General features: G+C 43.2%; 4 protein-coding genes across 6 annotated transcripts; 2 read left to right on the top strand and 2 right to left on the bottom strand.

The window, feature by feature from the left end:
- Window positions 1-2,553: 2,553 nt before the first annotated feature.
- LOC125707186 (uncharacterized) lies at window positions 2,554-21,040 on the bottom strand. The gene is made up of 4 exons (XM_048974167.1): window positions 20,275-21,040; window positions 8,298-8,486; window positions 7,823-7,953; window positions 2,554-3,525 (listed from the first exon to the last, which is right to left on the bottom strand). Exons 1-4 carry the CDS (start codon window positions 21,022-21,024, stop codon window positions 3,345-3,347), a joined length of 1,251 nt encoding a protein of 416 aa, XP_048830124.1. The 5' UTR covers window positions 21,025-21,040; the 3' UTR covers window positions 2,554-3,344.
- A 5,017-nt stretch (window positions 21,041-26,057) lies between these two features.
- On the top strand, window positions 26,058-29,428 carry foxa1 (forkhead box A1). Its single transcript, XM_048975605.1, has 2 exons — window positions 26,058-26,262; window positions 27,368-29,428. Exons 1-2 carry the CDS (start codon window positions 26,191-26,193, stop codon window positions 28,607-28,609), a joined length of 1,314 nt encoding a protein of 437 aa, XP_048831562.1. The 5' UTR covers window positions 26,058-26,190; the 3' UTR covers window positions 28,610-29,428.
- Window positions 29,429-35,908: 6,480 nt separating this feature from the next.
- On the bottom strand, window positions 35,909-106,643 carry mipol1 (mirror-image polydactyly 1). 3 transcript variants are annotated; one of them, XM_048974834.1, is made up of 14 exons: window positions 106,454-106,643; window positions 100,764-100,837; window positions 84,500-84,584; window positions 83,445-83,509; window positions 80,787-81,042; window positions 79,709-79,847; window positions 77,877-77,982; window positions 74,759-74,888; window positions 71,979-72,105; window positions 71,348-71,518; window positions 64,968-65,075; window positions 56,783-56,877; window positions 45,643-45,855; window positions 35,909-36,719 (listed from the first exon to the last, which is right to left on the bottom strand). In XM_048974834.1, exons 1-14 carry the CDS (start codon window positions 106,543-106,545, stop codon window positions 36,653-36,655), a joined length of 1,728 nt encoding a protein of 575 aa, XP_048830791.1. In that variant the 5' UTR covers window positions 106,546-106,643; the 3' UTR covers window positions 35,909-36,652. The 3 variants fall into 3 exon arrangements, with proteins under 3 accessions (XP_048830791.1, XP_048830792.1, XP_048830793.1); XM_048974835.1 differs by having other exon boundaries at window positions 72,072-72,105; XM_048974836.1 differs by lacking the exons at window positions 83,445-83,509; window positions 84,500-84,584; window positions 100,764-100,837; window positions 106,454-106,643 and adding an exon at window positions 81,493-81,754.
- A 1,158-nt stretch (window positions 106,644-107,801) lies between these two features.
- psma3 (proteasome 20S subunit alpha 3) lies at window positions 107,802-114,665 on the top strand. The gene is made up of 12 exons (XM_048974837.1): window positions 107,802-107,874; window positions 108,227-108,364; window positions 109,138-109,220; window positions 109,489-109,612; window positions 110,346-110,447; window positions 111,622-111,695; window positions 112,365-112,437; window positions 112,884-112,949; window positions 113,030-113,076; window positions 113,934-114,001; window positions 114,291-114,355; window positions 114,451-114,665. The coding sequence occupies exons 2-12, from the start codon at window positions 108,344-108,346 to the stop codon at window positions 114,493-114,495; spliced, it is 768 nt and encodes a 255-aa protein (XP_048830794.1). The 5' UTR covers window positions 107,802-107,874; window positions 108,227-108,343; the 3' UTR covers window positions 114,496-114,665.
- Window positions 114,666-119,455: the final 4,790 nt, after the last annotated feature.

Genomic DNA, 119,455 nt, shown 5'->3' with positions numbered 1-119,455 from the left:
TCTGCGCCAATTCCGCCTAGTACGACTTCTGTCCGCTACTCCCACCACGCAGCAGTAGCGTGCGTACTCCCAGCATCCTAGGTCTTTGTACTTGCGAAAACCCTTAAAATGATGTTAAGTAACGACTTACGAACATTTTAAGTTACGAACGGCCATTCATAACGTATCTCATTCGTTAGTAGAGGAGCGTCTGTATACAGTCACTAGCGACTTTATTAGTTACTTATAACACAGACACTCCCCGGGTTACGATGGTACGTGTCATGATATTTTGACTTTACGATGAGTAAATGTTCTTCACTTTCGGTGCATTATTCAATAAATCACATGAGATATTCAACACTTTATTATAAAATAGGCTTTGTGATAATTTTGCCCAACTAATGTAAGTGTTCTCAGCATGTGTAAGGTAGGCTACACTACGTTATTATTGTCTGTTTGTATGCTTATTGAGTTCGGTATACTGTATTAAAATGCATTTTCGCCTTACGATAGGCTTAACAGAACATAACACCATCGTAATCTGGGGAGAAGCTGCACTGAGTACAGAGCAGGACACAAATCTGACCTGTTTCTCTAAAACTGCGACTTTAAAACTTCAAGCACAGACAAGCTGTGTGTTCCAAGAAGCCTTTCTGCACACCACTGTTCTACTGAACTGTTACTTTTCTACTTGTGGTTTTAACAAGTTTGTTAGTTTTAACAAGTCTGGCCCCAGAATTGCCACTAACTACATGTATTCATTTGTTGCACCATTCTCTACAAACTTTGGATAGTGCATGACATTCCTGGAACAGCCTTTCTCAGCGCTGGAAACAGCAGGCATGATACCAACCATCACACCAGTGGCAGATAGTGGCTAAAAAATTAAGGGTTAAGAAGATTATACATTTTGTGTTGTTAAATGATCATAAAATTCACTGGAGGAGGCTGTTTTTGTTAACTGCAGGTCTTCTCAATGAACTCGCTACTGTCCGTAATGCTCTGTGAGTGTCTACTGCCACCTTCTGGCTACTATATTAAAACATCAACCAAGAGACAATACAAATAGTGTCTGTCCTAGTTAAACGACAGCCACAAATTGTGTAAGAGGAATGCTGCTTCTCAATTGGCTTAAATCATAAATGCTTTAGTCAATAAATTAACTGGACAGTTAGTCTCTAAAACAATGTAATGGACTCTTGCGGAAACCATACAGATTGGTCTCAGCAATATGCCTGAAATAGTTATAGATTTCAGTATGATCCTTCTGAACTTACTAAAGAACTTTAAACAGCAGACTATAGTTAGACTATAATCAATCAAACTATAATCGATATGTGTATAAAATGCATGTGTACAAAATAAGTTGTGTTATGGAGCAGCAAACCCTTACAAGTCGGCCATCCAGCGTCACCCTGGGCCTCCCCACACAGAGCTCAGTGACCCTCTGCCAGGCAGCCAGGGCCGAGGGCCGTGGGACTCCGTCTCCATGGAGCCGAACAGCAGAAAGACCCGGTGGCACGATCCTGAAATGAGATGTTTTACTGGATGGCCAATAGAAATGCTTCTGGCGAAAATCCTCTGATGAGCTGTGCTGTCAGACCTCTTTTAAAATGTGAAAATGCATAACAGAATGTGAGTTTCTGGTTGGGACAAAAAAAAACACAGCAAGAGAGGCAGCAAGGAGCAGGTTGCAGTGGGGCGGGGAAAAGCTAACATTGCCTAGGCAGAGACAAAGAGCAGGATTCATGGGCAGGGCGAGAAAAACAATTAAACAAAGAAGGAAGCTAACAGGAAATGATAGCAGTGGAGGAGATAACAGGTCTTCAGACAGCAAAAAAAAAAGCTCAGCGGTAAGATAATTCCTAGATAGAAGAATACTGATGTACTGATGATGAGTCACTTTCCAGGATTCAGTTTGACATCTTTGCTTTGTACATCAGCCAAGGTTTACCAGCGTGTCATGTACTCCTACAGGGTTCATGTGTGCAAAGGTAACCACAAAAAAAATGTAAATGAATAACTGAGACAGAAAAGTTAATTAAGCAATTAACTTTCCATGACTGTAGTTTTGTATGCCATGGGCAGAACAAGAGATGAGAGCGACACAAGAGATGAGAGGGTGACAGCGATTGCTGAAGTGATGCTGGCATGGAAGCATGAGGGAAGGGTGCCATCAATCACAGCAATTGACAAGGGCACATTCTCCTCAACCTTTATTTAAAGAAGTGTTTCCCAATCTGGTCCTCGGCTGGGAGCTGGGAGGGAGGAAATGCATGGAACGTCTGTGGGTCCCCGAGGACCAGATTGGGAAACACTGACATAGAACAAGCAGCTCTGAATCAGTTACCTGCATATTTCAATATAAAGCATGGGCAGGAAGTATGGCAGCAGAAAATAATCCTTAATTAAAACTAAAATTGCATTATTGCAAGTCAAGTGATGCAAAGAACACAGGAATTTGTCTGTAATTGAGTCGACCAATGAGGTCATACATTTTTTTTTTCATTTTGAAATATGTTTAAGCTTTTTTGCACTTTTATTCATTTGTAAAGTAAATATTGTTTATTATACAGCCACATTTTATTTTAGTTGCAAATGCGTATATTAAATGACTTGGACTGGGCTGATGGAGCCGTAATGTACAGCCCCAGACACAGTGGACAAACGAGAAGGAGCGGGGCAGGGGGGGCAGGTGAGAGGCCTCCCAGCTCCCATCACTGGGGGGAGGACACCCTCCTCATTATGCCCCACCCCCCTCCTCCAAAAAAAGCAGCAATGCTTGGGAGAGTCAAGGTTAAATTAACCACTTGCCCCCTCAACTAAAAATCCAGTTTAACAGAGAAGCCACATGGATATGGTCACTGAGGCTTCACTAAAACATTTATGGACAGTTTATGGGTTTTGAGTGTCTGTGGAAACCTACACTATATGTGCCCACCCAGTTGACCTTTGACCTGCCAAAGGTTTTGTTCCGCTATAACTACCATGGCTTCTAATGCATTTTATGAGCAACCAATGTATGTTTTCGATGTTTTTTTTTTTTATTGGGTTCAAACAGGCAGCTTTTATACACCTCTGGCAATGGCTCTGAATGAAATACCTGAATTCAGTGAATAAGACATGTATCCCTAAGCTTTTGTCCATATAGTGGATATGGGGCAAATGTGATGAGAGGAACGCAATATAAAATAAGCTGAATTTAACTGAATAAAAACACCATGCATTACTGAAATTACTGAAAACTCCAGAAAAATCTTTTGAAACGTTTATAACTAGTCTCTGCGTGGAGGTTTCTCCACCCAAAAGAAATCACAGAATGAAGTAATATCTCAGCGATTTTTTTAAATGTTCAGTTCAGCTTACCTGTGCTGAGGCTGATCAGGGATCTGGCTCAGTGCTGCCCTCTCCCGGGTGACCTGGGGTTCCACAGGCAATTGGCACAGAGTGTGACAGGCTCTAGAGGCCAGCTGCAGCCTCAGTGGAAGGACGTCAAACACTGGCGCTGTGCAGAGATGGTGGATGGACTTGTGTTCCTCAGTTCTGTGGAAAAATGCAAGAGATGGCTCATTAGCTCACAGGTCAGAAGCTGCACTATCTGTATTGCATTACCGTCCTGCATCCCAGTATCCAGAGCATTCTCTTGGTGTGCTTATCCCAGGAAGTACAAGGCCCAAGCCTTTGAAAATCCCAGATGGATGGATAGTCCATCACAGGGCACAGACACTCGCACTCAATCACACAGTCAAGAGCCCAGGAACCAAACCCATTGTTGTGATGGAGACCCTGCTACCCACCAAGCCATTATGCACCCAAATTTTCAATATATTTGCAAAATATTTACAGAATATTTCCTAAATTCCCTTGTTACTAAACTGTGATGTAACGAAGAACTATATTGTAAGAAACTTCCTCTTAACATCTTCAGACCCCTCTGTGACCCTGAACAAGATCTGCTGGAAAGAAAAAGAAAAAAAGAAATCCAAAAAAAATACAGTAACACTTAAGGCCATGTTTTTAGTAACTTATAAACACATTCATAATGCATTATAATGCATTCATAAAGCATTATAAACATAGCTATAAATATTCATAAAAAGGCATAACACATTATAGCCATGTTTAGTATGTGTTATCACTGCCTTATGAAGCTCTCATGCAATATAGAGATACCTTTATAACGCAGTATAAAGCATAATACACGTGGTTATTTTACACCTTTTCATAAATATTTATAGCAATGTGTATAATGCTTTATGAATGAATCATTATTTGTTCTAAATTGGTTTATAAGTTACTAAAAACATAGCCTTAAAAAGTACAGTGTTATAAAAATACATTAAAAATGTACATTTTCCACACATTTCAGTCATAACCTCTTGTAACATAAAGACATCTCTGTGCTGACACCAAAATGTATGAGACGCAGTGTACCAAATAAAAAAAAAACACTCCATAAAAGTCCAAAGAGTTTAAGGATAAAACTGAAGATGATACCAGAAACGAGGGTTTTGAAATCGAAACAATTGTACTTAAGATCCCAGAGCTTGGGAGGCCTACTGTTTAAGCTTGTAGGCCTACAGGCAATTCAGCTTGCGGTTTGTAGTGACGGGTAAGGAATTCGGCATGGCGCAAGCAGATGATGGAGGTTTATTTACCCGAAACCTCCCTGCCATAACTTCCAAGCCCTCTGAATGGAGAGAGAGGGGAAAAAAAGTGGCCTGACTGTGTGTGGCCCCTTTATTGCAGCCCACCCTAACCTACCAGGCACCATTTATAGAGCTAGCATGCTCTCTCCGGGCTGTCGCTGGGCGCATTTATCATCCGTGGCACCGGCGAGTTACGGATCAGCTTGGTGGGTCACAGGCCAGTCAGTCACCGGCGGCGCCTGGAAAGGAGCATTCCTGATGCATGAAGCAGGCACTGCCCGCTCGACGCTCCCCGCTCACCCCGGGCTCCACCCTCCCCGTATACAGTATCTCTTTCTTATCCAGCACCGAGGCCTCTCCTTGACCCCCGCCACTCTGAAAGCATGTAATTAAGAGGCACTTGTTTTCGCCAGCTTCTGTTTCCCGAGAGCGGGGAGGGGTTCTATCAGGCAGTAATTCACAGGTGAGTAAGGAGTGACTGTAGGAGAGCAGCGAGTAGGCTGGCTGTCTCCAGAAACCGGGCGGCACTTAACAGGATAATTACCCAGCGTCGAGCGCTCTGTCACAAGCCCCTGAGTGGGAGGCAAGATGGCTGATGACAGCTCAGCCATTAGCTGGCGGGTAATACTGAGCCTAAGAGGCTCTTTCCTGCTAAAAGCCTGAGAGGCGGAGCTGGCAGATGTGACTCTGAGGTCAAAGGGTCAGCGGGGGAGATCTGGGGCAAGACTGAGGGACACTGTGGCTGATCACAATCCCAATTCTCAGGGGTGACTGAGCCAACGCATTTTTTCCATAAAGAATAAAAGTGTCAAATGAAAAATCACCTAATCACGGAACAGCTCCGGATCCCCAGTGACCCTGAATGGAATCGTGTGCATATTCACTTTCAAAAATGTTTCACAAAATATACAAATATGGATTAATATTGAAGCATTATATCCAGTCCAGGTTAAGCATACATCGTGGCTCTATCAATAACTCATGAAAAGTCAAATATGTACATATCACTCTGTTCATCCACTCTTGGTCGGAGTAAAAGTATTACCCTAAAACAGAAGTTCATTGCAACAGCTTCCTACCAAATCTAATTCTTTTGGTTAATTTTAATCTAAAAGTTAATTACAAGTTATTATTTTGTCCCATATATGGCATGATATTTTAGCAAAATATTTTAGTTTAGGGCTACAACACTCCGCGTAAGCAGTCCAGCACATGGATGGAATTAAGGTCAATAATGTTGTGTGAGGGTGCAAGAAAATGGACTGCCTACAATCCTAAATTGTTTTATAGCATTCAAAATTACATCCATGGAAATTTTGTGTTTTATGTAGGTCTTCAAAGAAAGGTCTATTGAAGATTACTAGGTTGTTCTTAACATTTGCACACAACCGCACTCAGTACTTTCCACCACAGTACATGTAATTAAGATATCCAAAGCCAGTAAAGCAGTCCCTTATTTTGCCAAAAGAGGGCGCAGTATGAGTAAACACGACAACGAATGGCTGTGGTACATCTTGTGGGAAAAGCCGTTTGGAAGGCAAGCTCATACCAAGAAAAACAAACAGAGATTTCCAAGGCACTCTTCATGTCGGAGCTGCAAAAAAGAAGCTTCCAGTCTAAGACCAGCAGACAAACAAAAGCAGTGCGTAGCTTCCAGACCATCTGTGTTGCACGCTTGCCTGGGGAGGCAGGTTTTGGTGCGTGTGGGGTGCTGTAGATCTACCCTGCTATATAGCTATAAATGAGCTATAACTAACAAATGTCAACATGTTCATAAAGAAAAACCGTTTGATGGCGAGCTTTGAATATTTCCAAAAAAATTACATATAGAATAACTGGAAACACAGCAAGCACAGTACACAGCGTGTGTGTGGAGTTTGTAGTGTGCACAATGCACAGCGTGTGTGTGGAGTTTGCAGTGTGCACAGTGCACAGCGTGTGTGTGGAGATTGCAGTGAGCACAGTGAACAGTGTGTGTGTGGAGTTTGCAGCGAGCACAGGACACAGTGTGTGTGGAGTTTGCAGCGTGCACAGTGTGTGTGTGTGGATTTTGCAGCGCGAACAGTGCACAGTGTGTGCGTGGAGTTTGCAGCGAGCACAGTGCACAGTGTGTGTGTGGAGTTTGCAGCGAGCACAGGACACAGTGTGTGTGGAGATTGCAGCGAGCATAGTGCACAATGTGTGCATGGAGTTTGCAGTGAGCAGTGGACAGAGTGTGTGTGGAGTTTGCAGCGAGCACAATACACAGCATGTGTGGAGTTTGCAGCGAGCACAGTGCACAGCGTGTGTGTGAAGTTTGCGGCGAGCACAGTGCACAGCGTGTGTGTGTAGTTTGCAGCGAGCACAGTGCACAGCTTGTGTGTGGAGTTTGCAGTGTGCACAGTGCATAGCGTATGTGTGGAGTTTGCAGCGAGCACAGTGCACAGCGTGTGTGTGAAGTTTGCGGCGAGCACAGTGCACAGCGTGTGTGTGTAGTTTGCAGCGAGAACAGTGCACAGCGTGTGTGTGGAGTTTGCAGTGTGCACAGTGCATAGCATATGTGTGGAGTTTGCAGCGAGCACAGTGCACAGCGTGTGTGTGGAGTTTGCAGCGAGCACAGTGCACAGTGTTTGTGTGGAGTTTGCAGTGTGCACAGTGCACAGCGTGCATGTGGACTTTGTGAGTTCTCCTTGTGCTCCACCAGCTTCCTCTGGTCACCTGTTTTCCTCCCACAGTCCATGGACATGCAGGTGAATCAGTGTCTCTCAATAGCCTGAAGCGTGTGATTGTGTCGCCCAGGGGCGCCGCTAGCAATTTTGGGCCCTATGACAAAATATGAGGTTGGGCCCCCCTACCACACCCATTCAGATCTCTGGGGGCCCCTAAAGGGCGTGGGCCCTTAGAATTGTCCCAACTTTCCCCCCCTTAGCGGCGCCCCTGGTGTCGCCTACAATGGAGCAACATCCTGTCCCCTGCCTGCTGCCCGGAACAGGCTACAGAATCCCAGATAACCTGTACTGTATAATCACTGGGGAGATGAATGCATTAATGGATGAATGGATAAGATTAATAGTTAAGAGAATCACTTTATGCACTTACTATTCATTTAATATATTTAGCATAAATATACTTAAAGTAGCTTGGAGCTCAGGCTGCAGGTATGATTCTAAGTGTTTGAATGCCACGCATCACTGATGAGATGAAAGGCTTACTTGGTCTTAGGCTTCCATGTTGCCAAGTAGGAAAGACCTTGCAAGGATCTACGCTGTTTAAGTAACCTTTCCTGCCTCTGGGTTGTTGCTATGGCGCCCCCCTTCACCACCAGGAAATCTCCATAGGTCACCTAAGAAAAACAAGTCGGTAAACAGACATCAATTGATAATTCAATACAGTCATCTAGCGAGGCAGTACATAATTGGGGCTTTGAAAAAAATTAAAGCATGTAACTGCCTTGGGCCCTGCTACTCATCAAATAAACATATGGAATTTATTTTATATTTAGTTATTTCATTAATAAACATATAAATATTTATTTGACAGATATGCTTATCTAAAGATATAACAGTTATATAATCTACAGTGCATATATAACAGATAAACATATTGCATAAAATGTAAATAATCACTCAACAGCAAAAAAGCAAACAGCCAATTATTGAAAGAGCAAATTGACATCAAGGGGTTTACCTTGTGGGGGGGCAGAGAAGTGGTGATGACATCATCTTCTTCGCAGATTGTGAGCTTTCCAAGTGTGCCTGTGTCCACTATCTTGGTGGCACCAGACACGGCCACATGCTCTGGGGCTGGCTGCTGCTGCTGGAGTCCCACAGCCCACAACGCCACCTGCTGGCTGGAGGTGTCCTCCCTCCCAGGTGGCTGTGCAAAGAAGAAAACTCCATAAACCTTTTCTGAATCACTTACTTCACATTCACTGCACGAGTCACCAAATACTGATGTATTTATAGATATACAATTGAATTATATGGAAGACCATAGTATAAAATCTAAATGTACTACTTAAATATTAAACCTGATGACCGAATTCAGAGATGCATGTCCATGCATTTCATGCATGTCCACATTAAAAGCATGGATCATGAAAATCGTGTTATTTAACTTTGTCTAAATGAAAACAGTGATATTTGGGTCCTGAGGGGAATTATACACTACACATAGTGCTTTGTTTCATTGTTTCAGAGTATAACTGTTTCAAAATATATAATGAATATTTCAACCAAGACCAAATGAGAATTATGTTCCAAATTCTGACAGGAGACCTTGGAATCATCCTAACTTTCTTTCCCTTTACAGGACCCCTGGGTACAGTGTCATTCAAACTGAATCAGTTGTTCCTCTTTGGCTTTGACAACTAATTTTTGTCCACAAGGGGGAGCAGAGAGCCATAATAAAATTGGCACGTAAACTTTGAGGAGACTGCATGTCATGGGTTTGCCCAATCCCTTAAGGAACAAGCAATGAGTCCGATAATATGCATTGCAGAGAATGAATCATCAACACAGGAGACCGACATATGCAACATGAGGTCACTCTAGGCTAGGAAGCTGCACAAGATGGACGAGCTAAACACGTTGCTGAACAACGCAGAAAATTTGCCAGATTATCACCAATAGACCAAAAGAAACATAAGATTCTGTAAGTTAATACAGTGAGTATTATTCTTCCTTCAGATGAGGGTTTCTACAATGCATATTGTATATATGTAACCATACATGTGATTAGCATAAGTAAAACATTCAAATGGACATCGTTTACCCAGCATGTAACAATATTTAGGCTGTAGAACTTTATAAATTAGCAAATCCCTACACATATCAAGACGTTTTGGACAGTTTGACAGCTGCACAGGGGGGACAAACTCCATATTGAGGCCTATGGATTTAAAATGGGATGTGATAATAGTTTCTCTGGGTATAATGACCAGATGTTGTAGTACTTTTTGGGGCAGTGGTGGCCTAATGTTAAGGGAAACACACTTGTGATTGGAAGGTTGTTTATTTGAATCCCTGACCAGGAAGGAACCCTAAGCAAGATACTGCTCCCTGGGTGCTGAATTAGCTGCCTGCTGCTATGTCACATTTGGCTTAAATGTAGAGGATACATTTCATTGTTGGGCTATGGTGTGTCAAAAACAACAATTAATCACTTTCGCCCATATAGTGAGTGTCTTGTTTAAATTGCGGTCACTGCTCTAACCAGATAATATTACTTTCTCCTGGTGTCTCCTGTTCCTGGCCTCTTTGCGGTGGACCAAACTTCCCTCACCTTAGAGATTACAGAATGCCACACACTCCTCGAGAGAGACCCACGAACCCTCTACTTTAAAAGGCACTTCAGCCAAGGAGTGCCGAAAGCCTCCTAAATGCTTTGCTAAAGAAGCGCTTTACTTTAATCTCCCATTTATTTGACAATCTGTTTCATTCAGCCGTCTCCACTAAAAGTAGCACATTGTTTCTACCACATTACACTTACATTCACTGTATTATTCTATTGTCAGCAGCAATATATTCTGTAAATTATGACTTATTTAACATGTGAAGCGGCAATTGTATTGATGACCTGTGAGCTTAATTGTACATTATTTTTAATTAGAAAATATAAACAAATGCACAAACTTCATTCAATTAAGTGTAGCCAAGAGTAAGGTGGAATGGGGATAAAAAGTCTGGATGAGTGGAGAATTCTCAGTGTACAGAAAACACTGGCTAATTCAGCACTGGGAGCTCTCCAAGTTACCCACACAATGTTATTAGATATAGAGATGAACAACAGAGCTGCAGAATCCGCTGTGACAGTAAGGCAGTGGAGTATTAGTATGCAACTGCTTTATTGTCAGAAAGGGGTTAGTATGCCACTGCTTTACTGCCATAGACCACTCCAGGAGTGTCCCATCTCCATTTCAACACCTACACCCTTGGGCAGATCTGGCTGACAGGTCATGCTCGCCCGTGGAAGCCAGTCCATCATGCTCCATGACGACACCAGTGGTTCCACTTTGGGACCATGCCCTGCCCAGCTGTGTTCTATTTTCCCCTCGTTAGTCTCCTATTTCTGAGTGTGTTGGCTCGCTGGCCAGATGTGAGATCTTCATGGTTTATCTTGAGTTTGTGCAATTTCTCCTGTGCCTTTTCCTGCTTTTCTGTGTACTGATCGCTTCGCCCCCTAGACTCTGAACCTTGCCTAGCCCACTTACTATCCTTGATGATTGTTTGACCTTCACCTGGATTACCAATACCGAATACCGTCTCAGACTACTGACAGCCAACGCCGACCACACGACCCCTTCGACAGCCCACCAACCTCCACATCTGCCTTCTGTTGTGGTTTCAGTGACTGCACTCTGTCTTATTGGGACAATCTTTGCTCTGCTTTGCATCTAGCAGTAAAATAAGAACTCTCACACCTAGTCTGCACCAGTACCTTCTTACAGTTCCTTCATACTTTACTGTCAGGAAGTGGTTAGTACTCCACTGTCTTACTGGTAGAAAGGGTTTAGTACTCCACTGTCTTACTGTCAGAAAGGAGTTAGTGCTCCGCTGTTGTAATGTCAGAAATAGGCTAGTACTCCACTGTTTACTGACAGTGATGGGTTAGTACTCCACTGCTTTACTGTCAGAAACGGGTTAGTACTCCATTGCCTTACTGTGTCCAGTGCTTTATTGTCAGAAAGGGGTTAGTACTCCATTGCTTTACTGTCAGAAAGGGGTTAGTACTCCACTACCTTAATGTGTCCACTGCTTTATTGTCAGAAAGGGGTTAGAACTTCACTGCTTTACTGTCAAAAACAGGTTAGTACTCCACTGCGATACTGTGTCCAGTGCTTTATTGTCAGAAAGGGGTTAACCCGTTTCCTTTTTATTGCAGAGTTAAGGCTGGTACAGACAGTGATTACACCTGCCAACAAAAGGATCTCTCCTCTTTCATATCAACCCTCATGTTTAACTTCTTTTATTTGCCAAATACTATCTTTAAGAGATCCCCTGATGACCGATCACTTTGTGGTACAATTTAACAGAAAAAATACTGATGCACAAGTGGTTTTTATTTCCTTATTGAATAAATACTTACTGGAATTCCATATAGAGTGACTGAACATTGGTGTATCAGTTACTGTTACAGTTACAAACATATGGCATTCTACAATGATGTAAACACTATTTGATTAATTCCTGAATGATTCAGCCAGTGTTAAAGACACTCTTCATTTTGGTTTTCATTCTCTGAACTCTGAATCAATTGTGCTAGATTATGCTCTATATTACATGTTTCACTAGAATCAATATCATTCAATAATCCATCCATCTTGCAGAGCTACTTATTGAATACAGGGCCAGAGTAAACTTGCATGTGCAGAGTTTGCATGTCAGCCCCTCATGTCTGTGGGTTTCCTGCGGGCAGTTAGGTGAATTGCCATATCTAAACGGCCTGCAATGTGTGAGCACATGTGCTCTGCCTCCTTCCTTGGGTTTTCTGGAAAAGCCTCCAGGCTGCCTGTCACCCTGTGCTGGATAAACGGCTACAAAATATGAACAGATGAACACAAGGAACAATGAATTATCAAATAAAATTTCCCTTTAATCTCTATTTTAGATGGACTAAAATCTAGAAATACATTATAGTTTAAAGTCAATCCAAGGTCATTATTTATGATGTTTATTTTAATTAAGAAAACTCATCATTTAAAAAGTAAAAAGCAACACATTCGTTAGTTCTTTTTATTTGGTTAGCTAGTGATAAAAGCCATAAACCTGTTCAACTGCCACTGGGATTTGATGAAATAATTCTGAAATGACGGATGAAACATCACTCATTATAGACATTTATATTTAATGAAATGAATCAATTAGGGTGCAGTTCCATTGACTGGCATGCTGTCCAGGATAGCTTGGTCTGGTATCCTTTGCTTAGTCAACCACGATGCAGAATCACATGGATAATGGATTCCGGTGAACCAGTGGACACATTATTTAATTAATTAACTGACCGATTTATTTATTTTCACTTTTCGGGGATTAGCGTATTCATTTTGGCAGTAAACCTGAAACTGATTGTGCAGAGAACAATGTACTGTGCAGCCAGACAGTACTGTGTAGCTATGGATGCTTGGCGTCCAAAGTGGCTACCATACATACGGACTGAATAATCCTAACTCTCTAGCCAAATAGTTACTTGTAGTCTTGTGTCTTCCATTTCTATGCATAAATTTTGCCTAGCATTATAAATAGAAGTAATAACTGGCCCACACATACTAAAACGCCTTTATGAGTACTGAGTGGTTGTCTCAATGGAGACATTTGTTGAAATAGCACAGTGGTGTTTAAACACAGTGGTGTTTTAAAGTCCTCTCGCGTCCCTCAGCATTTAAAAAGTGACAGGCCTAATAAACCTAACAGCTTATGAACAATTACACTTGGGCTCACTGATCAAAACAACCAAAGACATACACTGCCATATAAACATATTGTAAACTGTATTTTGTTGGACTAAAATTAAATATTTTAACATAAAATGTCTACAATATAATATTTATTTTTATTGTATGTCTTGTTTTATATAAGAGTCCAGGAGAATTTGTATGATTTTCTTAACAAATAAGCAAGAAGAAAGAATATATTTTTCCATTAAAATATACAACTTCTGTAATTGCTCATCCAGTACAGGGTAAAAGTGAATCTATCTCAAGCAACACAGGGCACAAGGCAGGGAACACCAAGGTCAGCATGTCAGTTCATCAGAGAAATCAAAAAGAAAATTATTCATCCCAATATATCTTGAGCTCAGAGACGCCACCTGGTGGGTATCATAATCATGACAAAAAGGGAACACATATTTCATTCCTGAAAACAATTGTTTCCATCAAAAGTGACCATTAATCAGCCTTATTTTGCTTAAAATTTCATATGAGCACAAGTCCTAACTTGAGCTAATTAGAAGACTTCTACTGTCCTTTGTAATAACCATTATATCATGTACTGCTGTACTAAAAGTGATATATTATACAATGAAGTTAAATATGAGCATAGTAAATTATTGCATTCATAAGGAGTGACTTTTTACTTTAACGTCCACCTTACCTCTGCAAGCCATTCAGATTTCCTTAATACAAACAAAACAGTTCTCTCATCTATCTGCCTTCCATAATCCTTTTAGCAGTACAGGGCAACAGTCAGTCCTCCCCCATCAATCAGTCACAGACATCCCACCTTAGGCATAAAGAATTCAGGGAAGTGGATGCGAGAGAATGGGGGGGCAGTAAATTTGCCAAAGTTCTTGGCGGCTCGTCTACAGAATATCATTTTTAACGTTAAGAGGACATGAATTAAATCCAGCATGCAGGATGCTCCCAGAACCTCAGCCTACAATCAAAAATAGATGTTTCTCAATATGCGTACTTGACCATACTTGTGTTCTCATCTCCCCATTTTAAGTCATCTTCTGTTGCCGAAGACCAGTTCCAACACTCAAGAACAGAAGTAACGAGGACGTTAAAAATCCCCGGATGTCATTTTTGCCCCGATCCAAATATCAAGGATACATTGGCTACATCCTTGCCAACCAAGACCAATCCCATGATGCACTGCACCCCGAATTTGGTCTTGGGCAGTACGTTTGCAAGACTGGTCTTGCCAAGTACGACTTTTGTGTTCTTAGTATTGAGAAACACCCTGTCTCTCTGCCTGTCTGTGGTCTAAAGTCCTGACTTACCAAATCAGTATCAGCTTTTGGAAAGGTTGTGGTGATCAACTTCACAACAATTTATTGTTTAATAATGTGATTCCTCCTCTTCAGTTTAGTCTTCATGCAAACCAAACATCTTACACTGCCTGCTTTTTCCAAATAGCTCATTTGATTATGGGTTATGACCATCTATTTTCTATACCCACTTGTCCTATGCAGAGTCATGGGGGTCTGGAACCCATCCCAGAAGCCACAGGCAAAAAAGCAGAGAAGAACCAAGAATGGGGCACCAACCCATCACAAGGTAACAAACACACATGCCATTAGCACCCACATACACATCTTTGGACAATTTGGGAGCTCCAATATACCTTAGTATGTTTTTGAACTGTAGGGGGAAACCAGAGAACCCAGAAGAAACTCGTTATCAACACAGCGAGATCATGGAATCTCCACAGAAATTGAACCATGGCAGAGACTCAAACCCCAGTCCCAGGGGTGTGAAACAACAGTGCGTCCCACTGCACCACCATGGGTACAACTGTTCTGTCCAACTAAAAAATGTTTTCCTTCAAAGTGGCAAAAATTGTTATTAAAAGTATCAATATACGGAGTGGGCCAAAAGTAGATATATAGTAATTATTTTACAAAGCAAAGGTTCTGTTTTACAAAGTAACGTTTTTATTTCACAACATTATTTTTAAGAGTAGGTATACAGCTCTTATCTTACGGTACTGACTGAGTCACATTTAGTCTCTTAGGTGTTCTAAATGTCCTCCGTCAACGTTGATGCATTCCTGGAGCCTGTCCCTCACTCTGTGACACACTTTTGCACACAAATTCCGGTTAGCATCAGTGTCCACAATTGCTTGTGAGATGACCTCCTTCAATTCATCCACAGTGTGGGGCCACCTCTGAAAGATCTGCTTTACTATGCTCCAAAGAAGAAGTCAGTGGGTGGCTAGTTAATGCTGCCACGTCACCCGATCCAACGCTGTGGAAAGGAGTTGTCGAGGTAGCAAAATGGGGGGGGGGGGGGGGCATCTTCCTCAAAAAACAGTTCCTCATAGTCAGTCCTGGTGGCAAGTTGTGGCAACATGTCTAGGTAATTTTCTCCACCCACAGTTGTCAAAAAAAAAAACATGGGCCCATGACATCATTCGTAGGCAGTCTACCCCACACCACGATGCCTGCCTGGTTCAGTTGAACTGCAAGTATCACATGAGGATTTCCGTCTGCCCAGTACACACAATTATACCTGTTCACGTGGCCTGACAGCTTGAAATTGGCGTCATCTGACCAAATGAGCTTATCAAGGTCTTCTTTTGAGATATTTGTCATCTCAGAGAATTTCAACTGATGATCTCCATCTTCCTCCAAAAAGAAACGTAAAAGTCTAAGAAGGTATGGCTTCAAACTCAATTTACGCATTAAGTGTCGCAAGGACATTCTCAGTATGGATATCTCCAGAGATGCACGTCGCATGGACTATTCCACATTATTCTCAAATGTTATGGCAACTCTCATCTCATTCTCCTCTATCACGGACGTCTGCGGACGTCCAGATTTCGGTGCATTAACAATTGAACCGTTTCATGAAATTTATCTCTGATACAATAAATTGTTAGACATATTGGTGGAGGACTGTCAAATGCCTCCCTCCACGCTGTGCACACTAGCTAGGCATTTTCAGTCTTCCAATACTGCTTCAGGATCCGTGCTCTATGTTTTCCTCAGATTTCCTGTCATGATTCTTAATACCTGTAAAAACATCCTCATTTTGCATTGAGGGTACAGAGCTACATTGGCAACACATTTCTGCAGCGTTGGACTGGGCGACATGGCAGCATTGACAGGCCACCACGTTAACCTGACCTGAAACCCATGGATTTTTTTGGGGGTGTAGTAAAGGAGAAGGTTTTTGAGAAGAAGCACCAGACAGTGGATGAACTGAAGGAGTTCATCTTGCAAGCATCTGTGGACATTGATGCTAACTGGGATTTGCGTGCTAATGTGTCACAGTGTCGGGAACAGGCTCCAGGAATGCATCAACGTTGACGGAGGACACTCTGAACACTTAAGAGACTAAACATGACCCAAAACTGCATACCTACTTTGGCCCAGTCTCCCAGCCCGCCCACTGCCCTATTCCCTCTCAGACGCTGATGTTTTGAAGCATTCATACAATTAACGTCTAGCTTTGCTGCACTAAAATCAAATTATATTCTGAACCGCCATTAATTCCTAGAGACACTGAGCTTCCCTAGAAATGATGTTTTGAAGCATTTGTCCAATAAACATTCAGCTTTGCTGCACCGAAAACACAGAAGTGCCATTAAAGTCCAGAGAAACTGCACTTCAATAGGTTCCATTGGATCATGCTATCATGGGAATGTAATGCGTGAGAAAGTCACGTTAGACGTCCTGCAAGAAATTATTGCCGATTCTGAAGGAACTAGCCAAGAAGTTGAACATGTTCTAACACGATCTTTGTAATACCAATGTGAATACAACTGTACGTATTTGACAAAACATTTTGTGACATTTTTGTGAGGAGGCGGAGTTTCCCTCATAGTCTTAAAGCAGCCACCATTGGATTTAATGTGTCAGTCCAAGTGAGCTCCAGGAGAGAGGATGAACCAGAGAGAGAAATTGTGAGCTGCATCCAGGAGTTACAGGAAGGCCAGTGTTTTTAGATGGACCAGCCCAGGCTGGGTGAAGGTCCAAGATGCCTGAAGTTAGTTCTCAGAGCTCTACATCAGCCCTCTTTTTATGACATGCATTACATTTCACTGTTAGGTTTTTATGTGTATTGCAGTTGTTATGAAATACTTCTGCTGTTTAAGTTTCTCTTATCTGTTAAAGTCTATAAATTGTTTCTTATGTAAATTTATTTGGACCTTAATGATATTCAGAACTTCAGGAAAAAAATGTCTTTACTGTCTTTGTTCATATTTTGAAAACCTCTGCATTTTTTGACAAATTACTTCTTTTAGTGCCACCATAAGGTCATGTGATGTAACCAAAAATGGAAGGAAAAGAATTCATTCCAAAATTACATTTTAATTACCATGGGTCAAACATGAATCACTGACACCATAGATGTATACCAAAAACTGTCTTATACCTTATTAATCAATTTTATGGATTTCAGCAAAAAAAATGAGTCTGTGAATCATAAGAAAGTGGCGCAGAAATTGAAACAAAAATGTAAAATGCAAATTATAGCATTTATTTACATGTATTACATTATTACAGTCACATTGAAGGGTCTTTTGAATTTTTGGGTCATTTTTTAACTTACGATTATAAAGTTATTTTTCAGTTTTTTATTATTATTTTTTTTATATAATTTCAGTTTTTTGACCTGCACTATGTGGACAAAAGTATTGAGACCCCAAGCAGCTATAACGGCTGCCACTCTTCTGGGGAGGTTTTCTACAAGATTTTGTGCGTCTGTGAGAATTTTTGCCCTTTCATCCTTAGAAGCATATGTGAGGTCAGACACTGATGGCTCACAATCTACATTCTAATTCATCCCAAAGGTGTTTGATGGAGTTGAGGTCTGGGCTCTGTGTGGGCCAATCAAGTTCTTCCACACCAAACTTACTCAACCATGTCTTTATAGACCTTGCTTCATACACTAGGGTACAGTCATGCTGGAACAGAAAAGGGCCTTCCCCAAACTATTCCCACTATGTTGGAAGCATAGAATTGTCCAAATGACTTGAGATGCATATCAAGACATTTTGGTCATTATCTATGCTTTCAACTGTCCATATAGTGTATCTGAAATTCTATAGAAATGTATTTGAATCCAAGCTACTAAAAAGCCATTTCTAATCTGGTGCCACAAAGTAGAGTAAATTCTTCCTGTAGCACTCATAAATTATTACCCAAAATGCAGAAATATTTTAGCCATACTAAAGTCCTCCTTTGAAGTGTACCTGACAGAACTGAATCTTAAAAGACACTACACAGGTAACAGGCCACTGATTACAAAGTCTGCTACAGCAGCATTTTGTGAATGAATGGCATACCTTAGGGAGGCATTACCTCACCATCCGATCACAGGGTTGGCTAGATTAAAGAGCCATTTCTTAGCTTATCTCATTTTATCTTTCTTCTTTCTTAGCTCAAACTGTAAATCATTCTTTCAGAAGCGTCACTGAAATAGTAATATTTAACCTCATCGCCTAATAACCACAACCTGAAACACACTTATAATATAATGCCAGTAAGTGCAATGAAAAAGGTCTTTAAAGCCTTTTAATTTAAAAAGGGGGCTTATAGCAACCTAGTCAATTACTTCCACCAAGGAAAGCAGCGCCTTTTGAATAAAAGGCCTTTTTAAACATAGCAGAGAAATGCATTACAGCTAATGCACTCACTTATCCCAGTCTCAGCTCAGGAAGACAGAGCCATTTAGAGACCCGTGAGGTCCGGGGCCTGCTTGGATGAAGCGGACATCATGGTCCGGTGTCTGCTGGGCCATCGTCGAGGGCCTGCAGCTGAGCTCTTGGTAAGACCTCTCAGCCCAAGCAGGAGAAGGGTAACGAATTAGAGAGAGAGCGGGAGCAGACGCAAAGAGGCTCCACTGCGGATTTTGCAGGACCCACAGAAAGCAGAGTCTTGTTTACCTTTGATATCTGTCTCTACCTCTAGATTTTTAGGTCTGGTCTAGTAGTTTCCTTAAAGGGCCAGGCCGTCATTCCTCCAAGTCTCTCGCAAAGCTTTCTCCCATATTATGTGGCAAAAGGCTGGCAGACCACTGTATCTAGCAAAGTGAATAATGTGGTTTAATTGGCAGCTTTACCTGAATAGGGATTCTGCAGGAAAGTACTGCATTTTACCACAAATATTGTTTTTCCTAACTTAATATTTAACAATATCAATGCAGCATATAACAAGAATTAACTTCATTTCGAGAGCAATAAAATTCAAATTAAAACTCTGTCCTTCTTCCTATTTCTGTATATTACACATACCCACTATAATTCCCACCTATTTATAATAAATAAAAACATTTTAACAATAGTTCATCTTAAATGGTAGCAGCTATTTAAAGTCCCTTCTATAATCAATCACATCTTGAAAGCAACCGTGAAATTGCGATTTTTATATACTTCAGACACAAGAGTTGTTACTGAGCTCTACGTACTGATGTACAGAAGACAAATGAAGAATCTTGACTTGTTTACACAGTATCAACATGATCTTCCGTGTTAAACAGTCCATCCATCCATTTTCCAAACCACTTATCCTACTAGTTTGCGGGGGGTCCGGAGCCTATCCCGGAAGCAATGGGCACGAGGCAGGGAACAACCCAGGATGGGGTGCCAGCCCATCGCAGGGCACACTCACACACCATTCACGCACACATGCATACCTACGGGCAATTTAGCAACTCCAATTAGCCTCAGCATGTTTTTGGACTGTGGGGGGAAACCGGAGAACCTGCAGGAAACCCCACAACGACATGGGGAGAACATGCAAACTCTGCACACATGTGACCCAGGCGGAGACATGAACCCGGGTCCCAGAGGTGTGAGGCAACAGTGCTATCCACTGCACCACCATGCCGCCCCTGTAAAACAGTCATATAGCTTATTTATAATTATGGAAAACTTCACTGTTTTCTTTCATAAAGCAAATCCCTTGACCACTGAATTTGCATGGTGGTGCAATGAACACTATGAATGTTGGCATATAGAGCTACATTAACATGCCCCTGGGCTATTTGAGTAGTCAGAGCCCTCACCCTGCCCCCCCCCCTTATATTTTCTATGATGGCTGTAGTTTATTGTTTTTTTAATAAGGTTAGCTGAGGCTCCGTGCATAAAAACTTTTTACTAATATCTGTACTAGACAGAATCTGGAAAGTGTAAAGGAGTGAGACACTGAGGGACAGCGGGTGGCTCTGCCAAGGCTTTTACCAGTGTAACCTTACCCAATGCCGCTGGCTTACCTCACTCTCCATGGTGTCTCCTGACACCACTTGCAGCACCTCCACATCCATGGCACCCCAGATGCTCCTATCAACCATCTTCCCAGCGTCCCCAGTAGGTGCCTGATCTGGCTCGTCTTCCAGAGGGGCCATTTCTTCTCCCATGGACTTAATCCCGGCGATTTGCTTGGCCTCTTCCAGCAAATAAGCCGCGGACTTCATGCACCAGGTGTTTGTGGGAGTCCTGCTGGCCTTTCTGTTCACGGGCTCCAGTCTCAGCGTTGACGCCGGCCCACAGAGCACCTGGCGTTTCCATGGACCCATCCCCACGTTTTGGCAAACTTTGCTACCTGGCGGCCAGGTCTCCCAGCAAGGGTGCACATGAGGTTGGTCTTGCCTGGAAATGGGCGCTTGTTGGGTAGAGGTGTGCTTCTTAAATACAGACATCCCACTTCTTAGAGCTGGCTTCGCTGACCTGGGCTTTGGAAGAGCCTTTGGCCTGTGCGACATTTTCGCTGTTTTGGCGCTGTCTGCCATGTGAGCTATGCCTGGCTTCGGAGCGGCTTTCTGTGGTGAAGACACACTCCTGCTCCTCCAGCTCTCTGCCACTTTGTAGCTGCTCTTTTCCCATAATTCTTTTGGGCTTCCTATCTCCCCTTGGCTCACTCCAGCTGGTCTAATGGGCACAGCTTGCCGGTGCTTGTTCTTGAGGTAAGAGCTGGATACAGTCTGGGGCTCATCATCTGAGATAAATTCAGCTGGAACATCCATGGCCGTGTTATCTGCCTCACAGGATCTCTCTGCAAGGTGATACATTACTCTAACATTACTCTAACATTACTCTAACATTACTCTTCAATCAGGCGTCCTGCTCCAGTTCAATCACAGCCCCAATTTGGAGTTTTTTTAAAGGCTTATTTGTTGCAGCCACCACCAACGCTCTACCAACCTTTCCAAATGGTCCAAATTTTCCACATACTTACTGCCAAAGCTAGTTCGAGCACATTCTCCATAATATTAATGTTTATTATGCTTATATTATACACACACTTGAACGTAACCAAATAAATGACACAGACACATGAAAAGTAACAATATATTTGTTCATGTCCATGATTGCGGTGACAAATTAATTATAAATATTAATAATTTCATACCCATGCATCAATTTAAAACAATTCCATGTACATCCAAGATCGCTGTCATCCGGGTAGTATATCACAGGTAACGCTAACCCCCCACCCCACACAAACATAAGGACCCGGTCGGCTTTAAACCCGCAAATGGAGGAACCCGTCTTGCTTTCTTCCAGTTGAATTTATCATTTAATTCCAGCCAACATAAATACTTTTAATGCTGTTACCTTCACTAAACTTTATGAGCTTACTCGGGGCATTCTGTTCTTTTCATTATTATTCTTAAGAATTTTAGTTTTTTATGTATTATAGGCCTACTAAAAATTTATAATTATTGTTTACATTGCATAAATAGGCCTACACGCAAACTAATATACAACAGCAAGTAACAAATAAAATTACACTGTGATTACGCAAATATGTCTTGTGCAGGATTATTGCGATGCGATTATATTATAAATTATACTATTAGCTTCCTTATACTATGTAACAGTATGAACCGTGAGTATTTATATTAAATGTAACGCTGTTCTTCTGGCCGATAACAAGGCGGTGTAGCAACACTGAAACGCACTGAAAGCATACATGCCTGTCTACGCCTGCTTTTAGCTGCTCCATTCGAGTGCAGCACCTGCCAACAAGATTTAAAAGAGGTTCACATTTAGTTAAGATAGAAATATTAATAATAACAGTAATAATAGCCTAATAAAAACTTGCCGGAACACGGTGAGATCCCCACCTGCGAAATTATAGGGAGATTCAGCAGCTATTGATTTTGGTCATATGACCAAAAGCGCTCGGATAAATTATAACAGCAGTTGAGGGGTAATTTAAAATTCCGAAATTTAAATTATCGGTACGATGCTAACGCTACTGCTTTTTTCTGGCCATCCAGTTATTGTAAAACGTCTCCTGGTTACCCGACAACAGAAATAACAACATATAACTAATACCGCTTATCTTACCATATCTATATTTTCTTTATATAACCCACTGGCGTATTCTGAGCGGATTCATTAACTAACTATAGTTACGGGTTTCACGCTATAGCTTTCTGTATAGCTGGTTAGCGAGTAAAGCAAACGTCGCGGCCTTGGCTTGGTATTTTCCATCTTACCTTTATGCAACAGCTGGCGAGTAATAAGTCCCTCATAAGTTTGCTTCGTTTTTTTGTTTATATTTCATTTACATGCTCAAATACAGACGCCTTTGTGAGATTTCGCTGTCTGATCTTAAGTTTTCAATTTGCTTGTCCTCTTCAGGGCTTTGAAATCACTGAGGGCTAGTAAATGCCGAAGGTCTCCTAGCAACCAGTCAACTGCTCGGAACCACGTGGAAAGGTTAACATTCTTTGACTGAGTGAATCCTAGTACACCGAAAAGCAAGGAAAAAACAAGAAGCCCGCGTTAATGTTGATGTGTTTTAAATTACCTATGCATGCACAGACGGAGAGAAGCACGCGTGTTGCGAATACGATGTGTGCTTCATTATATTGGCGATCATGACGATTTTCAACAGAGCGATAATAACGAATGAAGTTTCTGAGCCGACCAATGCATTAAGGAATGGCCACAATAGATTGGATCAGATAAGTAAAAAAGTAAATAGGTCTGTAGTCGCGTCAAGTAACAGGAGTCAAGCACAGGCGTTTGTGATGGTAATGTCAAACAATAAACAGCCATACAAAGCAATATCAGATATAGGCCTTGAACGATTCCCTGTCCGAGGTACTGAAAATGTACCCAGGGAATTCTATAAAATGCCTCAAGCACAATATTGCTGAAACGACCGGAATATCCAAAAATTAGCGGTATATGTTAAAACGAATTTGCATGCAGATTATTGCAGACCATTCTGGCTGTACATTTCTTTCAAAATAATATATCTAGGAGACTAAACTACTGCTTTTTCATCAGTTGAAAAATATACACACAGATTGCACCTCAGATTGTGCTTAAATGCATAATTTGCTGTATAATGAAAGAATCGTTGTGCATATGTGGTGTAAAATATAGCCTATATATATATCTTACGAAACTGTGGAAAACGGATTGACGCTTCAATTAGTATTATCCTACTATACTCAACATACTATCGTGACGTCACAAAATATAACCAGAGTTTTTATAGTTAGCCCAAGCCTAAATTAAAGGGCCAGATTATCTGATAGAAGAAATAATATTAATTGTTATCTTCGAAAAGTATAAAGGCAGAGAAGTTTTTGTGTAAAAATAACAGCCTCCAATGAGTACGTTGCGCATTTTTCTATATATTTCTTACAAAATTGATTTTTAAATTATGGCGAAGTGTTTATTTGATTTACTTCTAGCCTATTCGTAATTTTTGCATTTGCCACATAATTCGTACGTTGTTTATGATATCTTTATAATAGTAATGTTTATAAGTTTTCATTTTGTTATAATACGCATACATTATGTACGCTACTTCGGAAATTACATTTTATTTGGTAGCTACTAATGATCTGAATGTATCTGGAATGTGTTGGGAATGTTCTAGACAAAACCTCACACACCACATTAAAAGTCGTGTCAAACCTTGCCTGTGGAGTGCTGTATACATGTGGACCATTCATCCTGACTCGTCGTGTAATCAGAGTAGCCTAATATGAACTGTGAAAGGTTGATTTTTACATGACAGTGCTGAAGTCAAAACATGGTCTTGCATTTTAAATTATAACCTTAATCAAAGGTGATGTTAGGCGTAAAATGAAATACTGTTCTTTTTTTTAGACATTTGTATGTGTAGATATGCACCCTAAAGGTCTTGAACATCCGTTTGGAAGCGGATGAATGTATGAATTTTACACGTGCATTATGACCTCATTGCAAGTGAAATCACTGTACATCACCACAAAAGACGTCTTTGCGTCGTAATACGAATGTGCTGACTAAAACATGATCGTCTTGGTCAAATGAAAATAATGAAAACCCTACACATTTTAAACCGCCTTGTACTTCAGAAGCGCATTCTCGCATAGTGGCAATTTAATCTGCTCTGTGCAAATCGATTAGCTTTCGCTAATGCTGTTTGAAATCACTCTGGGATAATCCTATGTAGGGTGATAATTACCCGTGTTATTCGGTCATAAATTGATTAACAGTAGAAGGTGACACCGTGCTCTGTGTTTTAACAGCGAGCCGCAGGCGTGAGAGAGAAGCGCGAAGGTCGCTAACTTGAAGCTGCCGCGAGACTTCAGTTTGTGAAGCCGCAAAAAACCTTGTCCCAGGACTTCGGGAAACATGAAATATCTTTTAAAAGTATAAATAAATATTATGGAGATGACAAATAATATCAAATACTATAATAGCGTATAATAACGAATAATACTTATTCATCCGTAAATTATCATGTATTCGAAGGTATTCATGATTTTTTTAAAATGTTTTAAATGTAGGCCTACTAGCAAACTGGGAATGTTCTTTATCAATATTTTGCAGTTATTATTTTCAGATTTGAATTGAGGTTTTGTAATTATTTATGTGAGGAAGCTGTTTTGGCGTAACTTACTGTTTTGTTGTTTTAGTTAAAAGGACATCTTGAATATTCACTACTAAATGTGCATTAGTTCAAAAGGGGGGAGAAGGGCTCTCAAAAAGAGTTCTTAAAAATGTCTTAAGAGCATTCCATATATTTTAAGTCGCATTAATGCCTAATACGAGGCAGTAGCCCTGGGAGGCGCTATTGTAAGTATTTTTGAAATCGTACAAGATACCAGTGTAAAACTATTTTTTTTAATTATCTTGCGATTCCTTATGCTGTAAAAACATATACACACAACATGTGATGAAACTATTATTTATTTTTCTTAGAGTATTTTCACATTTATTAATTCTATAATTTTTTGTTTATTATTTAGTTACTGAAAATATAGAATACAGCATCGTAATACGGATGAGTTGTTATTGATTTATGTACTCTAAACTAAATTCCATTTCAGTTTTTAAAGGATTTATCTATATATCATTCAAACGTATTCGTCAGTATTTGATATGTAGGCTGTTGCGAGATTAGGCTGTTCATATTTCTGCGTAATAACTTCAATAAGCAACTCAAGAAATATCGCTTCCCTGAATGTATTTAAAATGCTCCCTCTATTATGGCATAAAAGCAATCATAATAATCAGAAATAATAGAAAATAAATCAACACCATGATAGATAGTGAGGTTGGAAAACATTACAAAGAATTATAAAGAAAATTTTGCCTTCATTTTAATTACAAGGCAGTTAATTGAAGTTATAGCCTGCGCCTTTATCTACTTTTCATATATATATATGTGAAGCTACATCCATGGTAAATGATACCCAGATGCCCGTGTGTCTACCCCCCCCCCCCCCCCCCCCCCCCCCCCCACACACACACACACACACACACACACACACTCCCATGTCCACTGTTTATTGTCCACAATTATTGAAGAAAGCAATCATCACAAAAGTCGCTTTGGTTATAGTTGATATGTAATACTTCCACGTCCCCTCGTCGTGACATTGAGCGGCGTACTGTAAGTTGCAGGTGCACTCGTGATGAAGGTGTTTCTTCGCGGAAAAAAAGCATGGGACCTAAGCGAATGAAAAAAGTGGGCCGTACCGCTGCGACGTAACAAACGACGGAGGAAGCTAAACTCTAACTCACACCACATACAACACTTCCTCACTTTCCTCTACACCTCTAGTCGCAGTGCTGCTGCGCCTGGTGTCGGTCAACCACTTTTTAGGAATCGCTTCTCCTAAAACTTTGGTGTTGAGATTGAATGCTAACAATTTGCAGTTTTCACCGAAATGTTGGGTACTGTGAAGATGGAAGGACAAGAGACGCCAGACTGGAGCAGCTATTACAGTGACGCGCAAGAGGTATGTTTCTACATTCATTTATATTTGCGTTTTATTTATTTGCTTGTTTGATTTCACTGAGCGGCTAGAATTGTAAGTGAACTGAATATATACGATGCGAACAGTTTATGTCCTTAAGTGGTTTGATGGTAAAAAGGTTGAGCACTATTCCGCAAAAATATTTGGTTGACTGTTTCGGGGAACACATTCTTATGCGGCTTTAGTTTCAGGATCATTCTTCGCACAGTTCAAGAACTGCGATCCCGCCGGGTGGCAGCAGTGAACGTGTATAGTCTACCGCAGCCTGCCTTGCGGATCCTTAACAGAATCTCAAAACTTATCCTGTTTGAGTCAACAGTAAAAATGAAACTTTCAGTTGCAAAAATATTTCTTTATCAAGCTCCTTATAATAGCCATTTTATTGTCCAGACCCGCGGTGGTGAAACTGAAATTCTTGTTTTGTCTTTCAGAGATTGTTGAGATTTTCTCGTTTAAATTTCGCATTTAAAATGCTAATGTTTATCCAACGAAACCAGTCAGACATTCGCTTCAGTTTTTTAAAATGTTAATCACGTGAAAATAAATATGCTTAAATATATACGTTTTATATCTCCTATTATGTTTAAGGTTGTGAAACACGGCCAAAACACCGGCACGGGTGGAATATATCACTGTTTAGTTTTTACTATTAGTTAAGTATTTACTGTCGATTTACTATTTATTTCGTTTAAATTAAAACATTTTCATTTGCCTTACTGCATTGTGCTAATTTAATTTTCAGCTGAAGAGTGCAATCTGACCCACTTGCATTATTTTAAAAATGGGTCATTCGATAGAATAATCGTCACTTTTGTTTTTCCTGAGTTTTATCTTTCTGTTCTCATCTTAACAAACACGAGACGTCTTTAAGTAAAACTATCGCTCCTCATTGTCAACACATTTGCATTGAATGCTACGGAGAACCTAATCCATTTAAGAACAATTTCAAAGAATTAACGCGCAGAAGTTATTGTGTGTAAATTAATAGGGTCAATTGTTAAGATAGAAACGTTTATTTAAGACCAGCATTCAAATGTTTTCATGGGTATTTAAATGTGTGAATATTGTTTCTTTTCTTTTCTTTTAGGTGTACTCATCTGTACCGAACAGTGGTATGAATACAGGACTGGGCTCTATGAATAGCATGAACGGTTACATGGGTATGTCTACCAGCGGAAATATGACACCCAGTTCTTTCAATATGTCCTATGCCAATCCAAGTCTGGGTGCCACACTTAGCCCCGGGACAATGACAGGGATGCCCCCGAGTGCGACGAGCGCGATCAATGGGATGACTAGCGGCGTATCGGCGATGGGCGCCGCTCTCAGCCCCACGAACATGAACGCCATGTCCGCTCAGCAGGCTTCCATGAACGCGCTGACCCCTTACTCCAGCATGAGTCCGACCATGAGTTCAATGGCGTACGGGCAGCCCAGTCTGAACCGGGTGCGGGACACTAAGACTTTTAGAAGAAGTTACCCACATGCAAAGCCGCCCTATTCGTACATATCTCTAATAACCATGGCCATCCAACAATCGCCGAGCAAGATGCTCACACTTAGTGAGATATACCAGTGGATAATGGACTTGTTTCCCTATTATCGGCAGAATCAACAGAGGTGGCAAAACTCCATACGGCATTCGCTGTCGTTCAACGATTGTTTCGTCAAAGTTTCCCGGTCGCCCGATAAACCAGGAAAAGGCTCGTATTGGGCCCTGCACCCAGATTCTGGAAATATGTTTGAGAATGGCTGCTACCTCCGCAGGCAGAAGCGCTTTAAGTGCGAGAAAAAGTTGACTACGAGCAAAGGATCAGATGGCAGGAAAGATCAGTCCAACGGTTCGGGTTCGCCTTCTGACAGTGCAAACAATAAGGGTGGACATATGGACTCCAGCTCCATCTCCAGTTCAAACCAGTCATCTAGTCCACATAGTTTGGACCACTCGAGCGGCACCACAGTTTCTGAACTAAAGAACAGCGGCCCGTCAGTGCACCCAGTGCCCAGTTCGGCCACTGTCTTGTCCTCCATATCCTTGCCACCGCACTCGATGTCTCACGAATCCCAGCTGCACCTTAAAGGAGACCCACATTATTCTTTCAATCATCCGTTTTCCATCAATAATTTAATGTCTTCTTCAGAGCAGCAGCATAAACTGGACTTGAAGGCGTACGAGCAGGCTTTGCAGTACTCCTACGGGTCAGGTATTTCTTCCAGTCTGCCGCTCGGCAGTGCCACAATGGCGGGAAGAGCCTCCATGGACCCTTCTGCAATAGAAGCTTCTTACTATCAAGGTGTGTATTCGAGACCTGTTCTTAACACATCTTAGTTTCCTGTTACTTCTACCGTACTGAAGGAAGACAGCAGAAAGTAATTTTATTTTGCATGCACTTGGTGCATAAAGACTGTTACCTTAATGTATAAGAATGCTAATGTATAAAATAAAATATACTGTAAAGTGTGCCATTTGAATGACTGTATATCCCAGCTGGAAATCATTGCAAGTGTTTTGGTAGTGTATTTAATTAAAACAAATTCGATCTTGTATAAAAATGTTGTATTCCCCCGAACCTGTAGTCGCCACCACGAATCTTTCCGATATGTTACAGTGCGCATGAATGAAGGTCACTAAGGTTTTGTGGACTGTCAACTGTAATACAGGTAAAAATGTAAAAAGAAAAGACAAAAAAAACAATCAAATCCTCTGCGACCAGATGTTCCGTTTATAGATGTTGTCATTTTACTCATTGCTTTGGTTTTATTTGCTTAGTTTTGACATACACATTTAAACAATTTTGTATATATAAAACGTTCATCCGCAGTGAAATGCATTATTATAAATAAAAACGCATTTCTTTGTGAAGCAATTTCCAAGTCTTCTGTGATATTTTAAGTGAAGTGCATTGAGAGATATTCAACTGCTTATCTGTTATCTTTTCCTGTTTACTCTCGTGCCATTTGGGTTGCATAATTTATTTCTTGGTAATTTTCAAATAAAAAATCAAAAGTATCTTGATTTACTTTTTGTAATTTCTAGAAATAATTCCATTCGAATCCGAAACAATGACGTATACAGAAATCTTACATTATTTGTTCAACTCACAACTGAATTAATAAATGATGCAGTGCGCATGTATTTGTATTACAATTCTATTTTGATCTGTTGTTTGTTTATATAAAAATGATTGTTTATATATAAACATTATATATATATTTATATAAAATTGCTTGTTTATATATTAGCCGATCTATAAATATACATCAGTCGTTATATATGGTATGATTCGACAGCCTAATTTTTATCTCTTTAACTTTCTTTAACCTTTATATTTTCGGATTTTAAGTGTTTTTCAGAATCTTAGTAAATATTTCGAGGAGAAAGCCTTTGACTCTTTAAAGGGATTTCCTTGTTCCGTTCCTCGGCGCTCTCCCTTAACGCTTCCTCCGCTTTTTTGTCTTTCTGTCCTTGTTTTATTAGGTGATTAACACTCAAATCAACCGCTTATTCGTTTAATCTATGACAGGACCGGGAAATGAACATAAAGAGTGCAAATTTTTAACAAAAACGCGGAATTTAAGCAGCGTTTCTGCACGTTGCTAGAGAAATACATGCGTGTGGGCATGCCCATTGAAACGGATATATCAACAATATCATAGAAAGGCCAAATAATCTTTTTGTCAATTGTAACCTACACGAAGGGCTCCTGAACCTGAACAGATTTTACTTTGATCATGGTATTTTGTCGGCACACATTTTGGCTGAGTAACCGTGAAATTCGTTTAATTATCATGTAATTGCCCCCCGATGCGCAAATAAAATGGAGAATTCAATTGAGTTCGACACACCAGTCAAATCTCATGGAATAAAAAAAGCTTGACATTCCAATGTAGAATGTGTTAAAATTTATTTTGTATTTCTAATATTCGCATATTTAACGGTTACAGCTTTTTATTAAACTTGTGGACATTTTAAAGCCGCTGAAATTAGAAATATAATTTGCCAACCGAAGCCTGTTATAGAACCATTTTCAAACCGATAGCAGTTGCTATAATTTAATATATTTGTTTATGAGCTGTGTAGTAACTAAAAGAAAAAAAAATTGAAATATTTTATTATTGTTTGTTATTTTTGTATATCGTTGAATAATACAATTATAGCTAATTATTTCGCGGACTGTTTAATTACACCTGCGTAATTCCTTGCATCGGCATTCAATTTATATAGACAGTCTATGATTTTATTGTCTACGTCATTCATATTTTGTATTTTAAAAATTATATGTGTGCATAAAACACCATTATATACGCATTTTATTACAAATATTTCAGCGTTGAATGTTATGTTTTATTAATTGATAGTTATTTATCAAACTCATTACAGATATTTTCACACAGATAGGACCTTTATGTCATTCTTTACATCTTGCTTTACTGGGACAATGACGTTATAACAAGTTTTCTCGCAGTCAGGTTACCCAGTTTTTACTAAACCCAACACAAAAATCTTCGATATTGCAGAAAGAATGAGGCTTTAAAAATTCAATTTCGATCTTGCTGATCGCTTTAATATTTTATTATTTAATGAAACATCAATTTAAATATTTCAAAATATATTACGATGCTTGGTGCGGGAATAATTGAAAATTAGTGACATTTCCGCTCTTGTTAATTACTAAGTAATTTTCCGGCACCAGACTTCTTAGAGATAAAAAATTTTACCCATTGATTGAGACTTGGAAATCATAAAGTACTGAAATATATGTTTACGTATAAAATCTGTTTCGATAAAGGAAAATAACGAAATGTAAATAGGGTTAACTTAATTTCCATCATATGGACAGAATGTACTTTTAATAAAATGCTAATGTTTCATAATGTTGATGAATTAGATTCGAGTTCTTTGTAAATTGCTTTATTAATGATTTAGAAGGAAACTTTACTTTCCAGTTTAGAATGACAGGTAACGTTCAATATACAATTTTCGCAGGGATCAATTTGAAATCACCCCGATAAAGCTGTTTTAGATGTTACAAGAGCAATGTGAAACAGAGGTTCCACACAGACAACCTCACTATGACAAAAAAGACTTAATAATATTAATGCTGAGTGTATGAATATATATGCGCGTATAATTATTTCGTGGCTCGTAGAGTTTACTTGGGACATTACGTAAGCTCAATCGAAACATTGCATTTCCTTAGTTTCACGTGTTGACTTTTTGACCCATCCGAGTATGAATAGAATATGAAAATTCATATCACTTTAAATTATAAGCATCGGTAAAAGTTTAAGTACAACCAAGGTTTCCAATGAAATTCTGCATTTCCTGTAAACGGAACAGTTGTTTGCATGTGAAATCTCTGAACTTTAGACAATTCGTGTTCACAGTTAGCCCTGCTGGTAAAACAAACTTTGTAGCGACCTGGGAAAAGTGCCGCTACCATCAAAGTGAAACTGCAAGGGCAAGAAACATAAAGGAAACTGGTCCGGCGTTTCTCTTGTCCATTGCGCTAATGATTTCCTAACCGCGCAAAATTAACAGGAGTCATTTTTGAGAAAACACCCTTTTTTTAAAAAAAAAAATAAAATTGCTCACATCGCTAAAACATTTTTTTCTGCTTTAAATGTGACATACGTTTGCATACTTTATAGTCTGATGTAGACTAGTACGCTCAATTTTTACATTAAAAGTATTGTCCGTACATACTGAACGAACAATTTGAGACTACTGTCGAAAACTACTCATTTTGACATCTTGATCAATGGAGATACTATCATGAAACAGGGTTATTTTGACGGACGTGCATGCGATTGGTAATAATTAAAATTATTCTTTAATAATTATCATATTAATTATTGCACTTCCACGAGACATTCAATAGGACGGCTTGTTCCCTGCATATTAAATATATCCATTGAGGTCGAGCAGCCTGTATTAATGGGTGACATATGTTATCAGCGGGCAGTGTCCAGAAGCGAGACTTCAGCAGCGCCTTGTTTTCCAACCTATGCGGCATTTCTCGTCTTCCCATCAAAAGCCGTGGTGCTTTCTTCAGCCTTATGGACAAAAATTTCGACGACAATGCGCAACCCCTTTTACTTCAAAAGCAGCCATCAGCGAGGCTACCCGTGGACTTTTCTTCTCTGTCTTTTTTATTCTTAGTTTAGAAAGCTACTACAGGGCCAAGGCGCTTCTAATACCTTTTGATGGGGATTGAATTAATTATCTCCAATAACACAATTGTGCTTGGCCAACGAAAAGAGCAAAGCAATACCCCTTCAGAATCACAGGCGAAAGAAAGGGGCTTTCAAAGGCTGAAGGAGAAGAGGGAGAGATCTCTATCCGAAATCAGCTTTAGAAGCAGCTGGTTTTCCATTAAAAATTATACTGAAGAAGTTTATTAGGGCTTATTGCCCTCCTAATATGCATCGGCTAAGTGAGGTTGGTGGTCCCGGGCTCGCCTGCTCGCGTCCCATGTTTTGTGTCTTCATTAATCCATTTGTCTTGCATAGAGCAGAAATAAGAGAAATAAATAAAATAACTGTCATAAAAACTTTCTGTGGTTTCTGTGTCCAATGTAGCAGCAATAAATATTAAGCCAAATTATTGCCGGTAAGGGTATAAAAAGATATTTTGGCATATAGTTTATGACGTAACGGATTTATAAAAGGAGTCAAATATTTAAAAACAAAGTAAGACTTTATTGGAGCAATAAGCGTAAACCGTATTGGCCGTCACATAAACACTAAAATATTTTTAATAAAAAACCATTTAAGATATATTAACTGATCAAATATTAAATCCAAATTTGGGTTTTTATGAAGTGTTCGGACAACTGAATTAATTGTCGAGCTGTATCTAGCAAAGATAACTTTCTCAGCCTGAGCGTTTTCAGATTTCAAACGACGTTAGTTTTCTTAGGAATCCTTGATATCATGAAAAAAAATGTAAGCCTTTCCCTAAAAAAACTGATAAATCATTCAAATAATCAGTATTTCTATAGCTGTTCATCATAAAATAAAATATCAGAAAAGTTGGTTTTGGTAAATATAAGAAAACAAATGTTGCTTTCTAAGTTGATGTGTGATGTGCATTTAAGCGTGGATTGTTTGCTACAAAGCTATGTTGATAGTAGAGTAAAATGTGCGTAGTGAATACATGGATGGATTGATGGAGTGCATTAAAGAAGAAAAGGCTTGAAAGATTTGGTGTCGTTATAGCAACAGGATCAGTCACGCTTTTCTTAGAAGGCCATTCAGGGTCGGGCTGCCGGAACACGTTTTTAATTAAAGCCCATAAAAAGTTGTTTGTAGTCCTGTCATCATGCGATCGGTTTTCATAACGGTTAATCGGGATTCCCCTCCTTTTGATGCTGGCGTGAGCATGGGGCACAATCCTCTACACTGATGCGGAGCAAAAGATCTGGTCAAAATATGCTGCACAAAGAGTGCTAGGCACATCGAAAATTAAATCTGAACATATTTTGGCATCTCTTTCTAATTAGAATATAAATGAATCAATTTTTAAAATGATTAAGAATTACTCACAGATAATAGGCTACAAGTGACTGAATACGGATCTGTTGAAGTTAAAATAATGTAATTAATAGGCCTGCTATAGTAAAAGTAATGCTAGTTATTGATTAAATTTTTCTATGAAATAGCGCTTCAAACTTTCACTTTGGTGAAGTAGCCCAGATAATGTTGTTATGTGGAACAAGTAGGATTACCACAGAAAGCTACAGTGGGAGGACTCTTGTGGGTTTAACAGGGAGAAGGACACCCAGGTTGTGCGATCACCACGGTTACGAATGGAGGTGGAATCGACAAGCTTGTAATAGTCTCGAGCTCTATTGAAGGGGAGGGAAACTCAGCAGCGGGTCCCGCCTTGGCAGCTCCCCTTTCTATACACTGCATCTTGAGTGCGACTGTGCACCCACCATTTTCTGAGTACATAATCGATCATCTCCTGGCATACACATCGCAAAACTGCCTTGTTCCGATGAAGGACGAAGAGGAACACTTGAGGGTCAGCTCATTGATACCAGAGTAGGAAACTGTAAACGATGCGAAAATAATTGTTTGTCCTATAGCCCTCAGTAAAGGTCGACTTATCTCTTTTGTCCTTCTTTTGTTTATAAATTATCAGCATGCAGAGTGGCAAGGAGTGGGCGGTATCTACGGTAATGTGTGAAAATACCGAGAAATACCAAGACTAAGAGAACGGATAAACAGACCCGCAAAATACTCACTTAACACGTTATCTATATCATTCATAATTAGGTATCGGACTATAGTATTTATATGTATTTCGGTTTGAAAAAAAGAAATATATCCGAAGAAATGTAAGGGTGTCATTCACAGATATAAAGCAATTACCAACAAGCAAACAAACAGAACAACAACAACAACAACAACAACAACAATAATAATAATAATAATAATTATTATTATTATTATTATATATTTATATAAAGGATCACCTTCACATTTGGGATTACGTGTACCAAAATATTTGAATTACTCTGGTTATTTACTTTATGCGATGTAGCCTTTTCCTTTAGGAGAATATAAAAACTAATTTAATGATTAAAACAGTAAAATGAGTTTAGTTCCGTCATATTACTTGATTATATGTGTAATGTAGGTGAGCCCAAAGGAATGCCTGGACATTTTGAAGGTTTTTCTTTTTTTTTTGTAATCGATATTTGTGTCATACGAGTATTGTACCTCCGCGTTACACGTCTTTGAGTAGATTTACGGACATGACTTATTTTGCAGCCAAAATCAACCGTATATCAAACCGTGTGTCTGTCTGACGACAATACATTACTGGCGAGATGCGGCAGATGACACGTTTCGCTGAACCTTCCCGTAACCCCCGTTTCTAAGAAACCTGACAATTCATCTGATCGGATGGAAGGGTAATTTTAAAAAGGAGAAATGACATCAAAACTCCACTGCCTCTACCCAACGAATGAAATGCAGTGTTTAAGCCATGTCTCATAGGCTATGTCTGTTTACTGAGCACAAAGGGTACATCCAACAAACTAGCATTTCATAACATGCTGAAGTAAATAAATACACTTTACGAAAACAGTTTCACTATTCAAGAGAAGGAATCACATGATTTCACGGTACTAATGAGTGGTGGAAAAGAGTTGTTTTGGAGTCCATGAAATTGTTATATGTAGTGCAATCTAAAATCATATAAAGTGAAGCCTCTTACAGTACATGTATATTACAAAAACATATAGTGACAAAGGAACCACAGAGCTGACAGTGGAATCACTAGTAAAGATCATTAATATCCAGATTTCCCAAAATATTAATAACAAGGGAAGTTTTTCCCTCTAAAGTTATGTTCCAAATTAGTACATTTACCAAGTGAACCTTATGCAAACACAAAAAGTTAAACATGCTTTTATCTTCAACTAGAAGTCATTAGCTTTTCTAGGAGTAAATTATTATTTTTTTTTACTGTAACAGGGATAGAGTGTTACACTTATGGGAACTGCATGAAGTTTCGCGTGGACTGGGGGCAGTGAGGCAAGTACAGCAGTTCAGCTCTGAGAAAAACTCAACCTTTGCCCCTGAGCGTAAAAAAAATAAAAACCACAAACACATATACACTGCACGTCTATAAAAGTTGTTTATTATATTTCAGTAAAATACACAAATATTTCACAGCTAAACAGCTAATAAGCATTAACATGCTTTATAATTTTTTTATGTTTCAGTGAAATGATTTTGAGAAATGTAATAATTTAAACAGCTCAACAGCATGCACATAATTGGCAGTGCACACTAGCAACAAAGTTTCTTAAAAATAATATTATATGTATGCATATATACATACAGATACATAAACAGGCACACATGCTATTAGCAGTTGCTGGATTTTTATAAAACAAGCCAATAAACCGATGTGCATTCAGAGCAGCCACAGCCCATATTTTCCCCATTTGATGGGGGGGGGTGGTGGTGGTAATGATATTCTGTGAAATCATTGGAAATTAACTTTTTAAGAAAAATACAAGAACAAAGAACAGATTTCCTCACAAAGAGAGTTACTCTGCCCATATAAACACAAACAGCCACAATATAAAGAATATTGGGGGCAATCAAACAAAATAAGTGATTTGGGAAGAAAAAATATGGCAGTGATACAAGCACAGCAGCCCAGTTGGTTAAACATTTATGATTCAGTTTGATCTGGGCTTGGAATGTGGGCTGAGTGCAGCACTTCTAACAACTGTTTGCAGAGTTAAGGCTGGGGTGTTTGCACAGTGTTAAACGCAGCGGCCTGGTCGCCAGATGTGGCCAGGCGCATCACTCCTCAGGCGACCCCCCGCCCCCCCCATGCCCCTCCTCAGATCACCGTCCTGAGGCTGCCGCTGCCCACCTTCTTCCTCAGCACCTCTACGAGCCGCTCCAGCCTGTGTGCAGAGGGGAGAGAGACGGAGAGTGTCAGCATTGCGACGTCCTTACAGGCGAAGGCCCGGCCGTACAGACATGCGGCCCCCAGGCACCCAAGCGGACAACAAAACTCTCCCTGACACTCTTTAAATACAGGGCACAGAGAAAGCTTTGGGGCGCTTGCTTAATTCAGTAAAAATACTGCAGATTTATTGATCTTATAACAAAATCATCCTTATATTTTTTTACAAAAAATATATGCCACATTAGAAATAATCAGTAGTTTTAAGTAAGCATTAATTTGAAGTCATAATAAATTAGCAAAAGTAAACTGAAGTTATTTCTAAAAGATCTGTTCTGAGATATAAAGTTCAATGACAAGCAGCTTCATTGGGTGCTTTTTAATTAGTAACACCTCTGCAATAACATAAAACACCAAACATTTGTGTTTAGTATCCCTTTGGCAGCTGGGGACTCCAGTTTTTGGTTTTAATGGCAAGAACAGAACTGAATGTGTGAGTCAAAAAAAAAATCACACTTAATGAAAAGAAAATGTCAGTGGCAAAGTTATGCGCAGATATGTTAAACAGTGCTTCTCAATGGGTTTTTATGATGAAACCAATAAATTTGCAGCATTGTTACAGAATTAAGCAAGCGTCCCAAGACTTCCTGTGAGCATTTACATAACATTTCCCTCCAAACTGTGTTTTCACGGAAACTCAGGTAGGAAGGCAAATTTACCAGCGCAGTCCCTGGCTATGCTAAGCGTGAGCGGGGGGGCTGATCGCTGACATGGCTGCACTGACAGCACTCAGATTCAGGGCTGTGAGAGGATCCATAATCACATCTCAGCGTGTCAGCTTTACACACATACATACTTTTATCGATCCTACGTTAGAGCGTTTTATTGCAGCTTTGGCGTTGGGGCTTGATTGATTGGGTGCCCTACCCCTGGTCGTCCCCGACGACAGAGGAAGGAACAGAGCACTTATTCTGCGCATGGGAATGAAGCCTTTGCACCGTGTTGCTCTTAAAATGACACCGGCTCATTGTTTTCAAGGGTCCACCCAAAGGATCTTAACCACTGCCTGCCCAACTGGCGTCCCTGTAAAAGTGAGAGAATGACTTCATCAATGTCCAAGGTTCTCACTGAGAAAGGCAGAATCCACGCAGCTGTCACTGACCGAGCCGCACTTGGAATCTGCCAATTAAGTACCTTTGTGTCATGTCTAACAGAGCCTAATGCAGGAAAAATATAGTATTATTACCGCACGAAAGAGCTGAAAAACATAAAATAAATGGGCTTTTCACAATTATTCAAACCCATCCAATTGTACCAATATTTCTAACTAATAGAAGCATCCATATTTTGTTTTGTAAAGTGTTTTATTGATTGTGAATCCGATGTGTAAGGCATAACACGTCACCAAAGAGCTTGTAAGGATTTGCTGATATTTAGAATAACTGGATTTAGAACAATAAACACAACGCTTAAAGCAATTATACCCTGAAGCCTTTTGGAAAAATAATTCTTTGACATTGTGTAATTACCCGCTCATTCTTATTGGCTGTTTGGGCGAGTGATCTAGGCAGCTTTGAGTGACAGGAGCAGAGCTCCCTGTAAAACTATCAGGCACTTCTCAGCAGAAGCACCTGCAGAGCTCCACCACAATGCTGTCATGGGGTTGTCCCTTTTCCAGTTACACTGTAAAGTTCTAGTATGGCCCCAAGCAGAGGCATCTCCTCAATTTGGGAGGTTCACCGCCATCATAGCAGCATCTTGTCCATGTAATTAACCTTCAGTTTTGCGATGCTTTATTAGTGTGTGCTCACACAGATATTGACAGACCTCTCCACACCCTTTGCCTGATCTGTGTTTTTTCAATGACTATCCTGCTTGCTTTAAAACCTCCAGGGTCCCTTGAATGAGTGTTTGCTAGAAAATTCACCTCCCCGCTAAGAAACCTTACAGTGACAAGCATTTTCATCTTATAACCAAGCCAAACACATACTGGCCAATGAAAACTCAGGGAGGTAATTCTGTCCATCTCTGTGAAGCTCCATGCAACAGGTTTCAGAAGCTGATTTGAATCCTCCATCCACCTGGTAGCTTCTTTTGCTTTTATTTTGTGTATGAAGTACGTTTTGTAACTGCTACTGGATCACATCATGACTGTAACCTCATAGTAAAAATAGTGAATTCCCAATTTTGAATCTGAATGCTGCTGCAAGCCAGGAAATAAGTGAAATAAGCACATCTGAAACCTTACCAGATCTGCAAAATATGGAAAGCGTGACTGAACTTTCAGTGGCAATCAAACTACTATAATGGACGTTTAGGCTGTTACCAGCTGGTGTGGTCTTAACGTCAGGCTTTAACGCACGTGCTGGTGTTATTAACCGAAGCGGCTGGAACGCTGGAGACTAACGAAGCAAAATTATTGGATTACAGCCCTCAGAAACATGGGATAGGGGCTGGCCTCAGCCAATGATTAATTCTCGGAAATGCAATTAACCAATTGATGAGAAATTCCCCCATTTAGGACATTTCTGTTTGCTCAGGCCGTCTCACTCTTCATAAATGCAAAACTCAGCGACACTTATGAAGCAGGAGAAACTCCTGGCGTGCTTTAAATTAGCGGGCCAAGCCAAAGCAGTAATCCAAGTATGGAGCAGGGGTTTCTTCACTATAGAGGGTGGATCTGAAATGTGTTCAGAAACGTCTTATCCCCATATCCAAAGAATCACTGGAAATATCAAGCAAGGCGAGACGCACCAGTGCCATGCAGTTTAATAAAGCGCAGCGTTTCGGCAGGACGGGGCGCTAAAAGTTATTGACATAACTGGAATTCACCATTAAGTTTAAGTATCTGAAGTGGACATACGGGTCACTTCAGTAGACACCTAAGAAGCTAAGATGTTCAACAGAGCAAAGTGCTATATAGCAAACTCGTAATATAAAGGTTATTCTACTCACACACAGAATATAGATGATTTAATCTGAGTATTTAAAGGCGCTCAGTACACTGCAAACTCATACACACAGACCGCACACACACACAGACCTGTACTCATATCGTTGTGGGGACTGTCCATTCATTTCTATGGGCAAAACCCCAATCCCAACAGGACAACCTTAACCAAAAGTAATCTTAACCAAAAGTCTTTTGGAAATTCTAGGCTGTGATTGCAGTCACAGATTTTTATAAAACTAAGGTTATCCTTGTGGGGACTAATAAACTGGGTCCCACAATGTCAAAATAACACACAGACACAGACACAGACACACACAGACACAGACACACACAGACACACACAGACACAGACACACACAGACACACACACAGACACAGACACACACAGACACACACATAGCTGATTGGAATAATTGAAATAAAAATCAGAACATACAAAAATGTATTCTTTGGGTAAAACAAATAATGATCTTTATGTACATGTGTAAGTCAAACTGGTAGCCAAACTGATTAATCCTTCCAACCCAATCTTTGATTCGTATTTCACTAATTACATAAAATTTTTATTTTAGCTGCCTAATACCTCAAAACGTTTTGTGGTCCAAGTGGCAAAGATACGTACAATTGTTGTACGTAGTGCCCCCCCCCCCCACCCCGGTGCCACTATGCCAACCCACAGCCACTTCCTATATAAGAACATAAGAAATTTACAAATGAGAGGAGGCCATTCGGCCCATCAAGCTCGTTTGGGGAGAACTTAACTAATAGCTCAGAGTTGTTAAAATCTTATCTAGCTCTGATTTAAAGGAACCCAGGGTTTTAGCTTGCGCTACACTAACAGGAAGACTATTCCATACCCTAATTACGCGCTGTGTAAAGAAGTGCTTCCTCAAATTCATTTAAAAATGTTCTGCTAATTGCCACTTATGGCTAGTGCTAGTATTTAAACTAATATTGAAGTAGCCATTTGGCTGAACAGCATCCAGTCCTGTTAGAATCTTATATACCTGGATCATGTCCCCCCTTAGTCTCTTTTGCTCGAGGCTAAACAGATTCAGCTCAGCTAACCTCTCCTGATAAGACATTCCTCTAAAACCAGGAAACATTCTCGTAGCCCTACGTTGCACCTTTTCCAAGGAAGCAATGTTCCTGCACCCACAGCCCGCCACACTGCATCCGAAGCCACTTCCTGCACCCACAGCTCGCCACATTGCATCCAAAGCTGATCCCTGCAGCCACAGCCCGCCACACTGCACCCGAGGCTGCTTCCTGAACCCACAGCCCGCCACACTGCAAGCGAGGCTGCTTCCTGAACCCACAGCCCGCTACACTGCACCCGAGGCTCCTTCCTGAACCCACAGCCGGCCACACTACACCCGAGGCTGCTTCCTGAACCTGTGCCCTGCTGTGCTGCACCCACAGGTGCTGCCTCTACCTACAACCTACCCTGCTGCATCCACAGCCACTTCCTGCACTCACAGCTCACCACGCTGCAGTCACAGCCACTTCCTGCACCTGCAGCCTGACACGATGTCCCCTCAGCTGCTGCCTGCACTCACAGCAACCATGCTGCACCTGCAGCCACTTTCTGTGCCTGTAGTCTGCAGTGCTGCACCCAAAGCCCATAGCCCACCACACTGCACCCACAGCCCGTCACGCTGCACCTGCAGCCCACCGCATCTGCAGTTACTCCCTGTCCCAGCAGCCCACCACACTGCACCCGCAGCCTGCCATGCTGCACTTGCAGCCACTACCTGCATCCGAGGCTGCTTTCTGCGCACGCAACCAGCCGCACTGCACCAAAACCATATTGATTTGCCGGTAACAAAATACGCTGTGCACACACTGTGGCTGTTGAGCTGGGGGAAGAACAGCACTGGAGTAGAAAGCGGAGGGAGAACACAACCAAAAAGCCAAAAATATTTAGGAAAGCTCACTGGGGGCGGGGGTGTCGAGATGTATACACATAGGCCACATAGGCACACACACAGTCTGCTGACCCACATGCCAAGGAAGCGCCCAGTCCTGCCTTTCCACAGACACGTCCTTTACATGCACATGCCACCTCCACCCCCATGAAAACAGCTTGTCTGCATCCGAGCTGCACTACCAAGTTGCTCCATTCTAGCCCTCCCTCACACTAAATATCATCATCCTCCTCTTTATCGGGTTTGCACACTTACCACTGCTGCCCCCCAACCCCCCCAAATTCAGTGGGTGGCTGTCCAAGGTGTGCCAGCGTTTGGGGGGGGGGGATGGAGATTTGCTATGCGGTGTTTGCAGAGGGGGCAGTAAACCCCAAACAGACACGCCAGGGAGGAGTCGGCAAATGTATAAATCCTGATTAGGAATTCAGCGTGCCGCAAAACTAACAATTATGGCCGGAATAATGCAGAATAAACAGGAAAGCATGCATTAATGCTGAACAATGCCCATTTTATGTGCAGCTTCAAATAATAGCAGTGCAGGAGGACGTTTTTATGATTCCTATTACAGTCGGCTATCGCTACCCGGCTTGAGACACACCCAAATTTTGCTGCAGGCAATTTCAAATCCGGTTGACAGCTGGCTAAGCGATTAGACTGTAGACACAGATCGGCAAAAAGACCCACATTGTGCACATGTAAATAATCTTATTATTAGAATCCACACAAAAATTGCAAATGCCACATTATCAACTTCGTGGGTACTCGGATTTTTAAAAGGCTGCCTTTTCTGAGCGACTCAGACACGCTGTGAAAACACGGCCACAGAGTCACGATGGCTACTGGCCAGCAGGGCAAGCTGGGGTGCAAAATTGTCTTTAAGTTGTTAATAAAACCACAGAGCACAGCAACACCCAGGTCAGTTACAGGCTACTGGGCCTGCTCTGTCCATGTGGCTGCAAGGGATGATGGGATACGGCAGCTAGGTCAGCGCGAGCCCATCTGTGGGCCACCTCCTGATGAAAGGAGCCTTTGTGTCCTTCTCACGGCCAAGTTTGATTCGGCGGGTCATTAGACATTCTGTTCAGCCCCTGCATCAATGGAGCCTCTGCCCGGCACCCAGGTGCCACATTCCCGGGTGCCTCTCGGCTTCCTCCCGCCAGCCAGGCCCTCGTACTGCCACCCCCCCCATCCACGGCCCCCAAACAGCCAGCATTCTTCTCACCGCCATGCCATGGGGTCCTGCGTGGGCCTTGCTTCCCAGAGCCCCGCCGAGGCCCGGGCCAGGAGCCGAGCTGGGCGAGGGTCAGCTCGCGTTCGCTTGTGATGCACCCCCCTCCCCCAGTAAATGTCTGGGGGGAAATGATGACGCTGCCTATGGCTTCCATTCTAGAACTGTAAACACTCGTACTTCTGTCTGAGAGGCCTGTGGGCTGTGAAGGAAATGCACAGCAGCCACTCACTCATATTCTGGGGAGTGATGCGGCAACTGCTGCTGTATTTATCCAAAACCATCACTTTAGCGATAAAAATAGTGGCTCCTCTGCAGCAGAGAAACACCAAACCCTCATTCGGTTGAGTATTTGTGAAGGCGGTCTTGGGGATTAGCGCCAAACTCGCTACTAAAGCAGGGAGAAAACTAAACGTATGCATATCCATGCCTGATCATTCAACTTACAAATCATTATTAGGTGATATGATCACGGGTTTCATGTTTGAGTGAATGGAGGATAGCTGTGCCTATATGCAAGTCAAAACCAAAGTAATGTCAGTGTTTATGCATATTTTCATGCAAGGTAAATAAGCTAGATTGTGCATATACAGTATCAGTCAAAAGTTTGGACATTCCAAGTCAATTACAAAGAAGAGTGATCTAATGGAAGGATATTGCACCACATGATCACCTGACCTAGACCCAGTTGAAATGGTTTTAGAGGAGCAGGAAAAGCAGGAAATGGGTGCTCGGCATATGTGGCACCTCCTTCAGGACAGCTGGAAAAGCATTCTGGGTGGACACCTCATTAAACTGATATAGAAGAGCCGGTCCCTGGAGCAACTGGGGCTACGGACCTTGCTCAGGGGCCCAATGGTGGGATAACTCTGCCAGCCATGGGATATGAACCAGCAACCTTCTGAGTCCCAAGCCGTACAGCTGCCCCCACCCCCAACAAATTAATTAGTTTTGTTTAATCCTGCTTTTGGTCAATACAGAATTCCATATCTATTATTGTATAGATTTGATGTGTTTATTCTAAAATGTAGAAATTAGTACAAATAATCCTTTCTATGGGTAGGTGTGTCCAAATATTTTACGGGTACTGTATACCTTAGCAAGACAACCGGCCAATATGTCTATTTACTAGATCTACATTTTTATTCATCTAATTAAGCTTAACATGAAATAAGTATCAATACAGATTAATATAGTAATTAATTTATTAATACTCATTTTTATAGTGTTATTGTAGTATCTAAATTTGCTTCCATTTTGTAGTATTTTCATTATTCGTTTGGAAGAGTTTGAGTTCACATAATGAAATTAACATGGAAAGGGGCTGATATCAATCTCAGAGAAACACGGTGACAGTGACTCATGTTCATTTCATGCGATTAGAGACCTGAAACTATCAGCATCACAGAAGCTCCAGAATGACGTGGTTTTAAACCCACAATATCACCGATTTGGACAGGACACCCACAAAAGCAGCATAGTGTGAAGACGAGGGAGGGGTGAGCTCTGCTACTGCTCCACCCGTCCAGCATGAATGAGGTGACTGTGAGCACGGATGGCTAATGTGCTAGCCAGAATGCTGCCATTAGTGTGGGGGGGCATTGTAATTGGTGGCATAATCTGAGACTGCGGAGGGTTTAGGTCTTTGAAGTAAGATGGAAATTCTTTCCAAGGACCTTCTAAATGCAATAGCAAAGAGCTGTGTTTTTGCATTCCCGACCTAAAGGAAAGTCTTCCCAGCATTCTAAACTGTCACCCCCCCCCAGCATCCCTCAGTCCCCACCCAGCCTGCTAATTCATCACGCAAACAGATCAGCCGAGCGAGCTGCAGCTAAGGGTTTGTTTGCTTTGTGTGGGGAGCCCCTGTGTGGCTGTGAGTGTGTTCAGGGCCAGCGATCACGACGGCGGCGGCCACCCGGGCAACAGGCCACTGTGAGTATGGAGATGGAGGTTAGGGAGGAGTCATACACTGGGGGGCGGGGCTCTGTGGGCAAGGGGCGTGGTCAAGGAAACATGAATGAAATCATAGACAAATGAAGAAATGCACGTATTTCTTGATGCAGAAGGAACCTACATTCACAAGTGGATGTTTAACACAGAAAACATTATGCTAGAGGGAGAGAAACTAGGGCCAATGTTGGATATTATACTGAACTCGGATATGGCATTTAAAACTATAGGGTTGTTTATGGCTATAGATATGCGACCATATTCGGCAGTAGAGAACACAGGACTTAGTTTGTTATGATTGTTATGATGCAGTCTTATTTATCTACATATTTATTTTTACAATGTGCAGAAAAGCATGTTTTATATCTTGTTATTCAGACACATCACCGGACATATTTGTGTTTATAATCATATGTGCAGTTGTACTAATAAAGAAATTAGTACATTATCTTTCCTCGACAACCTTCAAAACAATTTTGTTTTCCCTGCTGGAGTGAAATTGCGCTGAACTGTGAACCCCAGACTGAAAGTTGTGCCGAACCATGAATTTCACATACCATTACACCCTTACTGGCTTTATAAAAGGGTATCACTGCCTGCAGATAACTTTGGTGTGTAGCTAACATCAAACCTTCCCACATAGCTGACTGACAAATGTAAAGGTATCAAGATGTCGGGGAGAGAGATGAGGGGAACAATAGGGAATCCTGGGAAGAGTGTAAATCAGGCTTTAATGGTGGAATTCAATGGGGGAGCATGGGACAAAAAGAAGAGGGGAAGGGGACAAACGCAGCCGGGGCGTCCTCTTATCAGCTTATCCCTACAAAGGGCATAGTGTGGGCCGGGCCGCGGCGTGACTCACTTCTGCACTCTTTCCTTGGCCTCACACTCAACCTCCTGGCTCCGCCGAAGCTGGGCCTGTGAACTGCGCAGCTCGACGGCCAGGAGTCGAAGCTGCTCCAGAAGCTGTGTGTTCTGCGGGGCCAGAGATGTGGGGGGCTGGGGGGAAGAGCAGCTCAGAGCAGGCTCAGGAGGCTTGTTTGCGGGGGCCTCCCGACACGGGGGGTGCAGCAAGCTGTAGTAAAAGAGAGAGAAAAACCTTTGAAAATGCTCACCATGGCATGGTACTACATCATCAGTGAATCAGAAGAATGTACACACACACCACGACCCGGTACTAGATCATCAGTGAAACAGAAGAATGTACACAGACCACGACTGGTACTACATCATCAGTGAATCAGAAGAATGTACAGCCACCAGGTCTCGGAACTAGATCAGTGAAACAGAAGAATGTACACAGACCACGACCCGGTACTAGGTCATCAGTGAAACAGAAAAATGTACACAGACCACGACCAGGTACTAGGTCATCAGTGAAACAGAATAATGTACATAGACCACGACCCGGTACTAGATCATCAGTGAAACAGAAGATTGTACACAGACCACGACCCAGTACTAGATCATCAGTGAATCAGAAGAATGTATACAGACCACGACCCGGTACTAGATCATCAGTGAATCAGAAGAATGTACACAGACCACGACCCGGTACTAGGTCATCAGTGAAACAGAAGAATGTACACAGACCACGACCCGGTACTAGGTCATCAGTGAATCAGAAGAATGTACACACACCATAATCCGGTACTAGATCATCAGTGAAACAGAAGAATTTACAGTCACCATGGCCCTCTTCTAGATCATCAGTGAAACAGAAAAACCAAAAGCCTCAGAATATATGCTCTGTACAAACTCTGACTGCCTCAACTCAATTCATTATCTTTCCTAGCATATGCTTGCATGACAACCTTCAAAACAATTCTGCTACTGCTTTCTGAATTTACCACCTAAGACAGTTGAATCAAGAGATCAGGGTCAGGAGTACTGTCAACACATCTCTCTATTGTCATTGATGTCGCTGCTGCATGGTGTGTCATGGTGAGGTGTCCTTATATGCTCAATACAACTCGGAGACCCATGAGAGAACCCATCGTTGTCACAACAATTACGTTCACTCAACTTTAAAGGACGAAACCATATTATTACTTCTTTCTTAGAAAACCAGGAAAAACATAAAAACAAACAATCCTCAATCCTTAATAAGTGGAAAAATATATATAAATACTCACATCCACATACTGAACTGCTTTACTTCACAATGCTGAGAGCCTTGCACTCGGTGTCAGTAATGAGACAATTACTCGTAAATGAGCTTGTTAAAGGAATAACAGCATTTGTCACCAGATTACTGTGGATCATTGCCCTGAATACATTTGCTTTGCTCTTAACTACATCGAGGGAAGGGGCGCACGACTGCGCAGAGCAGTCATGTTAACGTGAGGGTAGCGTCGGTGCCGAATTAACTTGAAATGTCGACGTGATAAGCCTGATGTACCCCCAGCATGTCGGTCTGGGCCCGGAGTCGGAAGAGTGGACAGGGACGTTGGCTGCATTTGGCACGTTAACAGTCTGCAACTTGACCTTAACGACGAAACAAAGCAGACAGTTTACCTGTCAGTATGAAATGTCACTCTGTATAAACACTGTGTATCAATAGACAAGTTTAATATTCGAATGGAATGTCAGTACAAGAAACAATATCTGAGGTAATAATACAGTAGAATGTCAGTGGAATACATTACCATACAACTCAAGGCAGTGAGCTAAATTGACTGGGAGCCATGAAGTGAACATTAACACCGTGAGCTATCAAGGAGAGAAGGAAGAGAAAGAAAACAGTGGAAACGCTGCCCCGAATGATATCGGCTATTAGGCTGTTCACTAGCAGGAGACACCATCAGCCCTCTGCCTCACTCACCAATAAAAAACAAGCACAGCTTTGTGTGGACAAAAAAAGAGGAAAACATTTTCACCCCATTTTCTGTGTTAAAAGGGTACCAAAATAAGCACTGCCTTTAGGGGGGTGGCACCTTCCAGGACAAACCCACCTTAAAATCCGAAACGGCACCTGAGCAATGATTAAAAAGGACGGCACGTAAAAGTCCTGCCTCTTCAAATGCAATGTGTAATTATACACCTCTGCAAGGGGAAGAATTTAATGCCATTGCCAAAGTAATTGAAGTACAGCAATAAAACGGAAATAACTTGATATTAAAAAGGAGAGGGGGAAGGAAGATGGGAGCAGAAGCAAGAGACACCGCTGGGGAGACAGGTTAGGCAATATCACAAGGAGTAATACAACCGGGGACCGGCACCCATGGGCCGCTCCAAGCGCATCACAGCCACTCACAACACAGACACAGAGTCAAACCGTGGAGTAATAAGGAGGACTGCCACCCTGGGTCCGCTCCAAGGGCATCACAACACAGACACAGAGTCAAACCGTGGAGTAATAAGGAGGACTGCCACCCTGGGTCCGCTCCAAGGGCATCACAACACAGACACAGAGTCAAACCGTGGAGTAATAAGGAGGACTGCCACCCTGGGTCCGCTCCAAGGGCATCACAACACAGACACAGAGTCAAACCGTGGAGTAATAAGGAGGACTGCCACCCTGGGTCCGCTCCAAGGGCATCACAACACAGACACAGAGTCAAACTGTGGAGTAATAAGGAGGACTGCCACCCTGGGTCCGCTCCAAGTGCATCACAACACAGTCACAGAGTCAAACCGTGGAGTAATAAGGAGGACTGCCATCCTGGGTCCGCTCCAAGGGCATCACAACACAGACACAGAGTCAAACTGTGGAGTAATAAGGAGGACTGCCACCCTGGGTCCGCTCCAAGGGCATCACAACACAGACACAGAGTCAAACCGTGGAGTATTAAGGAGGACTGCTATCCTGGGTCCGTTCCAAGGGCATCACAAGACAGACACAGAGTCAAACCGTGGAGTAATAAGGAGGACTGCCACCCTGGGTCCGCTCCAAGTGCATCACAACACAGACACAGAGTCAAACCGTGGAGTAATAAGGAGGACTGCTATCCTGGGTCCGCTCCAAGGGCATCACAAGACAGACACAGTGTCAAACCGTGGAGTATTAAGGAAGACTGCCACCCATGGGCCGCTCCAACGGCATCACAACACAGACACAGAGTCAAACCGTGGAATAATAAGGAGGACTGCCATCCTGGGTCCGCTCCAAGGGCATCACAAGACAGACACAGAGTCAAACCGTGGAGTAATAAGGAGGACTGCCACCCTGGGTCCACTCCAAGGGCATCACAACACAGACACAGGGTCAAACCGTGGAGTAATAAGGAGGACTGGCACCCTGGGTCCGCTCCAAGGGCATCACAAGACAGACACAGAGTCAAACCGTGGAGTATTAAGGAGGACTGCCACCCTGGGTCCGTTCCAAGGGCATCACAAGACAGACACAGAGTCAAACCGTGGAGTAATAAGGAGGACTGGCACCCTGGGTCCGCTCCAAGTGCATCACAACACAGACACAGAGTCAAACCGTGGAGTAATAAGGAGGACTGCTATCCTGGGTCCGCTCCAAGGGCATCACAAGACAGACACAGTGTCAAACCGTGGAGTATTAAGGAAGACTGCCACCCATGGGCCGCTCCAACGGCATCACAACACAGACACAGAGTCAAACCGTGGAGTAATAAGGAGGACTGCCACCCTGGGTCCACTCCAAGGGCATCACAACACAGACACAGAGTCAAACCGTGGAGTAATAAGGAGGACTGCTATCCTGGGTCCGCTCCAAGGGCATCACAAGACAGACACAGTGTCAAACCGTGGAGTATTAAGGAAGACTGCCACCCATGGGCCGCTCCAACGGCATCACAACACAGACACAGAGTCAAACCGTGGAATAATAAGGAGGACTGCCATCCTGGGTCTGCTCCAAGGGCATCACAAGACAGACACAGAGTCAAACCGTGGAGTAATAAGGAGGACTGCCACCCTGGGTCCACTCCAAGGGCATCACAACACAGACACAGAGTCAAACCGTGGAGTAATAAGGAGGACTGGCACCCTGGGTCCGCTCCAAGGGCATCACAAGACAGACACAGAGTCAAACCGTGGAGTATTAAGGAGGACTGCCACCCTGGGTCCGTTCCAAGGGCATCACAAGACAGACACAGAGTCAAACCGTGGAGTAATAAGGAGGACTGGCACCCTGGGTCCGCTCCAAGTGCATCACAACACAGACACAGAGTCAAACCGTGGAGTAATAAGGAGGACTGCTATCCTGGGTCCGCTCCAAGGGCATCACAAGACAGACACAGTGTCAAACCGTGGAGTATTAAGGAAGACTGCCACCCATGGGCCGCTCCAACGGCATCACAACACAGACACAGAGTCAAACCGTGGAGTAATAAGGAGGACTGCCACCCTGGGTCCACTCCAAGGGCATCACAACACAGACACAGAGTCAAACCGTGGAGTAATAAGGAGGACTGGCACCCTGGGTCCGCTCCAAGGGCATCACAAGACAGACACAGAGTCAAACCGTGGAGTAATAAGGAGGACTGCCACCCTGGGTCCACTCCAAGGGCATCACAAGACAGACACAGAGTCAAACCGTGGAGTAGTAAGGAGGACTGCCACCCATGGGCCGCTCCAACGGCATCACAACACAGACACAGTGTCAAACCGTGGAGTAATAATGAGGACTGCCGTCCTGGGTCCGCTCCAACGGCATCACAACACAGTCACAGAGTCAAACCGTGGAGTAATAAGGAGGACTGCCACCCTGGGTCTGCTCCAAGTACATCACAACACAGTCACAGAGTCAAACCGTGGAGTAATAAGGAGGACTGCCACCCTGGGTCTGCTCCAAGTACATTACAACACAGTCACAGAGTCAAACCGTGGAGTAATAAGGAGGACTGCCACCCTGGGTCTGCTCCAAGTACATCACAACACAGTCACAGAGTCAAACTGTGGAGTAATAAGGAGGACTGCCATCCTGGGTCCGCTCCAAGGGCAACACAACACAGACAGAGTCAAACCGTGGAGTAATAAGGAGGACTGGCACCCTGGGTCCGCTCCAAGGGCATCACAAGACAGACACAGAGTCAAACCGTGGAGTAATAAGGAGGACTGCCATCCTGGGTCTGCTCCAAGGGCAACACAACACAGACACAGAGTCAAACCGTGGAGTAATAAGGAGGACTGCCATCCTGGGTCCGCTCCAAGGGCATCACAACACAGACACAGAGTCAAACCGTGGAGTAATAAGGAGGACTGCCATCCTGGGTCCACTCCAAGTGCATCAGAAAAGGCCAGTTGAATATATTTTCTCAACAATATTAATACTGACATTTTATTTTTCTCTGGAAAAAACTCTCAATGATATTAGCAACTCACAAATGCCTTCTTGGTACAGCAAAATCACGTTCCTTATTATTACTTTTAAAAAAAAAAAGATTCCAATGTATTTTAGTAATCATAAATAATTTTTTTCTCCAGTGTGAAAGCCACCATTTTTTCCTAGATGTGTTATTAGAAAGAAAAAAAGGAAGAAGAAAGAAGAAAAGGAAAATTAATTTTCATATTGAATAAAATGGTTCTTTGGCGAGGAGGGCGAATCTGAACACTCCCCTGACCTCTCATATTTCACAACATCCACCATGCCATCACCTCCAAATGAACATTTACCGTCACATTTTAGACAGATTATCTCCTAAACTTCCCTGCATGTCAACTTACAAGTTAAGATGCCCGGGCAGGAGGAAGAAATAAGGCGCTATTGTGATTAGAGTAGTGCTTTGAATAACAACAAACCCCCCTGCCCCCCAAACACCACCACCATCCTCCACAATATTACACCCGTCTGTGGAATAAGAGGTTTGCGCTTGACAAAACGATCCAGATTAATGACCGCAGTTTGTTTATGTCTCCAGGCAATTATGTGTACATTTCCTTAAAATCATATTAGTCATTCTGACCCACTGCAGCTTTTAATTAGTTTAAAGGAAGCCACCATTTTATCTCCTTTATTCTCAGAGCGAGAGGCAATCAATTCAGATGTAATACTGATAGCCAAGAAGCAGAGTGTACGTGCGTGCTTTTTTAAATTAAATGCAAACACACTGGGTACGAAGGTCCAATAGCAGTGACAAACACAGGAGAAGGGGATTGCTACACTAGGCATTATCTTATCTAGCTGCCTGCCCCCTCACCCGTCCATGTACACTTTTTCTCCCCTTTTTTAAAGCCATTTGCAAAGGCAGATATGGGAAACCCACAGTTGCACTTTTGAAGATGGAAATAGAAAAGGCAGCAGAAAGCAGATGCTAAAATCTAAAACCCAAGTTAAAATCTGATAAACCAAAGCTGTTCGTAGAGAAAGCAAATAAGTGTGGATAAAACATCTGATTCATTTGATTGTTCATTTATAGATCAATAATCCTTAAAACAGGGCCAAACTAGCTCTCACAGTTTGCATGAAAGTTACATGAATGAAAAACAATGGTACTCCAAGTTAGAGGTCACATGATGGGTACAGTATGAGATGGATCAAGCATCTTGGGCCTTTCGCAAGTGCTCCTTGTCACTGTGGTACTGCCCCCCCCCCAGGCTGTCGAGAAGCTTCTAGCTTTATGTCTGCAGTCATACACCCTCAGTATTCAGCTGCAGGTAACAGTCAGATATGTCACAGTACCAAGACGAATGTCTGTTGCCACCCGCATCTCATTCCCTGTGCATTTATGTCTGCATGTGTGTGTGTGAGTGTGTATGAGTGTACCTTTAGGTTTCTCCAGTATCTGCCGCAGCCAAGACAAAGAGCGGTAGTTACAGATTAACTCCTTTAATCAGATAGGTAATCGGGGCGCTGGATGGAGAGACGCTCCGAATGAACCTGCCTTCAAATTCTGCAAAGCAAACCCATAGTTAATGTGTAATGGACTCGGGGGTGTGATATCAGGGAATATGTAAAAGAACCTTTTAATACAGACTTATCTCCTGCGCTCTGGACAAATATGCGCCAGTCACCATAGAAAGGGAGCCTCATTGGAGCCTTCCAGAGACGAGCCTCCCTCTGCAGGCAAACAAGCAGGCACTGTGCCCTGCCCCTCACTGCTGTAACAACACTCACGTTACGAAGAAACACACAAAGGCTATTTCCTGTTTTAAGGGAACAGGTGTACCGGGAGTATCGGTATAAGCCTTGCCCTGGTTGTTGGCCAAAGCGACCATCAACTCGGGTAATACCGAGACACCAAAGCTCCTGTCTCTCTCGACTTGATTGCCAAAGGGGTCTGAAGCTAAAAGATCAAACTTATTTTGAGGGACAAATCAACAACTGGTTGCCAACCTCTAAATGCTTTGTGAGATTTTAAAGAAATTAAAAGCAAATGCCATCTACAACTAGAGGCATCCTCCCTCACCAGCCTAAGTTACTGGTAGACTGGGTCATGGACTTTGTGACATGGAGATGGGACATTCTACCATCTGACATTCAATAGCATTGTTTTGATTTTTTTTCAAAACAAAACATGTATAGTCAGGAGAAAAGTAGCTTGCTGGATTCAACGCAGACTGAAGAAGGAATTTCAGCATATTTCAACACACAGATTTTATTCTCATTACAATATGATGACATCATAAGGAATCTACAGTAGAAACAGGGGCTGTGAAGCTTGTTAGACGTTTTCTGGAAATCAGCTGGAAAGACGGAATGAGACAGCCCACTCTCGCTAATGATTATTGAGGTAAAGGTGTTAAACGGACACTAGGAATGCCACAAATCCTTCTGGAGCCTTCCAAAGTGGGAATAGGGTGTTAATGTGTCTCCTGCTCGGCCTGACTGCCCCAGACACTGGCAGGCTCTCAAACAAAGCAGCTGCTTTTGGGCCACCCATCCAATCACAACACTTTAAAACAGCGAGCTCCTTGCAGCCGTGTTTTCAGAATCACTGGGGTTCTCCCTCTCCACAGACACAGACAGGCAGCTAGGCACCACTCCACAGACAAAGATGGGCAGCCAGACGCCGCTCCACAGACACAAATGGCCGGTTGGGCGCTGCTCCGCAGACACAGACAAGTGGCCCACTGCCCTGCAGACACAGACGGGTGACCAGGCGCCCCTCCGCAGACACAGACAGGTGGTCCACTGCTCCACAGACACAGAGGGGTGGCCAGGCATCACTCTGCAGACACAGAGGGGCTGGCAGGCACTGCTCCGCAGACACAGATGGACGGATAGGAGTTGCTCCGCAGACACACATGGGCGGCCAGGCGCCTGCTCCGCAGACACAGACAGGTGGCGCACTCCTCTGAAGACACAGACGGGCAGCCAGGAGCCACCTCGCAGACACAGACGGGTGGCTAGGTGCTGCTCTGCAGAAACAGACGGGCGACCCACTACCTCTCCACAGACACAGACAGGCGGCCAGACGCTGCTCCGCAGAGAGACGGGTGGCCCACTACCTCTCCGCAGACAGATGGGTGGCCAGGTGCCGCACGGCAGACACAGACAGGCGGCCAGACGCTGCTCCGCAGAGAGACGGGTGGCCCACTACCTCTCCGCAGACAGATGGGTGGTCAGGTGCCGCACGGCAGACACAGACAGGCGGCCAGACGCTGCTCCGCAGAGAGAGACGGGTGGCCCACTACCTCTCCGCAGACACAGACAGGCGGCCAGACGCTGCTCCGCAGAGAGAGACGGGTGGCCCACTACCTCTCCGCAGACACAGACAGGCGGCCAGAAGCTGCTCCGCAGAGAGACGGGTGGCCAGGCGCCGCTCGGCAGACACAGACAGGCGGCCAGACGTTGCTCCGCAGAGAGACGGGTGGCCAGGCGCCGCTCGGCAGACACAGACAGGCGGCCCACTACCTCTCCGCAGACACAGACAGGCGGCCAGACGTTGCTCCGCAGAGAGACGGGTGGCCAGGCGCCGGTCGGCAGACACAGACAGGCGGCCCACTACCTCTCCGCAGACAGATGGGTGGTCAGGTGCCGCTCGGCAGACACAGACAGGCGGCCAGAAGCTGCTCCGCAGAGAGACGGGTGGCCCACTACCTCTCCGCAGACACAGACAGGCGGCCAGACGTTGCTCCGCAGAGAGACGGGTGGCCAGGCGCCGCTCGGCAGACACAGACAGGCGGCCCACTACCTCTCCCCAGACAGATGGGTGGCCAGGTGCCGCTCGGCAGACACAGACAGGCGGCCAGAAGCTGCTCCGCAGAGAGACGGGTGGCCCACTACCTCTCCGCAGACACAGACAGGCGGCCAGACGTTGCTCCGCAGAGAGACGGGTGGCCAGGCGCCGCTCGGCAGACACAGACAGGCGGCCCACTACCTCTCCCCAGACAGATGGGTGGCCAGGTGCCGCTCGGGAGACACAGACAGGCAGCCAGGCACCACTCTGCAGATACAGAAGGGTGGCCAGGCGCTGCTCCGTTGACACAGACGTGTGGTGCACTGCTCCACTTTGCACGTCAGCCTCATCCCATTAAGCACATTGAGACTGTATCTGGGATACTGGAGCTAAGAGACAATGGTTGGTAGTTGGGGTTGCTGTGGAGGCGGAATCTTATGAGCAAATATACAGAGCCAGCTTCGCTGTTTTGTCGGGCCTGGTCAATTTCCCTACAAAGGTCCTACTCCTCAGGCCTTCTGATACAGCCTCCATGGTGGAAGCTGTGTGCGAATACAGTGCAGGCCTTCGCTGGCAGACCAGCTGAGACAGCACCTCCTACAGGCCAGAACTCACCCTGCACTCTGAGTCACGGCGTCCGCATGCATTCCCAATCTCCGTTCACAAGGATACAGCTAACGTTACAAACAGGATGCAAGTAACCAAACCGGTGTTACCAGTTTAGTGGGCAATCTTCAGCTTTCTAATCTAATCTAAGAAGTTCCTTACAATGGTACATTTATGATCGCTCTCTGCACACACAAAAAGTTTCAGGGCCTCAGTTTTTACCTTCATCTTTTAGTTAGAAAAATATCTATTTCATTAGAAAAGTTATGTCCAATACAACATTAAAAAAACAATACAGTAAGAATTAACGCGGAAGTAATTTGACTGAACATGTTAAACAGTTAACTCTTGGTCAGACTCATTTCAGTTTAAAGTTTCGACAAAAACTGAAAACGACGGCAGGCAAAATGACCACGGAAAGATTCAAGAAGCTGCTAAAATATGTAGGAAGTTCCTCAAAGATGGTCAGAATTTTTACACTAAACAGCAGAGTCGAGGGGTGCAAGGGGACCACCAACAGGACTGGGGTGATCTTGCAGCTGGACATGACAGCAAAACAGCGGGTGCTCATTAACAAACAATGTGCTGCCCCCTTTGAGACCCCCTGCCCCCTTACAGAACTCTACATTTAGAATGTCATTAAGGAGGGAGGTGCCCCGCTCCAGGCCAGGAGGCCTGGTTTTATTTTAACGCATGTTTTGCTGTGGGATGCAGGTACCCTTATCTCCATTTTTGAATAACGGAGAGTGAAACGCTGGGTCAAGCTGCAAGGGAATGTATTGCAATGAGAAAAATACTATAGAATATGTGTTGAACAGTGACCTCTAACTTTTCTATGTAAATGATCTGTGGCCATGGAAACAGAACAATAATTCTAGACTCTCAGATGCTGCTCAGGTACTCATGTTGTGTTAAATTTTAACTATGGATTCACAGTGTATGTTAACTGTTTTTATTTTTTTAGAAGGTTGAGCTTTGGGATATTAAATTATTATTTTTAAAGGTAACCATAAACGGTCTGCCAAAAATGGTCACAAAATTTGAAGGTCGCTTTTGGAGGTACTTTTAAGAAAAGGCAATTCTTATTCAAAAACGAAAAATAAATTACTGATTATGTGAGTTTATTCTTCATAATCTAAGTAATACTCTAAGAGAGGAAATAATTAGGCAAATGTGAAATATCATTTGGGGGCTTAAAAAATACTAAAACACAAACCAGTGGCTGGGCAGGAATTCAGGCGGACTTAAGGAGAGCTGGCATTTGGCTAATCGCTCATCATGCTGTGCAGCCAGGTCACGTTTGGCCGGAAGAAGGTTTATGGACATATCAGCAGAGCTGGCAGAGACGAGGATGTGACTCACCTGCAAGAGGCACGCAGGGTCTGCATCTCCTGCTCCAGTTGCCGGATCTGCTCGACAGCCCGATCTCGCTCCATCCGGACCACATCCAGTGCCTCCTGTTAACAAGACACACAAAAGTGACACAGGTATCGCACAGCACAGGAGTCCACTGTGCGATTCAGAACATTAGGCTCTGTGTCTTCACGTGCAGCAGATATTCACACAGGGGGACACTTGCAGTGCATGCACTTAGCATGCAGTCTGTTCCTCTACTCTCTCTCTCGGTCTAGGAAATAGCATTACAGAATGAAAATAAGGGATTTTCCATAAGCATATATAACTCACAGCACACAGCAAACACGAGAAACTACACAATTACAATGTATTTCTGAAAGGAGTTCTATGTAATTGTAATTGGTAATTTGTAATTGTTTTAGGGACTGTGTCCCCAGATATGTCTCCTGGCTCGCGGCTCACAGCAATCGTGTCTCAGAAAAGTGGTTCCAGAAGATGGACGGATAGAAAGGGTTATTTCTTTGCTTTAATATTGTTTGGACTCAGTACCAAAACACCTCCAGGAATAGAGACAGAGAGACACCTTCGTTAAATTTCCTTTGGGATCAATAAAGTTTCTTCCTTTCTTTCTCTCTCTTTCACTCTTTCTTTTCAACCAATGAACCGTTGGTCCATCCGTCTGTCTGTCCATCCATCCATCCATCCATCCATCCAGAAGTGACTACCGAAGATGGCAGTATCACTCTCATAACGACTGCATCTCAAAATTCAGAAAAATGTAAATTCAAGTAAGTATGTTCTAACCTGAAATACTCATTTCAATCATTAATCCAAAAAGGTTTTATAATGTTGCTTAATTTTAAATGCAACATCAAAGCTGCTGAAGGCAGAGGTGTTTCCTCTGCTGTACATTTCAACACGTCTGGCGGGGGGGCTTTCAAAAGGCCCGTCTCGGTGTGGAGCGGACGCTTCTCGCTGCATTTTTATTTAGCCTGTTAAGCAACGGACAAACAAAGAGGACAGACATGGCGTTCTCATTGTGAGGGGGATCCCTTTCAGCGCATTGTCTGCCCACTCAGCACCTTCCAGCCCCAGAGCGAGCGGTCACAGAGAGTGCAGGGGGTTCTGGGTAAACAATAGCCCTGGCCTCACAGCGTCCCAGTGCTTAAACCTGCGCTGCAATTAAGCTCCAGCTAATTACAAGCCGTTGAAACAGATGTGTTGACCGTCACTGCTCTTCAACAGCTGGTAGAGAGGGAAACAACAGCGGCTGCCTAAATCAACAAGCCGCCTAGCTATATTGCAATTGCCGGCAATATAGGGTCTGCATGGGGTGGGGGGCGGTGGGGGGTGTGAAAAGAGCCAGACTTTATCGATTGCTTGAGAGGTCGCCTATTAGGGTCGGCACCGGAACTGGGCCGGGGGGTCTTGCCGAAGTGTCAGGCGGCAGATTGACGAGATGTCATCATGTGATTCCGGGGGGGAGGGGGGCTGGGGCCCGCGATTTGGCATGTGTACCACTGCTGGCAGGGCAACCCCTCTTTCACTCCATCCACCTGGTTTCTTATCTCCCATGCGAGACGGGCGTATCTACAAAGGAACCTTAAACTCCATTTCAGACTGAGAACTTTCATGCCTTTTGTTGTGAACGCTGATGCGATGTAGCCAACTGTCAACTGTCATTTATTTACCTGGCTTTTTATTAGCGTTTTCTTCTTTTCCGTAGCAGTTTCCCTACTATAAAACAAGTTCGTACTTTGGAACTTCTGCTTTTTCCCACAATTATTATTATTGCATCAACGTTACATAAAATTAAATCTATATTTATGTTGTATAAAATTAAATTGTGGAAAAAAAGATGATTCCATGCCTATATTGTGATATTCATCATAACTGAACTCTACTGCACTAGTGGAAACACAGAGAATTTCCACGTCAGTAAACATCTACTTTATTCTGCAGTTCCAGCTGCTTACAGTCCCGTATCAATGCGGTGCGTCTGGGCCGCCCCTCACATCTGCCGCAGCGTCCTGCAGACAGCGGGCGCACGCAGCTCCTATTTCCTGCCCCGCCAAGTCAATTCCCGTCTTTACACACGCCGGGGCACAGTGCAGTGCCAACTGGAACGAGCGGCCTGTCCCCTGCTGCTGCCAATCAGCTTCCTGCAGGTAGCTTAAAGACCCCTAGGAGGCGCTCACGCAGCTCCCAGTGGATACACCCCACACCATCGAATAACACTGCCTGCCATGCGCAGATTTGCCAAGAACTGATGCACTGATGTCTGTCCTCGAGACACCAACTGGCCCAAGCAGGGATGGCACTTCCCTGCAGAAGCATGGCAGCACGCGGTCGGAGCCACTCGTGCAGGCAGCCTCTCTACATCAACAGGCCAAAATGGCAGCAGGCTCTGCTTTCGAGAGGTGCAACACATCCAATAATCCCAGTCTGTCTACTCCAATATGTGTTTCAAACCCTACATTTGGTACGTGTAGCAAGTATGTCACAGTGAGATTTACAGTGACGTATGGGGACGACTGGGAAGCAATGTGGCTGAGTAACATTCTCTCTGTGACGTTTAAACACCTTATGCTTGTGTTTTCAGCCTAAAAGGTTAAAACTTCAAGCTGCTGAACATTCAAATACACCAAAAACATACAGAAGCGGGAAATAAGAAAATCATATAAAGACACCACCGACGTTCATCTGGGACCACAAGCGGAACATTACAGTTGCTGGAGTATTTAAACAAAAGAAAATTAAATCTATGTACCACCATCTATATACCACTTCCTGAAGCAATCAATCAATTTATTTCCATGCAGCAGAATGGGAATAACTGAGTGTTTGGAAGGTATTAGCTGAAAAGGGGAATTTCCACCCACAACTTGATCTCGTCAGGAGACATTTTGGTTTCGGTTTGTTTTGGAAGTTTATGGAGAGGTGAATATATGAGTGTGGCAAAGCTTTTTGTGATTTCATTTTCAACACCCCTAGCATGCATTCCCGTTTGCCTCTGTTAACATTCCTATATTGTGATATTTTCATTAAAAGACAAAGGCCTCCCCTATATCTTCCAGCTTCATAATCCTTAGTTTCCCATAAATCCTTGCTGCATTTAAAAAAAAATCTGCCCAGATGATGACAAAATCCAGACTGGAAATTACCTGCCTTGATGTACACATCAGGAAGTAACATAAAAAAAAGATTAGCATTGTTACAAATATTGAAAATTAATTTATTTGTAAGGAAGCAGCACCAGCATACCCGCAGAAAGCATAAATTCAATCAGGAATGGCTGGCTTAGGTCCACGTGGCATCAGTTTATGGGACAAGCGTACTGCTACTGTTTCGCTTGCCACCCATTAGAAGCTTTGACAGCTCATGGAGCGGAAGATCACACAGACTCCCCCTCCAAGTCAAAACTCCAGGCCATAATGGGGGCCCCACCCCACCTGGTCACATTAATACCTGACTGACTGGGCTGCGCCGTAAACCAAAAACCCTCCCCTGCCCGTCGACTCTCCATGTGCAACCTTTGCCTTCAAAATAACATGCCGCGTGCCCTTGTGTCTCAGAATCATTAGAACCACCGGTGAGCGCACTCCTAAGCCAATGAGAACTTCAAAAAGAGGTTAACCTCTTAAATCAATATGTACTTTTCTCCAACAGGGAGGTGGAGTGAACTTCAAAGCCAGTCTCTTTTAATCACAGACATTTATCAGCATTCATCATAATATTAACAAAATTAAGTCGGCAAAGTGGAAAACGTTAACCCTTTCCGATTAGCCACTCTTACAAAAACAAAATTGATGTTGACCTTTTTAGAAGCATTTCATGTTTTTGGAGGCAGGGGAGGCCCAAAGAGCAGAAGAGTGGTGGGCTTTGTGACTCCTGAAGCTGCCCACAGGGGGAAGATTGACCTGGCAGTGATTTATTTTGTTTAAGTCCTGTGCCACTGATACAACTACAGACAGTAAATTAACCATCCTGTCGCCCTTTTAATCTGTTTGATATGTGCCCATCGCTAGCAAAAGGCCTTTTCACATTCATTTAAAAACACTGAATTATTAGGCTTAAAACTTGGCTATGATGAGTTTTATCATACAAAACTACAGTTTAACAGTGTAATATTACAGAAAAACTGTTTCATCACCATGATTTGGTGGCCTGCAAACTGTACACTTTGAGTGCTGAACAGATGCTGAGCTCCCATGATGCATTCTGCACAGGTACCCCAAAAGACACCCCCAAAGCACCGCGAGCTTTACTTTTCGCGCCTGCAGCCCTGCTCAAATGCTTCGGTGTAGGGTCTCGCGGCAGAGGTCAGACGACCACAGCCTCACCAGGCAACACGGCGCTCGGCAGGGTTACTGCGGCAACCGGCAAAGTCCCGCCGTTAATGTTTAACAGAGCAGAGAACAAGGCTGAAAGGACCACGTGAGCAGTGAGGATAATAGCTGCAGCTAGCAACCTTCAGAAGAGAGGTCATCCGTGCCCATGAAGGTGTGACAGGCGCAGGCTGGGTTCACCTAGTGTGGCTGCCTGCGCGTGCGTGCGTGTGCGTGCGTGTGTGTGCGCGTGTGAGAGCCCGGGCTCCCAGGCTGTTTACAGGGAGCACGCTCACTTCACACGTTCCACAGAGCCACCGGGGGAAAGGTGTCAGAAAACACCTCATGTAGACCTTCTGTTGGCACAGAGACAGTTTGGGGGGCCCAGCAGGGCAATATCCCGGGGTCATATCAGTGCCCGCGTATGACTGTCACTGTGGAGCTATCTGCCAATAGTGTGCAGACGTCACGGGAGGAACCTCGCGCACTCAGCGCTCCTACCTACAGTCGTGCCTCGGCTTGCACTCGCATCTTAGTCCAGGACCATCAGACGCAAGTCAATGTAGTAGCTGTCCATCACATATGTGCTGTCCATTCTCCTGTACCTGTTACACTAAGCGATACACCTGTTAATGTCCTACTACATCCTTTTTCAGGCATCTCTCCATCAGTGTATATTATTTACTGTGGGCCTCAGACATAAATGTGATCGGATGTGACTTGTTCAGGCTTAATTTGATGCAAGACTATACAATGCAAGCCTTTAAAGGAGCATTCCAGCTGCAACACTGAGCATGGAATCATTTTCACTGGTCTGACTAAGCCTACTTACAAAAGCTCGGCTTAAATAAATCACACCTTATTTCTATAACTTACCATGGGTCACAGCCAACAAGGTAACTGTAACATGGATAGGAAATCTGACATTTCAAAATGCAAAGAACTGAAATGTTAATGGAAATAAAAATACTAAAATACAAAGTGCACATTTATATTATGTGTAATATCATATATACAATATTCAATATTATATTTCCCTCATGCCAACCAAAAATAATTGAATCAAGTTATCAACATACACAGTTACAGCAAACTAAACCGATATTAAGTCGCCCTTCAGTCCTTACGAATGGTAATGAGGGAGCAGTGCACTGGCTGAGCTGGTTGACGTAACGATTAAGTACATTAGAGGGATCCTAGTGGGGTGGGGGGTGGGGGGTGGGTGGCTGTCAATCCCTAGGAGGAAAGCTGGAGAGCAAACACAGGTGGTTGAGGTCTGGGCTCAGTATTACAACAGGCCACTTCAGAAGACCTCAACAATGATGACTCCTCACCCTTGCCCTCCAGCCCGCGCCCGTGCCCCCCCTCCCTCTACCCAACCCCCACCCTCAGTCCGTTCACATTCACACAGCCACGTATTTTGCACCCGGCAGAAACAGACTGGCGTCTTGAGTATCTGTTTACAAAGCGCTCATTCAAAATGGTCACCAAAGAGGAACAGCTCCAAACAAATCAAGCCAGATCACCGGCAAAAGAAACAAAGATTGAGCCCACCTTTCCCCCCATTTGTCTAAAAAACAAAAGTCATGGCTCCCACAGACAAATTTAAATTAAAGAGAGAGATCACCCGAGAGAACACACCACAACTGTCATGCTTTTGAGGCTGACAAACCAAACTAAACTCTTTCACTGCAATAAGTGTAATTTAGTCACTTAGCAGACCCTTTCCCACAGAGCTTGACAGGTTTCAGTAACATATTATTTGGCTTATTGGAAAATTCTCACCAGCTCACAGGCTGGGTGCCGCCTTTGCGTGTACAATACCAGACCATCCTCTGGGACTTTTACCCATATGCAAGGGAATATCTCTGGGGTGAGCATTGCGGGGGTTGAGGTCTCCACCCTTTTAAGGGGGTCCAGCGGGTTGTATTGGCTGGTTTTGACTTTTGAGGGCTCCCATCCCCCCATACTCATCCCTGGCCTTTGAGCTGTACCCCAAATGGCGCCCCAGTGTCCGGAAGCGCCTGCGAATAGGCTGATGCTCAGCATTTAGGCCCGAATAGAGCCACACTAGTGCAGGTGGCAAACACTTAAAGGGGAATTAAATATAGTTATAAAATCTCAAGGATCAAGATAGGATCTGGGCAAATGAAATGATTTAACCTATAAAGAATGAAAAATATACAGTACAAAAATATAAAAGAGGAACCTGGCTTTACGGCCGGGGCTGTTTCTCATGCGGACCTGCGGAATCCCTCAGTCTTTAATCCCCCTTAAGAACAAACTTCTCTGCTGCTCTTATTTGGTTCCTTTAAAATAAAAAAAGCTCCATTGACGAACGGAGCCGCGGTTCAATTTCAAATTGTTTTGAGGATCTGTTCCCGGCACTGTCGACTAATTTTACGACAGCTGTTCCTATTTCGTTTTAAATTAAAAACCCAGCTCTGTAATCCCAGGAGTCAATCTATAATTAAGGGGATTTATGGAAAAACCAAGTGCTACATTAATAACAAAATTTAATATGTTTTATATTAAGCCACACTGAAGCCTGCTAAGAAATAAAGAAAAACGCTAATTCTGCTAGCCTTCGGATTGCCCAGCATCAGGCCGGACTGCGTGCAGAGCTCTTCTGCTCTCTCTCAACAACATTCAAGCATTTTGCTCCCAGCACAGACTAGCTCATTGTATTTTCATGGTCAAATGTGCAAATTAAGCATTTCTTTGCCATATCTTGATACTTACAGCTTGCGCTATCAAATTATCTAAATCCGTGATCTGTAATCCAGAAGGAGATGGTTAGGCAGAGAATACATTGGTCAAAAAAAAAAAAAAAAAAACCATAATAAACTAAATATGTAACAGATATCCTTTGCGAGACAGTTCATATCTGAACAGGACTAGACGTGTTTTTCCTGTGACGGGGTGGTGTTATAGCTATGACACATAACCATAAACGCTTGGGATGGAAGCTATCAACACAGTCTAATTGAAAGATTATGTAAGAGCAAATCACAGATATTAGCCAATAGCTGAGCAACACAAATGCACAACCAGTGACCTAATGAAAAATAGCGAGCATTCAGACTACTAGTTTCCGAGATGAAAGCTTCACTGCCACGTCTCCAGATCTGTATCTGATTGGCTGGCACTCAACTTAATTAGGCCTGGACAGTGACCACCCACCCCTCCCCCCCCCCCGCTTTACCTGCCTCACTTCTCGAAACTCATCTCTGCGAAAGGCCGTTTACCCTGGATGGTCTAATGATCAGGTTTATGGCACTCTACATTAAGCGAAAGGGCCTGGGGTTCACGAGATAAAGGGTGGAAATCAAACAGGCCCGTGTTTACCCTGCACCTTGCTGGAGGGGTTGTGAGGCATTACGGCATGCTCTTGTCGATCTAATTTCAAATCCTCTCAAATATGCGGCCACCAATACCCTCGGTCAACAGTTTTATTGCTCAAAATCGTCGTAACAAGGGCCAGAGCAAGCACTGGCCACAATTGAGCAAACATGACAAGTCTCTGACATGCACCTTATTAGGACGTTACATAAACTGAGCCAAGCACGAAGGAAATGCACAACAAATTAATTCCTCTGTTGCAAATACTGGAGATTTTTTCTTTTCCTTTTTTCTCATTCTTTCTCCCACCATTCTTGGGGTGGTGTGTGAGGACTGTTTTTCATATCTAAATAAGAGCCCAGGCAGAAGAGGCCATGTTTAAAGACAGCATTGTTGGCAAACAGGCCCCTGCTGCTAGCACGGCTACGATATACACAGCTGATATATTGGCGAGCGCCGGAGACGGTAACCCGCAGTTCGTAACCTTAATTTGCGGGGGCTCTCGGCAAGGGCACATTTACCTTCCAGGCACGCTCCTGATTGTTTTCGGCAGTCAGGTGTCTGGCGCTGTTTGCCGAAGCCCGGCTCTGCTCTCGCACTTGATGAAGATCCCGCTCCAGCCGCTGGCACTGTCGAGGAGGGAGAAGCGGGAATCACTTTGAATACATTAGCACCAAAAGCGAGGCTCTTCCCTGAAGAGGAAGGAACTCTCGGGTGTATCGGCACGTTCTGCAGCGCCGCGCCCCGGTAGCTTCTGCCTTGTGGGGTTTCTAGACACAGTATCTAAAAAAATAAGGGCTTCATCTGATGCCCTAGTAGTTTAGGAGGGGACTAGACAGAAATGGAGGATTTGGTTACTGTATTCTTTTTGTTTTAAACTGTCGGAATCACGTAAAGGTGTTCATTACCACAGAATAACAATCTACCAGTTGCTACAAGGGGAATCCTGCGTGCCACTCATAAGCCAACCTTCATTATTGCCTTTCACTTCTCACCCGCATTATGTGCACGTGGCAGGTGCCAATCAAAAGACACCAGAAGATAATCTGCTTGCATCAGATATTTCAAAAAACATTATTAGAGCTCCCTCGATTCATGAAAGACACCACAGAGAGTATAAGCAAAATCTCCTGTACATTCCCTATTAGACTTCTTTTTGTCTGATGCATTAAAAATCCTGAAATAATCCTTACAAAACCCCTTCCCTGTGGTCTAACATAGCCTTTAGTCTCTGGGGTGTCTCTCCCCAGTGTTCATCCTAAACAGACAGCTGACAGGAACTGCTCCAGTGGCTGGCTATGAGAACACACCGCACCTTAACAGTCTGCACATGGTCTCTCTCTCTCTCACACACACAGAGACACACACGCACACGGAGACACAGACACAGACAGACACAGGTCTGTCTGGAATCACAGCAGCCAATGACGGCTGTTATTGTAAGCGCCCTGTTTTATCCTAACCCACATATGCTTCTCCCCATACAGGCATTCAGAGACCAAAGGACACTCACCGGGAACGTAAACCATCTCTGCTCACTGACAAGTCCCAATGTTTTCGACGTCCAGCCGCCCCAGCACCCGAGTGCCCGGGCAAACAAGCACCTCTGCCCAGGACCCCGCTGCCGCCCCCTTCCTCTGCAGACTAAAATAATAGCGCGTCCATCCAGACAAAACACACAGCTCCTCTTTAGTGTCAGGCTGACTTACAGCTCACAGGCAACACATGTTTGGAAGTACTTGAGAAAATGTATTTAAATCGGAGCGGACGTCTTCATTCGCACACGGGCCACTCGTGGGTCTGGCTCAAAAACAGCAATGGCAGAAATAGATGAGCCACAAGCGACGAACGCTAGCCAGCCTTTAAAGCCTCAAGTTAAATATGGATCAACACCAGGCTTTCAAGAAGGCCTGATAAAATTAGACGAATTGACAACCATTGTGCACGCTGACCTTAAAGGCTCCTTTTAATTAGAAAATTTGTTTTGAAAAGCTTTCCTAGCAAAAAAATAAATTAAAAAAAATGCAGACCTTGCTAGGAAATGCGCGAGTATGGTTATTTATCAACTGCGGCATGAAGGACGAGAGTGGAAATCAGAAATAAATATTGTACCTCAAATTAATTACAGTGCAAGGAACCAAGTGAGAAAAGATTTATTTCTCCCAGCGCGCCGTGGGTTTTTTCATATTCCTACCAGCCGAGTGGATGTGGTGGCCCTCTGCCTACGGCAGCAGGATAATCCCTTCGAGATGAAGCGAAGAAATCGGGAAGCGGCGGGGGAGGCAGAAATCCTTCAGGATAGAGTATGGATGGATCCCTTCCTCAGAAGGATTAGGTCAGGCCTTGCAACATACTTCTAAAATTGCCCCAAAGATGGGTCTCTGCCCTATATAAAAGTAGGCCACCGATTCTGGGAATTTTTTGACAGCCTGGGGTTGATATTATTATTAGGTGGTTTGAGGTTGAGCCCCTTCCAACACCCAATACTCAACCTTCCAAGTCATGCCAGCTTTGGCGGAAAGCGCCCTGCTCACACACGCCCTTCCCTGCAGATCCTCGACCAAGTCGAGAGAAAAAATTAAGTGAATGCGAAAAATTAGCAGCCAGACATAAAACCAATTAAGAGACACCAATTAGCCCAATTGTACATCTTCGAAACAGCACAAAATAAAGCATGAAAGGAGGAGGCAAGAGCTGCTAAGCTCTCGATGACGCTGAAGCCAGAGCTACATAAATAGCCAGTCTGAAGAGCAGGGCTGGAAGAAAGCCTGTACAGTGAGGAGAGAGTGATCCGTTATACTGGAGAGGAGGCTGAGGAAACTGGGGTTGGACCCAGAGGAAGAATCACAACTGGCTGAGCTAAAAGGTGAGGAGTTAACTCAGGTTTCCAAAGCAGGTGAAGGAGCAGGAGTCAGACGCGGTATGAAAGTGCAGCCTCCTATGATTGCTTACAGGTGTGACAATGGTAGGTCTAGGCCTAGCAAACAAGTGCTGGAGATTCCACCAAGACAGACCCTCCCTCTGTCACCACAGTTCTCTGCTGTCATCAAACGCACGGCTGGCTTCCTCTTTCCTCCATAGGAGCCAGCTTTCTTTGCCCATTTGTTCAGCGGACACATTGTGTGATTTTCTTCTCCCCGTGGCTAATGCTTGCCTTTTCATTCCAGTTGGGCCCAACCTGATATTTGAAAGGATCTGGGGCCTCCCACCGAGTGGGAAGGCAACAGGAGAAATATCCAATATAAATATTTCAGCAAATCCAGCTGCAGTAGTACTGGATGCTAACAAAGGCGGTTTATACCTGGGTCCACTGCCACCTACCCGGAAGAATGAGTAGAAGTGCACCTTTGGTCGTGTGTCCTACACATCGTGTTTGCTTTACAAAAGAGCCGCTTTACTGACACTCCTGCCTGCCATGAGTGATTGAGCAGTACAAACTTAAAACTCTGTGCTGTTAATTGCTTATTAAACAATTACATCACTTATTTTCAGACTGGATTGCACATTTTATTGGGTTATTGTTTGCACTTGAGAGGAGAAGGATTGAGCGCCTGTGTCTATCTCTGGGGGCGATACAGAAGAAAATACTGAATTCTGTTTGCAGGAAAACCTTCTCTATCATCAGCAAACTTACTTTCCCCACCCAGATCAGAAGGGTAGTATCTGTTAGCTCAATAACCACAGCAGGCTGCGCAAACCACATGCAAACTGGCGACACATCCTTTCAATATATTTCTCGGTGTCCTCTTAGACATTTCTGTACAGTGCTAAAGTTTCCATCAGAGGAGCACAGCATCCGGGAGTAACAGAGAGAACGGCAAAAGTCTCCCATTCCATACAAATACAGAAAGGCTAGAGTTTCTGACATTAAGAGGACACCAGAACAGCCATGTTTTACATAATGGGCTGACTGCACAACCAGAGTGGTCAATCAGAGCCCGAGAAGGTCTGGACCACTGGCGGATTTAGGTATGGGGGACTTGGACAGCCCCCCCCGGGGCAGCATCTTGCCAATGGTGGCATGAGATGCACATACATAGGCGCGCACACACAGACACACACACACACACACACGCGCACACACACAGATAGCTGATTAATTCACAAACTGACACTGATACTGATATCAATTAGGAGGTTCTACTTCAATAAGTTTAAAGGGACACATTAACACAGATTAATAAATTAACACACAAATAAATTACATTCCAAAAATATAAAAAAGTATTTATTTTTCGGTAAGAAAACATCAACTCTGACATACAAAAAGTCCCAGAGCACTATATTTTATAACTGTCTACATCTTGTATATTTATGCCATTTATAACAGATAAGGGCTGATCATCAAGTGTGATGAACTCCAGAATTTTCCGAGTAATACCTTTGGATTTTGCACTGTCTGCACTGAATTTTGTTTTGCTATCAAACGCTTGCATTACTGAGGGACTGGCATTATTCTGCAGTACTGCAGCCTTCTTTATAGGAACGGATTTGTTTTTCAGAAACTCTTCAGTCTCGCCTTAAGGTGAGCAATCAAATTTGTTACATTGAAATGTTTATTAGTAGATCCTCCTCGTGAAACTTTGGCAGAGCAATGCTTGCAAAATATTTCGCTAACACTAAAATAATTCCACACGGCAGACATCTTTGTAACTGTTTAGAATGCGGGTGTGCAAAGCAGTATGGGTCACTGTTTTAAATGGAATTAGCAACAGTAAATATCGGATCACTTTAAATCATCAGCTGATGGCCGACTGTTGCTGTATCGGCCGATACGATAATTGGCCAATACAGTTAGTGCGGCTCTAGATGTGACATTTGCGAGATCGGTTTTCTATTGTTCATTTGCATGTCACATCAATGATATGTCACCGTGTGGGTCAATTAATCAGAGCCCTGATTCGAGTGTGTGAGCTAGGCAAGAAGTACAAGACTGGAAAGGGGGCGGAGCTGGGCTAACCTCAAATTGCCCTACTGGAGGTGGGGGAAGTGGGAGATTCTATCAGATAGTGTACCCCTAGCTTCGTACAGTGCTATTGCAAATCATAAAACCAGTTGTAAATTTTTCAGTTTACTTGTATTGTCTCAAATGTCTTTAAAAAAAGCACCTTTCAGCACTAACTGTTGTTTTTATCTTGTTGTCGGTGGACTGGGAGGTAAACAGTAAACCACCACTGTTCTGACAGAATCCACCTGTTAATTATTATAGCATGAAAATTTTGCACAATATGTCAGTGGAGAGTACTGTGGTCTTCCAGACCTCCAGGGTTGTTACATCCAGGGTTGTGGGTTTGAATCCCCCTTTACCTCCAGGGTTGTAGGTTCGAACCCACCCTTTACCTCCAGGGTTGTCAGTTCAAATCCTGTTCTCAGCTTGTGGATGTGAAAGTTGCATCCCCCCGTGATCCAAAGGCATGCAGTTAGGTGCAGTGATGTCTCGATAGACAGTCACAAATGATGGATATATGGTGTTATGATGTTAAAAATCTACAAAAACTGTTACAATTCATTCAAGAATGGAGTAAGAAAAAAATGTGAAAGAGCAGGGTGATCAACAAGTTATATTAGAACTGGAGCAAGAAAGGAAAAAAAGCTGAGAGAGACATGGCTACACAAGATTTATATCAATCGGGCACCAGAATCAAACTTTGGCGGATTCAGTTGAGGGAATCTAGGTCCGCTTCAAATAAAAATAGTTGTAAAAGTGGATCTGACAGCCATAAAGCAATTGAGGGCTGTTTACCAACAAAGATATCTAGGCAAATAGGGCCCCGTTTTGAACTTGGTGATGAAGTACAATATCTGGGTGTCAATATTTGGCCTACTCCTTGTTTGTTTTTATTCGAATGAAAATATGCATGCGTGGAAGATATATCAAATATTTGAGGTTATGCAGTAGTATTTGTTTCCACATGAAAAGTCAGTAGTTGGCCTGTTTGCTCAGTAATCTAATAAATGATTTAAGGCTAAACACATAGACAAATGTGGCTTAATAGACTGATAATCGAAAGACATCTTACTGGGAGGGAAAGATGCTGGTCAATATTTAAGGATATGTCTTCGGTTCTAGCTGTACAAAGGTTCTTGCTTCTCCACATGGAGTGCGAGGAGTGCTCGCGCTCCTGTCCGCATTTAGGCATGAATGCTTCAAGTCTGAAAGCAGCGCAGTAAAGTGCCCTGCGCTCTGCTCGCTAGTGGCCCGCTGTGTCCCTCATACCCATCCTAAAAGCAGTGGTGTAAAGCGGGCAACGCAATGGAGCCGCCCCGCTCTGCGCATTAGCAGGCTGCCGTGTCCCTCACACCCGCCCTAAAAGCAGTGCCGGAAAGTGGGTGATGCAGTGGAGCCGCCCTGCTCTGTGCACTAGTGGGCTGCCGTGTCCCTCACACCCACCCTAAAAGCAGTGCCGGAAAGTGGGCGATGCAGTGGAGCCGCCCTGCTCTGTGCACTAGTGGGCTGCCGTGTCCCTCACACCCATCCTAAGAGCAGTGCCGTAAAGTGGGCGATGCAGTGGAGCCGCCCCGCACTGCACACTAGTGGGCTGGCGTGTCCCTCACACCCACCCTAAAAGCAGCAGAGTAAAGTGGGCGACGCAGTGTAGCCGCCCCACACTGCACACTAGTGGGCTGGCGTGTCCCTCACACCCACCCTAAAAGCAGCAGAGTAAAGTGGGCGACGCAGTGTAGCTGCCCCGCACTGCACACTAGTGGGCTGGCATGTCCCTCACACCCACCCTAAAAGCAGCGGAGTAAAGCGGGTGACGCAGTGTAGCCGCCCCGCACTATGCACTAGTGGGCTGGCGTGTCCCTCACACCTATCCTAAAAGCAGCGGAGTAAAGCGGGCGACGCAGTGTAGCTACCCTGCACTGCGCACTAGCGGGCCGCCATGTCCCTCACACCCACCCTGGCCAGGGCAGCATCTCGCTCCTCAATGACCGCGTTCATCTCCTCAGCCGTGATCCTCCTCTTGCGGTCTCGTATCTTCCTCAGCCTGTCCACTATGACTGCCCCAGTGCGCTCGATGCCCTGGGCAGAATCGGCACTATTGATCCGATTGAGCAGCTCCTCCAGATCCTGGGCCACCAAACACAAACAAATGAACATGTCAACCAGGCTCTGTACGTCTCATTAACATAATTCCATCCTGCACTGTATTTCACAGTTCAATGAAAATCGAGAACTGATATGCATATCTGATTTGATGATTATTTACAAAGGTGTATCCGACAGTCAATGCAGGTGAAATAGCAGTGATAGGTATATATTCAAATTCTGAATGACTTAGAACTCAAAATTGGCTTGTTGCAGTATAAACTTTATATGTTATAGCACAGCAATTATCAATGAAACATACATAAAACAGATTTTATAGTACTACAAATAATAGTATAACTAGTCATCTGCTGATTTAGAATATTCCATGCATGGCATACCTACATCAATAAGTCTGAAATATTTTTTTAAATCCCAATGATCTTTTAATTTTAGAAAAAAAAAATTTAATCAGAGCGTAAAAGTGGAGTGCTGAATTTACATTGCTTTTTTCCACAAACCACGCCAGGCTTAGACAGCTGGCTGAAGCAGGTGGTGGAGAGGGGCCAGGCATCTCGAAAGGTAAAAGGCTCACCATATCGCTTTCCTCTGGGTTGATGTTCTCCAGGCTGGGGAAAGACGGGAAAGAAACAGCCTCCGTCATTCTGCTTCCTCTGTGTGGCAAAATGAGGTCGCTCCCCAAATCTTCCCCACCTCGAGTAATTGCTATCCAGCCCGTCCCCAAAGTCAATCGTGACATCCTGACATATTAAAAGTGCCACCAGACCAAACCATTATTCCTCAATAATGCTCTGTATATTCGGCACAGAGGGTGGACTGTTAAGTTATTAATGTTTACTGCTATAAGTGACTACAGGGATCAATTGTTCATATGTGCAGGGATGAAAGAGAATGGTCCCCGGCTGAGCGACCCGCTCGCTTCCAGCAATAGGTGCCTCCGCGGGAAAACGGAGGGCGCCATTGCTGCAATTACCACAACAAAGGCGTGCCGGAAAACAGGCTAAATATTTCTCATATCGGCAACAAGGAACTGACCAGGATGCTGGTAGCAGAACCTGCACAAGACGCAGCTGTGAAACGTCACATGTATATTACATGTTGAATTCATACACTGGGATGTTCATCGGTTACAGTCACGATGAGTGCTTGAGAGTACAGGCTATGTTCATTTCTTTAATGGAAATCAGGAGGGCAGGATTCCACCACACAACAGCACTAATAAACAAAAGATAGCTAACAGTCTAAAATAAGTTAATGAAATACACAAAACAGTAAACAAGGAAATAAAATAAAATCAAAGTCAAGTAGATTATGGTCCATAAGTGAACCTGAAATAAAAAGTGTTTGCAGAGGGCTGCCCAAACTGCACATGCTGGCATGTATGTTTTTTATCCAGTTTGTTTTGGTTCCTTTTTAAACTCAGAGGAACAATACGGCGCAGCTTTGACTGGTAAGACGGTGCTTAGAGCATCTGTCACGCCTCAGAATGAGGGAGCTGCTACATAATAAGTGAGCACAAACGTCACCTGCATGCCTGCCGAATGCTCACATGGGCTTATTTTCTGATTGCATTTTTTTTTTATTGACTTGCTCCCAGAGAGATTAATAAAAACAGCGGGACTTTGCCTGCCCCTTAGCCCCGTCGATCTCTTTCAGGTTCCTCGGATGGGCAGCAGGAACACCTGTGTTATAAGGCTGCAGCTCGATGGCGGGCGGCCGTGCAGCTTTTAACATAAAGCCTGCCGTGTGCCTCTCCCCTTCCTCATGAAACAACACCGGACTAAAGAGGAATTCGCTCGCTGCCTGCTGGGTGCTGAAACCGTCAAACTGGAGGAGCAAAGCGTCCCTCCTCCGCACCAAACCAAGACAGCTGCCCATCTGACTCCAAGCATTCCCTTTGTTTTATTCTAGAGAATTCCCAGTGTCTGCTCTCCCCCTCGGAAAGTCAGCCCGTCACACTCCTATAAGTGCATCAGCACGTCCGGCTCGATCATCCATTCCGCAGAAGGATGAAAAAAAGAAAAAAACAACTGCCGGTCACATTTACAGAGGCATTTACAGGGATCACCCCCCATTACAGACGCACATACTCAATCATAGAGGGCTGAAGGAGTGACCTCAGAAAATAAGAGGTTCAGAACACGCTTTTCCATATTCCGTGGGAGATAATGCTTCTGCATGGCTATCAATTACCATTTTAGGCCCAAAGCAGGCAGTGAGCAGAATAGGAAAATGAGAGAGACTTTTTTTCTCAAATTAGATTTCAGCAGTTATGTGAGCAGACTGGAAGGAGTCTGTCCTTCCACAACGGCAGCAGAACTGACCGTTTTATTGTAGGAGACACTATTGCCATATTTACGTGGCTAATAAAAATAAAATAAAAAAAACATTCATTATTTATTATTTCTATATTTAATGTGAAAACAAATTTTTACATTATAATTTAAAGAAATAGGGTGGAAAACGCTGGATTTTCCCAGAAATTCAAGTTCTAATGGAATGGTGTTACTTTCAGCAAACAGGGGCTTATTGAAGTATAGATTTGCTTCTGACAGAAAGTTATACTCCCTTAAGTAAAAATGTAATTACTTCTAAACTGCACTGGCAAATATTGCGTCCTACTTTTTCAGTGCAGAAAACACAGCCTTCGTTTTAAAATGCCCTAGTACTTAAAAACACTTCACAACACACTCACCCAACCCCTAAAAGGGGATGGGGGGGGGGGAAATCACATTAATTAGGGTAGTTCAGACAGGGTGGTAAATAACTGGTGGACTAAAGGACTTGATTGATTTCCTATACAGTGCAACTCCTGACTGACAAGCCCGCGCTAAGGGTGAGGGGATTCTTTTATGAAATGTCACGCACTTCTGATTTATTCCCGAACCAGTCGATATTGGAGCCTCCACACCCTAGCTGCCTACCCCCCCCCCCCCCCCCACGTTCCTGCCTAAACTCCATTCATTCACCTTGTCCGCCAAGCTGAAGAACAATGCAGTTTCCTAAGCGATGGGAGGCAAACAAGCTTTGGCAAATCGTTGCGGCTGCAGCCAATGTTGGGAGGGGGCAAGAGAGAACTTTAGAAATTAACATAGAGTTTAGGGAAGATCCCGCAAGAGGGAGAGCTAAAGGAATCCTTTGGAGGTGCCACCCGCCCCCGCCTCCTTTTCTCAGACTTCTCCTTCTTGTGTTAAACAAACAGGCAACCAGGGGTGGGGGGGGTGGGGGGGAATCAATGGGCCAGCACAATGCAGGACGTACCCCGCGGCTGCCTGTTGCAGCCTCTTGGCTCGGAGCAGAGCCTCGTCCCTCTCCTCGTTGGCCAGCCGCAGCCTGGCCATCAAGGCTTGGTCTCGCTCCCTCTGCGCCTTGTAGATTTCCTCCACCAGAGCTGGGGAAAGGGGGGGCGAGAGGAAGAGAGCCTGCTGTTATTAATACTGGACCACAGACACCACAGTCAGTGCAATACAATAACGGCAGTAAGCTCTCCGCGCGCACGGTTATTGCTACGGAAACACGGAGGTGCGAGTATTAACTTAAGTGAAACTCATTTCATGGCTGCGGCTGTCCACTGTGGTCGGACACATCTGTGTGCACTCGGCAATAAAGCATGGAAGGTAAATAAACGGCCATCATTTGAACCGATCCAAGAGAAAATTACTTTGCGTCTTCCAACGTCTGATTTATGAGGCTGTGAAAATAGTACGGCGCAAGCGTTGTATAAACGTCGCTACAATGTTTTTGCTCATTGGCCTACGAGGCAATGCTAGTCAAAACAGTAAATCATGATTAATCATCCCAGACAATATTTTGGGTGACAAAAGTAAATAAACAAGATGCCATACCAGATTTCCTCCAGTGCAAGGGTCAAGTCAAAGGTTTACCTAAAGACTAACCTTCCGTCTGGGGACAACAAATGTGGCGAGGAAGGTCTCAAACAAAAGTTACGGCTAATGTTTCATATCATAAAATTATCGCTGAAAGCATGCAGAGGCTCATTTTTAATCAGTGTGAAGTATCTGTTCTGAGCAAGGATGACAGGGAGAAAATTTAGCAGGGTAGAATGAAATACACCGTGACCAAAGTTCCTACTTTGACACTTAGAGCAGGGCTCTTCAAATCTGGACCTTGCTTTCTGTTTTCCCAGGTACAGTAGTTAGTTTAAGAGTTACTGATTCTGATTGGCCAGAGGCTTCACACCTGGCTCACAGGTAAAGGAAGGCTGGAAAATCAGCAGGGCTCAGATCTGGAGGACCAGGATTTGAACAGCCTGGACTTAGAGCTTAACAATGATGCACCAACATCTAAGAGGTGCTAAACCCTTCAAAGCTGGTCATCAAGACTGAGCTTGCTTTGGTCTCAAGGGCAGCATTCAAGAATGTCCAAGACTAAGGTCTCCTCTTCCACTATTAGTGCTTAACAGTGAGGTGTCAAGATCTATGACATGGAGCATTCAGAGTTAGCTACCAAGCCCTGGTTTCTGGTTGCTCTTCAAGCATTTCCATGACACAGGCTCCCCTTCAGTACTTAGCATTAAATTGTGATACTGCAAGATCTAACATATATAAAGCCCAGGTTTCTGAATGCTCTTGAAGCTTTCAAGTATTTCTGTGATAAAGGCTTCTCTTCAACGCTTAGCGTTAAATAGCGACATAAGATCTAAGACGCTGGGAAGCCTTTGGAGTTCTCGTCAGCGATGTTCTCTCAGCAGGAGGGGGCTCTGAGATTACCTAACCACTTTGGGTGTACCTGCTGATCTGCCTGGCAGTGGCATGGAGAACCATCAGAACGTAACAGCTCTCTTTTCTGGGAGACAGCTTAATGATAAACACTGAGCTGAGCCGTAAGCTATTACAAAGTTCACTAAGAAAATCAATATTGCATTTTAGCTGGAATTTGCTCATTAAACATCCCCCAAACCCATGCAAATCATATTAAAATGAGGACAGCAAATATATGCGCCTTGGTTTTATTAAACGTACAATTTTCTTGCTAATTGCACTCTGTATATATCATGTGTTTTCTTTTAATTATTAGGAGGGGGAGAGATCTTTTACCTAAAAAAGTAATTAGAAATAAATTTTGTCTTGTACAAAATTTCAATATTTGTTCAGCAATGATTTTGAGCAGTTAAATTACATTAATAAATATGATTTGTTACTGTGTAAGCTAATTCTGTAAAATACCCATGTTGTAGGTAAAACAAATCGATGCATGTTTACCATATTCTTTGGATATCTTCCTTCTTAAACAAGCTTATCACATAACCTGCAATTCATTGTGGAACAACTGGTAATGCACATTGATTACTGTAACACAGAGTTGTTCAAAAGAAAGCAATCTGTTTGAAAAGGTAGGGCTTACTCTAGACAGCCATCTTAATATCTTAAAACAATATGACTAAGATGATTATTGCGATAAAAAACAATTAGTGTAAAAGATTCATCAAAACATGGCTATGTGTACACATTTGCCAAAGCAGAATAATATCAAGGAATTTCATAGTAAAAGACATACAATAAAACCGACATTTAATAATACACAGTGTGCTTCCTTTTATTGTGTAGAAGCAACTTAATTCGATCAACACTGACATCCAAGAGAAAACGCAATGGCTAAACGTGGCTTTAAGGCTGCGTGTTAATTAAAATATAAAGGCCTTTCATAATGCCGCGGTTTTCGGTGACTGGGCAGGACATCTCGAATTTCACGGGGGGACGGCGGAGATCCTGTATGCGGCGTGTCACGTCCTGCAAGCCTAATGCATGTGTCAATATCTGTGTGGTACAAAAGGGAAGAGACAGGCCGCCGCCACCGGCAATGCGAGCACGCCGCTGCCGCGTCCATCGGCCGCACGGCTGACGCATGCAGCTCCTCCTCTTGTTTGAACAGCAGCAGGGAGAACAAACAGCCTCTTTTGTTACTGCTTTGGCGTGGCACTAACAGCCGGTCCTGCCCCACCCCCAGCAGTCACATGGACGCAGGTAGGATGCTTGCGGGCCCTGGAGGAGCAGGATCTTAAAGCGGGCAGCCTTCCACCCACTCTCTGACAAAATAAATAAATAATGGCGGCCCGCCGTGGATCTCCTCCCTGGGTAAACATCGGGAGCGTGTGAAGCCGCATCATGAAATGGTGACGCCAGGCCCCCTGGCTGTCCCCCCCCCCGGAGGCCCGGTGCTCACGCTGTCCCTCGCAGTCTCCCCCCCCCCCCACCATGATGCCGGCTCCACACCTTCCTCTTCCTGACATTCCCACCTCCCTTCCTCCCTCAGGCCCGCTCAACTCCTCTATCCCCCTGGCACCTCCTCGTCCCCCTCCTCTCCCTCCTTCCACACACCCCGGGGCACGCCCCGCCCCCCCCCCCCCCCTTCCCCGTACCTCCAGCTTTCTCGCAGGCCTGGGCTTCCAGTTGGCTTTCCCTCAGCTCGGCATCCAGCATCCTGCTCTCCAGCGCCCTCTCCTTCACGGCCAACTCGTCCCGGAGCTGGGGGGGTGGGGGGGGGGGGCGCGGAATGCCGTGCGGCATGTCAGCACTGAGCATTGTCAGGCGAGGCGCGGCAGAGGGCGAGCTCTGACACCGGGGCCTGTTCCCACACTGGTTTCCAATAACTAACAGAATAGCAGCACGCTTCCATGACAAAGTTTGCGACAGCAGTACAATCCTGGGAAATCCTTCTAGCGATGTAGACAGTGCGGAAGATTATTCACCACTTTCGCAGTACCATAAAACTCAGCATGGCCCCTCCGCCACATAATCACATGGCTTATAAAAAAAAAGAAGACGACGCAACAGCACTCCCCAGTAAATCTTTCCAAAAGTGATATTTTACAATGATAGATTTAACCTTCTGTCTGATGCATTTTGCTCCAAGTTCCTTCCCCCCACCCCCCATGCTTTCAAAACATGCTACAGTGAAGTCCTTGGGGCTGCTTTCACAGCCCTTCCAGCAAAAACAGGCTCTTGTTCCTGTGTCTCTGTGAGGAGTCGCAGCTACTCGCAAACCCAGGGCAGCTACGATCATTTCGGTGGTCTGTTTGGGACGAAGCTGCTCTCCCACTGCAGGAGCTCCGAGCTTCAAAGCCAGACGCCGACACGTCCCCCAAAATGCGAGAGTGCCGTCACCGCTTCAGCGTGCAAAAACCGCAGAACCTGCACACTGTACACACTGTTTGATCATAAACTTACACGAAGAATCAGAAAATTACCTACAAATTTTAAAAAAAAATCTGTCACTTTATACTCTGTGTGCCATATTCTCTAACAATACAAAATAAATTGTAATTTTAAATGACAGGTTATGGAGGGACTTATTTCTTCTGGTCAGCTGGCTAATTAACAAACGGGGTGAAGTGAGGCATGTTTTCCTTAATATAGGGTGCGTACTTAGTGTGCACAGTTTAGTGGCATGCCATTTTGAGGCAGTGATGGCGTATTGCGGAAACCCTTCGGGTGCCTTGTGCATAACAGGCTGAGTGACTCACAGCTAAGTCAGACAACAAGGGAAATAAGGAAGAGAGAGAGCTCTGACTCTTAAAAATAAAACCCATCTCCAAATGAGATACGCATGAATGTCACCAAAGGGAGCAGGACAGCCACAGTGCCCCCTAGAGGAAAGAGAGTGGAAAAACAACAAGCACGGCAAGAGATAATACAAGTGTGTTTGTTGTTTTCCGTTATAATATGTTAATTCAGGACTGAGGTGTTGCAGCAGATTTAAATCTGTTCTTTCTTTAATAATTTGATTTAAAATATTACATGGGAAAACAACCGTTGCATTTATTTTAAATAAAACAAAATTTGTGTTTTTTTCTGAATGGATGGATGGATGAATGGATGAATTTTGGTAAAGTCCTTCACCGTTTCCATCATATCCAGCCTTTTAAAAAATAAAGGTGCTCAATTCATTGAAAAGTAAAGGGGCGGCCTTTCCTGTCTAATCCCACAATGAGGTCAGAAGTCGAGTTAAACGCGTAAACCACGACAAGTGGCTGTCTATTATCAGAGGTAACAATTCCGGTTAATTTTGCCTTTTTGGTGCGAGTCAGACCTGAATAAATATGTGTGGCCACCGACCTGGGATTTTCACACCTTCAGGGTGAATGTCACTGTCAAAACTGTAACAGAGCCTAGATTTCAAATGCACAACCAGAAGGCCAGTGCCCCGGCCAGAGCTCTGTGCCGCTGTGTCACAGGACGCACTGATAATTACCTGCTTATTGAGATCCCTGAGAGTGTCCAGCTCTTTTAGCAGGAAGGCAATGTTTCTCTCCTCGTCCAGGAGCGAAAGCTGCTTTGCGGAGTTAAAAGCACTGCTTGCCTTGGCATTACACTGCGCCTCCTGTACACCACTAAAGATAAAGAGAAAAGTCTCAATTAGAAGGCTACTATATTAAACCCAGGACGGGGTGACATAAATAAACGGTAGCCTCGTCGTCAAGAACAGACACTCTTATGAAACACACAGGGGACGCAATATGAGTCTACCCAGCATATTACAGTGTCTTATTTACTTTGGTATATTAAGCAAATCATACAATTGACCTTTAAGGTGATATTAAGGCGTCACTGCAATGAATGACTTGGTAAATTACTTCTCCCTTGTAGTAAGGAATTTGATTCAGTTTTTATTAAAGAACAATCAAAAATGCAGTGTCTTATAGATGACACAGAAATTGCCTAGTACCATTTTATGTGATATAGATTCAATTCTCTGTTTAGCGTAGTGCTGCTTTAGGGAGTGTGGCTATTGCACTGGCAATAATGGGGTTAACCTTATTTTATAGTAACAGCAGCTTAACACAAAGTCAGTGTGAGATTAGCCCATGGAACTGATGGAAGCATCTAGACACAGAGAAACATTTTTGCCACAGCTCAGGAGCGGGGAGCCCACGGGGGGGGGGGGGGGGGGGGGATGTCGGGAAGCAACGCTTCAAAAAGAGGCAGACAGCGATGGCAGCTCGGTGTAATCGAAGCTGTACAGATAGTCAGCCCAGATCAAAATACTTTGCGGGCGATACATCCACCCCGACATTCACCGGGACACGCCAGCTATTGATTTAAAGGTCAACCCGATGGCACCTTGACACGGGCACCCGGAGCACAGAGCGGCCTTTGAAAAAGTCACCTAAATCGCTCGTCAGGCACTGCCATGGACAAACCACACCAGACTGGTATTGTTTTTCCATTGTTCTGAGTCCAGCAAACATTTGTAATCTGCCTGGACAGCGATCAAGGCTGGCATCCCTTTGAAGGGAACACCAAGACATGCTTCTGCAGGAGAGCCTCACCTTACTGCTGCGAGATCGCCGTGCTCCGTGGAAGTGAAATGACATCTGTATGCTGGCACTGCTTCCAGCTCATCCCTGCTCCTGTCCTGGATTTCGACTCCTGACGGCGAACACCCCTCCGACAAGAAAATTTGGTCACGTTGTTGGTCTTCCTCCATCATCCCAGCTGGATCTCCTGCACCAGGGTCTGGCTGAGAGAAAGGTACCGCTTCTGGTTCTTTCTTGGACCTGGGCAGCAGCTCAGGAACCTTTGACCCTGCAATGAAGGCCCATCGCTCAGTCAACAGCCTGTTCCTTTTTCCCATCATACAAAAGATAAACATATATACACACACACACACACACACACATAATCTGTCACAATAGTTAAGTTTCATTTGAAATTATTAGTAACTGAATCAATTCCAGTTCATTCAAAACTCTTAATACTTTTATTCTAATTTAGTTAATTTAATAGTTGGAAGGCATCTTGATGGTATTAGCATGAAAACTAGATTCAAGAAAAAAACAAAAAAAAAAACTGAAAGCAAAGTGTACAAAGTAAATGCTGCATTTGTCTCTGTAAATTGAGCAATTTTATCTCCAGTAAAAGGCAAGTGAAATACTGTCACGTCAAACCTCTGTTTTTAGGCTGGAAGAGTAAACTGGATGTCTTTTTTGGGGCGGAATGCGGACCTTCAATTGGCCGAGGGGAGGAAAAACAAACCTCCTCTGTCAATGTTTCTGCAGAGAGCTGGGCCAGAGAGCGGCCAGGCGTGGGCCAGACAATCAGGGCTGTCTCCTTGGCATGCTTCCTGGGCTCTCCACAAGCCCCCTTGCTTGGACTGGACACATTTTTGGCTTCCCACCTCGCCGCTTTAGTCCAATAAAACAGGCCATTTGCAGGCCCTACACAGTAAAATAATACACTTTGAGTTTGAGCGTCTCGCTCGTAGACGTGGGCACACGGAAACCTCGATGACCCGGCCTAATCCCACGCGCATTATTCCAGCAGGACAGATGATTAAAGCTCTCCTCTGTTTTCTGCATGCCTTCCTTTTGCAATTTATATCAGATAAATGAGATACGTAGTAGAGGATTCCCCTGCTTCAGGAGGCACATGGAAAATTAGCCAGATTTCCTGCGATTGTAAAATATACATTAAGAAAAAGGAAGAGTGAGGAACTAACGTTAAAAAAGGAATGCAGATGAATAGCTTACACATCAATGCAATTCAAATGGCGTCGAATTTAAACACAGACTACGAGCATCACCGCATCAAACGGCTTTTTAAAAATGCGGGGAGCTATTTGCGTTAATAAATGCAATGTGACGCCGGGGCCTGCGGCAATGCCCGCCGCCACGTCCGAAAGCTCCCGGCTTAGCGCCGACAATGATTTCGCGAAAGGTCAGGTTTTGAACTGGAGAGCAGGGAGGGCTGCCTCATAGCTTTGTTGCTAGGGTCCTCCTCTCCGGATTGTTGCAGACAGTTATTAGTATTCCCTGTAAGGCTCACCAATGCAAACACCAAATTCAACCATGAATAATAACACCAAACACACTTATACAGCCCCTTTGTCGTATAGCAAATATGGGACCTTTTCGATACATTGTTCCTAAACCTGGGTTACTACTTTAATTTTTAGACTAGCCCTTCACAAAGCTAACTGCCCCCCAGTATGTGTGCGTTTAGGCCGGGATTTCCCTAACAAATGCAGAGGCCGCGATTTCATCAGACAGTGCATGCCTGATTTCCTATGGGAAAGGCCGGCCTGGGACATCCCCCGTCTCAAGCCCAAACAGAGTCACCTGAATGGGCAGGCGACTGAAGAGAGCCTTAAAAGCGGGAGCAGAGAGAGGAGAAATTTCTCAGCAAGGGCGGCGTCCCCCCTCTGATCGGCGAGGCCGGCACGATGGCCTGCCACTGCTCCCTTCAAATGTCACCCATTAATAAGCGGGCAGACGTCATTAAAAACTGTTTGGGTAGCAGGGCTTCAAGTGTTTAAGCAACAGCCAAAATGTATATTTGTGCAGAGGAGCAGAATAAATTTACATATCAGCGACGCTTGGTGGAGGGTGGGTAAATATTCTGTTTATCTCTCATTGTCATTCCAAGCAGTTTATCTAAATACGAACTCTGCCATATCATTACAGCCTAGGTAAAGTTATAGTATGGCAGGATAACACCCCGACCAAAGGTGATTTACACATGTAAATAAATGTTTATGTATCGCGCTGAACAGTGATTGTACATCAGTGGCAGGGTAAACAGTTCAGACTCTTTTTTTTTTTCTTGATACCTTCAACCAACCGGGCATCCAAATTTTTAACCAGAGGGTGGCGAGACGCCAGACGCCCTGATACATCCCACCGGCAAACCCAAACCAGCTTACTAGCTGCGGAAAAGGCAATGTAGACAAAGTGCCTCTTAATGGAACCTCATTTCCAATGGAGAATTCACCATTCTATAAAACTTCACCACCTCATCTGAGTGTTTGGTAAAGTGTTTGCATTTAGGCAAATCTACCCTAAATCAACAGAGGTGCCAAAGGAAATATTTAGCAAAAGACGGACGAGTCTCATTTTGAGTTACCGTATTTAATGTATGCTTGAGCGAAAAAAGAAGGGGGGATGTGATCAACATGACGGGGGTGGAGGGGGCAGCGCCCAGGCCCCTACCTCTGCCTGGATCTGCTGAGGCTGTGGAGGAGAGGGCGCCCAAGCTGGCTTTCGGTGTGGGGGTCCTGGGGGGGGGGGGGGGGGGGTGCAGAGGGGCGACATGAGCTGTGAAAACACACGCGAGGCCGCTGACCCACGCCAGACCCACCCCCATCCCAGTGCTACTTCATACACGTTATTAATTCAGGGTTTGCTGCAGGACAAAAAATGCTGAATATTTTACTATCGAAATAAAATAATGATGTGACACATAGTTACAGATGTTATCTTAAAAATCTCACTCTACACTAAAAAAATACATGCAGTAATTATTTGTACAAATTTAATTTATTAAATTAATAATTAGAAATATGTAACGCAGGAAAAAACATCACATTCATTTCATAAGAATAAAACATTTAACCATGTATTTGTTCATAAATCAACTGGGCACGTATGCCTTCCTGTGGCTGATGCATTTCCTTCAATAATGCCCGGCTACAGTTTAGTTAGTTAAAAAAAAATTTAATCAAGCCTTAGATAAAATACTATTCCAACATAAGAATATTATTCAGAAATTATGAACTGCTTTAGAGCTACTTCAAAAACTGATTTAAAAAATTAGCTTAAAAATGGTAATAATTTCCATCAAAATCCTGCAGACACATGATTCCATGCTGAGGAAAATGATAAAATCACCAGGATATCAGCTACACAATAATAAAAATCTTCCCTTTACATATTTTCTATGAGAAATCAGTTTGACAAACTCATCAGCAGGCATGTTCGTTGTCTGGGTAACAAAGTCTATGCAGTGTGATATTAACACAACCTAAAGCACAGCTCAAAAATGACTGAACGGCCAAGCCTTAAGTAACAGTGATATTATTTTAGATCTGTTTTGACTTGGACTTAATTTTACTTTTAAAAAGCCCTTTTGTTTAAGTCTATCTGTATTTTAGTCAGTGCCATTGCTAGGAATATACAGCAAAAACAATTCCAAAAAGATCCAAAATATTCATTTCCAGGTGAACATCTCTGAAAAGGGGGGGGGGGATAACATATGGGGTCTTTACCTGAGTGGTCCTGTGGTCTCTGAGCAATGGGCTCTTATCGGGGAAGGCAGTCTTTGTTTCAGTTCCACATTGACTTGAGGATTAGCTGGAAATATATAGGGGTTATGATTAATTTAAAACGAAAAATGCTCTTCATAGGCAGCAGCCACTCTATATTAGCTTTAAGAAGGTTAGTATTAATTATAGCCTGTCAATATGTTCTTGTGGTTGGGGGGTGGTGGTGGATGACAGCGATCTTTAATAACCTCTGGAGTATAGCAAAACAAGACAGGCAGCCTTAATTTGCAGGGTGAAATAGTGATTTAAGACATAATTTTATCTCCTCTACAGTGTACCATACAGCTATCTCATCGGTTACCAAGTTAATGTATGCCGGCAATTAACAAAACATAATCCCATAGCGCAACCATTTAAATGCTTTTAGCCACCAGGAAGGTAAACAGTCATTTAATACCGCTCAAGCCATATCAGATTCCTGTTTGGAGCAACCAATTAAAGTTCAGCTCCTCAGGTGTAATTAAATGAAAGAGGGCGATTTAGTTCCATAAATGCAAGTTAATTCGTCAGCAAGCAACAAATAGACTGGGAGCAATTAGAAGAAACATTGTCATTTGGAGGAGCGCCTGTTGCTTCCTCAGACGTATGCAATAGGAGCGGTGTGGCCTCTAGTGGTGACACCGGAAAGATACTCAACATGATCCAGAAACCATCCTTCCAAGGTGGGAAATGCAGTAAGATAACCAAAGATGACATATTAATGAATATCAAGCATTACTGATACATAAAGAACGAGAGACTGCTTGTAATAATACCAGAGATAAAGACTCAGCAATGCTTTAACATTAAAAGTTTTGACCTCAACAAACAACGGACTGCCACAAAGAGTTTCCTTGTCAGCAAATGGCCAGCGCAAATTATAATTATGCAAATCAAACAGGAAGTTATACCTAGGAGGAAGGAAATCCTTAAGGATGCCTGCCAAAATAAATAGTGACATCCTTTTATGAAAATTCTGCTAACCGCAAACCAGCAGTGGCAGCACGTCATTTCTTACTGCTCTTACCCGAGCCGCAGGGTGAAATTACACTCCATTACATGGGAAACAGGGTAAAATTTCAGTCCATTGATCAGCAAGGGGGCAACATTTCAGTCCAATGGTCAGCAAGGGGGCAAAATTATAGCCCATTGGTCAAGAGGGCAAAATTATTGTCCATTGGTCAGCAAGAGGATAAAATTACAGTCCATTGGTCAGCAAGAGGGCAAAAATCATAGTCCATTGGTCAAGAGAGCAAAATTATTGGGGGCTGAAGGTTCAGGGTCCAGACAACTGCCCCCCATTTCAAATGTGGAAGTTTATACAGGGAAAATGTATCCTGATAACAGGAAAGTTCAGGGCTGGATATGCACGTGCGTATTTTAGGGTTGGGGGATTTGGGGGGGGGGGGGGGGGTGAGTGACCCCTGGGGCAGATGCCAGTGGAACGTTATCCCCACGTTGTAAGCCAGTGCACATTGCTCACACACTATTCAGCCGGGGCACAGCGAGGCGCGAACGGACAACTGGCTTTTTGTGTGAGGAGCCACAGGACTCCATTAATCCCAGTGATACACTCCGCGCTGAAACTTGTCTTTCTGGGCAGGATTTGGGGAGGTGCAACCCTTAGCCAGGAGACATGGATCTGACGAAATATTTCCCTCAGTGCAATAAAAACAAGAAATACACTTATGGAACAAATCAGAAATTACCAGAACGTACGCATACAAAAGGGAAAAAGTACCACAACCACAAAATTTTGCCTTGTTCTTCAACTGGAGTTGCGCTAGTGAAATGCAAACAAAATTACATTTCTTTATCTCCAATATTGAAATATTAATGTTAGAAATAATAAAGTTTTTATTTGTAATTTGAAAAATAAGTGATATGAACAAACACCCACAGCTGAGAAGAAGAGGCTACACGCCGACACCTTTTGGCACATTTGTAGTCATACAGATCAACCTGTCCTTAAAAAAACGAATAAAAAAACAACTGGGAAAAAGAAAGTACCAGTTGCTCTGCAGCATGAGAGACACTGCGGTTGTGGGGGGGGGGGGGGGGGGGGGCTCTCTTAACTTGGAGCCAAATTTATCTGGCTAAAAAACGGCCGGCCTACCTTGCAGGGGGGCTTCATCAGCACTATAGAAACTGGTGACAATAAAGCAGCTATCAGAGGCCAGCAAGGCCAACAAAGGGCCGAGAGGAGCAGGGTGAGGTGCAAAAGGCTGCGCTCCCACATGTCAGACAAGCCTACTGAATGCAAAATGAGTGGGTGTGTATGTGTCTCTGTGTGCCTTCAGGTTGAATTTTCCATGGAAATCAACGAAAGACATGGGGTGTAAAGCAGGAAGGAAAACACTAATTTTCAGTATCAGTTATCCTTTTTGGGGAGGGGAGTCATATTAACAGCAAACCTGCCTTGGCAGAAAAAAACCACCAATTCCATGCAAAGGTGATTTACTGATGCAACGCAGTTCACCAACGGGCCTAAATACGAAAGCAAAAACATGCAGTACTGTTCAACCGCCAGAGGGGAGGTGCCGTTGCCTTAAAAGCAGTGTTTATGGGATGGCAGGTATGACTCAGACATACGCTTCTTACAGTGTCTTAACTGGCAGGGTGGTGACTTTTTATCTCGATATTTTAAATGTATAACCTGCAGCAAACCAGCAACCATTTAACTAGCAGAGATAAACAAGCATCGTGGTTAGATTCTCAGAATTTATTTATTGTTGGCATCTAGGCGAGTGTGGTACATATTAAACGAAGGCCGCATTTTGCCAACTGAAACCACTTAATCCCCCTCTTCTCAAACTTTCTTCACTTTTCTTTGTCCTTTACAGTCTTTCTGAGATTTTCATATTCCAGCCTTGTAGACTTTGAGCTAATTGCCTCTGTAGACTACTTACTATTCATGTACAATTACTGCAGTGTAATGTCTTCAAATCCTTTTAAATGACCATTCATGCATTGCATTCATCGAAAATGCCTTTGAAGTCTGTCAAAGACGAAACTCTTCAAAAAGAAATGTCCCGTTCTAATTTCAGTCAGCCAATACTGGGTTTTCATTTCCCTGTAATATAAATCAAATTCCATTAATTTTTTAAGCTGCATTTAATAAATTTGTGCAGTGAAAGTTTCAAGATTCCGCAGCCTGTCATTTGTATTCCAGCTGACTTTATGAATATTAATAACTGTGTTATCCTGATTAAATGGGCTTCGCCGAAAATCCCCGCGAATCCTCCAGCTCAGGCTTCACGTCTTCCTGATTCTTTATGAATTTTGATTCGGACATTAATCTGGAGAGAAACCTGAACCAGGTTTAATTGTGCACCACACTTACAGCTTGTTCTGGAAAACATGGACGCAGAATTTGTCTACGCATGTAAACAGAATTTTACACTGGAAATGTAGACTGTATCCCTTGGAGGGAAAAAGTCTGCATCCTTTAATGTTTAATCTTTAAAGTTTGATAATTGAAGCCTATGTTCCGAGAGATATGCATATTGGCGCACTCTGCATAAACCTTACCTCTTTCACAGACTTATATTGGCAGCTGTCGTACTTTGATTAAATTTTTGACCGCTACACAATGATTTTTCAAAATGCCAAAGTAATTGGAATTCTGGAATGACGCTTTACGTGTGTTCCAGTGAGATCATATTTGACATTTTCAAAATAATATAGTTTAAAGCAAAAGTAAAACAAAAACCATCAGCCCTTTGCTTTACAACAAGCAAAACATTTACCTTTCTTTGCAATTTCTGAAATAGAGGAACAACTTCCAGCATTCAATTTAAATTATGTCTTGGGGAAAAACCAATAACAGCAATAATCAACAACAAATACTATATAAAGGTACTTTTAAGATCCGGTAACGGACAGGATCATCCTCACAATGCAAATTTGAATAATTTTCTCTCTGCCAAGTACCTTCAACTGAACAAGGAAACAAACTATAAGAACAAAGAGGTTTATTTGGAGGTGAATAACCAAAAATCAATAGAAGAAACTACAGTACTACTATACTCATATATATTATGAGTATGTATGTGTGTGTGTGAGAGAGTTAACATGTTTACACACACACACACACACACACACACACACACACACACACACACACACACACATACATATATACATACATATATATTATATATATACACACACACACACACACACACACATATATATATACACACATATACATACATACATTATATATATATATATATATATATATATATATACATATACACACACACACACATATTTATACTGGGAGGAGCATATGATGCTTAATAAAAAAAAAACTCCTCTGCTTGTGTGACAGACACTCCTAAGACCTAAGAGTCTAAGCCTTTGTATCACAAGGCTGAACTTTACACCTCTTAGTTACAGTTTTCACTCGACACCAGTATGCTCTTAATCTTAAGAGGGAGTCAGAAATATATGTTGACTTACATACCTCTAAATGACAAATATTGATTCTGCCTTGTAGAATATTAACCATTCCTTTAAGATTAATAAAGGACAAAGATTACGCTGAAGTATATGTCAGCTGATCAAAGACAGAGGATGGGTGGGGGGGAGTAGAGTGTTGAGCTAAATGCACCCTTTGTCATTTCTGCTCAGTTATTTCTGAACTTATGCAACCAATGGCAGGATGTGTAACACTCAGGAATGTCTCTCCAAGGCTCCTCTACATGGATTGGGTATGAACTCAGTGACATCATTATACTTTAGCCTCCGAACTGCCAACCACCCAAAGAAATGTTTTTTGAATGAAAATATGAAGAAAGGTGCCTCTTTTCACAATCTGTTCAAGTCTAATTTTTGTTTTACCAGTTCTATCAGTAATTGTCTCCAGAAAATTTCATCCACCCCATATTGCAGTTATAATTGTAAGATATCCAGCGGTCCATTTGAATGGTTGGTTTGACCCTGCGGAGATCACACCAAACCCCTGTTCTCCAAGCAGCCTCCAATAGAGGACTGGCAGTGTGACCCCCAGAAGCCAGAGAGGACGAGTGGCTCATTTTCCGCGGATCTCCCCGATTTGGGCGCCGGCGGGCGAGAAGCCGCCCTTCAGCGGTTAGACATGGCAGCTGCACAAAGTGAATGACTCGGTAATCCTCAGCCCCCCCGCAGACTCGCGGGGATCGGGCCCTGCATAACTTATCACCCAAATCTCACTCTCAGGAAAGGAAGTGCTTCTTTCTTAATTTTAGTTACTGCCTTGCTGTCCTTGATAAGGACTAATGATATCCATAGGCCATCTGAACTGGAGTCAGACAGGTCCATAGCAAACGGGTGTTTTTTTGAACCATATCTTCACAATCGGTTTTAATGTGAGTTTTCAAAAAAAGCATAAATAGCTCTAAGCCTTTCCAGGAAATGGCATAAGCAGAGGAAATATTTCATTTTAGATCTGACTCCATTTTTGTGTCAATACAACTGAATTTCAGGCGTCAATACAACAAACAAACAAACAAATAAGTATGTCGTGTCTTAGGGTAATTAAGGGTTCATTGATAATCAATTACAATCTGTAATGCAACTTGAAGGAAAACATGCGAACGGTTATTTACGTTCACTATATTTGCCTAGAGAAAGTAAAAAAAACTGGACCAGTTAGACTGGATTTCACAGGAATCCGGAGAGGAGAGTTGCATTAATCAACTTGTCAAAATTGAAAATCAAGAAAACAACCAGGCTTCCTGAAGCAGAATAATGAAAAGTTTAAGATAATAAAAAAGTAAATTTTGTGTGACAGTAACTTTTCGTCCTCCTTACAGACACACAAAATTTATTTTAAAAAAAGCAATATTAATGATCCCAAAATCCGCAAGCTTCTATAACGACACCATAAAATACAGATCCGTGACTGATTACGAATAAAAAGATTACAGATCTTTCAGACAGATTATAGATGCTTCAGATCTTGACATCATAAATCCAAGCACAACATACAAGGGGAGGGTATAACTCGGGGGGGTGGGGGGATGGGGGGGTGGTGGGGGTATAATCTGAATAAATATAAACAAACATCCAGAACTTAAAGTGGCCTGATGTTTGACTTTTCCCTGAAAATGAGTGAAATCCACAAACGCTGAATCGTAAACCCTGCTTGATTACATTAGCGATATAGCAACTATAGGGTAATCACTCATCTATATGTATTAGACAGCTATGTACTTTAGGAACAAGATACACATCTGAGATACAGTGTTATAATGCTGAATTTGGCTCAATACGGCTGTAGTTGTCCTTAGGCAGCTAAACCATTTCATGCATGTTCATTACAAGAACTCTAGTCTATTCAAATTATTTTGCTTCAAAACCCCTTCATAATAGATACTAAAGAGCTTGTTTAATTTTTAATAGTGTTGTACGACCAAAGACAAATCTTTCTTATCGGCTAAGCTAACAAGTGAGCAAATACAGTACAGATAAATCGGATTTATAATTAATATAACCAGTATCTCGTTATGTGCTTATTTGAACTACATCACATCACAAGTAATTACTTCGAATGCACTGGATGTAACGCTACCTGGGGTAAGAACTACCTGGAATTATTTGTTATTTATTTATACAGCTATGGGGAAAAAAAACTCATTTCCCAATTTTTGCGTATGTGTCTGTGTAGAGCAGACATTGTTTTACAAACTCCAGTCTGGTTATTCCCTGTTTCTCATTCTCATTGCTTCCTTGCTTTGTGGGACTTCAGTCCTGCTTATAGGAGCCCGATACAAACTGTCCTAGCAGTGCACTTCACACCTGCACTTAATGTTTCTCATTCCTTTTGAAGATCACTAGAGGTCATCCTATGATTTATGAGGCACTAACGGATAAGTTGACAGTCATCTCTGGTATTAGAAAGTTGCTTCTGCCCTCCACCTGGTTGGTTTTTTGGTTATTGCCAGTGTCTCTGGCTTCACCTTGTTCTTATGAGCTGCTGTCTTAGAAACTCTGAGCCTGGAAGCAGCAGCCTGTCGTGCAGTGCAGCCTTCTGCTAGCATTAAAGCAGGATTTTAAAATGCAGATTTTTAAAAAAAGATAGAGTGGTCTCTTATTTTTTTCCCCAGAGCTGAACAAATATAACTACAGATCAACATCTTAGCCCCAACCGGCCAATCAGAAGTTAAGTGTCGCTTTGCCCAGCGATGTCGTAGTGCTGCACAGCCACAACAGACTTTTAAATGCCTTCTATCTGGAACCGGTAATTAAGCCGGAGAAGCTTGTTTTTGACAAGGACTACACGTCAAATTACACAGCCTATAGACTCGTAGCTTCATTTTGATTAATAGCTTTACCTGCAGCATCTGTTCCAAACACAATCCCTGCAAATCAACTTAATGCAACTTTGAATAATGTAATAAGAATACAATGGCATGACAAAAAAGGCAACATTCTGCTTAAAGCAGTAATCATAATGCATTATAGATACCTCCATAATGCGGTACAGAGCATCCTTAATTCTTATACCAAACATTGTAATGCATTATAGATGAGAGCTTCATAGAGCATTCAAAATGTGCAATAAACGTGGCTACAATGTGTCATGACTTTTTATGTGTGTGTGTGTTAATGCTGTGTTTATAATACTTTATGAGTGCATTGTAATGTATTACAAAGGTATCTATAATGCATTATACACGAGTGCTTTAAATAAAGTGCTACCAAAAAGAATATTGTTTTTAAACTATATAAGCATAAAATAATAAATTTACTACACATACAATATATTTGGTATAAGCCTCCTTGCCTCATTTGTACACTGCTTTGGAGAAAAGTATACACTACATAAATAGATGTAAATTTTGAAAATTATTCTCTCTTCCTATAACTGAACACACTGCACTATATGTACCACTAAATTAAACAGATGGAAACACATAAACGTAATGCAATGTGATTTGGTAGCAAAGACATGGGGTATAGTTTAGGGTCGATGGAGATGCATGCATCGCACATACATGTACTGAATGACTCATTTATGAGGATTAAGGCCACAGGATCTCTTCACTCCCCTGGTTCTGATGCCAGTGACGGAGGCACATGGTTACTGGGCAGAAGCTGCTCTGCAAGGTATGAACTGAACCAAAAGCTGCAGATGAAGTCTGACCTCATGTACAGTCAGACAAGAAACTTCTGTGGCTGCAGCATGCAGAGACTTGCTTTTGTTTTGGGGGTTGGTGGGAGGGGAAGAGCGGGAGGCTTTTGGAGGTGAATATCGATAAAATATGAGATAATTCAGACAGGATCAGTGGGTTCAAGAACAAGGAAGAAAGGCTGTATTAGAAATATCCATAACAACAGTGACTTAAATTACAGCATCAGATAAAAAATAAAGATGTTTTCCTAAGAAAAAGCTCAACTGAATAAGTATAGATTTGGAGCAGTTGAGGATATAGTTAAAATTTAGTAATGAAGATTTCTGATACACAAAATGTAAAGGTTTATCATGGTAAAAGCACACAGAAAAAAAGCATATATACAGATAGAGACTGACTGGCACAACTGAGCAGATCATTTTCAGATAAATGGAGAACATTCATGTTATGCTGGACGTTCGGAATGCCAGATCAAGGTGACAAAACATGAAGAAAGGCTTTTTGGGAAGAATTACACATGGTCTCATTGTGTGCGGCTACCTTGCGCAAGACACACACACACACACACACACACACACACACACACACACACAAAGTGGGACGTCTTTGGCATCAATCAATCGAGCAAAGGGGCGGGGACAGTGCGAGACCGTCTCACAGCTTAGATCCAGAAAGACTGCTTTCACCACCTTCTCACCTTAACCATTTGAAACCTTGGTTGTTTTCAAAGTTTAATCTCTAGGTTCACAAAGTCACACACAGTAATGTGCGGCACCAAGAGCAACGCTTTGCCATTTCTGGTCTGGCCTGTCACACACTCCCACAATGCAAGGAAGTGGCTAAAAATGTAGCTAAATCTGCAGTATATTATATTAAGAAACAAAACAATTGCAGTGACAGTGGCACCTTATTTAGTTAAGAATTTGTTTTATCTATTAGAAGGTAACAAATGGTTGCAGGATCAGCACTGTAATCACACTGTAAATAATCACATCGGGCTGAGGCAGCAGTATGAAATGCTGGGACTGGACTATCATTCATGAACGATCTCGGCAATAAGGCCGGGAGCACGTACGGTGGCCTTGCGCGCTCCCCTAACACTAGCGAGACCTGAAGGAATGCGAGCCACACACTGGGAGCCAGAAAAGAAAAAAAAAAAAAGAGGAAAACTGTCATTCGGCAGCAGACATGGAAATTCCAAGGCCAAAGGTTATGGGACAGACCCCAGCGTTAGGGTAATTCTTAGAGCTACAACTGCCCGTCATAAAACATTTGCATCAGGGCAGCAGCAACACCAACGAATGGCTGATTAGCTGACTGATAAAGAAAAAGTCCAGCCTTGCAGGCAGGTAAGCGCTGACTGTTTCAGTGTCACCATGATTCACAGATGACATGTTTCTCTTTGTCAGGGTTAATCCCCTTCACTGAACACTGCATGGGACAGGAGCGAAACGGAGCACAATTATGGGGCAGAATGCAATGCACAGGCTTAAACCTGCCCCTTACACAGCTCTGTGGGACCAGGTCAAAGGGCGCGGAGTTTAAAGTCAGACCAGCAGTAAATATTGTAGCTACTCTCACGTAGAACCTGGATGACCTGTACCAGTATCAGAGTCAGACGCATCCGGGATGTGGGGAGGGGCCTCATAGGCAGGTGAGGAGGGGAAAAGAAAATAATACTGAAAGTACACCATCCATATGTACAAAGCTCTGCAGGTTTCACTTCATCTGAATGGTGCCACTGCTGAGAAAACACCAAAGATCTACGTGTGGGAGGTGTTCTATTAGCTTAACACCTTCTTCGGGCTTAAAAAAAATGTCCCAAGGAAGCAGACACCTGGATCAAAAGCACACACCCATTTCACAGAATCCTTCATCTGCCACAAAAGGCTTCCAAATATAATGAGAATTCCCAAACACCATAAAAACCAATGCATGCATTCCACCATAACTAACATTACTAAACTGACACATAAGTATCCTGAAATGGAAAGACCATGTAACTCTTGTAAGGAAAATGGTGATTTTGACAGTCACATGTTGGAGTACTAACTCATAAGAGCCACAGGCATGATATGATACATGACATGATATATCATGTCATATATCATAAAATGGAGGCAGCACGGTGGTCAGCACTGTTGTCTCACACCTTTGGGATCTGGGTCGAGTCTCTGCCCTGGCTCTGTGTGTGTGGAGTTCGCATGTTCTTCCCGTGTCGCCGTGAGAATTCCTCCAGGGTCTCCAGTTTCCCGCCACACTGCAAAAACATGCCGAGGCTGATTGGAGTTACAAACTCGTCCATAGGTGCGAATGTGGGGGTGACCGCCGTGCGGGTGACCGCCGTGTTAGTGTGCCATGTGATGGGTTGGTGCCACATCCTAGGTTGTTCCCTGCCTTGCGTATGTAGCCTCTGGAATAGGCCCTGGACCCCCCACGAGCCTGAATAGGAAAAGCAGGTACAAAACATGCATGGGTGGATATATCATAAAATCACGAGTAGCTCAAAAAGCAAATATCACAGGTAGGTATCAATCTGGCAGAATTCTGGAAAATGCGTTTGAAACGCCATTGAAAGGAGATACGGCTTCATGTACAGTCTACCATAAATACCAGTTTCAAACCAAATTCACTACATTAAGGCCACTAACAGACGCTTAAGGACGTGACAGTATCTGTGTTGTGTGAACGCCTCCCTCTACAAACATCCTCCGAGCCCGTTCCCCGGTTACAGCCCTATTTGCGTTCTGCTCCAATTCACAGTCACCGGGAGCCGCGATCGACCACAGCTGATTATCACGTAGCATTCGGGTTCCAGGAACGCTTCCTGGGGCAAGATTCTCCTCTCACCAAAAGGCAGAGCGGAGGCATAGAATCTATACAACTGGAGTATTTTCCCCACATCTTTATTACCACTGAAACCTGAGGGCGTCTCAGCCCTGATCCACTGGGACATTCCAAGAGAAGAATCTCTCTGTATAGATTTCAGTTGACTTCACAGCTACTGGTTATGAACATCTTCTGGTCACCTTTCATCTTCCAGCGAGAAACTACACTATATTTCTATTGTGTAATTACAACCATTATTAATTGTTGACCTGCAGCTAGCTTCAGATTTTTATTTCCAGTAATCTATAATTACCTCGCCAAATTATGTCAAGAGCCAGCTAATAAAATACAGAATATCGAGAATTTTTAAGCTTAACGGGCAACAATACTGGGCCTGTCATTTCAGACATGTTTATGCTAAGGTTCAGGTTAGCATCGGAAGTGCCTGCACACCATGACTGTGGTTCAATACTATGTCACACTACATTCGGGGGCCATGTTTGTGAGCAGTGGAGAGCATGTGTGTGTGTGTGTGTGTGTGTGTGTGCTGTCCTTTGTTCTCTATATCTGCATAGCCAGCCAGTCCCAGCACTAACAGCACTCAGCCTGTGTCTATTCCTTAAACCAACACGAGCAGACAAAGCAGCGCAGAGACTGAGGAATCTTTCTGTCTGTGTGCCCAGAGCATGGGGCGAGACCACACGGCAGTGTGGGGGGGTGGGGGGCCCGGACCACCCACTTAGGGAGTGGGACAGCGGGGTAGGCTGCATGGTCCCCCAATTCCGGGGATTTGGGAGTTCAATGGGACCTACAAGGAAGCCGAACAGTGGCGGGAGCGCGCCGCGTGCCCTCTGAAGTGCCCCGCCGGCCCCTGCGTGCGTGCGTGTGTGTGTGTGTGTGCGTGCGCGCCAGGGTGGGGGCCACACGACTGCCCGTGCACCGCCACCAGCTGCCGCTTGCATCACTGATCCGACGGGAGTAAACAGCCCACTTCCTGCCTGGGGGGGGTTGAAGGCAGAGGCTGATCCACCTGCTACGAACAAAGCCGTTTGGAAACGGTGGCATTTTTGGCCCGTCGGGACTCCGTAGGGAACGTCCACACGCCGGTAATTTGTCAGTCATGGGTGGATTAGGCTTTGAATTGTGACTTCAAAGACTGACTACAAGACACATTGGAACAGGTGGAACGCACCTGAGGCCAGTGGGGATAGCGGGCTGGCTCCATCACGACAGAGGGCGACATTACAGCCCCCGGGCACGATTCGGGAGCCCCTGGTAATAAGGATACTACACAGCCCTCTGTAAAAGTAACCTCTCAGATTCAGTCACAGAATACAGGCAAACAACATGGTTACAGTGAGATACTGTGAGTAGAAAGTTCCATATGCAGCCATCCACATCACGTGTGTGATGTCATGCGTCACGTTACATTCTAACAGACTCCCAGTAGGCCAGAACAGCCAGTGCTACAGGTCAGTAACTGATACAGATTTACTCCAAGTGCTGTCCGCTTATTCCCTGGCCTTGACTGAAACTACACTTCTAGGACAAATTCGTCAGGACACGTGGATGTCGTGGGGGCCGTAATGTGTCGGCATGCTCCATAGCGCACCTCTGTCTTTACAGAGGGACAAAGATACGCTGTAATCAGCCGTGTCCCTCTGTGGGTACGGCTCGCTATAGACGGAACACGTATCAAAATCCAATATTAAAATAATCCTCATGTCATAAAACAGCTACGACGGAAACCGGCGGCTGTGATTTTAGGACTTATTAAACAGACAGAGATCCACATGCTAAAGTGTTTCTTGTTTTAAAGGGGATTAAGAATTTATTCGCTGGCCCACTGATGAGAAGCGGCCAGTGGCAGCGGGCGGGAGCCGCCCAGGCTGCGCGTACGTGCAGACCGCGATGGGGCTGGGGTGGGGGGGAAACAGAGTTAATGACTGTGAAGTGAATAAAGCCACGAGCCAGACGAAGCAAGTGTGAGCGGCCAGGCGCTGCTTCAGCTGAATGCTCCGGCGGGCGCCGTGCGAGCCGGCAGCATAGCAGGGATGCTGCTCTGGCTGGTTCTGTGTACACAGGAACCTTCACACAGCACCTTCACGGCATCCACTTACTGTTTGTTTTATCAGATCTTTAAAGAAACCAAAACTACTGCCACAAAACTTTTTTAGATTGTTATCTAGAAATACACTCAAATAAGAGTAACTGAAGGACCAACTATGACAATAATAAAATGACTGTAAGAGCAGCCCGCAGCAAAAGGGCCAGGGTGATATTTACTGACAGCCTGGGGATTCCTGGATCGGAGCATCATGGGAGATGAGGGCAGGGTGACTCCCAGCCCTGCACGTGAGCAGAGGGCCTGGCCCCTAAATGTCCGGAGATCTTTGGGCCTAGCTGGGACTGTGGGATGGAAGGTAAGCAGCACAGCGAGCGGAAAGGCAGCAGCCACAGCACCAAACAGCCACACCTTGGCCCCGGGCCCCGGGCCCCGGGCCCATCTTCCAGGACACACAGCAGTCACATCCTGCTGCTGCTCCGCAGGGCCCCGCCCCCTCCCGGACACACTGGGCTGGCAGCAGTGCACCAGGATGTTCCCACGTACTGGGGGGGGCAGAGCTGACGTGGAGAGCTTGCCATCTACTTAGTTAATGACAGAAAATTCACACTTAAACCAATCATCTTATGAATTAAACAGAATCTTACCAACAAATGCATTACAAATGCTGTTGATGATATCATAAAACATAATATACTGTATTTAGTCATGCATACATCTCCATATAGGAAGGGAAAAAAATTGGCATATCATAAAAGCGTGTAAAGGATCAGCCAAAGGGATGCACTGCCAGACAGGTTACACGATTATACACTGTGTATAGGCCTTTACCTGATATGAGAGTGCAACAAATTTAAATAAAGTGCAAGTTTCATCTAACTAACTTATAATTCTGAACGGGGGAAGTGAAACCGACCCCAGACAGCACAGAGCACAGGCTGGTACACCTTGGATAGGATGCCAGCCCATCGCAGGACCCAAACATTCACTACAAGCATTTCAGAGACACTGTTAAGCTTAACTGCATGTCAAGTACTGTGGGAGGAGACCGGACCACAAAACAGGGAGAGCATGCAAACTCCACACACAGAGCACAGGTGGTGTGATCCTAACCCACAGCCCTAGAGGTGTGAGGCAACAGGGCTAACCACCAAGCCACCAACCAGGAAACATAACATAGCATATAAAACTAACTTGATCTGTTGTATGTGATACGTTACATGTAATGAGATAAAACTTAACATGTTAAGTCGTTTTTTATCTCCATTACACATGAAGCACCGGTTGCAATGGGGGAAAAGCAGGCCGGTCCTTACGTCGCAAGATATTAATTCAGCAGCCTTGGATTCTGAAAGAAAAGCGTCGTTTGAAAGATAGGTGCGCCCTCATGTGGATACAAAGAGTATTTTCCAATCCTCATTGAAACTGATTGACAGGACAGGTATATGCTAATATAAGCGTTTTATTTTTCAGACACGAATAAATTTTAACGTTTATGCAACTTACAGTTTTAATGGACGTGAAGAGCTGAATTCTACTATTATTATCAAGAAAGCTCGCGGGAGTTAGCAGCGGGATGAATGTCGACCGGCAATGGCACAAAAAAGTTCGTAAAAGATTTCTAAAACCAAATTATTATGTTCTATTCACTATGTATCTAAACATGCGGGAAAGGAAACAGAAAGAAAAATGTAAATTATGTACATTGTAATGTAATTAAACACACATAAATATATTAAATTATATATAAATGATACATACAGTATTTGATGTGATAAGCAAATAGGGAACTTGATCAATAGCTTACCCGTCGTGGACATTTCTGCTTTTAATAGGCTATTAAAGTTCTGATAATGGAAGTATAACAAGTTTGAGCCACGTGATTTTATTACGAACACAGATGACACCAAAATGTCTGAAATCCAAGCACCTTTGCCGGATAAAACCAAAACCAAGAGTTAAATACATCACGTGCACGGTTATTTTAAATGCACTTAAAAAATGTATTAATTGTCAACAGTGTCAACAGTAACGGTCCTAGCCAATGAGGCGCCATAGGCGAACATCAGCGCAGGCGCCCTCCCTCCCAGGCATAAGGAAACTGACTGGGAAGTCGGCGTCCCCTAACAAGTTGGCGCCCTAGGTGGCCGCCTATGTCTCCTGTAAGATCGACCGGCCCTGAGTTTATTGAATTCAAATATAAGAATAATTTAAACTGAAATCGCAGCATTATTTTATTTAAATGAAGAATTTAGTAACTAACATAATTATAATTAAAGGCATATGTTTGAAAGTATCTTTCTAGTATTTCTATAGCGGAACTAATCTTGCGTTTGGGTTGGGGTCTGGTCAGTTTTGTTGATAACATTTTCGTTTTGCTCAGTTAAGTGCAGCATTTGTTATGCGGCTGAGAAAGTGTTTTAAGTTATAGTGTCAATATTCATGGAGTTTATAGTTATTGTATAAGTTGCAGTCATAAGTTTTCTTTAACTCGTCTGGAATTAACGCGGCCAATGAGGAACGAGATTTTATGTCCATTTTGCAATTTGCAAGTTAATGGCGTGAGCGAGCTGTATTTTGGTTTGTGTTTGGTTACTTTTAGGAAAATGCCTGTGTTTTTACTGATTCGTTTTATGATTTATGTGCTTTATTTTATCCAGTTCTCACGGCATGCTCGACTGGATGGATATGCGAATAAATGCCCGTGATCAGAGATCAACTTGTGTTCGTGTTCGTTATTGAGGGGAGTTACAGGGCAGGCAGGCGGGCGGCGCGGTGGCCTCATAGGAAAATTACCTATCATTATTATTATTATTATTATTATTATTATCATCATAATCACTACTACTACTAATTAATAGGCTTTGCTAAGCAGGTAAATTCACGTGGGCTTGTTCTTTTCACATTAAGACACATTAATACCTACCTAACTAGTTTTAAGAATATGTTGGAATGTTACACTTTTTTTCTTCCTCCGTTTGTGGCGCCCCCTGGATGGATGGCGCCCTTAGCATTTGCTTATATTGCCTGTGCCACGGGCCGGCCCAGACTGGCAACGTCACGACTAACCTGTATCCCGTCACCTGGAATCGGCCGACTGAAGCAAAAGTGACGTCAAAACGTGAGAGCTGCCGAGATCCAAAGTCTAGACGACGTCATAGACACAGTCTCCCGGGGAAACACGCAACTGCAGAGTCCGCTTCACACTCACCTCCATAAATATCAAAAAGCGATCCCTTAATTTCCGTGCAGCGCGGTTCCTCCTCGCTCTCGTGGAAGGCCTCCCTGGATCAAGGAGAAGGAGGCACAGTTAGAAGTGTACCAGAACGCAGACTTTCGTCGTCTGTGCATTACAAAAACCACAAAGAAAGACGGGGGTATGGTCATGTCTACTTAAACCTCACAATTTCTCATGGAGCACATGAGCGGACCCCAGAATACGCCAAGCGTCCAGACCTGCTTCAATCCGGAAAAGAGGCCACCGTTTAAGAACGGCCTCATAGCCATTATCACTACCGCTCGGAAAACACGGCAGTGCGGCATGTTCAAATTGTCATTTCTTCTTTCGTTATTAATTACCATCCGCTCCAGTACCATTTTTTATTAGTGAGTTGTTTTAAACTGCAAGCAAATTACTTTCTAAAAAAATACGTCCAATTAACTTTTAACGCCAAAAACTAATCCAACAACTCCACCTAGTGGGTGCAGTAAGAAGCAACTTTTACACACCTCCCGAGTTGGTATGAATCTGTCCTGGCCATTGCACGTGTGTAGTGCTGGTTCCCTTCCACATTCCAAACACATGGAGTTAGGCTAACTGGCGTTTGTAAATTGTCCATAGTGCATGCCTGTGTGTCTGAATGTATCATGAGCGTTTTCCCATGCAATTGACTGGTCCCCTGTCCAGAGGACACTCCAGCCTGGGCCCTGAGCTGCCTGGGACAGGTTCCAGCCCCCCGTAAGATGGATATATTTTATTTGTACAACACTGTCAATGTGCTTTACAATAATGTATAGCAATTGATGAGAGAGAGACACCACCTGTCTGTATTGGATAATCAGTCATAGAAGATGGATGGATTTAAGTATAGAGGACTTAAAAAATGGGACATAAACTTTGCTATAGTTTCATAAGACCAACATAGTCACTCTAGGTTCCAACCTATTCATCCTGTACTACGTCTACCAGAAAGCCAGATAACCTCCTGAAACTCAACTAAAGTTACCAAGTCTACATAGAGAAGGACCCACTTGAGGCCACCTGCTCCTGCTCCACTGCCTGTTACAAGGCAGCCCTTAGGCGGCAAACACTACAAGCGTAAGAGGAAGGAAAGAACAGGAATTGTTAGGTGCAGCGTTTCATGCCTGCTGTCTCATCTCTTGTGCCAAAAGTCATTGTAGTTGATAAAAACTATGCTGTAGAAAATTACATTTTCCATTGATTCAGTTTCAGTTCAGGCTTCAAAAGAGTTTAAAAGGTTATGGAATTTCAGGCCCATCACAAAAAGGTTTCAGTACATCTCCAAGGAAATAACAAAAGACCAAACCTTTTGTGAACACATTATAAACATTTACATAAAAGGCCATCTGTCTGTCAATTTATCCATCCAATTTCTGAAACTGTTTGCCCTGTTGAAGGTTCTGGGGGGGGGGTCTAGAGCCTATTCCAGTAGCTATGGGCGCAAGGCAGGAAACAGACTAGGATGGGGCACCAACCCATCACAAGACACATAGACACGCGCACCATTCACACTACACCTACGGGCAACTTGATAACTTCAATCAGCCTCAGCATGCTTTTGGATTGCGGGGGGAAACAGAGTACCTGGAGGAAACCCCACGACGACACAGGGAGAACATGCAAACTCCACACACATGGTGGCCAGCCGGAGACTCAAACCCCGGTTCCTGAGCTGTGAGACAACAGTGCTGACCACTGCACCACCATGCCACCCTTATATAAAAGCCATTTATTAATAATAAATTAATAATTTGTGCAGATTTTCAGCAGACATAATCTGATCCAAGTACAAACTACAAATTTGTGGCAATATACAAAAAACAATGCATTTGAACATATATAAGTTATATACAAAAATATAAGTATATAATTTAAGTATAAGGCAAAGTACAAAAGCCTATAAAAATATTCCTCATGTCCTTTCTCTCTTTTCTGGAACTATTAGCGTGCCTTTTCATGTTCTGTAACCTTTTATTCTTAAACTGATGCCTGGCACCATCCCAAATGTCCCAGCTGGTAGTGCAGCTCTTCCAAGGTCCTGTAGATCAGATAGTGGCTGAGGTGTGAGTCATGCTGTCAAATAATATCTCAGAGAAATGAAAAAAACATAACTGGCATCACTCCGCATCCAAAGGGAACGCCAGCTGGGGGGAGGGGGGGGGGGGCGCTCTCCTGCAGGTTCAGCTGGATTTTACAATAGAAAAATACTTTCACAAAATGAAAACATTTTGAAGGAGGACAAAAAATGTTTGAAGCAGGGTTATTACAGTTTAGAAATTTTAAAGTAGTATTTCATTTAATTTTATTTTCAATTTTCATTTGCAATCCAGATTAGTTTTAGTTAATTTGTGGTTAGAAATGTGGTTTCGTTAGTTTTTTATTACATATATCTCTATTTAGTTTTTATATATTGATTTCTGTTTAAGTTTTAGTACTTTTATTTCTAGGGACAGACTGAAAGTTGTAGAGCTACTTTATGTGTCTGATCTTTAGAGAATTCCACATGAATACACAATGCACACATGTACTACTGTCCTCAAAATGGGCAAAACACATTTCTGGTAGTATTAATGGTACTTAAAGGTAAGCAAATCGCTACTTTAGCAAAATGGTATTTTAAAATGGTAATGGATGTTTGGAACTTTATGTGTACTACACTGACTGGGGGGGGGGCATCATGTGTTTTTCTTCTTTGGACCCAGGAATTGCTCACTTTGTTCCCAGCGAACCACTGAATGTAAAAGCATATACTTTGCCTAAAAGCTACTGTTACTGTAGGTAGCAGGAAGACTGATCCCACATCAGCAAAGTACCAACACACTAAGTGAACAGAATAAAATTACATGAATATGGGGGAAACACACTGGTTAGAAGTTATAGAAATTCTGAGTAACTTAAATGTTACCGAACTGCTCAAACAATGGTAAAACGACCAGACATTAGGTCAGCTCTGTTTGGTATCTGTGAATTGCACGTTTACAGACGTAATCCCCACAGTATTATGTGATCAAATCTGAAGTTGCCTGGGATTTTCATTTCAATCTGCATTTTCAATCTTCCCCAAGATGGCAAATTAGGTGTTTCCTCTGTACCTCCTTCTCAGCATCCTTCAATGCACATATACTTTCCATATCTTAGAAAAATCAGTAAACACTTTCATCCTACAGAACTGAAAGGCTTAACTGTCTGTGTTTATTCCATAAATGAATATCTCTGTGCCATAGTCTGCTTTTAGTCGCATTCTTCTGCGTTCCTCAAGTGAGCTCAATAGCTGTAATGTCACAATCCTGCTCCTAAATCCAGGGCACTATCAACTTGGTACAAGGTCTGCTCAGGCTGGGAAATAATTCCTCACAACCAGAAATTTCAGAGAAACTGTTTACAAAATTGTAAACAAAGCTGTCGATGGGAAACAGAGTTAGCAAAGTCTAAGTTGGCAGGAAGACAGCAGTGGCACGGGGTGGGGAGCGAGGGGGGGGGGGTTGGCTGCTCTTTTGATCTTGGGTTATGGTGATCTTTTGCATTTCCATGGCAATTGATCACATGCCCTGTGCCCACAGATGCCTTAATTAATGAAACCCATCTGGCTCTGATTAGACTAATTGCTATTAAGTTATAAATAGGGTCAGCTGGGTGAATTCTGGAGTCTGAGGGGCTGGCATTTGCACAGTGAGGTGGGGTTTTCCATGGGTTTACAGACCACTTGTTTTGCTGTGTTTCTCAATGTGGATTTTTTTAGTGGCTTTTCTTTAAATATCTGCACTTGCAGCCATTCATTCTCCGGGTTGCCACATACCAAGCTATTATATTAACAGTGCTGGAAAATAGTAGCATGAACCTGAAGTCGTTACCTATAAAGAGTTAGAGAAAACCTATTTCTGTACAGAAACTATCCATCTTGGAGCAGCTTATCGTGATCAGGGTCACAGGAGGTCTAGAGACCCTCAGGCAGCACAGGAATGCCGGAGTACACCCTGGGGCATACTCCATACTCCACTCCATTGCATGGCACACATACCCATGTTCACACTGCATGTCGTTGGACTGCTGGAAGAAATAGGCACAATATGGGGACGTGCATACAATGGAGATGGCATTCAAACCCCTAACCTCGGCGGTGTGAGGAAAGCGTGCTCCCCACTGATACACCATAACACAATCCTGCATCCATACTAGATAGCAAATAAATGTTTAATCTAAGGCCCATGGAAGGCCTTCACTTTCAAAATGTTGATTCATCTGTTCCCTTTCATTTATTCGTTGAGCAACCAGTATCAGCAGAGACCACACCCGCCCCTATAATCATCTGTTTTACCCTCTTGCCATCAGGCAGACCATACAGTACCATCCCGGTCCACAGCTCAAGACTGAGCAACAGCTCCTGCCCAAGAGCTGTAGCCCTGCTGAACCAGCAGTTATCAGTCCTGTTTGTTGTATTGTCCATAACAAACTGCCATGTACTCTTGTGCCACTGTCTTTTTTGCACTACTGTCATATTCTCTGACCTGCTATTACTCTTGACTTATTGCACTCATTGCTTCATGGTCATGCCTCTTTCCACTTTATGCCTCATCCAGTCTTTTTTTAATCCTTGTAAATTCCTCAGTACATACACATTAATTTCTTTTGTATATACACTATTTATTGTCTTTACTTGTTTCACTGCATTTTCCCTGGAATAGCATAACAAATTTCATTGTACGCTGTACAATGACAAGGCATTCTTATTCTTATTTTATTTTTAGAAACACACAGACCAGAGAAAATGACAGGCGTACAGACGCACCTAGAGAGAGCAGACCTGCCAGTCATTATCAAATTCCGGAGCAACTCCTGGTGGGGACATAAATCAGCTGCTTTATCGACCATTTAAATTAAAATGCGACCAGCAACCAAGACACATGGAGCTCCAGTTCCTGCAAGTCCCAGCAGCTGAGAGTGTATCAGATTACAATAATGCAGCGGATAAAGTGTGATAGCTCAGTATAGAGGGGTCGCAACAATGCGACAACCATAGCAAGTCCAAAAGTGCAAGACAAGGTGGAGGACAAGCAGAATCCCAGGTCCAACTGTTCTGCAAACCTTTCAGCATAGTTATGTATGAATCAAAAGTGCATGTTGTTATATTACAAATCGGACCAGGACCACACGTACTACTTTCATAAGACAGGAATCAGGCCAAAATATGCCAGCGTGATGAAACAATGATAACCAGCACATGGCTACGGTGTATATGAAAGTCCTTATTAAGACACTAAAAATAGAAATATTGAAGAGTAAGCAGACATTGGTCTTTCGATGCCACATGCCTAAATTTTAAGAAACAAAACAAATAAAACCAGTCACTACGTTCAATTGACGGCGATATTTTTAAGACAGCCAAATAGTTCATAAAACAACTTCAATAAATGTATACACATAATAGAGCTTTTTTTTTTACAATCTTATGAAAAATATTTCAAACTATTTTAAGAGAAAACGTACAACCAATCGCTTTAAGTAGTCGATTACAGAATTATACCATAATAGAAAGATTCTCGAATTAAATTTTTAAACTTTACTACCTATGGCGACACATTCGCTATACAATATCAAGACAACTCGGTATAAACAATTTACACGGATATTCGAGGTATCAAAAATAAAGTTCGCCTACCTACCTCTCTAAAAGTTCATTTTGTAGGCTAGACATTTTCTGCTTGGCTCTTTTGAGGGCATTTTGGACGTCATTCACCTTACTTTTGATGTCCATTATTTAATACTGTTATGAATTGCACTGCTTTGGGCTGTAAATCGCCATTTGATGTTATTCTGAAACAATGCCGCGCGTCTCCGGTCCCCCCAGCAACAGGCACGCGAGACTACTTCCAGGTCATGTGACCACGCGTGCAGCTTATCGTGTAAATGGGCACCGTTACAAAGAGCATTAAAATGGCGATCTTTGTAACTAACTTGCAATTATTGATCGGAGCATTCAGTGTAAACTGCGATCCGCCATACACTGAAAGCCAGTATGACGTACGCCTGGTTCACTGATCTTTACCCTGTTGCGGTTTTATGCTTTCAAGCCGCACAGCCACGTAGTGCGGGACTTCAGTCAAAAGGGGCTGCGAATAGAAGCAGTACTGTAGTGAATAATAGTTTAAACATGATATTATATTTTGAAGTATTGGTCCTGTTAATGTTAGTAAAGTTCATTTTTCTTGATCTGTTTATACGTTTTAAGTTTCATGCAACAGCTCGTTAAATTGCGCAAATCATAAATTGTTATCCAGTGGCCAAACTACTTTGTATCAAGCGAGTTTAGCGTTTAAGGAGGTTACTCTTTTTGTGCCGTTCCGTTTTTAAAAGTTGACAAAGAACGAATCACCATACTTTCGTCTACGAAGTAAAAAGGCTGTACTTCTGGGCCAGGTGCCTGCTTAGTAATGCAGTAAATATTTCTGGAAAACAGATGATACAGTACTTTTAGAGGAAGCGTCGATCGAGCACTTACCAGTAAAATGTAGTTACTTGAAGTTATTTTCTTTTTTAAAAATATATATATATCTCGCAGCTTTATTAAAACTATCTTTCCCGTTTGGTTCCCATTTATGATCCCTTAAAAATACCGAGGACTTGAGATTCATATACCGGCAAATCGACGAATATTGCCCGCCAGGGGGCAGCCATAACTGAACTGCGAAGGCGAATTTAATACCCTGAACAATGTTTATTATAAGTTTAATAAAACCACTTCAGTCACTATTTAATATCACAATGATGTGGTCGAGCCTTTCAGCTTGATGTTTAATACAACTTCGGAAGCCGACCAGAATATTTTAGGTGTTCAAAGATGTTCTGCTCAGATTTGCCACCAAAACAGCATTGCACCTGACCCCCCCACCCTTCATCTCGAAGTAGGTCAGCCTACGTCCAATTGGGCGACGGTCCTGAGGCGGACCCAGGTCATGCTGTGGGGATTATATATCCCCATCAGATTTAGGAATACATAAGGATCAATTATAATGAGCTGCAGGCTGTGGCGTTGGGAAGAGATGTATGGTTAGACCACGCCACAATGACCCTCTCCAGAATGACGGTGATAAATGCATTTTCAAAATATGTAGTGAATGAAATACAAGTTATCGGTGTGGTGAGATGCAGTCACCTGGGGAAATCAAGAGAAGAATTACGGTGTAAAAATTGTGCTCTGCCTTTAGATTGCAAGTTATATTCGGTATAGTGATATGTACAATCTAATTCTAAAACTTACAAATATTAATTTAAACTTGTTGTTAAACTATGATCGAGAGATGTATGTGGATTTGCTAACTACATATTTATTTTAAAAGATAATTTCTATTTAATTTATGTTTATGTATCTGGCTTAATAAATATTTATGAGCAGAATATAAAACCTATCCAACATTTCTTTTGATTGGATACTGCAGTAACCAATGAGATTGTTCGTTATTTGCTGGTGGCGCACTGGTGAGATTGGCAGACAGGAGGGAAGAAGTGAATGGTGTGAAAGGCACAAATAATTAGTTAATAATTTGTGTCTCATCATGAGCTCTATCGGCACCGGGGTAAGTTCAGCACCCTTGATGCAAGAACGATAACGGATTATATCTTATGGCAATGCAAGTGTAGTGTATAAATGGTATGAATTTGTGTATACAGTGCCTCGCTGTTTCAGGCTGGCCTTCCTTCCGAGCTCATCCGGCTAGATCGAGGGTATAATAAACTCAACGTGATTGTTTAATTGTACACACTATTAACCGGCTATAATTAAACTTTCCCGTTGACACGGAGACAAATATGTCCTTTTAATATCAAGGCCAAGTTACCTAAAGAGTTAGCACGTTAGCTACTTGGCTGCTGAGTCACTTGCTAGCGCTACATTGAGAAAGTGAAACCAACCGGCAGTTTACGGTGGCTATAAATATACATTTCGCATATAGAGGCTTATTTTTCTATATGATCTTTTGCAGTCCGAAAGTAGCTTTTGTCAACAGTATAAATATTTACACCTGTTCCGTTTTAGATAATATTTTAGTAATACGTGTCATTACTTCATGTACATCTGAAAAAATCTGTCCAGTCGAATATCATTTTAAGCCTCTCTGCATTGTTCCCTTTCGTGCAAATTTACTTGCGTGACAAAATGGAAAATATGAATTATCATTAGTAATGCACATGTCTTAGTACATCTGCTGTACGTTTTGTAACTTTGGGGATTGATGGCAAAAATGTCGTGCATGACTATATCCTCCTCTTACTGAGTTTTTACGTTTAGTATGAAGGCTGTGATGTTCACTATTGCTGGAGCTTTGCAAGTGATTAGTTGTCTTGCTTCTAGTATGATTTGTCTGCATCCACCTTTTCCCCTGACGGACGAGTGTTTCAAGTTGAATATGCAATGAAAGCGGTGGAAAACAGCAGGTAATTTCTGTTCATACCAGACTTTGACCATTCAATTGTTGCTGTTTTTCTGGACAACTGTATTTAAGGAACTTTTCAAAGCGATTGTATGAAAACGATAGATATCTTTGGTGGTATGCAGTGTTCTGTAGCTGATACCTGGATAATGTTACCTGCAAGAGCTGACTTTTAGGTACTGGATATGTAGATACTGGTCACCCTGTTCATCTCAGTGGTGTTGGTCTATAGCACCCACTGTGTTTTACGGTCAATTGTTTGTACCTTTCAGCACGGCCATTGGGATCCGGTGCAAAGACGGTGTGGTGTTTGGAGTAGAGAAGCTCGTTCTCTCAAAGCTGTATGAAGAGGGCTCCAACAAACGCATCTTCAACATCGACCGTCATGTTGGAATGGTAAGAATCCCCAATCTCATGTATCCAGAGAGCCAGATCTACCACCTCTTGATCAATATGATGCAAATGATATTTTGGTGAGAGGACTCATGTGTTTCCATCAGTTTTCCTCCATGTCAACATCCACATGAATACCATGGTCATTTTTAGGGGCAAGACTGATTATTTTCTATTCTAAAGGTATACTTTCCCCACGCCCTCAGGTGATAGTATGTATCTGAGTCATTGGTAGCACTGTACTGTCACATCTCCACTTTTGTGTGGATGTTGCATCTTCTCTTGGTGTTTGTGTGGAGTTGTTCTAGGTATTTCAGTTTGTTCTTGTTTCCAAAAACATGCATTAAGGAATTTAGTCTATTTCAGTTCCCCATAGTGTTTGTGGTTGTGTGTTTGTCCTACAATGGACTGCCTGGCTGTCCAGGGTCTCCTGCCTTGTATACTGGGCTTCCTGGGACATGCTTCAGGCTCACCATGACGCAGTACTGGATAAGGGGATGGAAAACCTGCCCATTAGGTCTTTCATTGGTTGTTGGTTTAATATTTAATAGCAGTCATTTTCAGATATTTTGTACTTATGTCACAACAACTGTGTTGCTGATGGCTTTCTGAAGTCACCAGGATGATGTCACAGTGCCAGGTCTGTGACTTTTATCATGTGAAGGTGCTGTACTTGGCAGCCCTGCCCCCGTACATCAGCACTAAAGCACACACACTGACTGCTCTTCTCCCACAGGCTGTTGCTGGGCTCCTGGCTGATGCTCGGTCTTTGGCTGAAGTGGCCAGGGAAGAAGCCGCCAACTTTCGGTCCAATTACGGATACGACATCCCCCTCAAGGTTAGGGCCAGCTCTCTGTTTACCATCCGTCCGCTAAGCGCTAAAGAAACTGGTGTCCACACTATTAACCACAAGTTACAATTCCTCCACTGGTCTTCTGTACTAGTTGTAACGGAAATGACTTGGATCATGAATAGGGCTGGACCATATGACAATGTCATTGGTAATCGACAATATAAGATAAGTAACCCGGTGTCTGTCTGACAGTGACTAACATTGTTGGGGAAGTAGCCTTAGGGCGGGTTAATACTTGACTCCTCTTTTGGTACAGGACTGTGTGTATATACTGTACTATTAAAGTAGCATCTGATTTTTTAACTTTTTTACGAACGAGTGGCGGAAAGATATTCAAAAGTGAATATTTTCAGAGGCAAAAGAGAAAAATTTGTAAACACTATTGTGTGCCTCTGTGTAGTGTCTTCAAAATTTGGCAGTTTAAGGTTTTTCTGCTACTGCAAAGAAAGTAGCGCCATATGTAAATTGTACAACAAAATTCTTACTTAAATGCCTCTCTCCACAAACAGACAATTACAGTTGCAAACCACTGCTTCAGATGGTTGTAGATGGTTCGTGACACGTTTTTTAACCATAATTATTATTGGGACTGCCGATCCATTGTTTTCTGCAGAGAATAAAAAAAACAATGATGATCAAAGCCTCTAATAAGAACCCCCCCACCAGCAGGCAATGTAGAACGCTGCCTGTTTCGTGGATTATCTATATCTTATTCTATTCTTTTTTTCACATTAAAAATGTCTTGTGCGTGTGTTTAATAATTTTTATGTACTTTCAGTCTGAAGTCCTCGCCACATGTGATCAGTGCTGTGTTGGGGGCTGGATTATGAGCAGTTATTTGGGCTGTCTGGCTTAACTGTAGGGCCTGTGATCCCGCCTGTGTCTGTTCTTTATTTAAATTATTCCAACTCTCATGATTACGGATCTGCTCCAAGATTAGCTGCATGGACACTGCAGAATGGAGGCCTGGAGGGTTTCGTACATCCACTCGTACTGCCTTTGGGATGGTGCTTTAGGGAAATGCCTCAGAAATAACCTGACATTGGCTGCTTGTCCACTGGAGATAATTCCTACCCATGTCTGTCAGGTCGGCGTGTAAAGCTAATTCATCAGCAGCTGTCTCCATTTCTGTTGAGCTAATTTTCTGGTTTCCCACCAGCATCTTTCAGACCGAGTGGCCATGTACGTCCACGCCTACACGTTATACAGCGCCGTGCGGCCCTTTGGCTGCAGGTAAGGTCCACTGCTCCCATGTTGCCTCCTAAGCTTATTCCCTCTAACCTCGTCACAAAAAAAAACCTTAATGCCAATTAACTTACAAGGGCCATGCTTGGAAAATGGATATGTGGTCTCCATACTTAGATAATATCCTATAGAAATATCTCAGTAGTATCACAAGCTGTTTTTATTTAAATAGCAAGTATTAAGATGTTATACAAACGACATAAACAAGCAAGTGTATTAGTCCTGTTACTGTTTGTTTGCGTTAGAAGGATTTTACTGGTAAAAGAATAACAAATTGTGGGATTCTTTTTAGTCAGATATTTTGTTGATAAAGATCATTGCTTGTGCCATCCTAGGCTTTGGAAATTATATGTGAAGAAGATAATGATGGTGTTTTCTTATCAGTTAGTGGGGGGGGTGCTAAGGCTTGGTAATATCAGTGCAATGATCCTTTTCTGTAGCTGCTAAATAAGTTCTAAAAGGAACGATTCGGGTAAGAAATCGATATTGCCTTGCAAAATACATGTTGGGGATTCTTGACTTTTCACTGGTTGCTATCAGTTGTCCGGGTGGTAGGAGATGAGTTGTGCTCTTCTCGTCATTGATTTACTCGTCTCGGTGAGTCGGGCACCTTCTCCCTACCGTTCATCGTCCTCCCTCCCTGTGTGTTTTCCTCAGTTTCATCTTAGGATCCTACGATAAAGATGACGGAGCACAGCTGTACATGGTGGATCCCTCGGGTGTCTCCTACGTGAGTAGTGTTTGTTGTGGTCACAGATGTCCCTGCCTGATCTACTGTGTAGAGGCCCCCCCTTTTGCTGACCTCGGGGTCTGATTGTTTGATTTTATTCGGTTTTTAATAATGATTGGATGGTCTAGATCCGGGATGCCCAATCTTTTTTACAGTGAGAAAATACTCTGGCAGGCTACTAAATCGTAATGGTCACAACATCCCCTTGGTATATTTTGATGTAGGGGGGTCCCCACTCGATGTTTTTCCGACTGAAAGACCACTAAAATCTTGTAATTGACCTGAGAACTTCACTGGTTGGGTGCCCCTGCTCTAGATCTTTCTCAGTGTTACCCAATGAATTTTCTTTTTGAAAAGCTTTTAGTTTGCTTGTCTGTACCTTCATATCCTTTAAAGCTTCAATGAGTACCTCCTAACCCATTATGAAATTGATTCATTTTTTTTAGGGTTATTGGGGGTGTGCTATTGGAAAGGCCAAGCAAGCGGCAAAGACGGAGATCGAAAAGCTTCAGGTTAGTGTTCCGCTCTTTTCCTAATTGCCACCTGCAGCATTTACCCAGAATGCCTTGTTTTAATTCATCTCTCTCAACAGATGAAAGACATGACATGCCGGGAACTGGTTAAAGAGGTCGCAAAAATGTAAGTCTTTCATTCTACTATGATTTAGACAATTTACAAAATATTATCTGTCAAGACCCTTTCAAAAGAAAGTCACTGTGATGAATATTGAACCTAATTCCAGATTTGGGTGGAGCTTAAAATCGAATTAAATGGTGTGTTAAACAACACCATAACTCATCCTGAACATATGATTATGTTATATCTGTCTTCTGTGGTTTAGAGACATTTGGTGCATGGTAATGTAGCACTTAAATAGCTAACAATGTAGTTTATTTGTGGCAGCAAGTGGCTCACTGGGCTAAGCCTCCATGCCTGTGATCGGAAGTTTGCTGGTTTGAGCCCAGCCTCGGTAGAATAGCCACCTTTGTGGGCCGTGGTGCAAGACCCTTAACCCCCAACTCTATGTTGCCAAGGTTGCTGTCACCTACAGTGCTGTGAAAGTATTTGCCCCTTCCCGGTTTATATTTGTCACGCATGCATCAAACAAATTTTAGTATTAGGCAAAGATAACAAGGGTACATACAAAATGCAGTTTTTAAATGACGATATCATTTATTAAGGGGAAAAAGCTACCCAAACCTACCTGGCTCAATGTGAAAAATCTAATAACTGGTTATGTCACTCTTGGCAGCAAGAACTGCAATCAAGCATTTGCCATAACCGGCAATGAGTCTTGCCCATGTTTTTTCACAGCACTGTACATATGTGTCTGTATGTAATGTAGAGTAGGAGGGGGTAGGCAAACAGAGAATTTCCCCATGAGGATTGATAAAGCATTACTGTTATTTTTATTGTTGTTCTATTATGACATGCTTTAAATAGTGGCGACCTGGTGCTTTACGTATTTGACTCCACTTTCCATCCTTTTTGTCAAGAATCTACATTGTACACGATGAGGTGAAAGACAAAGCATTCGAGCTGGAGCTCAGCTGGGTTGGAGAAGGTAAGAATGTCTCAGACCAACTGGTAGCACATCCTGGGTGGAGAAGAGTGGCTTTCATGACCTGTGCTGGCTGGGATTATTATGCATTGTCAGTCACTGGGTGGTTGTGTCATTGGTTATTTTGTTGGATCCATTTGTCTTGAACTCGATGGTGATTGGCTGTAATCACGGCCAACATGGCTGTCTCATTTCTCACCAGTAGCAGTTTCATCTGTAATGTTAATAAGGTGTGACATGTAGGTGTTGCATGAGTCTGTTTTGTGTAAAACTTCCCCTGCTCTCTCTTTAGTAACAAACGGCAGGCATGAGCTGGTACCTAAGGAGATCCGAGAGGAGGCCGAGAAGTACGCCAGTGTAAGTGCAACCGGCAGACCCCCCCACACCCCGGACCCCCGCATCGGCCGGCTCCCCCTCCGCTGGTGTCTCACGCCATCTCTCAATTCCCACAGGAGTCTCTGGATGAAGAGGATGACTCTGACGAAGACAACATGTAAAGCACTCTGCGTGACGATATCCCTGCAGACCTAAACACACGGACATGCTAATGTACATCAGAACCATTTTGTATCTTTTCTAGTTTTGTGTTGCTCAGTGAATTTTCTTTTTCTTTCCCTGTTACCTCAAATAAAGTAATTGGGGAATAAAATTTTACATCGTATGGTTATATTTTTCACTTTGTTTTTTTTTTCTTGGTTTTCCAATTATTATTTTCCACCTTTAAAGTAAAATATTGGCCAACAGTAGGTGTCTTATGAGGACAGCTGGAACATCGATAACCCGCAACATTCACAGCACAGGCGGTCTTATATATTTTTTCAGAGGGGAATTCCACTCAGAAATGATGTTAACTTTAATACTCATATATAGGAAATTGTATTTCATGGACAGGGTACTGGCTCCTGTGTTTCCCCAAAGCAATTTTGCCTCCCGATTCTAAAGGAGATTTGATTTTTACTGGAGTCTGTCAATCGACTCACCGGCTCCCCTGTGCCAATCTATACGGAGGTTCCGCCGGCTGTGTTCTGCTTTCTAGTGAATCGTGGGGGCTGAGATGAAATCATGATCCAAATAATATACTTATATATAATATTAATAGTATTTTTGGGCTGTGCTTCCTCCATTTCTAGGAGATAAAATGCAAAGGCACCTCTTTTATGAACCTTCTACTGTGGTCGACGTAAAGAATGTGAAATAAGTTACAGGAAGTACCGTGACTTTACGTGCCGTACATGCAGGTCCGTGGGAATCGTGCAGGAGTCCTTGAACTCGTCCATAACATACATGACACATGATGCAAACAGACATGGACAAGCACAGGCAATATGTACAGTACACAGGTACATGTGCAATATGTAAGCATAGTACCAAAATGTGTATCTAGAAAATACATTAAAAAAAGTTATAAATTCCTGGGATATCCTCTCAACAACCAGTCCTGTTGCTGGGGGATGAAGCTGCTCCTTATGTGTGCCTGTTTGATGATGGCTATGCTATTTGTCTATCAGTTGAGGCGATTTGAGATGTATAAGCCCATGAAACTTGTATGGGTCAGTGCCATCCATCCCAGTGCCTTAGCATTCCTTCTGAAGACCAGGGTCGGTTCCTTTCTTTTACAAATGAACAAGATGAAGTAATTTTCGTATCCACATTGTGCCAGGTTACTGACCATGAAGTCTTCCTTATCCCGTGATTGGCTGCTGTGATAATCGAGCTCGGCTCATGAGCAGTTGTGTGTGTGTGTGTGTAATGAGAGTAGTTTAGCGCTCAGGCAGCTGCCCTGCGGAGTAGCTGAGCAGAAGCTCTATTCCGCATTCTCACGGCATGCGCTCCACTGCTGACAATATCCAGCATTCAGTTACAAGCGGGGATGAGCAGACTGACTTTGTGGGCTTGATTGTGTTGAAGATCAGACAGTAATCTAGGAAGAGCATGTGTGCTTATGGGCCCTGTTAGTCCAGCAAGAGCAGAGCGGAGAGCAACGGCCACTGCGTCACTGAAGCATGTGACCTGGAGTTGGCAAGAACTTCATAGCTACTGCTTAGAGTTAATAAGACTGGATACCATGTTTTTTTCGCCCTGGGATTGTAGTGGAGCCGGTTCCTGGCTGACAGAGATATTGAAAGGGTCCATATATACAGCTGCCAGCTATATGGCACAGGTGGTCAGGACCCTCAGTGAGACGCTATTGGGTGCCTCTCCTGGGGGATGCAGGGGAATGTGTCAGTCCAGTGGCTGGGGAATTTGGTGGGGGCACCATTGTTTGAGTGGTCAATGGTGTTTAGTTCTGGAAGACTGGTGTGTGTATGTGTTTCCTTTATGGTTTGTGACTCCCTGGACACCCAGCCACATGACTTAGGTGTGATCACTCAGGTCGTGGGCTTGTATTATTATTTTATTGAATTCATTCATTTAGCCTCTACGCTGAATTGTCGCAACCTTTTACTGCGTAAATGGTAAGGAAGATTAATAGATGCTATGCTGAAATTTAATTTTCTTGCCTTAAAATATGGAAGGAAGTCTAACTGACTTCGAAGAGAACACTGTTTTGGTACTTTTAAAGTATTAAAGACTTTAAGGAATCCCTGAGATGTTTTGTTTATGCTTATTTTTTGTAATATAGATAATTGTAAAATTATATGTTCTAAATAAGATTATGTGACTTCAAATGTTAATCACACTTGTTCTGTCAGAAATATACTTATATTTTTTTCAGAAAAACGTGAATTATTCTATGAGCGTCAAGTTCCTGTAGGTGGCGCTAAAATACCAAATATTGAACATTTGCAGAACACAACTTCACTCTATAATCCCCCAATGGCAGATTCTTTTCATTATTAAAGTGGAATTTTTTAAATCAACAATTGTGTTGCATACATATTGAATTGTAGTGTTCAGTAATGCCTTTCAATTATATTTCAAACTATATTAACAATTATTTAGTCTGACTTCTTTGATTTCTTTTGTCATTTTATCACCAAGCTCCTATAAGAATAAGGCAATGTACAGAAATCACCAGGACCCTGCATGTGAGTAGAAGATGGATGGATAAACCCACAATGTTAGAGATGTGAGTCACCATGCTACACAGCCATGTGATATCCTGTGTCTCTGAGGGTCAGGACTACAAGCCTGTTAGTCTCTAGCTCAAATCCAGCCAGATTTCATTGTTGGGCCCAGAGCCCCATAGCAAGGCCCTTAACCCCAGCTGCCCCAGGGGCCGAGTCACCCTGCTTTCTCGATGCTAAGTCTCTTTGGATAAGTAGCTGTTAAATGTAATGTGAATTATAAGCTGCCCTCACAAGCATATAAGTGAGTAATACAACGAGACAATTGAATTATTATAACAAAGAATAGAATTTTTTAATCAGCACCACCCACATTTCTCAGATTAATCAGTGCATTTTAATTTCGTGACCAGTTTGAGAAAGATTAACTCCTGCTCACATCCTCTTTTCTCTCTAAAAGGCTCTGAGCAATCCGCTCTGTATATGCACATTCTTCTCTTTGTTAGATAGAATCCTGGCTGTGTCATCTGCTAATTGTGGGGCGCGGGCAGGAGTCCGTAGCAACAGAACACATCAGCTTTATTCTTCTGCTGAGAAGTCAGTTAGTGCTCCTCAGCTGCCTCTGACACATGGCTTTCAGGTTCCTGTTGTGTGCTGCAGTGACCGACGCATTGCTCTTCCTATCAGGCCGTAGCCCGCCCACACAACACCTGTTGATTGGATGAAGAGGCCTGAGTAAAAGGGAAAAGAACTGAGGGGTGGGGGGTACACAGGCTGCCCATAACTCCTGGTAGATTCCCAGCTTCTTGGAGCAAGGAGGCTAAAAATAAGTGCAAAAACCAGGGAACGTTAACAAAACAAGCAGTTTTTTCTGTTGTCATGAAGGCAGAGTCAGGATAACCCTGAGAAATTTAAGGGCAATAAGAAAATCTGTCACGACTAAATTTGGACCTAGGAGGCCCCCGTAGGTGCACACTGCCAAAAGCACAGCATATCCCATGGAGGACCGAAGGAAACAAACACACATCTCCTTCCATTGGGTGGCTGGGTCTGCGGGGTGGATCTGAGCGAACAGATCACACCCCCCAGTATCATGAAGCTGGGTGAAGCTGGAGCTACCGGTGGGTGGGCTTGGTTATCATCTGATTGTGCCCCAGGACTCAGAAAGGAGGCAGGGGCCGGCCGCCCCCCCCACGTCGCTGCACAGGTACATACTGTGAAGGCGGCGGACGACAGGATGTAGGGAAGGGCTGCGTCAGCCAGCGCCCCTCTGAATTTGGAGCATGTCCTACGCCAGAGATAAGGAACACACTAACTGCTCTGCCACTGCTCTGCAGAATGCTTTAAATGTTTTTCTGCTATTATTGCCGGTCTCCGTTGACATGGAGACACAAGGGCTAATGCGCTGCTGCCTAGACATTAACATGTATATCCTAATGGCCTCGTCCAGGAATGAGGATGAGGATGACGTCAGCTTCTGCTGTAAAACACACAAGCGTCCTGCTTCCCAGTCTTACGCTGCAAGGGCTTGAACCTTGTGCTGCAGATGCAACAGTGCCGACCACCAGCGTAGTCAGAAACCGAAACGCCTGCACTTCACATCATCATCATCATCATCACCACCATCGTCGTCGTCATCACCAGACACCCTAATGGGGAGGGGGGTTTCCCTGGGGCCATGGAGCACCTGCGGGACACTGCAGGGTGCCCATAGCCACACTGGAGGGGCAACCCACCACCACAGATGCAGGAGAACCTTTGGCCAGCTCATGATTTCTAGTTGGGGGTGGACACACGATTATTCAAAGGAATCTGAGGTGGGGGCTTAACAAATATACCAAGAATCCAGTAACGGTACATATTTATATTTGAACAGGTACACATCCTCTGCTGGGCTGAGAAAAACTGTAAAAATTATCCTGTCTGTTTATATATAAACATACACTGTGTGCACATTGTCTCAATGTTGATAACAATATCAAGAACGATTAATCCTGAGTATTAAGAAACACAAGGAAAAAAAACCCACACGCAACGTCCTACTCCATGCAATCTAAAAGAACACAGCGAACTTTAAAAAGAAAATATTTACTCCTGTCATCTGATTTTCCAGTCCCCACTGTACTCTGCCTGCTCATGAATCACCAGAACAAGCCTCCATCCAGCTACTGTGGGTAATTAAACACTCTGCTTGCGAATACGCTCCATAGCTCAAAGCTGCTCAATAAAAATATACCACAAGCATCTCCCTGTGGCTGAGCACGCAGCTCCTAGAGGCCTGTAATGGGAGTCTGGCCTTAACTCTGAATAGAATGTGAACAGCGCATTTTCCGTTTTCTGTGCATGTGACTGGATGACCTCAGGGGAAACAGTCAAGCTGAAACCTTAAAAGGGGGAAGGATTTTGAAAATGTGTTACTATAAAGGCAACTATGTCAAAAAAACTAACA

Source organism: Brienomyrus brachyistius, chromosome 14 (assembly GCF_023856365.1).
Source record: "Brienomyrus brachyistius isolate T26 chromosome 14, BBRACH_0.4, whole genome shotgun sequence".
Classification (NCBI taxonomy): Eukaryota; Metazoa; Chordata; class Actinopteri; order Osteoglossiformes; family Mormyridae; genus Brienomyrus; species Brienomyrus brachyistius.
Note: the sequence above shows the minus strand (reverse complement) of the source record. Positions and strands in the feature narration are given on the sequence as shown.

What these genes read in the sequence shown, in the direction of transcription:
- LOC125707186 (XM_048974167.1), bottom strand. Translation starts at nt 21,024, where the DNA reads ATGGATGTTCCAGCTGAATTTATCTCAGATGATGAGCCCCAGACTGTA. An exon ending in GAGACACCATGGAGAGTGAG is followed by an intron (nt 8,487 to 20,274) that starts GTAAGCCAGCGG and finishes TTCTTTGCACAG; the next exon opens with CCACCTGGGAGGGAGGACAC. An exon ending in CTTCTCTGCCCCCCCACAAG is followed by an intron (nt 7,954 to 8,297) that starts GTAAACCCCTTG and finishes TGTTTTTCTTAG; the next exon opens with GTGACCTATGGAGATTTCCT.
- foxa1 (XM_048975605.1), top strand. Translation starts at nt 26,191, where the DNA reads ATGTTGGGTACTGTGAAGATGGAAGGACAAGAGACGCCAGACTGGAGC. An exon ending in ATTACAGTGACGCGCAAGAG is followed by an intron (nt 26,263 to 27,367) that starts GTATGTTTCTAC and finishes CTTTTCTTTTAG; the next exon opens with GTGTACTCATCTGTACCGAA.
- mipol1 (XM_048974834.1), bottom strand. Translation starts at nt 106,545, where the DNA reads ATGGACATCAAAAGTAAGGTGAATGACGTCCAAAATGCCCTCAAAAGA. An exon ending in GCTTTTTGATATTTATGGAG is followed by an intron (nt 84,585 to 100,763) that starts GTGAGTGTGAAG and finishes ATATATTTCCAG; the next exon opens with CTAATCCTCAAGTCAATGTG. An exon ending in ACCCTGCGTGCCTCTTGCAG is followed by an intron (nt 45,856 to 56,782) that starts GTGAGTCACATC and finishes CTTTTACTACAG; the next exon opens with CTTGCTGCACCCCCCGTGTC.
- psma3 (XM_048974837.1), top strand. Translation starts at nt 108,344, where the DNA reads ATGAGCTCTATCGGCACCGGG. An exon ending in AAAGCGGTGGAAAACAGCAG is followed by an intron (nt 109,221 to 109,488) that starts GTAATTTCTGTT and finishes TGTACCTTTCAG; the next exon opens with CACGGCCATTGGGATCCGGT. An exon ending in GCTCAGCTGGGTTGGAGAAG is followed by an intron (nt 114,002 to 114,290) that starts GTAAGAATGTCT and finishes CTCTCTCTTTAG; the next exon opens with TAACAAACGGCAGGCATGAG.